The 144,179-nt window shown below is 47.3% G+C and overlaps 3 protein-coding genes across 3 annotated transcripts in view; 1 reads left to right on the top strand and 2 right to left on the bottom strand.

The window, feature by feature from the left end:
* The window catches only part of LOC309819930 (obscurin-like), a gene marked incomplete at its 5' end in the record, with an annotated part of 123,301 nt that extends 97,447 nt beyond the window's left edge, over positions 1-25,854 (bottom strand). The window contains 14 exons of the mRNA XM_082650365.1: positions 1-33; positions 218-371; positions 486-598; positions 1,025-1,291; positions 1,596-1,862; positions 2,808-3,080; positions 3,239-3,505; positions 3,664-3,948; positions 5,266-5,541; positions 10,303-10,578; positions 18,175-18,450; positions 22,276-22,551; positions 24,805-25,080; positions 25,845-25,854. The exon at positions 1-33 is cut by the window's left edge and continues 129 nt beyond it. Of these exons, the coding sequence (XP_082506491.1) occupies positions 1-33; positions 218-371; positions 486-598; positions 1,025-1,291; positions 1,596-1,862; positions 2,808-3,080; positions 3,239-3,505; positions 3,664-3,948; positions 5,266-5,541; positions 10,303-10,578; positions 18,175-18,450; positions 22,276-22,551; positions 24,805-25,080; positions 25,845-25,854 (3,049 nt within the window). The remainder of the gene's footprint in view (positions 34-217; positions 372-485; positions 599-1,024; positions 1,292-1,595; positions 1,863-2,807; positions 3,081-3,238; positions 3,506-3,663; positions 3,949-5,265; positions 5,542-10,302; positions 10,579-18,174; positions 18,451-22,275; positions 22,552-24,804; positions 25,081-25,844) is intronic.
* A 9,645-nt stretch (positions 25,855-35,499) lies between these two features.
* Positions 35,500-107,972, bottom strand: LOC309819929 (obscurin-like; the record flags this gene model as incomplete). The annotated part of the gene is made up of 19 exons (XM_082650364.1): positions 107,833-107,972; positions 103,566-104,578; positions 102,147-102,416; positions 101,638-101,898; positions 100,596-100,904; positions 99,860-100,126; positions 99,129-99,413; positions 79,525-79,800; positions 74,622-74,897; positions 70,488-70,763; positions 66,596-66,871; positions 62,500-62,775; positions 58,374-58,649; positions 54,259-54,534; positions 50,144-50,419; positions 46,251-46,526; positions 42,157-42,432; positions 39,629-39,904; positions 35,500-35,804 (listed from the first exon to the last, which is right to left on the bottom strand). Exons 2-19 carry the CDS (start codon positions 104,548-104,550, stop codon positions 35,500-35,502), a joined length of 5,718 nt encoding a protein of 1,905 aa, XP_082506490.1. The 5' UTR covers positions 104,551-104,578; positions 107,833-107,972.
* A 10,927-nt stretch (positions 107,973-118,899) lies between these two features.
* LOC309819928 (ATP synthase subunit beta, mitochondrial-like) lies at positions 118,900-121,656 on the top strand (the record flags this gene model as incomplete). Its single annotated transcript, XM_082650363.1, has 2 exons — positions 118,900-118,942; positions 120,604-121,656. The coding sequence occupies 2 exons, from the start codon at positions 118,900-118,902 to the stop codon at positions 121,596-121,598; spliced, it is 1,038 nt and encodes a 345-aa protein (XP_082506489.1). The 3' UTR covers positions 121,599-121,656.
* Between the last annotated feature and the right edge of the window lie 22,523 nt (positions 121,657-144,179).

Here is a 144,179-nt window from a genome sequence, read left to right as displayed (position 1 = left end):
CCTCCAGAGGCCTCACGATCTGGACATTTCGGCCTGGGGCAAGAAGCAGGCCCTGCTACATCCTGACACGCAGAGCTATCTGACTGCTACCCCACACCCCAGCTTGCTGAGGGAGTACAGGATGGGTGGGGCAAGAGCAGAGCCAGAGGGCCAAGCACTTGCTGGGTGACGCAGTGGGGGGCCAGGAGGTGCTTGCACCCACCCACCCAGCCCTCACCTTGCACCTTCAGGGAGGCCGAGCTCTGAGCATCGTGGGCATCACACACGTACACGCCCTGGTCCCCAAGCTCACATCGGTAAATGACGAGACTCCTGCAGGCCCCCTGGGCCCCCATGCCCACCGTCTTGCTCCCCCGCAGCTCCACACCGTCCTGTGGAGGAACGAGGCCAGGTTAAGTGCTGGAACTGCCCAGCAGAGTGGTCCCATTCCCGCCCACCCATGGTGAGAGGTAAGAGGGGGCAGAGGAGTCCAAGTTCCCAGGCACCTTCAACCAGCGCACATCCACATTGGGGCGTGAGAGCTCACAGTCCAGGACCACCTTGTCCTTTTCCGTGGCCACCACGTCCTGCAGAGGGCGGCTGAACTTCACAGGCAGCTCTGGAAAGACAGGACGGGAGTGGTGAGAAGCAGGGCCTCTGGGCGGGGACAGGGCCTGAGCTGGTTGGAATCATTCAGCTGGTTAACGGAATGAGCCCCAGGCTTCCCTGGTGGCGCAGTGGTTGACAGTCCGCCTGCCGATGGACGGGACACGGGTTCGTGTCCCGGTCCGGGAAGACCCCACACGCCGCGGAGTGGCTGGGCCCGTGAGCCACGGCCGCTGAGCCTGCGCGTCCGGAGCCTATGCTCCGCAACGGGAGAGGCCACAACAGTGAGAGGCCCGCGTACCGCAAAAAAAAAAAAGAAGGAATGAGCCCCCCGCTCCTCCAGGATTCCATATCCCTGCCCATAGCTGCCTCCCTGGGCCACCTTGGGGACAGGGGCAGGTGCTCTGGAGTGAGTTCCGCCCCACCTATGTCCACCTACCAGTGACCACCAGCCGTGCAGATGTGTGCACGCCCTCCGCCCTGAAGGAAACCAGGCCACTGTCCTGCCTCTGCAGCCCAGACAGCGTAAGGATATGGGTGGGGCCGTGCACCACCAGCTGGCACGTGGGTCCCGGCTGCAGCCGAAGGCCATCTCGAGTCCAGCTGCCCTCCACATCAGCATGAGACAGCTCTACTTCCATTGTGGCTGTGCCCTGCTCCTGCACCTCCACTGTCTGCAAGCCCCGCACAAGCCGGACCTGGCGCACTATGGGACGAACAAGGGGAAGGATGAGCCACTGTAGCAAGACCCTGGCCCTCGGTCCAGCCCCCATCACTTCCCCAGGGAGCCTCAAGGTGCTCTGGAAGGGGAGGCCTGCCCCTCCAGGTGGATGCCTGCCCCCTCCTTCACTCCCTTCCCCACCTCCCTGGCCCCTGCAAGTGAAGGTCCACCCCTTCCTCCATCTTTCCCTTTTCCCCCTTTTCCAGGGCCCTGCCCCCAGGGGGAGATTCCCTACCCTCCCCAACTCCTCGATGCCCAACCCCTAGGCCAAGCCCCCTTAGCTGCTCACTTTCCACAGTCAGCTTGGCCTGCGTCTTATCGTCCGCTGTCTCGCAGCCGTAGAAACCACGGTCAGCGAAACCCACACTGCGGAGAACCAAGCGGTGACTTGAGCCCTCGGCGTGTATCTCCACATTCTCGCCTGCCACCAGGGCCGCGGCGTTGCGTGTCCACTTGACCTCCGGCCATGGCCGCGTCAGCTCCACCTCCATGGTCACCGAGCTCCACTCTTCCACAGTCTGTGGCTCCAGCTTTTTTTTGAACAACACTGGGGCCTCTGGAGTCACAGGAGAGGGAGGTCATTACAGCCACTGCCACTCTCAGGAAAGCAGGGCAGAGGGACCCTGCCCCAACCCCCAGCCAGCAGAGCTGCCCTCCACCACATTCTGATTCCAAGCTAGGCAAGGCCTTGGCCATACTCAGGGCCCAGCTGCACACATGCACAGGCACAATTTTGTGGAAGGAAACCACACTTCAGGGGGGCTTCTCCTTTCCCAGTCCCCCTCCCACCTCCTGCTCCCCTGCTCTGAAAAACTCCTGCCATCCCCCACCAGGGCCTGGAACTCCTAAGTGTGGCCGGTGGCCAGGAGCATTGGGACACAGGGAGCCACTGAGACAGGCCGACTCTGAGCTCCCAGGCCGGCTGCACCACAGTCTCTGCTTTAACTAGGCCCTGGATGCGTCACATTAAGGAAGAGAAACGCTAGAGTGACTCTCCCAGTCTCGGGCTGTGCCACGATCTCCGCAGAAGCGCATCTGGCCACGTTACTCCCTTACTCAAGAACCTGAGATGGCTCGGCTCCCACTTACTCTCAGGTAACGTGCTGGCCCTCCCCCATGCAATCTGGCTTCAGTGAGCAAAGCGCCCCCCCATCGTCTGCATCTGCTTGCACTGGCTGCCCACTCCAGTCTCTCCCACCTTGCCATCCTTTGGGCTCAGCAAGGATCGTCTCCTCTAGGATGACTCCCTGGAGTGTCTGAGCCTCCACCCACTCCCCGACCAGGTGTGCCCTACAGGAGTTTACCATCTCCCCTTTAGAGCAGGTGCCTGGCCTCTCGGTCTGATCCTACTCTTCTCTCTGCAGCTGACAAACCCTGTGTCCTCTGAAGTCAGCCAGATGAGCTGGATACAGGCCAGCAGCAGGATGCCACCTTGAGACCAGCCCATTAGGAGACGCCTGCTGCGAGGAGCCGGTGCGTCCTTCCTGCCCCACACACGCACCTCGGACCCGGAGGGCAGCCACGGTCTTGATGCCCTCAGCCTCCGCAGTGATCTGGCCGGCATCCTCCAGGGCCAGGCCCAGGATAGTCAGGCTGTGGCTGGCACCCTTCTGCGATATGAGAAACTTCTCGCTGGACTGTAGTTTGACGTCATCCCGGAACCACGTCACCGCCACGTCGCTGGGAGTCACCACGCACTGGAAGGTGGCCTCGCAGCCCTCCTCCGCAACCACTGCGCTCAGCCCAGACGTGAACTTGACCACGCGGGGGACTGCTGACAAGAGCTCCACTTGAGAGGCGGTTAGGAGGGGCAGGGGCCCCCACCTAGCAGACGCCGCGGAAGGACACCTCTTCGGGAAGCAGCCCTGGAATGCTCCGCCAAGCCACCCACCCACCTGGGCGGCCCAGCCCCTGTGCCCGGCATCCGCATACCGCTCACGGTGAGCATGGCGCTGGTGTGGTCGTCGCGGCTCTCGCACACGTACTCCCCCGCATCTTCCGCCCGCAGGTCCGACACAGTGAGCGAGCGCTGAAGTCCCGCAGCCGCCATCTGGAAGCGTTTGCCGGCCCGGAGTTGCGTGTTCCCACGGCGCCACACCACCTGGGCCTGTGCCGGGCTCAGCTCGCAGACCAGCTTCACTGTGCCGCCCAGCTCCCCGCTCACGGGCTCCAGGGGACGGCAGAACTTGGCAGCCACCTCTGGGGGAGGGGAAGGGAGGGGACGTCAGCCTGGTGGGGCTCGGGCCATAGGACCAGCTCTGAGCTGCCCGGTTGTGCGCCCTGAGCCTCACCCAGTCTCCACTCCAGGACGTTGCAAACAAGGGGTTCCCAGACGGCCTCCCCGTGGCCCCACTCACCTTCCACTTGCACCGGGAAGTCCTGCTCCTCTGCGCCCAGGCGGCAGCAGTAGACGGCACTGTCCAGGATCTGCGCGCCACGCACGGTCAGGGTGTGGGTGTCCCCCAGGCTGGCCGTCTCGTGCCGCTTGCTGCTGCGAATCTCCACACCATCCTTGAGCCAAGTCACTGCGGCCACAGAGGGTGCGGCCAGCGTGGCTGTCAGGACGATGTCCTCGTGTTCCCTGACCACCAGAGGTTCCCTGCGTCTGGGTCTCTCCAGGGTCGGGGGCTCAAGTTCCGGCTCTGGGGGGCGGGGGCGGGGGGTGACCAACAAGCATTAGAGGGGAGACCCTCGCATCCCTGGCCTGGGTCCCGTCCCCCCTCCAGGCCACGTGGTGGGAGAAGACTTGAAATGAAAGTGCCCGGGCGGTCCAGCTCTCCACTGCTGCCTCTCTGCTGAGCAAGCCAGACAGTGAATGCAACAGGGCCACACTCTGTGCCAGGCACCATCCCGGCTCACAGGGGCAGTGCAGGGCAGCCAGGAGGGACCACCTGGGGCCACAAGCTCTGTCCCACCAAAAGCTGAGAGTCGAGGATCCCTGCCCCCACCCCCAAGGGAAGATGGGCCCCATGAGCAGCTAATGCAGGGAAAGTAAGGCACACAGTGACCCTGACACAGCCTGGGGGCTGGGCCAAAATTCCAGAAGAGCAGTGGGGAGCAGGGCCAGGAAGGGAGGCAGAGGAGGACGGTCTCGGTAGAAGAACCCCCATGCGGAGTGGAGAGACCAGGCAAAGACGGAGAGGGATGAAACAGCCTGAGAGCCTCCAGCAGCCCAGCATGGGGGCAAAGCCAAGGCAGAGAAGGGGGAAGGGGAAGGCCCTGGGTGGGGACCCAAGAGCATCCCTGTGAGGGCTGACCCAGGGGAGCACTTGGAAGGACCACACTGGCTGCTGGATTGGGGGCAAGGGCCACAGCTGGGGACGGGGACAGTGTCAGCCACCTCAGGACACTGAAACCCAGTGATGTCATCGGCAGCCAGGAGGGACGGGAGCAGGCAACAAACCAGCTTGGCTCAGACCCAGGATAGGATGGGCATCTGAGCAGAGGCCGACACAATGGGCTGACCTCAATGCATCTGGACGGTCAGGGCCCCAGGGCCAGAGACGGGGACTCCAGACCCAATGGGGGCAGGGGCATCCAAGGCCAGAAGCTCCTCAGAGCAGGACTGGGCTCCACAGCTGCCCACGAAGACTTAATATGGGAACAGTGCCCCTTGCCAACGACAGACAAAGAATGGCCATTTCAGCAGACTACAGGCCTTAGCAGCCTGCAGATGACTGAGAAAGCCTGTGGCAGGTTTCATGCTGGGAGAGGTGGGGATGTGATGGAGAGATGCAGGAACCTGGGGAAGCAGATGCCAAGAGTGTCCCGGACCAGGGGCTATGGCAAGCATCCCACAACTCAAGGACCTTCCCAGTGGACAGCGCCCCGGGGCTGACTGCATCAGAGGAGAACCCAGCACAGGCCCAACACACACATGTCCCCCACTCTGCTGGAGATGTGCTAATTTCCCCCAATTTGTCAGGTGCTCAGCCTCTACACCCAACCCTGGCACCCACCTGTGACATCCAGGTGGAAGGAGACCCTCTGGCCCCCGGCCTCACAGCTGTACTCCCCGGCGTCTGCCTTGCCCGCCTGCTGCACCACCAGCCGCCGCCCTCGGCCCGTGGCCTCCACACGCACTTTCGAGCTCGAACTCAGCTTCTTTCCATCCTTGTACCACGTCACCTCCGTCTGGGCCTGGGCCACCTCGCAGCTCAGCGTGGCACTGGCCCCCGCCACGGCCTGCACTTCACTGCGTGCCGGCTGCTCCTTGGCAAACACCACCATAGGCTCTGGGGACAGGGAGGGATGCAGAGAGGCAAAAACACCATCTCAGTCAAGAAGGCAGCACTAGGGAAAAAAGGCCTGGACAGATGGGAAGGGGGGCTGGAAACTTCTCCAGGCTCTGGGCTAGTTGTGCAACAAGTACCCACAATTTATCTATACATTCTACCACTGATCTGTGCATGTTGTTCCAGGTGGGGACTTTGTGAAAGATTTCTTCCATGCACATATTCCTCTAGGAAAGGAACTGTGGGATCAGGAGGCATGCACACCTCAACCTTCCTAGAGGATGCAGAGTCTTTCCCACACAACTGAGCAGAGCACGTTCCCACCCACAGCGCAGGAGAGTTCCTGAGGCTCCATGCTGTTGTCAGCTGTTGGCAGTCTGGTAGTTGTACTTCCTGAGCTCTCTTTTGCATGGTCCTGATGATTTAGAGTGGAGCACCATTTCTGATCTTTTTGGCTTTTGGTGTTTGCCCTTCTGTAGTGTCATTGCAAGGCTTTTGCCCAGTTAGCAGTAGCATTGTCTGTCTTTTCCTTATTCATTTTCAGGAACTCTTTATATATTTATGTTAGAACTTTGAGAATTATGGGTGTGTAAATAACTTCTCCATCTTTGTCACTTGTTTTGTCATCTTTTATGTGTCTTCTGTTGATATAGTTCTTAGTTTTAATACAGGCAAGTATGTCAATTTGTCCCTTGTGATTAATGCATTTATATCCTATTTAAGAAATCTTTTATTACCCTCAGGTCATTAAATAATCTATATTAGCTGCTAAGAGCTTGCTTTATCTTTCACATTGGAGTCTCTAACCCACCTGGAGTTGGTGTTTGTGTGTGCTGCGAGGGAGATGTCCATTTTTATTATAGAGGAATAGATATAAAAATAGAGATATATGTATACAGTTACATGGTATTAGCACAGTTTATGAAAAGACCATCCTTTCTCTATACCACACACTAGCACTACAGAGTTAAAAAACAGAAAAGGGATGGGGGAGTCTGGTTATGTGTGGGGCTGTTTCAGAGCTCACTATTCTGTTCCTTTGTTCTGTGTATTTATCCCTGCATTGAAACCCAGTTGTCTTCACTACTGTAGCTTTATAACAAGTTTGGTATCTTGCAGATGAAATGCTCTCACTTTATGAGTGCTTCGGTTCCACTTGACTCTTGGAATCAACTAGTCAATTTTGACACACCCACAAAAGGACTTTTCTTTGGGTTTTGATTAGGAGTGGACATCTTTGTGTCTTCCATGCATATCCCACCATTCATTTAGCACTGTCTCCCTAAAGTATTTAATAATATCCTCCTCAGAAGCCTTAAACATATTTTATTAGACATGGAATTAGAAGCATGATACTTTTGATGCTATTATAATTGTCTTAAAATATCCTTTTCTGACTCTTTGTTGCTAGTACATCAACATAGAAGCGTTTTCTGTGTATTTCGTATGTGGCAGTCTTCCTTAACTTCCTTACTAACTCTAAAAATTCTTCCTTTTCTACCTTCTGCGTTAATAATCTTATCATCGGTGAAGTCCACTTTTACTTAATCTAAATTTTATTGCTTTATATTCCTCCTTATAGGCTGTACAATGTTGGACACGAGTTCTGATAGTGGAGCCACTTGAAATGCTCCAGTTAAAAAGAAAAGCTTTCAAGGTTTCCCTATAAGTGTGATGTTTGCTGTGGTTTTCTTTAGCACCCTGTATCAAATTAAGAAACTATCCTTTTATTACTAGTTTATTAAGAAGTTTATTAACATGAATACATGCTACTACATTTCATAAAACTCTTATTCTGAATAGGATGTAAAAAATTTATCAAGCATTTTTATTCTGCATTCTTCTAGGTAAAAACATGCTTTTTCTCTTTTAGTTTCTTAACATTATAGATTGTATTGATTTTTCTTATGTTCTGATGTTGAACCACCTTGCATTCCTGGATTAAGATCTGAGTGTATTGTGCTTTTCATGCATGGCTCCACTCACTTTGCCAATACTTTGTATAGGATTTTGATATTGACATCCATAAAAGATTGGCCTGTAATTTCAATTCTTTATACTTTCTTTGTCAGATTTTGGTATCGATGCTATATGCTAGCTACATAAAATGAGTTAAAGAGCATATATATATATATATATATATATATATATATATACACACACACACACACACACATATCCATATATATCCATATATATGTATATCTCCATATATACATATATATATGTATATCCCCTTCAAAGCTTTTGCACAGCAAAGGAAACCATAAACAAGACCAAAAGACAACCCTCAGAATGGGAGAAAATATTTGCAAATGAAGCAACCGACAAAGGATTAATCTCCAAAATTTACAAGCAGCTCATGCAGCTCAATAACAAAAAAACAAAAACCCAATCCAAAAATGGGCAGAAAACCTAAATAGACATTTCTCCAAAGAAGATATACAGACTGCCAACAAACACATGAAAGAATGCTCAACATCATTAATCATTAGAGAAATGCAAATCAAAACTACAATGAGACATCATCTCACACCAGTCAGAATGGCCATCATCAAAAAATCTAGAAACAATAAATGCTGGAGAGGGTGTGGAGAAAAGGGAACACTCTTGCACTGCTGGTGGGAATGTGAATTGGTACAGCCACTATGGAGAACAGTATGGAGGTTCCTTAAAAAACTACAAATAGAACTACCATATGACCCAGCAATTCCACTACTGGGCATATACCCTGAGAAAACCATAATTCAAAAAGAGTCATGTACCTAAATGTTCATTGCAGCTCTATTTACAATAGCCAGGACATGGAAACAACCTAAGTGTCCATCATCAGATGAATGGATAAGGAAGATGTGGCACATATATACATGGAATATTACTCAGCCATAAAAAGAAATGAAATTGAGCTATTTGTAATGAGGTGGATGGACCTAGAGTCTGTCATACAGAGTGAAGTAAGTCAGAAAGAGAAAGACAAATACCATATGCTAACACATATATATGGAATTTAAGAAAAAAAAATGTCACGAAGAACCTAGGGGTAAGACAGGAATAAAGACACAGACCTACTAGAGAATGGACTTGAGAACACTGGAAGCAGGAAGGGTAAGCTGGGACGAAGTGAGAGAGTGGCATGGACATATATACACTACCAAATGTGAAATAGATAGCTAGTGGGAAGCAGCCGCATAGCACAGGGAGATCAGCTCGGTGCTTTGTGACCACCTAGAGGGGTGGGATAGGGAGGGTGGGAGGGAGGGAGATGCAAGAGGGAAGAGATATGGGAACATATGTGTATGTATAACTGATTCACTTTGTTATAAAGCAGAAACTAACACACCATTGTAAAGCAATTATACTCCAATAAAGATGTAAAAAAATACAAAAATATATGTATATCCCTTTTCCATTCTCTTAAAGAATCTCAATGAATATGGAATAATTTCTTTCCAGAATATTCTATATAAATTGCCAGTAGAGCCACTGAGCTTAATCTTGTTCTATGAGAAGATTCTTTTATTATGTTTCCATTTAGTTAAAAGGTTATTAGACTGTTCAAGTTGTTAATTTCTTCTTGCGTAAGTTTTGGTATAATTTTCTAAGAATTGGCCACTATTTCAAAACTTTTCAAATTTACTTGTGTGAAATAATATCGTGTTTTATTATAATAATGTCAAATGATTCATAGTGGGTTTCTTGGTATCTATATACACCTATGAATCATTATATACTAATACGATATCAAACTGTTATGTGGTGGCACTTAGGAGTCAATGCAGGACCACAGCCCATCTCTATTTGAGGTTAACCTCTCTTAACAAAAGGGAACTAAAGTTAGTTCGCAGACATCTCTGTGAACCAGCCCAGAAGGTACAGACACACACAAGAGTCATTAGGAAATGATATGAAATAAATACCACTTTACCAGTCAGTGGCTGCTACTACCATACCTCATCTTTAACAAAGCATGCTAGTGTAAGAAAAGCTCCTTACTACTCTCCATTTCTAAATTTATATATCAAACTCCAAGGGAAATACTGACACAGAATATACTAATTGAAAGACAAAAGGAAACCAAAATTTGCTTTCAGATGAATGTGCCATATCTCAGAGGTGCATATCAAAGACATATATCTACCAACCCTCTTCTCTTGGTTTACTTTGCACAGACATTGCAACAGAACAGGAACCTATATTTTGCAACATTTGGGTACATACATAACTTCTACAACCATGTGCAAGGAAGGAAGAGTGTCCCAAGACAACTAAAACTTTGCTGATCCAAAATTCAGACTTGAGGTAATGCCAAGTATGATTATGTGCCTGAAACTTCCCCTTATCAGGTTCAAAGAAATACAAACGTCTCTGATTAGGGCGAATCCTCGCATGGTGCTGGGTGAGGGAATCTGGATGCTGCTAGAACATCCAAAAGTACATTCACATATCCTGAGGTGAGAGACATCTGGTCTACTCGAGACCCCAAGGGCAAGATGGAGCCAGGGTCCTGGACACCAAAGATCACCTGGAACGTTACAACATGGAAACACCACTCATGGTGCACAAGAGGGGACACTCTTCCTTCCATACACACCCTTCCCATCCAGTGTCCCTGGGATCAAGCACAAGCATGAAAGTGGGAGGTGGGGAGATGGGAGATGTAAAGAGATTAAATGTGATGGAAAGACCACTGGGTCTGTCACGGCTGTAAGCCAGTCACATCTCCATAAAGGGCTAATTTAGCATCCCTCCCAAATAACTGACCTGTGACATCCAGGTGAAAGGAGACCCTCTGGCCCCTAGCTTCACAGCTGTACTCTCCAGCATCCACCTTCCCTGCCTGCTGCATCACCAGCTGCCGGGTGCAGCCCTTGGCTTCCACACGCACTTTCGAGCTCGAACTCAGCTTCTTTCCATCCTTGTACCACGTCACCTCCGTCTGGGCCTGGGCCACCTCGCAGCTCAGCGTGGCACTGGACCCCGCCACGGCCTGCACTTCACTGCGTGCTGGCTGCTCCTTGGCAAACACCACCTTGGGCTCTGGGGACAGGGAGGGATGCATAGGGTCAAAGATACCATCTAAGTCAAGATGCAGCACTGTGGAAAGAACGACTAAACAGGAAGGCAGGAAGACAGGAAACTTCTCCAGGCTTTGCACCAGCTGTGTGACCTAGAGAAGCTCCACCACCTTCTCAGCAACAAGTGACACACTTTATTTCTGCGTTCTCCTGATCTATGTAGGCTGTTCCGGTGAGAAGCTGGGAAAGACTTCTCCCCTGCACAAATCCTCTAGGAGAGGAGCCGTAGAGTCATGCATTCCTCAGCCTTCCTAGATGAGGCCAGAGTCTTTCCCACACAGTTGTGCAGGTCATGTTCTCATCTGCAGTGAATGAGAGTTCCTGAGACTCCACCCTCTTGCCTATTCTCAGTATTGTCGACTGTTGGCAACCTGGTGGGAGTGAATTTACACCATCTGGCTGTCTATTGCATGGTCCTGATGATTCACAAAGTGAAGAATCTTTATGAATTTTTTGGTCATTCTGTGGTTTACTCTTCTGTGGTGTCACTGTTCAAGTTTTCCACAAGTTTCCAAATTAGCATTGTCTGTTTTTTCCATATTCATTTAGGAGCTCTTTATATAAATAAATGCTATAGAGTGTTGATGCTTATGTGTGTTTACCTGTCCTCTCCATTTTCATGCTCTACCTTTTCATTCCTTTATGATGTTTCTGGTGAAATTAAGTTATTTAATTAAGTCTGTTACAGGCAGATATATCAATTTGATATCAATTTGTCCTTTGTGGTTTCTGCATTTATGTTCTGTTTAAAAATCCTTCATTATCCTGAGGTCATTAAATAACCTCTATTATCTGATAAAAGCTTGTTCTACCTTTCATACAGAGGTCTCTAACCTGCCTGGAGTTGGTTCTTTGTGTTCTAGGAGGTAGATTCCAGTGTTATTTTATTTTTCCATATAGTTAATGGTCTTAGTACCATTTATGAAAAGACCCTCCTTTCTCTCCACCTCAGCGTGAACTCACCATTCCAGTCCCTTGGGCTATTTATCTATCTCTGCACTGAGACCCACTTGTCCAAATTGCTGTAACTTAAAATAAAAGTCTTGATTTAGGTTAGAGCAAATGTCCTCATTCTGTTCTTTGACTGGCTTTTGCAATCAACTTGTCAATATTCTCACACCCAAAAGACCTATTATTTGGGGTTTAATGGGAATTGAACACTTCTAGGTCTTCCATAGATTCGTATCCATTTATTTGTATCTTTTTGCCTGCCTCTCTACAATGTCTAATCATTTCTCCCACAAAGTGTCTCAAGATCCTTTCTTAGACTTGGAACTGGTAAAATGACCCATCTAATGTTATTGTAACTCTGAAAATTTCATTTTCCAGTTTCTTGTTTCTGGTATATAGCTATAGAACTGTTTTCTGTATTTTTTTTTTTTGGTACATGGGCCTCTCACTGTTGTGGCCTCTCCCATTGCAGAGCACAGGCTCCGCACACGCAGGCTCAGTGGCCATGGCTCACGGGCCCAGCTGCTCCGCGGCATGTGGGATCTTCCCGGACCAGAGCATGAACCCATGTCCCCTGCATCGGCAGGTGGACTCTCAACCACTGCGCCACCAGGGAAGCCCTCTATATTATTTTTGTATGCGGTAATGTTTCGCAACTCTCTTACTAAGTGTAGTAATTAATGTTTCTAGATTTTCTAAACTGATAATCATATCATCTGTGAGTTCCAATTTCCCTCCTTACTGTGCTATAAATGTAGCATTACAGTGGTGAAAATTGGTTTCCTTGTCTTGTTCCCTACTTCAAAGGCAATGCTTTCAAGTTTCACTTTATGTGCGATGTTAGCTAGTTTTCTCTACACTACCAATTATTAAATGAAAGAAGAACATTTTATTTATACTTTGGTAAGAATTTTATGGCAGGAATTGATGCTAAATTTTATCAAATATTTCTCCTGGATATATGATGTTATATTTCATTGAGTATTTTTAATCTCCATTTATTGGGGAAATAGTATCATTTTTCTTTTATTTTCTTGACGTCAATCTTTCTATACATTTTCTACTGTTCCTTGTGTTAGATAAACCTTGCACTCCTGCAATAGGACTGTTCTCAGAGTGTATTTTCCTCTTGATAACCTGTTGAATTCAGTTTGCTACTATTTTGTTGAAGATATTAGCCTTGATATCATCAATAAATTAAACTGTGTTACTTCTTCATATTTACCTTATCAGATTTTGGTATCAATGATATGTTCTACACATAAAATGAATTAGAGAGTGTATTCCATTTATCAATACTACAGAAGAATCTGTATGAACATGGAATAATTGCATTCCAGAATACTCAGCACAATTTAACAGTGGAGTGAGTGGGTTTAGATTTCTGCTGTGAGATTATTTATTATGGTTCCATTTATTTAAAAGACTATCAGCTGGCAGAAAAAGCTTTCGACAAAATTCAACACCCATTTATAATAAAAACCCTCCAGAAAGTAGGCATAGAGGGAACTTACCTCAACATAATAAAGGCCATATATGACAAACACACAGCCAACATCATTCTCAATGGTGAAAAACTGAAAGCATTTCCTCTAAGATCAGGGACAAGACAAGGTTGTCCACTCTCACCACTCTTATTCAACATAGTATTGGAAGTTTTAGCCACAGCAATCAGAGAAGAAAAAGAAATAAAAGGAATCCAAATCGGAAAAGAAGAAGTAAAGCTGTCACTGTTTGCAGGTGATATTATACTATACATAGAGAATCCTAAAGATGCTACCAGAAAACTACTAGATCTAATCAATGACTTTGGTAAAGTAGCAGGATACAAAATTAATGCACAGAAATCTCTTGCATTCCTATACACTAATGATGAAAAATCTGAAAGAGAAATTAAGGAAACACTCCCATTTACCATTGCAACAAAAAGAATAAAATACCTAGCAATAAACCTACCTAAGGAGACAAAAGACCTGTATGCAGAAAACTATAAGACACTGATGAAAGAAATTAAAGATAATACAAACAGATGGAGAGATAGACCATGTTCCTGGACTGGAAGAATCAACATTGAGAAAATGACTATACTACCCAAAGCAATCTACAGATTCAATGCAATCCCTATCAAACTACCAATGGCATTTTTTACAGAAGTAGAACAAAAAATTTCACAATTTGTATAGAAACATAAAAGACCCCAAATACCCAAAGCAATCTTGAGAAAGAAAAACAGAGCTGGAGGAATCAGGCTCCCTGACTTCAGACTATACTACAAAGCTACAGTAATCAAGACAGTATGGTACTGACATGAAAACAGAAATATAGATCAATGGAACAGGATAGAAAGCACAGAGATAAACCCGTGCACATATGGTCACCTTATCTTTGATAAAAGAGGCAAGAATATACAGTGGAGGAAAGACAGCCTCTTCAATAAGCGGTGCTGGGAAAGCTGGACAGGTACATGTAAAAGTATGAAATTAGAACACTCCTTAACACCATACACAAAAATAAACTCCAAATGGATTAAAGACCTAAATGTAAGGCCAGACACTATAAAACTCTTAGAGGAAAACAAAGGCAGAACACTCTATAACATAAATCACAACAAGATCCTTTTCGACCCACCTCCTAGAGAAATGGAAATAAAAACAAAAGTAAACAAATGGGACCTAACGAAACTTAGAAGCTTTTGCAGAGCAAAGGAAACCATAAACAAGACGAAAACACAACCCTCAGCATGGGAGAACATATTTGCAAATGAAGCAACTGACAAAGGATTAATCTCCAAAATTTACAAGCAGCTCATGCAGCTCAATATCAAAAAAACAAACAACCCAATCCAAACATGGGCAGAAGACCTAAATAGACATTTCTCCAAACAAGATATACAGATTGCCAACAAACAAACGAAAGGATGTTCAACATCACTAATCATTAGAGAAATGCAAATCACAACTACAATGAGGTATCACCTCACACCAGTCAGAATGACCATCATCAAAAAATCTACAAACAATGAATGCTGGAGAGGGTGTGGAGAAAAGGGAACCCTCTTGCACTGTTGGTGGGAATGTAAATTGATACAGCCACTATGGAGAACAGTATGGAGGTCCCTTAAAAACTAAAAATAGAACTACCATATGACCCAGCAATCCCACTACCTGGTATATACCCTGAGCAAACCATAATTCAAAAACAGTCATGCAGGGCTTCCCTGGTGGCGCAGTGGTTGGGAGTCCGCCTGCCGATGCAGGGGACACGGGCTCGTGCCCCAGTCCGGGAAGATCCCACATGCCGCAGAGCGGCTGGGCCTGTGAGCCATGGCCGCGGAGCCTGCGCGTCCGAAGCCTGTGCTCTGCAACGGAAGAGGCCACAACAGTGAGAGGCCCGTGTACCCACCCCCCCAAAAAAAGAGTCATGTACTACAATGTTCATTGCAGCTCTATTTACAATAGCCAGGACATGGAAACAACCTAAGTGTCCATCAACATGAATAGATAAAGAAGATGTGGCACATATATACAATGGAATATTACTCAGCCACAAAAAGAAACGAAATTGAGTTTTTTGTAGTGAGGTGGATGGACCTGGAGTCTGTCATACAGAGTGAAGTAGTCAGAAAGAGAAAAACAAATACCATATGCTAACACATATATATGGAACCTAAAAAAAAAAAAAAAGGTTCTGAAGAACCTTGGGGCAGGACAGGAATAAAGACGCAGACATAGAGAATGGTCTTGAGGACATGGGGAGGGGGAAGGGTAAGCTGGGACGAAGTGAGAGAGTGGCATGATCATATATACATTACCAGATGTAAAATAGATAGCTAGTGGGAAGCAGCCGCATAGCACAAGGAGATCAGCTCGGTGCTTTGTGACCACCTAGAGGGGTGGGATAGGGAGGATGGCAGGGAGACGCAAGAGGGAGGAGATATGGGGATATATGTATATGTATAGCTGATTCACTTTGTTATAAAGCAGAAACTAACACACCATTGTAAAGCAATTATACTCCAATAGAGATGTTTAAAAAAATGATTATCGGCTGTACAACTTGTCTATTTTCCATTGTGTGAGTTTTGCCATAGTTTCTAGGAATTGATCAATTTGTAATCCTCTGTTCTTTGTGAATTTTGTATTCACATTGCAGCAAAATATGGATCTATATTTTGCTCCATCTGTGTTCAGAGAGCTTACTTATCAATATGAAAATTGCTGTCCCAGGACACCTGAAACTTTATAATACAAAATTCAGCCATGAAATAATTCCAAGTATTATTGTGTGACCAACATTTTCCCTTATTCTGCTTCAATGAATTGAAACATCTCTTACTAACAGGAACCTCAAGTGTTCTTGGTAAGGATCTAGATGATCTGCCACAAAAACCCCAGTGGACAGATACCTCGTCTACCTCAGTCCTATGCAATAGGTAGACCCAGAGTGACAGACACCAAAGACCACCAATGGAGTCTGAACAAGCTAGGAAAATGTGACTAAGGATTATTACATGGAAAACAACCCATGATATAAAAGAACTGCCTCTCTCCCTCCAGGATACACCCAACAATCCATGTTTCCATGAACTTAGATTTAGAAATGTTTTCTGCATATTGACTTCTTTAAACACGAATCCTACTCAAGAATCGTACACAGTCAAAAAATAATTTTGGGGGTTCTCTGAATTGATAATCACATCATCAGCATATTCCAACTTTAGATTCACGAAAACTCTTGCCAGTGATTTTATGATCCTTCATACTTGACTCAGTGGTTAGTCAGTGTACTGTCACTCACATCAGGGTCTCCAGATACCCATTAACTGGGATGTTGCTGTTGCTACTATTGTATATGTATTTTACAATATAAAAAAAGAACACTTTTATACAATTTGCTAAGAATATTATGGAAGGAACTGATGCTCCATTTTATCAAATTTTTGCCTCGATATAGGACATTTAAATTTAATCAAATATTTGATTCTGTGCTCATTGAGATGATCACATTTTTTGCATTTAATCTCTTAATGTCAAGCCTTACATCTATTAATGTTGCCAACATTCAACCCAAGGTGCAATCCTAGACTATGACTTTCATAACTGATCTCTACCCCCTGCATACATGATTGAATTCCTTTTACTAACACTTAATTTATGATTTGGGCTTTGATAACCACAATAGATACGTCTGGAATTTCACTCATTCTTCCTGCCTTTCTTGTGTGGTTCTGGTACCTATGTCATATTCTTTGCATAAAGAAAGTTATGGAGTGCATCTCCTTCTTCTGTCTCTAAGACCATCTCCGTAAGCATGGAATAATAGTTTTTCAGGATATTTTGGAGAGTGTACCAGAGAACTACGAGGTAGTTCTTGAGAATATTTTTCACTATTCTTCTTACTGATTGAAGAGTCATACAACTCTTTGAGATTTCTACATCTTCTTGTGTCAGTTTTCATACAGCTGGCCAGGATTTAGTCAAATTTCACAACTTTTCAAAGCTTTTATTTAAAAACACTCTCTAATATTCTCCAAATGCCACATTTTACAGAAATGCCTGGTCGGATCTGGGATATCTATAGACATCCATAAATCATCCTATGGTGTCACGGTCTCAAACAGTTACGGGTTGGCACCTAGGAGTCAATGTGGATTGGCAGCCCACCCCTACTCAGCATGAAGGCTCTCTGCACAGAAGATGAGTAACCTGACTTCTTAGACTGCCCATTCTTCCAGCCACGAGGCAGAGACACTCACTAACCTTTCGGAAAATGCAACGAAATAAAGACTACTTCACCCATCAGAGACAGCAGCTGGTACACTAACTCCTCATTAGCAAAGCAGACTGATGGGGCAGAAGCGAATTTTTCCTTTCCGTTCCTAAATTCATCAAAACAAGGCCATGGGGAATAGCGACCCACATCATCCAAACAGTTTGAAGACAAAGACAAAATCCTATTGCATTTAAGAAGATCACCCTACATAGCACAGGTCACTCTATACCATTCCTCCTTTCTTCCTCCCTTTACAAGATCGTGACAAAACTTGGGCCTATCTTCTGCTACCTACAGGCAACCGGAGCTTCCCTATCCAGGAAAAGGAAGGAAGGGCATCCCAGAAACATGAATCTGATCATCAAAAGTTCACTCCTAAGATAATTCCAAGCTGGATTGTGGACCAGTATCTCCACTAATCCGGGATCAAGGAAGTTGAAACCCCATCTGACAAACTAAGACGCGGCATGAGCTGCCGGATGAGGACATGTTGTAGGTGTTATGATAGATATATGATGAGAGGAAAGCCACATATCCCCAGGCTGACCTAAGACGCCATGCCTCAGGGAGAGCCAGGAACAAGAGGAAGGCTCTAGGCACGTGCTAAGACAGTGTGACTGGGCCTTCATGCATGGAAACAGGTGGACACAAAGGGCCCCTCTTACTTCCACGCCCACACTCTCCATCCATACTCCCCTGGGCAAAAATAGCTATAAATGTGGGACGTGGAAGACTGGGAGGCTACAGGCGAGTGAACACCTGTCTATGGAGGCCACAAGACCGTCCCCTCATCACCTCCAAATAGGCTAGCTTAGTATCCTCCTCCAGGACTGACCTGTGACATCCAGGTGGAAGGAGACCCTCTGGCCCCCGGCCTCGCAGCTGTACTCCCCGGCGTCTGCCTTGCCCGCCTGCTGCACCACCAGCCGCCGCCCTCGGCCCGTGGCCTCCACACGCACTTTCGAGCTCGAACTCAGCTTCTTTCCATCCTTGTACCACGTCACCTCCGTCTGGGCCTGGGCCACCTCGCAGCTCAGCGTGGCACTGGCCCCCGCCACGGCCTGCACTTCACTGCGTGCCGGCTGCTCCTTGGCAAACACCTCCTTGGGCTCTGGGAACAGGGAGGGATACACGGGTCAAGGACACCATCTCAGTCAGGAAGGCAGCCCTGGGCAAAAGAGAGCTGAGTGGGGAGCTGTGGGCCAGGCGGGTGCGAGGGTTGCGGAGGTGGGTGGGGGACAAGCTGGAGACTTCTCCAGGCTCTGCACCAGCCGTGTGCCCCGCAGAAGTCCCCCTGCCTTTCTCAGTGACAACTAACACAAGAGATGAATTTCCCCCGCGTCCGCATGAGTTGGTCCGTGGGTTGGAGGGGTCGGGGTAGGGTGCGCTTTAGAAGAGACTTCTCCCCTGCTCATGGCTTCTGCGGGGTCACACGCAAGTGTTCCCAAACCTTCCCAGATGGGGCCACAGTCTTCTCCATAGGTCTAAGCAAGGAACGTTGCACCTGCAGTCCATGGAAATCACTGAGGCTCGGTGCCCTGGCCTACACTTAGTACAGTCAACCTGTGGCAATCTCTGGGGAGTGCTGGCACCTCCCCGTGGCTTTCTTTTCCACTGTCTGAGGAATAAAGAAGCTGAGCACCTTTCCCTGTATGACTGGGGTCCCCATTACTCTTTTGTTCTTCCTGGTGCAGCTATTCAAATTTTTGCCCACTCACCAACAGTAGGCTCTCTCTTCTTTCCATCTCTATGCATTGAAATACTAGAGAAGGACAGATTGCTAGCCTTCAAGGTTATTCCCAGCTGTGGGACTCGCATTTTCACTGTGTGATCGAGTCCTCCGATGGATCAAAGTTTTTCCCTTCAATAGTGTCACCTATGTCCATTTCAGCCCTTTGAGTTTGGAGTATTTGTGTTCCATTTAAGAAATCTTCCCTTACCTTCCGTCTTTAAAGAAACCACGGTATCACCGGACTGTCTTTTGGTTTGTACCTTTTCACACTGAGGTTTCTAACCCACCACGAGTGTACTTCTGTGTGTGCTGTGAATTGACAGTACAGTTTAATTTTTCCCTGTGGGTAAGTGGTCCAACCACTATTTATGAAGACAACATCCCTCCTCGACTTATCGAACGCACAGTACAGCAACAGATAAAATTGTCACGGCGGGGAGGGGGCTGGGAGACAGACGGAGGGGGGATTTGTCCGTGGTAGTGCAGGAAACCACTGCTGCAAAGAGCTACTTCTGACCTCACTACTACGTTCCTCTGATGCGGTAAATATCGCCGCACTGGGATCCCCTTATCTTGAAAACTATATAGCCTCATGATCATTCTTGACAACGGCTCCCAGGAAGGGCTCCTACCGCGCTTCTGCAAGCAAACAGCACATTGGCTGTACCTTGTCTTTGGAATCTGCCTGCTATTCTACCATCCGACCACCCAAAACACAAATTTGCTTCGATTTTCATTGTTAATCAACATCTCTGAGTTTTCTCCTCAGATTACGTTGCATTGATGGAAACCTCTGACTCTCTCTCAAGAATGTGTACTAATTTCTCCACATAGTCTCCTAGCACCTTTTATCAGACCTGGAATTAGGAACATGATACAATTGTGCCATTTTAACTCTTTCACAAAAGTTTCACTTGCCCAGCGTTTCTCACCAGGACTTACCTGTGGAAATGTCTTCTGCATGTTCATTCTCTTACACCCTAATCTTACTCAACAATCGTACACAGCCTAATAATTGATCCATCGGATTGTCTGAGTTGATAATCACATCATCAGCAAATTCTACCTTGGGTTTTTCTAAACCCGTTGCCAGTGATTTTATGCTCCTCCTGAATCCGCTCAGTGACTACAGAGGCCCACGTGTGTTCTCCCTCACATCAAATATTTCCAGGGACACGTTAAGTGGGATGCTGGTCTTGTTGTTGCTGTTGTTGTTGTTGGAGGAATTTTATTATAATGTTAAAAAAAGAGCCCTTATTTTTTTTTTTTTTTGCGGTACACGGGCCTCTCACTGTTGTGGCCTATCCCATTGCGGATCACAGGCTCCGGACGCGCAGGCTCAGCGGCCATGGCTCACGGGCCCAGCCGCTCCACGGCATGTGGGATCTTCCCGGACAGGGGCACGAACCCGTGTCCCCTGCATCGACAGGCAGACTATCAAACACTGAGCTACCAGAGTGGCCCAAAAACACTTTTGTACAGTATTTTAAGAATTATATGGCAAGAACTGGTGCTCAGTTTCCTCACACTTTTTGCCTGGGTTTCGGACGATCAAATTTCATCAACCATTTGATTCTCTACTCGTTCAGAGGACCACATCCTTTTGCATTCAATCTCGTAATGCTAAGCTTTATATCTATTAACTTTGCCAACCTTCAACACAACGTGCAATCCTGGACTAGGACTCTCATCACTGACTCCACCCCGTGGACGCATGGCTGAATTCCTATTGCTAACAATTCATTTATGATTTTGGCTGTGATATTTGCAATACATACGTCTGGAATTGTATTCATCCTTCCTGCCTTTCTTCAGTGACTCTGGTATGCGTCGATGTTATGTTCTGAATTTAAAGAGACTCATGGAGTGCATCTCCTTTTTCTATCTCTAAGACCATCTCCACAAGCATGGAATAACAGTTTTCCAGGATAGTTTGTAGACTGTACCAGAGAAGTACCAGGTAGTTCTTGGGTAGATTTTTCATTATTGGTCCTACTGATTGACAAGTCATACAACTCTTTGAGTTTTCTACATCTTCTTGTGTCAGTTTTCAAACAGTTGTCCAGGATTTAGTCAAACTTCACAACTTTTCAAAGCTTTTATCTTAGAACACTCTCTAATACTCTCCGAATGCCACATTTTACAGAAATGCCTTCTCGGATCTGGGATATCTATACACACCCATAAATAATCGTATGGTCGCACGGTCTCAAACAGTTACGGGTTGGCACCTAGGAGTCAATGTGGAATGGCAGCCCACCCCTACTCAGCATGAAGGCTCTCTTCACAGGAGACGAGTAACCTGATTTCATAGACTGCCCTACGTTCCATCCACGAGGCAGCGACACTCACTGACCTTTAGGAAAATGCAACGAAATAAAGACTGCTTTGCCAGTCAGAGTCTGCTGCTAGTACACTAACTCCTCATTAGCAAAGCAGACCGATGGGGCAGTAGTGACGTTTTCCTTTCCGTTCCTAAATTCATCAATATAACACCATTGGGAATACTGACCCGCAGCATCCAAACTGTTTGAAGACAAAGGCAAAATCCTACTGCATTTAAGACGATCACCCTAAATAGCACAGGTGACTCTATTCCAATCCTCCTTTCTTCCTCCCTTTGCAAGATCGTGACAATAAAATTTGCCTATCTTCTGCTACCTACAGGCAACCAGAGCTTCCCTATTCAGGAAATTGAAGGAAGGGTGTTGCAGAAACCTCAAATCTGACCATCCAAAGTTCACTTCTAAAATAATTCCAAGCGGGACTGGGTGGCCAACATCTCTGCTAATCTGTGATCAATGAAATTGAAACCCCATCTGGCAACCCAAGATCCGGCATGAGCCATGTTGTTGGTGTCAGGAAAGAAGTACCATGGGAGGAAAGTCACATATCCCCAGGCCTACCTCAGACCCCACGCATCAGGAAGAGCCAAGGTCCTGATACCAGAAACAACAGGAAGGCTCTGGGCAGGTGCTAAGACACTGTGGGCCTTACCGCATGGAGACAGGTGGACACAAATGGCCCCTCTTCCTTCCACGCCCACACTCTCCATCCATCCTCCCCTGGGCAAAAATAGCTATAAATGTGGGACGTGGAAGACTGGGAGGCTACAGGCGAGTGAACACCCGTCTGGGGAGGCCGCAAGACCGTCCCCTCATCACCTCCAAATAGGCTAGCTTAGTATCCTCCTCCAGGACTGACCTGTGACATCCAGGTGGAAGGAGACCCTCTGGCCCCCGGCCTCGCAGCTGTACTCCCCGGCGTCTGCCTTGCCCGCCTGCTGCACCACCAGCCGCCGCCCTCGGCCCGTGGCCTCCACACGCACTTTCGAGCTCGAACTCAGCTTCTTTCCATCCTTGTACCACGTCACCTCCGTCTGGGCCTGGGCCACCTCGCAGCTCAGCGTGGCACTGGACCCCGCCACGGCCTGCACTTCACTGCGTGCCGGCTGCTCCTTGGCAAACACCTCCTTGGGCTCTGGGGACAGGGAGGGATACATGGGTCAAGGACACCATCTCAGTCAGGAAAGCAGCCCTGGGCAAAAGAGACCTGAGTGGGGAGCCGTGGGACAGGCGGGTGCGAGGGGTGCGGAGGTGGGGTGGGGGCCAAGCTGGAGACTTCTCCAGGCTCTGCACCAGCTGTGTGCCCCGCAGAAGTGCCCCTGCCTTTCTCAGTGACAAGTAACACAAGTGATGCATTCTCCCCCGGGTCCACGTGTGCTGGTCCGAGCGGTGGGAAGGTGGGGGGAGGGTGCGCTTTGGAAGAGACTTCTCCCCTGCTCATGGCTTCTGCGGGGTCACACGCAAGTGTTCCCAAACCTTCCCAGATGGGGCCACAGTCTTCTCCATACGCCTAAGCAAGGAACTTTGCACCTGCAGTCCCTGGAAATCACTGAGGCTCGGTGCCCTGGCCTACACTTAGTACGGTCAACTTGTGGCAATCTGGTGGGCGTGCTACCACCTCCCCATGGCTTTCCTTTCCATTATCTGAGGTATAAAGAAGCTGAGCACCTTTCCGCGTACACTGGGGTCCCCATTACTCTTTTGTTCTTCCTGGTGCAACTATTCAAATTTTTGCCCACTCACCAATAGTAGGCCCTCTCTTCTCTCCATTCACCTCTAGGCACTCTTTATACATTGAAACACTAAAGAAGGACAGATTGCTAGCTTTCAAGGTTATTCCCAACTGTGGGACTCCCATTTTCACTGTGTGATCGAGTCTTCCGATGAATCAAAATTTTTCCCTTCAATAGTGTCACCAATATCCATTTCACGCTTTCAGTTTGGAGCATTTGTGTTCCATTTAGGAAATCTTCCTTCACCTTCGGTCTTAAGGAAACCACGGTATCACCGGACTGTCTTTTGGTTTGTACCTTTTCACACTGAGGTTTCTAACCCACCACGAGTGTACTTCTGTGTGTGCTGTGAATTGACAGTACAGTTTAATTTTTCCCTGTGGGTAAGTGGTCCAACCACTATTTATGAAGACAACATCCCTCTTCAACTTCTCGAACACAGAGCACAGTAACAGATGAAATTGTGGCGGCGGGGAAGGGGGCTGGGATGGGGGCGGAGGGGGGATTTGTCCCTGGTGGTGCTGGAAAACACTGTTGCAAGGAGCTCTTGCTGACCTCACTACTAAATTCCTCTGATGTGGTAAATATCGCCACACTGGGATCCCCTTATCTTGAAAACTATATAGCCTCACGATCATTCTTGACTACGGCTCCCAGGAAGCGCTCTCACCGCGCTTCTGCAAGCAAATAGCACATTGGCTGTACCTTGCCTTTGGAATCTGCCTGCTATTCTACCATCCGACCACCCAAAACACAAATTTGCTTCGATTTTCATTGTTAATCAACATCTCTGATTTTTCTCCTCAGATTACTGCCTGTCCAAGGAAACCTCTGACTCTCTCTCAAGAATGTGTACTAATTTCCCCACATAGTCTCGTAGCAACTTTTATCAGACCTGGAATTAGAAAAATGATACAATTGTGCCCATTTAACTCTTTCACAAATGCCACGGGGAATACTGACCCGCAGCATCCAAACTGTTTGAAGACAAAGGCAAAATCCTATTGCATTTAAGATCACCCTAAACAGCACAGGGGACTCTATTCCAATCCTCCTTTCTTTCTCCCTTTGCAAGATCATGACAACAAACTTGGCCTATCTTCTGCTACCTACGGGCAACTGGAGCTTCCCTATCCAGGAAATTGAAGGACGGGCGTCGCATTAGCCTCAAATCTGACCATCAAAGTTCACTCCTAAGATAATTCCAAGGGGGACTTGGTGGCCAACATCTCCACTAATCTGCGATCAATGAAATTGCAACCCCATCTGGCAACCCAAGACCTGGTATGAGCCATGCGGTAGGTGTCAGGAAAGATGTACCATGGGAGGAAAGTCACATATCCCCAGGTCTACCTCAGACCCCAAGCATTAGGGAGAGCCAGGGTCCCGATACCAGGAACAACAGGAAGGCTCTGGGCAGGTGCTAAGACACCATGACTGGGCCTTACCGCATGGAGACAGGTGGACACAAATGGCCCCTCTTCCTTCCACGCCCACACTCTCCATCCATACTCCCCTGGGCAAAAATAGCTATAAATGTGGGACGTGGAAGACTGGGAGGCTACAGGCGAGTGAACACCTGTCTATGGAGGCCACAAGACCGTCCCCTCATCACCTCCAAATAGGCTAGCTTAGTATCCTCCTCCAGGACTGACCTGTGACATCCAGGTGGAAGGAGACCCTCTGGCCCCCGGCCTCACAGCTATACTCCCCGGCGTCTGCCTTGCCCGCCTGCTGCACCACCAGCCGCCGCCCTCGGCCCGTGGCCTCCACACGCACTTTCGAGCTCGAACTCAGCTTCTTTCCATCCTTGTACCACGTCACCTCCGTCTGGGCCTGGGCCACCTCGCAGCTCAGCGTGGCACTGGACCCCGCCACGGCCTGCACTTCACTGCGTGCCGGCTGCTCCTTGGCAAACACCTCCTTGGGCTCTGGGAACAGGGAGGGATACACGGGTCAAGGACACCATCTCAGTCAGGAAGGCAGCCCTGGGCAAAAGAGAGCTGAGTGGGGAGCTGTGGGCCAGGCGGGTGCGAGGGTTGCGGAGGCGGGTGGGGGCCAAGCTGGAGACTTCTCCAGGCTCTGCACCAGCCGTGTGCCCCGCAGAAGTCCCCCTGCCTTTCTCAGTGACAACTAACACAAGAGATGAATTTCCCCCGCGTCCGCATGAGTTGGTCCGTGGGTTGGAGGGGTCGGGGGAGGGTCGCTTTAGAAGAGACTTCTCCCCTGCTCATGGCTTCTGCGGGGTCACACGCAAGTGTTCCCAAACCTTCCCAGATGGGGCCACAGTCTTCTCCATAGGTCTAAGCAAGGAACGTTGCACCTGCAGTCCATGGAAATCACTGAGGCTCGGTGCCCTGGCCTACACTTAGTACAGTCAACCTGTGGCAATCTCTGGGGAGTGCTGGCACCTCCCCGTGGCTTTCTTTTCCACTGTCTGAGGAATAAAGAAGCTGAGCACCTTTCCCTGTATGACTGGGGTCCCCATTACTCTTTTGTTCTTCCTGGTGCAGCTATTCAAATTTTTGCCCACTCACCAACAGTAGGCTCTCTCTTCTTTCCATCTCTATGCATTGAAATACTAGAGAAGGACAGATTGCTAGCCTTCAAGGTTATTCCCAGCTGTGGGACTCGCATTTTTACTGTGTGATCAAGTCCTCCGATGAATCAAAGTTTTTCCCTTCAATAGTGTCACCTATGTCCATTTCAGCCCTTTGAGTTTGGAGCATTTGTGTTCCATTTAAGAAATCTTCCCTTACCTTCCGTCTTTAAAGAAACCACGGTATCACCGGACTGTCTTTTGGTTTGTACCTTTTCACACTGAGGTTTCTAACCCACCACGAGTGTACTTCTGTGTGTGCTGTGAATTGACAGTACAGTTTAATTTTTCCCTGTGGGTAAGTGGTCCAACCACTATTTATGAAGACAACATCCCTCCTCGACTTCTCGAACGCACAGTACAGCAACAGATAAAATTGTCACGGCGGGGAGGGGGCTGGGAGACAGACGGAGGGGGGATTTGTCCGTGGTAGTGCAGGAAACCACTGCTGCAAAGAGCTACTTCTGACCTCACTACTACGTTCCTCTGATGCGGTAAATATCGCCGCACTGGGATCCCCTTATCTTGAAAACTATATAGCCTCATGATCATTCTTGACAACGGCTCCCAGGAAGGGCTCCTACCGCGCTTCTGCAAGCAAACAGCACATTGGCTGTACCTTGTCTTTGGAATCTGCCTGCTATTCTACCATCCGACCACCCAAAACACAAATTTGCTTCGATTTTCATTGTTAATCAACATCTCTGAGTTTTCTCCTCAGATTACGTTGCATCGATGGAAACCTCTGACTCTCTCTCAAGAATGTGTACTAATTTCTCCACATAGTCTCCTAGCACCTTTTATCAGACCTGGAATTAGGAACATGATACAATTGTGCCATTTTAACTCTTTCACAAAAGTTTCACTTGCCCAGCGTTTCTCACCAGGACTTACCTGTGGAAATGTCTTCTGCATGTTCATTCTCTTACACCCTAATCTTACTCAACAATCGTACACAGCCTAATAATTGATCCATCGGATTGTCTGAGTTGATAATCACATCATCAGCAAATTCTACCTTGGGTTTTTCTAAACCCGTTGCCAGTGATTTTATGCTCCTCCTGAATCCGCTCAGTGACTACAGAGGCCCACGTGTGTTCTCCCTCACATCACAGATTGGCAGGGACACGTTAAGTGGGATGCTGGTCTTGTTGTTGCTGTTGTTGTTGTTGGAGGAATTTTATTATAACGTTAAAAAAAGAGCCCTTTTTTTTTGCGGTACACGGGCCTCTCACTGTTGTGGCCTATCCCGTTGTGGATCACAGGATCCGGATGCGCAGGCTCAGCAGCCATGGCTCACGGGCCCAGCCGCTCCGCGGCATGTGGGATCTTCCCGGACCGGGGCACGAACCCGTGTCCTCTGCATCGACAGGAGGACTCTCAAACACTGGGCTACCAGGGCGGCCCAAAAACACCTTTGTACAGTATTTTAAGAATTATATGACAGGAACTGGTGCTCAGTTTTCTCACATTTTTTGCCTGGATTTGGGATGATCAAATTTCATCAACCATTTGATTCTCTACTCGTTCAGAGGACCACATCCTTTTGCATTCAATCTCTTAATTCCATGCTTTATATATATTAACTTTGTCAACCTTCAACACAACGTGCAATACTGGACTAGGACTCTCATCACTGACTCCACCCTGTGGATGCATGGCTGAATTCCTTTTGCTAACAATTCATTTATGATTTTGGCTGTGATATTCGCAATACATACGTCTGGAATTTCATTCATCCTTCCTGCCTTTCTTCAGCGATTCTGGTATGCGTCGATGTTATGTTCTGAATTTAAAGAGACTCATGGAGTGCATCTCCTTTTTCTATCTCTAAGACCATCTCCACAAGCATGGAATAACAGTTTTCCAGGATAGTTTGTAGACTGTACCAGAGAAGTACCAGGTAGTTCTTGGGAAGATTTTTCATTATTGGTCCTACTGATTGACAAGTCATACAACTCTTTGAGTTTTCTACATCTTCTTGTGTCAGTTTTCAAACAGTTGTCCAGGATTTAGTCAAACTTCACAACTTTTCAAAGCTTTTATCTTAGAACACTCTCTAATACTCTCCGAATGCCACATTTTACAGAAATGCCTTCTCGGATCTGGGATATCTATACACACCCATAAATAATCGTATGGTCGCACGGTCTCAAACAGTTACGGGTTGGCACCTAGGAGTCAATGTGGAATGGCAGCCCACCCCTACTCAGCATGAAGGCTCTCTTCACAGAAGACGAGTAACCTGATTTCATAGACTGCCCTATGTTCCATCCACGAGGCAGCGACACTCACTAACCTTTAGGAAAATGCAACGAAATAAAGACTGCTTTGCCAGTCAGAGTCTGCTGCTAGTACACTAACTCCTCATTAGCAAAGCAGACCGATGGGGCAGTAGCAACGTTTTCCTTTCTGTTCCTAAATTCATCAATATAACGCCCCGGGGAAAACTGACCCGCAGCATCCAAACTGTTTGAAGAAAAGGCAAAATCCTACTGCATTTAAGAAGATCACCCTAAGCAGCACAGGGGACTCTATTCCAATCCTCCTTTCTTCCTCCCTTTGCAAGATCGTGACAACAAACTTGGCCTATCTTCTGCTACCTACAGGCAACCGGAGCTTCCCTATTCAGGAAATTGAAGGAAGGGCATCCTAGAAACCTCAAATCTGATCATCCAAAGTTCACTTCTAAAATAATTCCAAGCGGGACTTGGTGGCCAACATCTCCACTAATCTGCGATCAATGAAATTGAAACCCCATCTGGCAACTCGAGACCCGGCAAGAGCCATGTGGTAGGTGTCAGGAAAGAAGTACCATGGGAGGAAAGTCACATATCCCCAGGCCTACCTCAGACCCCAAGCATTAGGGAGAGCCAGGGTCCCGATACCAGGAACAACAGGAAGGCTCTGGGCAGGTGCTAAGACACTGTGACTGGGCCTTACCGCATGGAGACAGGTGGACACAAATGGCCCCTCTTCCTTCCACGCCCACACTCTCCGTCCATACTCCCCTGGGCAAAAATAGCTATAAATGTGGGACGTGGAAGACTGGGAGGCTACAGGCGAGTGAACACCTGTCTATGGAGGCCACAAGACCGTCCCCTCATCACCTCCAAATAGGCTAGCTTAGTATCCTCCTCCAGGACTGACCTGTGACATCCAGGTGGAAGGAGACCCTCTGGCCCCCGGCCTCACAGCTATACTCCCCGGCGTCTGCCTTGCCCGCCTGCTGCACCACCAGCCGCCGCCCTCGGCCCGTGGCCTCCACACGCACTTTCGAGCTCGAACTCAGCTTCTTTCCATCCTTGTACCACGTCACCTCCGTCTGGGCCTGGGCCACCTCGCAGCTCAGCGTGGCACTGGACCCCGCCACGGCCTGCACTTCACTGCGTGCCGGCTGCTCCTTGGCAAACACTTCCTTGGGCTCTGGGAACAGGGAGGGATACACGGGTCAAGGACACCATCTCAGTCAGGAAGGCAGCCCTGGGCAAAAGAGAGCTGAGTGGGGAGCTGTGGGCCAGGCGGGTGCGAGGGTTGCGGAGGCGGGTGGGGGCCATGCTGGAGACTTCTCCAGGCTCTGCACCAGCCGTGTGCCCCGCAGAAGTCCCCCTGCCTTTCTCAGTGACAACTAACACAAGAGATGAATTTCCCCCGCGTCCTCATGAGTTGGTCCGTGGGTTGGAGGGGTCGGGGGAGGGTCGCTTTAGAAGAGACTTCTCCCCTGCTCATGGCTTCTGCGGGGTCACACGCAAGTGTTCCCAAACCTTCCCAGATGGGGCCACAGTCTTCTCCATAGGTCTAAGCAAGGAACGTTGCACCTGCAGTCCATGGAAATCACTGAGGCTCGGTGCCCTGGCCTACACTTAGTACAGTCAACTTGTGGCAATCTCTGGGAAGTGCTGGCACCTCCCCGTGGCTTTCTTTTCCACTGTCTGAGGAATAAAGAAGCTGAGCACCTTTCCCTGTATGACTGGGGTCCCCATTACTCTTTTGTTCTTCCTGGTGCAGCTATTCAAATTTTTGCCCACTCACCAACAGTAGGCTCTCTCTTCTTTCCATCTCTATGCATTGAAATACTAGAGAAGGACAGATTGCTAGCCTTCAAGGTTATTCCCAGCTGTGGGACTCGCATTTTTACTGTGTGATCGAGTCCTCCGATGAATCAAAGTTTTTCCCTTCAATAGTGTCACCTATGTCCATTTCAGCCCTTTGAGTTTGGAGCATTTGTGTTCCATTTAAGAAATCTTCCCTTACCTCCCGTCTTTAAAGAAACCACGGTATCACCGGACTGTCTTTTGGTTTGTACCTTTTCACACTGAGGTTTCTAACCCACCATGAGTGTACTTTTGTGTGTGCTGTGAATTGACAGTACAGTTTAATTTTTCCCTGTGGGTAAGTGGTCCAACCACTATTTATGAAGACAACATCCCTCCTCGACTTCTCGAACGCACAGTACAGCAACAGATAAAATTGTCACGGCGGGGAGGGGGCTGGGAGACAGACGGAGGGGGGATTTGTCCGTGGTAGTGCAGGAAACCACTGCTGCAAAGAGCTACTTCTGACCTCACTACTACGTTCCTCTGATGCGGTAAATATCGCCGCACTGGGATCCCCTTATCTTGAAAACTATATAGCCTCATGATCATTCTTGACAACGGCTCCCAGGAAGGGCTCCTACCGCGCTTCTGCAAGCAAACAGCACATTGGCTGTACCTTGTCTTTGGAATCTGCCTGCTATTCTACCATCCGACCACCCAAAACACAAATTTGCTTCGATTTTCATTGTTAATCAACATCTCTGAGTTTTCTCCTCGGATTACTCTCCGTCGATGGAAACCTCTGACTCTCTCTCAAGAATGTATACTAATTTCTCCACATAGTCTCATAGCACCTTTTATCAGACCTGGAATTAGGAACATGATACAATTGTGCCAGTTTAACTCCTTCACAAAAGTTTCACTTGCCAAGCGTTTCTAGCCAGGACATAGCTGTGGAAATGTCTTCTGCATGTTCATTCTCTTACACCCTAATCTTACTCAACAATCGTAGACAGCCTAATAATTGATCCACCGGATTGTCTTAGTTGATAATCACATGATCAGCAAATTCTACCTTGAGTTTTTCTAAACCCTTTGCCAGTGATTTTATGCTCCTCCTGAATCCGCTCAGTGACTACAGAGGCCCACGTGTGTTCTCCCTCACATCAAAGATTTCCAGGGACACGTTAAGTGGGATGCTGGTCTTGTTGTTGCTGTTGTTGTAGTTGGAGGAATTTTATTATAACGTTAAAAAAAGAGCCCTTTTTTTTTTTTTTTTTTGCGGTACACGGGCCTCTCACTGTTGTGGCCTATCCCATTGCGGATCACAGGCTCCGGACGCGCAGGCTCAGCGGCCATGGCTCACGGGCCCAGCCGCTCCACGGCATGTGGGATCTTCCCGGACAGGGGCACGAACCCGTGTCCCCTGCATCGACAGGCAGACTATCAAACACTGAGCTACCAGAGTGGCCCAAAAACACTTTTGTACAGTATTTTAAGAATTATATGGCAAGAACTGGTGCTCAGTTTCCTCACACTTTTTGCCTGGGTTTCGGACGATCAAATTTCATCAACCATTTGATTCTCTACTCGTTCAGAGGACCACATCCTTTTGCATTCAATCTCGTAATGCTAAGCTTTATATCTATTAACTTTGCCAACCTTCAACACAACGTGCAATCCTGGACTAGGACTCTCATCACTGACTCCACCCCGTGGACGCATGGCTGAATTCCTATTGCTAACAATTCATTTATGATTTTGGCTGTGATATTTGCAATACATACGTCTGGAATTGTATTCATCCTTCCTGCCTTTCTTCAGTGACTCTGGTATGCGTCGATGTTATGTTCTGAATTTAAAGAGACTCATGGAGTGCATCTCCTTTTTCTATCTCTAAGACCATCTCCACAAGCATGGAATAACAGTTTTCCAGGATAGTTTGTAGACTGTACCAGAGAAGTACCAGGTAGTTCTTGGGTAGATTTTTCATTATTGGTCCTACTGATTGACAAGTCATACAACTCTTTGAGTTTTCTACATCTTCTTGTGTCAGTTTTCAAACAGTTGTCCAGGATTTAGTCAAACTTCACAACTTTTCAAAGCTTTTATCTTAGAACACTCTCTAATACTCTCCGAATGCCACATTTTACAGAAATGCCTTCTCGGATCTGGGATATCTATACACACCCATAAATAATCGTATGGTCGCACGGTCTCAAACAGTTACGGGTTGGCACCTAGGAGTCAATGTGGAATGGCAGCCCACCCCTACTCAGCATGAAGGCTCTCTTCACAGGAGACGAGTAACCTGATTTCATAGACTGCCCTATGTTCCATCCACGAGGCAGCGACACTCACTGACCTTTAGGAAAATGCAACGAAATAAAGACTGCTTTGCCAGTCAGAGTCTGCTGCTGGTACACTAACTCCTCATTAGCAAAGCAGACCGATGGGGCAGTAGTGACGTTTTCCTTTCCGTTCCTAAATTCATCAATATAACACCATTGGGAATACTGACCCGCAGCATCCAAACTGTTTGAAGACAAAGGCAAAATCCTACTGCATTTAAGACGATCACCCTAAATAGCACAGGTGACTCTATTCCAATCCTCCTTTCTTCCTCCCTTTGCAAGATCGTGACAATAAAATTTGCCTATCTTCTGCTACCTACAGGCAACCAGAGCTTCCCTATTCAGGAAATTGGAGGAAGGGTGTTGCAGAAACCTCAAATCTGACCATCCAAAGTTCACTTCTAAAATAATTCCAAGCGGGACTGGGTGGCCAACATCTCTGCTAATCTGTGATCAATGAAATTGAAACCCCATCTGGCAACCCAAGATCCGGCATGAGCCATGTTGTTGGTGTCAGGAAAGAAGTACCATGGGAGGAAAGTCACATATCCCCAGACCTACCTCAGACCCCACGCATCAGGAAGAGCCAAGGTCCTGATACCAGAAACAACAGGAAGGCTCTGGGCAGGTGCTAAGACACTGTGGGCCTTACCGCATGGAGACAGGTGGACACAAATGGCCCCTCTTCCTTCCACGCCCACACTCTCCATCCATCCTTCCCTGGGCAAAAATAGCTATAAATGTGGGACGTGGAAGACTGGGAGGCTACAGGCGAGTGAACACCCGTCTGGGGAGGCCGCAAGACCGTCCCCTCATCACCTCCAAATAGGCTAGCTTAGTATCCTCCTCCAGGACTGACCTGTGACATCCAGGTGGAAGGAGACCCTCTGGCCCCCGGCCTCGCAGCTGTACTCCCCGGCGTCTGCCTTGCCCGCCTGCTGCACCACCAGCCGCCGCCCTCGGCCCGTGGCCTCCACACGCACTTTCGAGCTCGAACTCAGCTTCTTTCCATCCTTGTACCACGTCACCTCCGTCTGGGCCTGGGCCACCTCGCAGCTCAGCATGGCACTGGACCCCGCCACGGCCTGCACTTCACTGCGTGCCGGCTGCTCCTTGGCAAACACCTCCTTGGGCTCTGGGGACAGGGAGGGATACATGGGTCAAGGACACCATCTCAGTCAGGAAAGCAGCCCTGGGCAAAAGAGACCTGAGTGGGGAGCCGTGGGACAGGCGGGTGCGAGGGGTGCGGAGGTGGGGCGGGGGCCAAGCTGGAGACTTCTCCAGGCTCTGCACCAGCTGTGTGCCCTGCAGAAGTGCCCCTGCCTTTCTCAGTGACAAGTAACACAAGTGATGCATTCTCCCCCGGGTCCACGTGTGCTGGTCCGAGCGGTGGGAAGGTGGGGGGAGGGTGCGCTTTGGAAGAGACTTCTCCCCTGCTCATGGCTTCTGCGGGGTCACACGCAAGTGTTCCCAAACCTTCCCAGATGGGGCCACAGTCTTCTCCATACGCCTAAGCAGGGAACTTTGCACCTGCAGTCCATGGAAATCACTGAGGCTCGGTGCCCTGGCCTACACTTAGTACAGTCAACTTGTGGCAATCTGGTGGGTGTGCTACCACCTCCCCATGGCTTTCTTTTCCATTGTCTGAGGTATAAAGAAGCTGAGCACCTTTCCGCGTACACTGGGGTCCCCATTACTCTTTGTTCTTCCTGGTGCAACTATTCAAATTTTTGCCCACTCACCAATAGTAGGCCCTCTCTTCTTTCCATTCATCTCTAGGCACCCTTTATGCATTGAAATACTAGAGAAGGACAGATTGCTAGCTTTCAAGGGTATTCCCAACTGTGGGACTCGCATTTTCACTGTGTGATCGAGTCCTCCGATGAATCAAAGTTTTTCCCCTCAATAGTGTTACCAATGTCCATATCAGCCCTTTGAGTTTGGAGCATTTGTGTTCCATTTAAGAAAACTTCCCTTACCTTCCGGCTTTAAAGAAACCATGGTATCACCGGACTGTTTTTTCGTTTGTTACTTTTAACACTGAGGTTTCTAACCCACCACGAGTGTACTTTTGTGTGTGCTGTGAATTGTCCGTACAGTTTAAGTTTTCCCTGTGGGTAAGTGGTCCAAGCACTATTTATGAAGACAACATCCCTCTTCAACTTCTCGAACACAGAGCACAGTAACAGATGAAATTGTGGCGGCGGGGAAGGGGGCTGGGATGGGGGCGGAGGGGGGATTTGTCCCTGGTGGTGCTGGAAAACACTGTTGCAAGGAGCTCTTGCTGACCTCACTACTAAATTCCTCTGATGTGGTAAATATCGCCACACTGGGATCCCCTTATCTTGAAAACTATATAGCCTCACGATCATTCTTGACTACGGCTCCCAGGAAGCGCTCTCACCGCGCTTCTGCAAGCAAATAGCACATTGGCTGTACCTTGCCTTTGGAATCTGCCTGCTATTCTACCATCCGACCACCCAAAACACAAATTTGCTTCGATTTTCATTGTTAATCAACATCTCTGATTTTTCTCCTCAGATTACTGCCTGTCCAAGGAAACCTCTGACTCTCTCTCAAGAATGTGTACTAATTTCCCCACATAGTCTCGTAGCAACTTTTATCAGACCTGGAATTAGAAAAATGATACAATTGTGCCCATTTAACTCTTTCACAAATGCCACGGGGAATACTGACCCGCAGCATCCAAACTGTTTGAAGACAAAGGCAAAATCCTATTGCATTTAAGATCACCCTAAACAGCACAGGGGACTCTATTCCAATCCTCCTTTCTTTCTCCCTTTGCAAGATCATGACAACAAACTTGGCCTATCTTCTGCTACCTACGGGCAACTGGAGCTTCCCTATACAGGAAATTGAAGGACGGGCGTCGCATTAGCCTCAAATCTGACCATCAAAGTTCACTCCTAAGATAATTCCAAGGGGGACTTGGTGGCCAACATCTCCACTAATCTGCGATCAATGAAATTGCAACCCCATCTGGCAACCCAAGACCTGGTATGAGCCATGCGGTAGGTGTCAGGAAAGACGTACCATGGGAGGAAAGTCACATATCCCCAGGCCTACCTCAGACCCCAAGCATTAGGGAGAGCCAGGGTCCCGATACCAGGAACAACAGGAAGGCTCTGGGCAGGTGCTAAGACACCATGACTGGGCCTTACCGCATGGAGACAGGTGGACACAAATGGCCCCTCTTCCTTCCACGCCCACACTCTCCATCCATCCTCCCCTGGGCAAAAATAGCTATAAATGTGGGACGTGGAAGACTGGGAGGCTACAGGCGAGTGAACACCTGTCTATGGAGGCCACAAGGCCGTCCCCTCATCACCTCCAAATAGGCTAGCTTAGTATCCTCCTCCAGGACTGACCTGTGACATCCAGGTGGAAGGAGACCCTCTGGCCCCCGGCCTCACAGCTATACTCCCCGGCGTCTGCCTTGCCCGCCTGCTGCACCACCAGCCGCCGCCCTCGGCCCGTGGCCTCCACACGCACTTTCGAGCTCGAACTCAGCTTCTTTCCATCCTTGTACCACGTCACCTCCGTCTGGGCCTGGGCCACCTCGCAGCTCAGCGTGGCACTGGACCCCGCCACGGCCTGCACTTCACTGCGTGCCGGCTGCTCCTTGGCAAACACCTCCTTGGGCTCTGGGAACAGGGAGGGATACACGGGTCAAGGACACCATCTCAGTCAGGAAGGCAGCCCTGGGCAAAAGAGAGCTGAGTGGGGAGCTGTGGGCCAGGCGGGTGCGAGGGTTGCGGAGGCGGGTGGGGGCCAAGCTGGAGACTTCTCCAGGCTCTGCACCAGCCGTGTGCCCTGCAGAAGTCCCCCTGCCTTTCTCAGTGACAACTAACACAAGAGATGAATTTCCCCCGCGTCCGCATGAGTTGGTCCGTGGGTTGGAGGGGTCGGGGGAGGGTCGCTTTAGAAGAGACTTCTCCCCTGCTCATGGCTTCTGCGGGGTCACACGCAAGTGTTCCCAAACCTTCCCAGATGGGGCCACAGTCTTCTCCATAGGTCTAAGCAAGGAACGTTGCACCTGCAGTCCATGGAAATCACTGAGGCTCGGTGCCCTGGCCTACACTTAGTACAGTCAACCTGTGGCAATCTCTGGGGAGTGCTGGCACCTCCCCGTGGCTTTCTTTTCCACTGTCTGAGGAATAAAGAAGCTGAGCACCTTTCCCTGTATGACTGGGGTCCCCATTACTCTTTTGTTCTTCCTGGTGCAGCTATTCAAATTTTTGCCCACTCACCAACAGTAGGCTCTCTCTTCTTTCCATCTCTATGCATTGAAATACTAGAGAAGGACAGATTGCTAGCCTTCAAGGTTATTCCCAGCTGTGGGACTCGCATTTTTACTGTGTGATCGAGTCCTCCGATGAATCAAAGTTTTTCCCTTCAATAGTGTCACCTATGTCCATTTCAGCCCTTTGAGTTTGGAGCATTTGTGTTCCATTTAAGAAATCTTCCCTTACCTTCCGTCTTTAAAGAAACCACGGTATCACCGGACTGTCTTTTGGTTTGTACCTTTTCACACTGAGGTTTCTAACCCACCATGAGTGTACTTTTGTGTGTGCTGTGAATTGACAGTACAGTTTAATTTTTCCCTATGGGTAAGTGGTCCAACCACTATTTATGAAGACAACATCCCTCCTCGACTTATCGAACGCACAGTACAGCAACAGATAAAATTGTCACGGCGGGGAGGGGGCTGGGAGACAGACGGAGGGGGGATTTGTCCGTGGTAGCGCAGGAAACCACTGCTGCAAAGAGCTACTTCTGACCTCACTACTACGTTCCTCTGATGCGGTAAATATCGCCGCACTGGGATCCCCTTATCTTGAAAACTATATAGCCTCATGATCATTCTTGACAACGGCTCCCAGGAAGGGCTCCTACCGCGCTTCTGCAAGCAAACAGCACATTGGCTGTACCTTGTCTTTGGAATCTGCCTGCTATTCTACCATCCGACCACCCAAAACACAAATTTGCTTCGATTTTCATTGTTAATCAACATCTCTGAGTTTTCTCCTCGGATTACTCTCCGTCGATGGAAACCTCTGACTCTCTCTCAAGAATGTATACTAATTTCCCCACATAGTCTCATAGCACCTTTTATCAGACCTGGAATTAGGAACATGATACAATTGTGCCAGTTTAACTCCTTCACAAAAGTTTCACTTGCCAAGCGTTTCTAGCCAGGACATAGCTGTGGAAATGTCTTCTGCATGTTCATTCTCTTACACCCTAATCTTACTCAACAATCGTAGACAGCCTAATAATTGATCCACCGGATTGTCTTAGTTGATAATCACATGATCAGCAAATTCTACCTTGAGTTTTTCTAAACCCTTTGCCAGTGATTTTATGCTCCTCCTGAATCCGCTCAGTGACTACAGAGGCCCACGTGTGTTCTCCCTCACATCAAAGATTTCCAGGGACACGTTAAGTGGGATGCTGGTCTTGTTGTTGCTGTTGTTGTAGTTGGAGGAATTTTATTATAACGTTAAAAAAAGAGCCCTTTTTTTTTTTTTTTTTTGCGGTACACGGGCCTCTCACTGTTGTGGCCTATCCCATTGCGGATCACAGGCTCCGGACGCGCAGGCTCAGCGGCCATGGCTCACGGGCCCAGCCGCTCCACGGCATGTGGGATCTTCCCGGACAGGGGCACGAACCCGTGTCCCCTGCATCGACAGGCAGACTATCAAACACTGAGCTACCAGAGTGGCCCAAAAACACTTTTGTACAGTATTTTAAGAATTATATGGCAAGAACTGGTGCTCAGTTTCCTCACACTTTTTGCCTGGGTTTCGGACGATCAAATTTCATCAACCATTTGATTCTCTACTCGTTCAGAGGACCACATCCTTTTGCATTCAATCTCGTAATGCTAAGCTTTATATCTATTAACTTTGCCAACCTTCAACACAACGTGCAATCCTGGACTAGGACTCTCATCACTGACTCCACCCCGTGGACGCATGGCTGAATTCCTATTGCTAACAATTCATTTATGATTTTGGCTGTGATATTTGCAATACATACGTCTGGAATTGTATTCATCCTTCCTGCCTTTCTTCAGTGACTCTGGTATGCGTCGATGTTATGTTCTGAATTTAAAGAGACTTATGGAGTGCATCTCCTTTTTCTATCTCTAAGACCATCTCCACAAGCATGGAATAACAGTTTTCCAGGATAGTTTGTAGACTGTACCAGAGAAGTACCAGGTAGTTCTTGGGTAGATTTTTCATTATTGGTCCTACTGATTGACAAGTCATACAACTCTTTGAGTTTTCTACATCTTCTTGTGTCAGTTTTCAAACAGTTGTCCAGGATTTAGTCAAACTTCACAACTTTTCAAAGCTTTTATCTTAGAACACTCTCTAATACTCTCCGAATGCCACATTTTACAGAAATGCCTTCTCGGATCTGGGATATCTATACACACCCATAAATAATCGTATGGTCGCACGGTCTCAAACAGTTACGGGTTGGCACCTAGGAGTCAATGTGGAATGGCAGCCCACCCCTACTCAGCATGAAGGCTCTCTTCACAGGAGACGAGTAACCTGATTTCATAGACTGCCCTATGTTCCATCCACGAGGCAGCGACACTCACTGACCTTTAGGAAAATGCAACGAAATAAAGACTGCTTTGCCAGTCAGAGTCTGCTGCTAGTACACTAACTCCTCATTAGCAAAGCAGACCGATGGGGCAGTAGTGACGTTTTCCTTTCCGTTCCTAAATTCATCAATATAACGCCATTGGGAATACTGACCCGCAGCATCCAAACAGTTTGAAGACAAAGGCAAAATCCTACTGCATTTAAGACGATCACCCTAAATAGCACAGGTGACTCTATTCCAATCCTCCTTTCTTCCTCCCTTTGCAAGATCGTGACAATAAAATTTGCCTATCTTCTGCTACCTACAGGCAACCAGAGCTTCCCTATTCAGGAAATTGAAGGAAGGGTGTTGCAGAAACCTCAAATCTGACCATCCAAAGTTCACTTCTAAAATAATTCCAAGTGGGACTGGGTGGCCAACATCTCTGCTAATCTGTGATCAATGAAATTGAAACCCCATCTGGCAACCCAAGATCCGGCATGAGCCATGTTGTTGGTGTCAGGAAAGAAGTACCATGGGAGGAAAGTCACATATCCCCAGGCCTACCTCAGACCCCACGCATCAGGAAGAGCCAAGGTCCTGATACCAGAAACAACAGGAAGGCTCTGGGCAGGTGCTAAGACACTGTGGGCCTTACCGCATGGAGACAGGTGGACACAAATGGCCCCTCTTCCTTCCACGCCCACACTCTCCATCCATCCTCCCCTGGGCAAAAATAGCTATAAATGTGGGACGTGGAAGACTGGGAGGCTACAGGCGAGTGAACACCCGTCTGGGGAGGCCGCAAGACCGTCCCCTCATCACCTCCAAATAGGCTAGCTTAGTATCCTCCTCCAGGACTGACCTGTGACATCCAGGTGGAAGGAGACCCTCTGGCCCCCGGCCTCGCAGCTGTACTCCCCGGCGTCTGCCTTGCCCGCCTGCTGCACCACCAGCCGCCGCCCTCGGCCCGTGGCCTCCACACGCACTTTCGAGCTCGAACTCAGCTTCTTTCCATCCTTGTACCACGTCACCTCCGTCTGGGCCTGGGCCACCTCGCAGCTCAGCGTGGCACTGGACCCCGCCACGGCCTGCACTTCACTGCGTGCCGGCTGCTCCTTGGCAGACACCTCCTTGGGCTCTGGGGACAGGGAGGGATACATGGGTCAAGGACACCATCTCAGTCAGGAAAGCAGCCCTGGGCAAAAGAGACCTGAGTGGGGAGCCGTGGGCCAGGCGGGTGCGAGGGGTGCGGAGGTGGGGCGGGGGCCAAGCTGGAGACTTCTCCTGGCTCTGCACCAGCCGTGTGCCCTGCAGAAGTGCCCCTGCCTTTCTCAGTGACAAGTAACACAAGTGATGCATTCTCCCCCGCGTCCACGTATCCTGGTCCGGGCGGTGGGAGGGTGGGGGGAGGATGAGCTTTGGAAGAGATTTCTCCCCTGCTCATGGCTTCTGCGGGGTCACACGCAAGTGTTCCTAAAGCTTCCCAGATGGGGCCACAGTCTTCTTCATACGTCTAAGCAAGGAACTTTGCACCTGCAGTCCCTGGAAATCACTGAGGCTCGGTGCCTTGGCCTACACTTAGTACGGTCAACTTGTGGCAATCTGGTGGGTGTGCTACCACCTCCCCATGGCTTTCCTTTCCATTATCTGAGGTATAAAGAAGCTGAGCACCTTTCCGCGTACACTGGGGTCCCCATTACTCTTTTGTTCTTCCTGGTGCAACTATTCAAATTTTTGCCCACTCACCAATAGTAGGCCCTCTCTTCTCTCCATTCACCTCTAGGCACTCTTTATACATTGAAACACTAAAGAAGGACAGATTGCTAGCTTTCAAGGTTATTCCCAACTGTGGGACTCCCATTTTCACTGTGTGATCGAGTCTTCCGATGAATCAAAATTTTTCCCTTCAATAGTGTCACCTATGTCCATTTCACGCTTTCAGTTTGGAGCATTTGTGTTCCATTTAGGAAATCTTCCTTTACCTTCGGTCTTAAGGAAACCACGGTATCACCGGACTGTCTTTTGGTTTGTACCTTTTCACACTGAGGTTTCTAACCCACCACGAGTGTACTTTTGTGTGTGCTGTGAATTGTCAGTACAGTTTAAGTTTTCCCTATGGGTAAGTGGTCCAACCACTATTTATGAAGACAACATCCCTCTTCAACTTCTCGAACGCACAGCACAGCAACAGATAACATTGTGACGGCGGGGAGGGGGCTGGGAGACAGACGGAGGGGGGATTTGTCCCTGGTGGTGCTGGAAAACACTGTTGCAAGGAGCTCTTGCTGACCTCACTACTAAATTCCTCTGATGTGGTAAATATCGCCACACTGGGATCCCCTTATCTTGAAAACTATATAGCCTCACGATCATTCTTGACTACGGCTCCCAGGAAGCGCTCTCACCGCGCTTCTGCAAGCAAATAGCACATTGGCTGTACCTTGCCTTTGGAATCTGCCTGCTATTCTACCATCGGACCACCCAAAACACAAATTTGCTTCGATTTTCATTGTTAATCAACATCTCTGATTTTTCTCCTCAGATTACTGCCTGTCCAAGGAAACCTCTGACTCTCTCTCAAGAATGTGTACTAATTTCCCCACATAGTCTCGTAGCAACTTTTATCAGACCTGGAATTAGAAAAATGATACAATTGTGCCCATTTAACTCTTTCACAAATGCCACGGGGAATACTGACCCGCAGCATCCAAACTGTTTGAAGACAAAGGCAAAATCCTATTGCATTTAAGATCACCCTAAACAGCACAGGGGACTCTATTCCAATCCTCCTTTCTTTCTCCCTTTGCAAGATCATGACAACAAACTTGGCCTATCTTCTGCTACCTACGGGCAACTGGAGCTTCCCTATACAGGAAATTGAAGGACGGGCGTCGCATTAGCCTCAAATCTGACCATCAAAGTTCACTCCTAAGATAATTCCAAGGGGGACTTGGTGGCCAACATCTCCACTAATCTGCGATCAATGAAATTGCAACCCCATCTGGCAACCCAAGACCTGGTATGAGCCATGCGGTAGGTGTCAGGAAAGACGTACGATGGGAGGAAAGTCACATATCCCCAGGCCTACCTCAGACCCCAAGCATTAGGGAGAGCCAGGGTCCCGATACCAGGAACAACAGGAAGGCTCTGGGCAGGTGCTAAGACACCATGACTGGGCCTTACCGCATGGAGACAGGTGGACACAAATGGCCCCTCTTCCTTCCACGCCCACACTCTCCATCCATCCTCCCCTGGGCAAAAATAGCTATAAATGTGGGACGTGGAAGACTGGGAGGCTACAGGCGAGTGAACACCTGTCTATGGAGGCCACAAGACCGTCCCCTCATCACCTCCAAATAGGCTAGCTTAGTATCCTCCTCCAGGACTGACCTGTGACATCCAGGTGGAAGGAGACCCTCTGGCCCCCGGCCTCACAGCTATACTCCCCGGCGTCTGCCTTGCCCGCCTGCTGCACCACCAGCCGCCGCCCTCGGCCCGTGGCCTCCACACGCACTTTCGAGCTCGAACTCAGCTTCTTTCCATCCTTGTACCACGTCACCTCCGTCTGGGCCTGGGCCACCTCGCAGCTCAGCGTGGCACTGGACCCCGCCACGGCCTGCACTTCACTGCGTGCCGGCTGCTCCTTGGCAAACACCTCCTTGGGCTCTGGGAACAGGGAGGGATACACGGGTCAAGGACACCATCTCAGTCAGGAAGGCAGCCCTGGGCAAAAGAGAGCTGAGTGGGGAGCTGTGGGCCAGGCGGGTGCGAGGGTTGCGGAGGCGGGTGGGGGCCATGCTGGAGACTTCTCCAGGCTCTGCACCAGCCGTGTGCCCCACAGAAGTCCCCCTGCCTTTCTCAGTGACAACTAACACAAGAGATGAATTTCCCCCGCGTCCGCATGAGTTGGTCCGTGGGTTGGAGGGGTCGGGGGAGGGTCGCTTTAGAAGAGACTTCTCCCCTGCTCATGGCTTCTGCGGGGTCACACGCAAGTGTTCCCAAACCTTCCCAGATGGGGCCACAGTCTTCTCCATAGGTCTAAGCAAGGAACGTTGCACCTGCAGTCCATGGAAATCACTGAGGCTCGGTGCCCTGGCCTACACTTAGTACAGTCAACCTGTGGCAATCTCTGGGGAGTGCTGGCACCTCCCCGTGGCTTTCTTTTCCACTGTCTGAGGAATAAAGAAGCTGAGCACCTTTCCCTGTATGACTGGGGTCCCCATTACTCTTTTGTTCTTCCTGGTGCAGCTATTCAAATTTTTGCCCACTCACCAACAGTAGGCTCTCTCTTCTTTCCATCTCTATGCATTGAAATACTAGAGAAGGACAGATTGCTAGCCTTCAAGGTTATTCCCAGCTGTGGGACTCGCATTTTTACTGTGTGATCGAGTCCTCCGATGAATCAAAGTTTTTCCCTTCAATAGTGTCACCTATGTCCATTTCAGCCCTTTGAGTTTGGAGTATTTGTGTTCCATTTAAGAAATCTTCCCTTACCTTCCGTCTTTAAAGAAACCACGGTATCACCGGACTGTCTTTTGGTTTGTACCTTTTCACACTGAGGTTTCTAACCCACCATGAGTGTACTTTTGTGTGTGCTGTGAATTGACAGTACAGTTTAATTTTTCCCTGTGGGTAAGTGGTCCAACCACTATTTATGAAGACAACATCCCTCCTCGACTTCTCGAACGCACAGTACAGCAACAGATAAAATTGTCACGGCGGGGAGGGGGCTGGGAGACAGACGGAGGGGGGATTTGTCCGTGGTAGTGCAGGAAACCACTGCTGCAAAGAGCTACTTCTGACCTCACTACTACGTTCCTCTGATGTGGTAAATATCGCCGCACTGGGATCCCCTTATCTTGAAAACTATATAGCCTCATGATCATTCTTGACAACGGCTCCCAGGAAGGGCTCCTACCGCGCTTCTGCAAGCAAACAGCACATTGGCTGTACCTTGTCTTTGGAATCTGCCTGCTATTCTACCATCCGACCACCCAAAACACAAATTTGCTTCGATTTTCATTGTTAATCAACATCTCTGAGTTTTCTCCTCAGATTACGTTGCATCGATGGAAACCTCTGACTCTCTCTCAAGAATGTGTACTAATTTCTCCACATAGTCTCCTAGCACCTTTTATCAGACCTGGAATTAGGAACATGATACAATTGTGCCATTTTAACTCTTTCACAAAAGTTTCACTTGCCCAGCGTTTCTCACCAGGACTTACCTGTGGAAATGTCTTCTGCATGTTCATTCTCTTACACCCTAATCTTACTCAACAATCGTACACAGCCTAATAATTGATCCATCGGATTGTCTGAGTTGATAATCACATCATCAGCAAATTCTACCTTGGGTTTTTCTAAACCCGTTGCCAGTGATTTTATGCTCCTCCTGAATCCGCTCAGTGACTACAGAGGCCCACGTGTGTTCTCCCTCACATCACAGATTGGCAGGGACACGTTAAGTGGGATGCTGGTCTTGTTGTTGCTGTTGTTGTTGTTGGAGGAATTTTATTATAACGTTAAAAAAAGAGCCCTTTTTTTTTGCGGTACACGGGCCTCTCACTGTTGTGGCCTATCCCGTTGCGGATCACAGGATCCGGATGCGCAGGCTCAGCAGCCATGGCTCACGGGCCCAGCCGCTCCGCGGCATGTGGGATCTTCCCGGACCGGGGCACGAACCCGTGTCCTCTGCATCGACAGGCGGACTCTCAAACACTGGGCTACCAGGGCGGCCCAAAAACACCTTTGTACAGTATTTTAAGAATTATATGACAGGAACTGGTGCTCAGTTTTCTCACATTTTTTGCCTGGATTTGGGATGATCAAATTTCATCAACCATTTGATTCTCTACCCGTTCAGAGGACCACATCCTTTTCCATTCAATCTCTTAATTCCATGCTTTATATATATTAACTTTGTCAACCTTCAACACAACGTGCAATCCTGGACTAGGACTCTCATCACTGACTCCACCCCGTGGACGCATGGCTGAATTCCTATTGCTAACAATTCATTTATGATTTTGGCTGTGATATTTGCAATACATACGTCTGGAATTGTATTCATCCTTCCTGCCTTTCTTCAGTGACTCTGGTATGCGTCGATGTTATGTTCTGAATTTAAAGAGACTCATGGAGTGCATCTCCTTTTTCTATCTCTAAGACCATCTCCACAAGCATGGAATAACAGTTTTCCAGGATAGTTTGTAGACTGTACCAGAGAAGTACCAGGTAGTTCTTGGGTAGATTTTTCATTATTGGTCCTACTGATTGACAAGTCATACAACTCTTTGAGTTTTCTACATCTTCTTGTGTCAGTTTTCAAACAGTTGTCCAGGATTTAGTCAAACTTCACAACTTTTCAAAGCTTTTATCTTAGAACACTCTCTAATACTCTCCGAATGCCACATTTTACAGAAATGCCTTCTCGGATCTGGGATATCTATACACACCCATAAATAATCGTATGGTCGCACGGTCTCAAACAGTTACGGGTTGGCACCTAGGAGTCAATGTGGAATGGCAGCCCACCCCTACTCAGCATGAAGGCTCTCTTCACAGGAGACAAGTAACCTGATTTCATAGACTGCCCTATGTTCCATCCACGAGGCAGCGACACTCACTGACCTTTAGGAAAATGCAACGAAATAAAGACTGCTTTGCCAGTCAGAGTCTGCTGCTAGTACACTAACTCCTCATTAGCAAAGCAGACCGATGGGGCAGTAGCGACGTTTTCCTTTCCGTTCCTAAATTCATCAATATAACACCATTGGGAATACTGACCCGCAGCATCCAAACTGTTTGAAGAAAAGGCAAAATCCTACTGCATTTATGAAGATCACCCTAAGCAGCACAGGGGACTCCATTCCAATCCTCCTTTCTTTCTCCCTTTGCAAGATCGTGACAACAAACTTGGCCTATCTTCTGCTACCTACAGGCAACCGGAGCTTCCCTATTCAGGAAATTGAAGGAAGGGCATCCTAGAAACCTCAAATCTGATCATCCAAAGTTCACTTCTAAAATAATTCCAAGCGGGACTTGGTGGCCAACATCTCCACTAATCTGCGATCAATGAAATTGAAACCCCATCTGGCAACTCGAGACCCGGCAAGAGCCATGTGGTAGGTGTCAGGAAAGAAGTACCATGGGAGGAAAGTCACATATCCCCAGGCCTACCTCAGACCCCAAGCATTAGGGAGAGCCAGGGTCCCGATACCAGGAACAACAGGAAGGCTCTGGGCAGGTGCTAAGACACCATGACTGGGCCTTACCGCATGGAGACAGGTGGACACAAATGGCCCCTCTTCCTTCCACGCCCACACTCTCCATCCATACTCCCCTGGGCAAAAATAGCTATAAATGTGGGACGTGGAAGACTGGGAGGCTACAGGCGAGTGAACACCTGTCTATGGAGGCCACAAGACCATCCCCTCATCACCTCCAAATAGGCTAGCTTAGTATCCTCCTCCAGGACTGACCTGTGACATCCAGGTGGAAGGAGACCCTCTGGCCCCCGGCCTCACAGCTATACTCCCCGGCGTCTGCCTTGCCCGCCTGCTGCACCACCAGCCGCCGCCCTCGGCCCGTGGCCTCCACACGCACTTTCGAGCTCGAACTCAGCTTCTTTCCATCCTTGTACCACGTCACCTCCGTCTGGGCCTGGGCCACCTCGCAGCTCAGCGTGGCACTGGACCCCGCCACGGCCTGCACTTCACTGCGTGCCGGCTGCTCCTTGGCAAACACCTCCTTGGGCTCTGGGAACAGGGAGGGATACATGGGTCAAGGACACCATCTCAGTCAGGAAGGTAGCCCTGGGCAAAAGAGAGCTGAGTGGGGAGCTGTGGGCCAGGCGGGTGCGAGGGTTGCGGAGGCGGGTGGGGGCCATGCTGGAGACTTCTCCAGGCTCTGCACCAGCCGTGTGCCCCGCAGAAGTCCCCCTGCCTTTCTCAGCGACAACTAACACAAGAGATGAATTTCCCCCGCGTCCTCATGAGTTGGTCCGTGGGTTGGAGGGGTCGGGGGAGGGTCGCTTTAGAAGAGACTTCTCCCCTGCTCATGGCTTCTGCGGGGTCACACGCAAGTGTTCCCAAACCTTCCCAGGTGGGGCCACAGTCTTCTCCATAGGTCTAAGCAAGGAACGTTGCACCTGCAGTCCATGGAAATCACTGAGGCTCGGTGCCCTGCCCTATACTTACTATGGTCACCTTGTGGCAATCTCTGGGGAGTGCTGGCACCTCCCCGTGGCTTTCTTTTCCACTGTCTGAAGAATAAAGAAGCTGAGCACCTTTCCCTGTATGACTGGGGTCCCCATTACTCTTTTGTTCTTCCTGGTGCAGCTATTCATATTTTTACCCACTCACCAACAGTAGGCTCTCTCTTCTTTCCATCTCTAGGCACTCTTTATGCATTGAAATACTAGAGAAGGACAGATTGCTAGCCTTCAAGGTTATTCCCAGCTGTGGGACTCACATTTTCACTGTGTGATCGAGTCCTCCGATGAATCAAAGTTTTTCCCTTCAATAGTGTCACCTATGTCCATTTCAGCCCTTTGAGTTTGGAGCATTTGTGTTCCATTTAAGAAATCTTCCCTTACCTTCCATCTTTAAAGAAACCACGGTATCACCGGACTGTCTTTTGGTTTGTACCTTTTCACACTGAGGTTTCTAACCCACCATGAGTGTACTTTTGTGTGTGCTGTGAATTGACAGTACAGTTTAATTTTTCCCTATGGGTAAGTGGTCCAACCACTATTTATGAAGACAACATCCCTCCTCGACTCCTCCAACGCACAGTACAGCAACAGATAAAATTGTCACGGCGGGGAGGGGGCTGGGAGACAGACGGAGGGGGGATTTGTCCGTGGTAGTGCAGGAAACCACTGCTGCAAAGAGCTACTTCTGACCTCACTACTACGTTCCTCTGATGCGGTAAATATCGCCGCACTGGGATCCCCTTATCTTGAAAACTATATGGCCTCACGATCATTCTTGACAATGGCTCCCAGGAAGGGCTCCTACCGCGCTTCTGCAAGCAAATAGCACATTGGCTGTACCTTGCCTTTGGAATCTGCCTGCTATTCTACCATCCGACCACCCAAAACACAAATTTGCTTCGATTTTCATTGTTAATCAACATCTCTGAGTTTTCTCCTCAGATTACGTTGCATCGATGGAAACCTCTGACTCTCTCTCAAGAATGTGTACTAATTTCTCCACATAGTCTCCTAGCACCTTTTATCAGATCTGGAATTAGGAACATGATACAATTGTGCCATTTTAACTCTTTCACAAAAGTTTCACTTGCCCAACGTTCCTCACCAGGACTTACCTGTGGAAATGTCTTCTGCATGTTCATTCTCTTACACCCTAATCTTACTCAACAATCGTACACAGCCTAATAATTGATCCATCGGATTGTCTGAGTTGATAATCACATCATCAGCAAATTCTATCTTGGGTTTTTCTAAACCCGTTGCCAGTGATTTTATGCTCCTCCTGAATCCACTCAGTGGCTACAGAGGCCCATGTGTGTTCTCCCTCACATCAAAGATTTCCAGGGACATGTTAAGTGGGATGCTAGTCTTGTTGTTGCTGTTGTTGTTGTTGGAGGAATTTTATTATAACGTTACAGAAAGAACACATTAGTACAATATGCTAAGAATTATATGGCAAGAACTGGTGCTCAGTTTCCTCACACTTTTTGCCTGGATTTCGGACGATCAAATTTCATCAACCATTTGATTCTCTACTCGTTCAGAGGACCACATCCTTTTGCATTCAATCTCGTAATGCTAAGCTTTATATCTATTAACTTTGCCAACCTTCAACACAACATGCAATCCTGGACTACAACTCTCATCACTGACTCCACCCCGGGGACGCATGGCTGAACTCCTTTTGCTAACATTTCATTTATGATTTTGGCTGTGATATTCGCAATACATACGTCTGGAATTTCATTCATCCTTCCTGCCTTTCTTCAGCGATTCTGGTATGCGTCGATGTTATGTTCTGAATTTAAAGAGACTCATGGAGTGCATCTCCTTTTTCTATCTCTAAGACCATCTCCACAAGCATGGAATAACAGTTTTCCAGGATAGTTTGTAGACTGTACCAGAGAGGTACCAGGTAGTTCTTGGGAAGATTTTTCATTATTGGTCCTACTGATTGACAAATCATACAACTCTTTGAGTTTTCTACATCTTCTTGTGTCAGTTTTCATACAGTTGTCCAGGATTTAGTCAAACTTCACAACTTTTCAAAGGTTTTATCTTAGAGCACTCTCTAATATTCTCCGAATGCCACATTTTACAGGAATGCCTGGTGGCATCTGGGATATCTATACACACCCATAAATCATCCTGTGGTGTCACGGTCTCAAACAGTTACGGGTTGGCACCTAGGAGTCAATGTGGAATGGCAGCCCACCCCTACTCAGCATGAAGGCTCTCTTCACAGAAGACGAGTAACCTGATTTCATAGACTGCCCTATGTTCCATCCACGAGGCAGCGACACTCACTGACCTTTAGGAAAATGCAACGAAATAAAGACTGCTTTGCCAGTCAGAGTCTGCTGCTAGTACACTAACTCCTCATTAGCAAAGCAGACCGATGGGGCAGTAGCGACATTTTCCTTTCCGTTCCTAAATTCATCAATATAACACCATTGGGAATACTGACCCGCAGCATCCAAACTGTTTGAAGATAAAGGCAAAATCCTACTGCATTTAAGACGATCACCCTAAATAGCACAGGTGACTCTATTCCAATCCTCCTTTCTTCCTCCCTTTGCAAGATCGTGACAATAAAATTTGCCTATCTTCTGCTACCTACAGGCAACCAGAGCTTCCCTATTCAGGAAATTGAAGGAAGGGCATTGCAGAAACCTCAAATCTGACCATCCAAAGTTCACTTCTAAAATAATTCCAAGCGGGACTGGGTGGCCAACATCTCCGCTAATCTGTGATCAATGAAATTGAAACCCCATCTGGCAACCCAAGATCCGGCATGAGCCATGTTGTTGGTGTCAGGAAAGAAGTACCATGGGAGGAAAGTCACATATCCCCAGGCCTACCTCAGACCCCATGCATCAGGAAGAGCCAAGGTCCTGATACCAGAAACAACAGGAAGGCTCTGGGCAGGTGCTAAGACACTGTGGGCCTTACCGCATGGAGACAGGTGGACACAAATGGCCCCTCTTCCTTCCACGCCCACACTCTCCATCCATCCTCCCCTGGGCAAAAATAGCTATAAATGTGGGACGTGGAAGACTGGGAGGCTACAGGCGAGTGAATACCCATCTGGGGAGGCCGCAAGACCGTCCCCTCATCACCTCCAAATAGGCTAGCTTAGTATCCTCCTCCAGGACTGACCTGTGACATCCAGGTGGAAGGAGACCCTCTGGCCCCCGGCCTCGCAGCTGTACTCCCCGGCGTCTGCCTTGCCCGCCTGCTGCACCACCAGCCGCCGCCCTCGGCCCGTGGCCTCAACACGCACTTTCGAGCTCGAACTCAGCTTCTTTCCATCCTTGTACCACGTCACCTCCGTCTGGGCCTGGGCCACCTCGCAGCTCAGCGTGGCACTGGACCCCGCCACGGCCTGCACTTCACTGCGTGCTGGATGCTCCTTGGCAAACACCACCTTGGGCTCTGGGGACAGGGAGGGATACACGGGTCAAAGACACCATCTCAGTCACGAATGCAGCCCCGGGCAAAAGAGACCTGAGTGGGGAGCCGTGTGCCATGCGGGTGTGAGGGGTGCGGAGGTGGGGCGGGGGCCAAGCTGGAGACTTCTCCTGGCTCTGCACCAGCCGTGTGCCCTGCAGAAGTGCCCCTGCCTTTCTCAGCGACAAGTAAAACAAGAGATGCATTCTCCCCTGGGTCCGCGTGAGCTGGTCCGGGGCGTGGGAGGGTGGGGGGAGGGTAAGATTTTTGAAGAGATTTCTCCCCTGCTCATAGCATCTGCGGGTCTCACGCAAGTGTTCCCAAACCTTCCCAGGTGGGGCCACAGTCTTCTCCATAGGTCTAAGCAAGGAACGTTGCACCTGCAGTCCATGGAAATCACTGAGGCTTGGTGCCCTGGCCTACACTTAGTACGGTCAACTTGTGGCAATCTCTGGGGAGTGCTGGCATCTCCCCGTGGCTTTCTTTTCCACTGTCTGAGGAATAAAGAAGCTGAGCACCTTTCTGCGTACACTGGGGTCCCCATTACTCTTTTGTTCTTCGTGGTGCAACTATTCAAATTTTTGCCCACTCACCAATAGTAGGCCCTCTCTTCTCTCCATTCATCTCTAGGCACTCTTTATGCATTGAAATACTAGAGAAGGATAGATTGCTAGCCTTTAAGGTTATTCCCAGCTGTGGGACTCGCATTTTCACTGTGTGATCGAGTCCTCCGATGAAACAAAGTTTTTCCCTTCAATAGTGTCACCTATGTCCATTGCACGCTTTCATTTTGGAGCATCTGTGTTCCATTTAAGAAATCTTCCTTTACCTTCGGTCTTAAGGAAACCACGGTATCACCGGACTGTCTTTTGGTTTGTACCTTTTCACACTGAGGTTTCTAACCCACCACGAGTGTACTTTTCTGTGTGCTGGGAATTGTCAGTACAGTTTAAGTTTTCCCTATGGGTAAGTGGTCCAACCACTATTTATGAAGACAACATCCCTCCTCGACTCCTCCAACGCACAGCACAGCAACAGATAAAATTGTGACGGCGGGGAGGGGGCTGGGAGACAGACGGAGGGGGGATTTGTCCGTGGTAGTGCAGGAAACCACTGCTGCAAAGAGCTATTTCTGACCTCACTACTACGTTCCTCTGATGCGGTAAATATCGCCACACTGGGATCCCCTTATCTTGAAAACTATATAGCCTCACGATCATTCTTGACAACGGCTCCCAGGAAGAGCTCCCACAGTGCTTCTTCAAGCAAATAGCATGTTGGCTGTACCTTGCCTTTGGAATCTGCCTGCTATTCTACCATCTGACCACCCAAAACACAAATTTGCTTCGATTTTCATTGTTAATCAACATCTTTGATTTTTCTCCTCGGATTACTCTCCGTCGATGGAAACCTCTGACTCTCTCTCAAGAATGTGTACTAATTTCCCCACATAGTCTCATAGCACCTTTTATCAGACCTGGAATTAGGAACATGATACAATTGTGCCAGTTTAACTGTTTCACAAAAGTTTCACTTGCCCAGCGTTTCTCACCAGGACTTACCTGTGGAAATGTCTTCTGCATGTTCATTCTCTTACACCCTAATCTTACTCAACAATCGTACACAGCCTAATAATTGATCCATCGGATTGTCTGAGTTGATAATCACATGATCAGCAAATTCTACCTTGAGTTTTTCTAAACCCTTTGCCAGTGATTTTATGCTCCTCCTGAATCCGCTCAGTGACTACAGAGGCCCACGTGTGTTCTCCCTCACATCAAAGATTTCCAGGGACACGTTAAGTGGGATGCTGGTCTTGTTGTTGCTGTTGTTGTAGTTGGAGGAATTTTATTATAACGTTAAAAAAAGAGCCCTTATTATTTTTTTTTTTTGCGGTACACGGGCCTCTCACTGTTGTGGCCTATCCCATTGCGGATCACAGGCTCCGGACGCGCAGGCTCAGCGGCCATGGCTCACGGGCCCAGCCGCTCCACGGCATGTGGGATCTTCCCGGACAGGGGCACGAACCCGTGTCCCCTGCATCGACAGGCAGACTATCAAACACTGAGCTACCAGAGTGGCCCAAAAACACTTTTGTACAGTATTTTAAGAATTATATGGCAAGAACTGGTGCTCAGTTTCCTCACACTTTTTGCCTGGGTTTCGGACGATCAAATTTCATCAACCATTTGATTCTCTACTCGTTCAGAGGACCACATCCTTTTGCATTCAAACTCTTAATTCCATGCTTTATGTATATTAACTTTGCCAACCTTCAACACAACGTGCAATCCTGGACTACAACTCTCATCACTGACTCCACCCCGTGGACGCATGGCTGAATTCCTATTGCTAACAATTCATTTATGATTTTGGCTGTGATATTTGCAATACATACGTCTGGAATTGTATTCATCCTTCCTGCCTTTCTTCAGTGACTCTGGTATGCGTCGATGTTATGTTCTGAATTTAAAGAGACTCATGGAGTGCATCTCCTTTTTCTATCTCTAAGACCATCTCCACAAGCATGGAATAACAGTTTTCCAGGATAGTTTGTAGACTGTACCAGAGAAGTACCAGGTAGTTCTTGGGTAGATTTTTCATTATTGGTCCTACTGATTGACAAGTCATACAACTCTTTGAGTTTTCTACATCTTCTTGTGTCAGTTTTCAAACAGTTGTCCAGGATTTAGTCAAACTTCACAACTTTTCAAAGCTTTTATCTTAGAACACTCTCTAATACTCTCTGAATGCCACATTTTACAGAAATGCCTTCTCGGATCTGGGATATCTATACACACCCATAAATAATCGTATGGTCGCACGGTCTCAAACAGTTACCCGTTGGCACCTAGGAGTCAATGTGGAATGGCAGCCCACCCCTACTCAGCATGAAGGCTCTCTTCACAGGAGACGAGTAACCTGATTTCATAGACTGCCCTATGTTCCATCCACGAGGCAGCGACACTCACTGACCTTTAGGAAAATGCAACGAAATAAAGACTGCTTTGCCAGTCAGAGTCTGCTGCTAGTACACTAACTCCTCATTAGCAAAGCAGACCGATGGGGCAGTAGTGACGTTTTCCTTTCCGTTCCTAAATTCATCAATATAACACCATTGGGAATACTGACCCGCAGCATCCAAACTGTTTGAAGACAAAGGCAAAATCCTACTGCATTTAAGACGATCACCCTAAATAGCACAGGTGACTCTATTCCAATCCTCCTTTCTTCCTCCCTTTGCAAGATCGTGACAATAAAATTTGCCTATCTTCTGCTACCTACAGGCAACCAGAGCTTCCCTATTCAGGAAATTGAAGGAAGGGTGTTGCAGAAACCTCAAATCTGACCATCCAAAGTTCACTTCTAAAATAATTCCAAGCGGGACTGGGTGGCCAACATCTCTGCTAATCTGTGATCAATGAAATTGAAACCCCATCTGGCAACCCAAGATCCGGCATGAGCCATGTTGTTGGTGTCAGGAAAGAAGTACCATGGGAGGAAAGTCACATATCCCCAGGCCTACCTCAGACCCCACGCATCAGGAAGAGCCAAGGTCCTGATACCAGAAACAACAGGAAGGCTCTGGGCAGGTGCTAAGACACTGTGGGCCTTACCGCATGGAGACAGGTGGACACAAATGGCCCCTCTTCCTTCCACGCCCACACTCTCCATCCATCCTCCCCTGGGCAAAAATAGCTATAAATGTGGGACGTGGAAGACTGGGAGGCTACAGGCGAGTGAATACCCATCTGGGGAGGCCGCAAGACCGTCCCCTCATCACCTCCAAATAGGCTAGCTTAGTATCCTCCTCCAGGACTGACCTGTGACATCCAGGTGGAAGGAGACCCTCTGGCCCCCGGCCTCGCAGCTGTACTCCCCGGCGTCTGCCTTGCCCGCCTGCTGCACCACCAGCCGCCGCCTTCGGCCCGTGGCCTCAACACGCACTTTCGAGCTCGAACTCAGCTTCTTTCCATCCTTGTACCACGTCACCTCCGTCTGGGCCTGGGCCACCTCGCAGCTCAGCGTGGCACTGGCCCCCGCCACGGCCTGCATTTCACTGCGTGCTGGCTGCTCCTTGGCAAACACCACCTTGGGCTCTGGGGACAGGGAGGGATACACGGGTCAAAGACACCATCTCAGTCAGGAAAGCAGTCCTGGGCAAAAGAGACCTGAGTGGGGAGCCGTGTGCCATGCGGGTGTGAGGGGTGCGGAGGTGGGGCGGGGGCCAAGCTGGAGACTTCTCCTGGCTCTGCACCAGCCGTGTGCCCTGCAGAAGTGCCCCTGCCTTTCTCAGCGACAAGTAAAACAAGAGATGCATTCTCCCCTGGGTCCGCGTGAGCTGGTCCGGGGCGTGGGAGGGTGGGGGGAGGGTAAGATTTTTGAAGAGATTTCTCCCCTGCTCATAGCATCTGCGGGTCTCACGCAAGTGTTCCCAAACCTTCCCAGGTGGGGCCACAGTCTTCTCCATAGGTCTAAGCAAGGAACGTTGCACCTGCAGTCCATGGAAATCACTGAGGCTTGGTGCCCTGGCCTACACTTAGTACGGTCAACTTGTGGCAATCTCTGGGGAGTGCTGGCATCTCCCCGTGGCTTTCTTTTCCACTGTCTGAGGAATAAAGAAGCTGAGCACCTTTCTGCGTACACTGGGGTCCCCATTACTCTTTTGTTCTTCGTGGTGCAACTATTCAAATTTTTGCCCACTCACCAATAGTAGGCCCTCTCTTCTCTCCATTCATCTCTAGGCACTCTTTATGCATTGAAATACTAGAGAAGGATAGATTGCTAGCCTTTAAGGTTATTCCCAGCTGTGGGACTCGCATTTTCACTGTGTGATCGAGTCCTCCGATGAAACAAAGTTTTTCCCTTCAATAGTGTCACCTATGTCCATTGCACGCTTTCATTTTGGAGCATCTGTGTTCCATTTAAGAAATCTTCCTTTACCTTCGGTCTTAAGGAAACCACGGTATCACCGGACTGTCTTTTGGTTTGTACCTTTTCACACTGAGGTTTCTAACCCACCACGAGTGTACTTTTCTGTGTGCTGGGAATTGTCAGTACAGTTTAAGTTTTCCCTATGGGTAAGTGGTCCAACCACTATTTATGAAGACAACATCCCTCCTCGACTCCTCCAACGCACAGCACAGCAACAGATAAAATTGTGACGGCGGGGAGGGGGCTGGGAGACAGACGGAGGGGGGATTTGTCCGTGGTAGTGCAGGAAACCACTGCTGCAAAGAGCTATTTCTGACCTCACTACTACGTTCCTCTGATGCGGTAAATATCGCCACACTGGGATCCCCTTATCTTGAAAACTATATAGCCTCACGATCATTCTTGACAACGGCTCCCAGGAAGAGCTCCCACAGTGCTTCTTCAAGCAAATAGCATGTTGGCTGTCCCTTGCCTTTGGAATCTGCCTGCTATTCTACCATCTGACCACCCAAAACACAAATTTGCTTCGATTTTCATTGTTAATCAACATCTTTGATTTTTCTCCTCGGATTACTCTCCGTCGATGGAAACCTCTGACTCTCTCTCAAGAATGTGTACTAATTTCCCCACATAGTCTCATAGCACCTTTTATCAGACCTGGAATTAGGAACATGATACAATTGTGCCAGTTTAACTGTTTCACAAAAGTTTCACTTGCCCAGCGTTTCTCACCAGGACTTACCTGTGGAAATGTCTTCTGCATGTTCATTCTCTTACACCCTAATCTTACTCAACAATCGTACACAGCCTAATAATTGATCCATCGGATTGTCTGAGTTGATAATCACATGATCAGCAAATTCTACCTTGAGTTTTTCTAAACCCTTTGCCAGTGATTTTATGCTCCTCCTGAATCCGCTCAGTGACTACAGAGGCCCACGTGTGTTCTCCCTCACATCAAAGATTTCCAGGGACACGTTAAGTGGGATGCTGGTCTTGTTGTTGCTGTTGTTGTAGTTGGAGGAATTTTATTATAACGTTAAAAAAAGAGCCCTTATTATTTTTTTTTTTTGCGGTACACGGGCCTCTCACTGTTGTGGCCTATCCCATTGCGGATCACAGGCTCCGGACGCGCAGGCTCAGCGGCCATGGCTCACGGGCCCAGCCGCTCCACGGCATGTGGGATCTTCCCGGACAGGGGCACGAACCCGTGTCCCCTGCATCGACAGGCAGACTATCAAACACTGAGCTACCAGAGTGGCCCAAAAACACTTTTGTACAGTATTTTAAGAATTATATGGCAAGAACTGGTGCTCAGTTTCCTCACACTTTTTGCCTGGGTTTCGGACGATCAAATTTCATCAACCATTTGATTCTCTACTCGTTCAGAGGACCACATCCTTTTGCATTCAAACTCTTAATTCCATGCTTTATGTATATTAACTTTGCCAACCTTCAACACAACGTGCAATCCTGGACTACAACTCTCATCACTGACTCCACCCCGTGGACGCATGGCTGAATTCCTATTGCTAACAATTCATTTATGATTTTGGCTGTGATATTTGCAATACATACGTCTGGAATTGTATTCATCCTTCCTGCCTTTCTTCAGTGACTCTGGTATGCGTCGATGTTATGTTCTGAATTTAAAGAGACTCATGGAGTGCATCTCCTTTTTCTATCTCTAAGACCATCTCCACAAGCATGGAATAACAGTTTTCCAGGATAGTTTGTAGACTGTACCAGAGAAGTACCAGGTAGTTCTTGGGTAGATTTTTCATTATTGGTCCTACTGATTGACAAGTCATACAACTCTTTGAGTTTTCTACATCTTCTTGTGTCAGTTTTCAAACAGTTGTCCAGGATTTAGTCAAACTTCACAACTTTTCAAAGCTTTTATCTTAGAACACTCTCTAATACTCTCTGAATGCCACATTTTACAGAAATGCCTTCTCGGATCTGGGATATCTATACACACCCATAAATAATCGTATGGTCGCACGGTCTCAAACAGTTACCCGTTGGCACCTAGGAGTCAATGTGGAATGGCAGCCCACCCCTACTCAGCATGAAGGCTCTCTTCACAGGAGACGAGTAACCTGATTTCATAGACTGCCCTATGTTCCATCCACGAGGCAGCGACACTCACTGACCTTTAGGAAAATGCAACGAAATAAAGACTGCTTTGCCAGTCAGAGTCTGCTGCTAGTACACTAACTCCTCATTAGCAAAGCAGACCGATGGGGCAGTAGTGACGTTTTCCTTTCCGTTCCTAAATTCATCAATATAACACCATTGGGAATACTGACCCGCAGCATCCAAACTGTTTGAAGACAAAGGCAAAATCCTACTGCATTTAAGACGATCACCCTAAATAGCACAGGTGACTCTATTCCAATCCTCCTTTCTTCCTCCCTTTGCAAGATCGTGACAATAAAATTTGCCTATCTTCTGCTACCTACAGGCAACCAGAGCTTCCCTATTCAGGAAATTGAAGGAAGGGTGTTGCAGAAACCTCAAATCTGACCATCCAAAGTTCACTTCTAAAATAATTCCAAGCGGGACTGGGTGGCCAACATCTCTGCTAATCTGTGATCAATGAAATTGAAACCCCATCTGGCAACCCAAGATCCGGCATGAGCCATGTTGTTGGTGTCAGGAAAGAAGTACCATGGGAGGAAAGTCACATATCCCCAGGCCTACCTCAGACCCCACGCATCAGGAAGAGCCAAGGTCCTGATACCAGAAACAACAGGAAGGCTCTGGGCAGGTGCTAAGACACTGTGGGCCTTACCGCATGGAGACAGGTGGACACAAATGGCCCCTCTTCCTTCCACGCCCACACTCTCCATCCATCCTCCCCTGGGCAAAAATAGCTATAAATGTGGGACGTGGAAGACTGGGAGGCTACAGGCGAGTGAATACCCATCTGGGGAGGCCGCAAGACCGTCCCCTCATCACCTCCAAATAGGCTAGCTTAGTATCCTCCTCCAGGACTGACCTGTGACATCCAGGTGGAAGGAGACCCTCTGGCCCCCGGCCTCGCAGCTGTACTCCCCGGCGTCTGCCTTGCCCGCCTGCTGCACCACCAGCCGCCGCCTTCGGCCCGTGGCCTCAACACGCACTTTCGAGCTCGAACTCAGCTTCTTTCCATCCTTGTACCACGTCACCTCCGTCTGGGCCTGGGCCACCTCGCAGCTCAGCGTGGCACTGGCCCCCGCCACGGCCTGCATTTCACTGCGTGCTGGCTGCTCCTTGGCAAACACCACCTTGGGCTCTGGGGACAGGGAGGGATACACGGGTCAAAGACACCATCTCAGTCAGGAAAGCAGTCCTGGGCAAAAGAGACCTGAGTGGGGAGCCGTGTGCCATGCGGGTGTGAGGGGTGCGGAGGTGGGGCGGGGGCCAAGCTGGAGACTTCTCCTGGCTCTGCACCAGCCGTGTGCCCTGCAGAAGTGCCCCTGCCTTTCTCAGCGACAAGTAAAACAAGAGATGCATTCTCCCCTGGGTCCGCGTGAGCTGGTCCGGGGCGTGGGAGGGTGGGGGGATGGTAAGATTTTTGAAGAGATTTCTCCCCTGCTCATAGCATCTGCGGGTCTCACGCAAGTGTTCCCAAACCTTCCCAGATGGGGCCACAGTCTTCTCAAAATGCCTAAGCAGGGAAATTTGCACCTGCAGTCCATGGAAATCACTGAGGCTTGGTGCCCTGGCCTACACTTAGTACGGTCAACTTGTGGCAATCTCTGGGGAGTGCTGGCACCTCCCCGTGGCTTTCTTTTCCACTGTCTGAGGAATAAAGAAGCTGAGCACCTTTCCGCGTACACTGGGGTCCCCATTACTCTTTTGTTCTTCGTGGTGCAACTATTCAAATTTTTGCCCACTCACCAATAGTAGGCCCTCTCTTCTCTCCATTCATCTCTAGGCACTCTTTATGCATTGAAATACTAGAGAAGGATAGATTGCTAGCCTTCAAGGTTATTCCCAGCTGTGGGACTCGCATTTTCACTGTGTGATCGAGTCCTCCGATGAAACAAAGTTTTTCCCTTCAATAGTGTCACCTATGTCCATTGCACGCTTTCATTTTGGAGCATCTGTGTTCCATTTAAGAAATCTTCCTTTACCTTCGGTCTTAAGGAAACCACGGTATCACCGGACTGTCTTTTGGTTTGTACCTTTTCACACTGAGGTTTCTAACCCACCACGAGTGTACTTTTCTGTGTGCTGGGAATTGTCAGTACAGTTTAAGTTTTCCCTATGGGTAAGTGGTCCAACCACTATTTACGAAGACAACATCCCTCCTCGACTCCTCCAACGCACAGCACAGCAACAGATAAAATTGTCACGGCGGGGAGGGGGCTGGGAGACAGACGGAGGGGGGATTTGTCCGTGGTAGTGCAGGAAAATACTGCTGCAAAGAGCTATTTCTGACCTCACTACTACGTTCCTCTGATGCGGTAAATATCTCCGCACTGGGATCCCCTTATCTTGAAAACTATATAGCCTCATGATCATTCTTGACAATGGCTCCCAGGAAGGGCTCCTACCGCGTTTCTGCAAGCAAATAGCACATTGGCTGTCCCTTGTCTTTGGAATCTGCCTGCTATTCTACCATCCGACCACCCAAAACACAAATTTGCTTCGATTTTCATTGTTAATCAACATCTCTGAGTTTTCTCCTCAGATTACGTTGCATCGATGGAAACCTCTGACTCTCTCTCAAGAATGTGTACTAATTTCCCCACATAGTCTGGTAGCACCTTTTATCAGATCTGGAATTAGGAACATGATACAATTGTGCCATTTTAACTCTTTCACAAAAGTTTCACTTGCCCAGCGTTTCTCACCAGGACTTACCTGTGGAAATGTCTTCTGCATGTTCATTCTCTTACACCCTAATCTTACTCAACAATCGTACACAGCCTAATAATTGATCCATCAGACTGAGTTGATAATCACATCATCAGCAAATTCTACCTTGAGTTTTTCTAAACCCTTTGCCAGTGATTTTATGCTCTTCCTAAATCCGCTCAGTGACTACAGAGGCCCACGTGTGTTCTCCCTCACATCAAAGATTGGCAGGGACACGTTAAGTGGGATGCTGGTCTTGTTGTTGCTGTTGTTGTTGTTGGAGGAATTTTATTATAACGTTAAAAAAAGAGCCCTTTTTTTTTTTTTTTTTGCGGTACACGGGCCTCTCACTGTTGTGGCCTCTCCCGTTGCGGATCATAGGCTCCGGACGCACAGGCTCAGCGGCCATGGCGCACAGGCTCAGCGGCCATGGCTCACGGGCCCAGCCACTCCAGTGGCATGTGGGATCTTCCCGGACCGGGGCACGAACCCGTGTCCCCTGCATCGACAGGCGGACTCTCAACCACTGGGCTACCAGGGCGGCCCCAAAACACTTTTGTACAGTATTTTAAGAATTATATGACAGGAACTGGTGCTCAGTTTTCTCACATTTTTTGCCTGGATTTGGGATGATCAAATTTCATCAACCATTTGATTCTCTACTCGTTCAGAGGACCACATCCTTTTGCATTCAAACTCTTAATTCCATGCTTTATGTATATTAACTTTGCCAACCTTCAACACAACGTGCAATCTTGGACTAGGACTCTCATCACTGACTCCACCCTGTGGAGGCATGGCTGAATTCCTTTTGCTAACAATTCATTTATGATTTTGGCTGTGATATTTGTAATACATATGTCTGGAATTTCATTCATCCTTCCTGCCTTTCTTCAGTGACTCTGGTATGTGTCCATGTTATGTTCTGAATTTAAAGAGACTCATGGAGTGCGTCTCCTTTTTCTATCTCTAAGACCATCTCCACAAGCATGGAATAACAGTTTTCCAGGATAGTTTGTAGACTGTACCAGAGAAGTACCAGGTAGTTCTTGGGAAGATTTTTCATTATTGGTCCTACTGACTGACAAGTCATACAACTCTTTGAGTTTTCTACATCTTCTTGTGTCAGTTTTCATACAGTTGTCCAGGATTTAGTCAAACTTGACAACTTTTCAAAGCTTTTATCTTAGAACACTCTCTAATACTCTCCGAATGCCACATTTTACAGAAATGCCTTCTCGGATCCGGGATATCTATACACACCCATAAATAATCATATGGTCACACGGTCTCAAACAGTTACGAGTTGACACCTAGCAGTCAATGTGGAATGGCAGCCCACCCCTACTCAGCATGAAGGCTCTCTTCACAGAAGACGAGTAACCTGATTTCATAGACTGCCCTATGTTCCAGCCACGAGGCAGCGACACTAACCTTTAGGAAAATGCAACGAAATAAAGACTGCTTTGCCAGTCAGAGTCTGCTAGTACACTAACTCCTCATTAGCAAAGCAGACCGATGGGGCAGTAGCGACGTTTTCCTTTCCGTTCCTAAATTCATCAATATAACACCATTGGGAATACTGACCCGCAGCATCCAAACTGTTTGAAGACAAAGGCAAAATCCTACTGCATTTAAGACGATCACCCTAAATAGCACAGGTGACTCTATTCCAATCCTCCTTTCTTCCTCCCTTTGCAAGATCGTGACAATAAAATTTGCCTATCTTCTGCTACCTACAGGCAACCAGAGCTTCCCTATTCAGGAAATTGAAGGAAGGGTGTTGCAGAAACCTCAAATCTGACCATCCAAAGTTCACTTCTAAAATAATTCCAAGCGGGACTGGGTGGCCAACATCTCTGCTAATCTGTGATCAATGAAATTGAAACCCCATCTGGCAACCCAAGATCCGGCATGAGCCATGTTGTTGGTGTCAGGAAAGAAGTACCATGGGAGGAAAGTCACATATCCCCAGGCCTACCTCAGACCCCACGCATCAGGAAGAGCCAAGGTCCTGATACCAGAAACAACAGGAAGGCTCTGGGCAGGTGCTAAGACACTGTGGGCCTTACCGCATGGAGACAGGTGGACACAAATGGCCCCTCTTCCTTCCACGCCCACACTCTCCATCCATCCTCCCCTGGGCAAAAATAGCTATAAATGTGGGACGTGGAAGACTGGGAGGCTACAGGCGAGTGAACACCCGTCTGGGGAGGCCGCAAGACCGTCCCCTCATCACCTCCAAATAGGCTAGCTTAGTATCCTCCTCCAGGACTGACCTGTGACATCCAGGTGGAAGGAGACCCTCTGGCCCCCGGCCTCGCAGCTGTACTCCCCGGCGTCTGCCTTGCCCGCCTGCTGCACCACCAGCCGCCGCCCTCGGCCCGTGGCCTCCACACGCACTTTCGAGCTCGAACTCAGCTTCTTTCCATCCTTGTACCACGTCACCTCCGTCTGGGCCTGGGCCACCTCGCAGCTCAGCGTGGCACTGGACCCCGCCACGGCCTGCACTTCACTGCGTGCCGGCTGCTCCTTGGCAAACACCTCCTTGGGCTCTGGGGACAGGGAGGAATACATGGGTCAAGGACACCATCTCAGTCAGGAAAGCAGCCCTGGGCAAAAGAGACCTGAGTGGGGAGCTGTGGGCCAGGCGGGTGCGAGGGTTGCGGAGGCGGGTGGGGGCCAAGCTGGAGACTTCTCCAGGCTCTGCACCAGCCGTGTGCCCCGCAGAAGTCCCCCTGCCTTTCTCAGTGACAATTAACACAAGAGATGAATTTCCCCCGTGTCCGCATGAGTTGGTCCGTGGGTTGGAGGGGTCGGGGGAGGGTCGCTTTAGAAGAGACTTCTCCCCTGCTCATGGCTTCTGCGGGGTCACACGCAAGTGTTCCCAAACCTTCCCAGATGGGGCCACAGTCTTCTCCATAGGTCTAAGCAAGGAACGTTGCACCTGCAGTCCATGGAAATCACTGAGGCTCGGTGCCCTGGCCTACACTTAGTACAGTCAACCTGTGGCAATCTCTGGGGAGTGCTGGCACCTCCCCGTGGCTTTCTTTTCCACTGTCTGAGGAATAAAGAAGCTGAGCACCTTTCCCTGTATGACTGGGGTCCCCATTACTCTTTTGTTCTTCCTGGTGCAACTATTCAAATTTTTGCCCACTCACCAACAGTAGGCTCTCTCTTCTTTCCATCTCTATGCATTGAAATACTAGAGAAGGACAGATTGCTAGCCTTCAAGGTTATTCCCAGCTGTGGGACTCGCATTTTTACTGTGTGATCGAGTCCTCCGATGAATCAAAGTTTTTCCCTTCAATAGTGTCACCTATGTCCATTTCAGCCCTTTGAGTTTGGAGCATTTGTGTTCCATTTAAGAAATCTTCCCTTACCTTCCGTCTTTAAAGAAACCACGGTATCACCGGACTGTCTTTTGGTTTGTACCTTTTCACACTGAGGTTTCTAACCCACCACGAGTGTACTTCTGTGTGTGCTGTGAATTGACAGTACAGTTTAATTTTTCCCTGTGGGTAAGTGGTCCAACCACTATTTATGAAGACAACATCCCTCCTCGACTTCTCGAACGCACAGTACAGCAACAGATAAAATTGTCACGGCAGGGAGGGGGCTGGGAGACAGACGGAGGGGGGATTTGTCCGTGGTAGTGCAGGAAACCACTGCTGCAAAGAGCTACTTCTGACCTCACTACTACGTTCCTCTGATGCGGTAAATATCGCCGCACTGGGATCCCCTTATCTTGAAAACTATATAGCCTCATGATCATTCTTGACAACGGCTCCCAGGAAGGGCTCCTACCGCGCTTCTGCAAGCAAATAGCACATTGGCTGTACCTTGTCTTTGGAATCTGCCTGCTATTCTACCATCCGACCACCCAAAACACAAATTTGCTTCGATTTTCATTGTTAATCAACCTCTCTGAGTTTTCTCCTCAGATTACGTTGCATCGATGGAAACCTCTGACTCTCTCTCAAGAATGTGTACTAATTTCTCCACATAGTCTCCTAGCACCTTTTATCAGACCTGGAATTAGGAACATGATACAATTGTGCCATTTTAACTCTTTCACAAAAGTTTCACTTGCCCAGCGTTTCTCACCAGGACTTACCTGTGGAAATGTCTTCTGCATGTTCATTCTCTTACACCCTAATCTTACTCAACAATCGTACACAGCCTAATAATTGATCCATCGGATTGTCTGAGTTGATAATCACATCATCAGCAAATTCTACCTTGGGTTTTTCTAAACCCGTTGCCAGTGATTTTATGCTCCTCCTGAATCCGCTCAGTGACTACAGAGGCCCACGTGTGTTCTCCCTCACATCAAAGATTGGCAGGGACACGTTAAGTGGGATGCTGGTCTTGTTGTTGCTGTTGTTGTTGTTGGAGGAATTTTATTATAACGTTAAAAAAAGAGCCCTTTTTTTTTTGCGGTACACGGGCCTCTCACTGTTGTGGCCTATCCCGTTGCGGATCACAGGATCCGGATGCGCAGGCTCAGCAGCCATGGCTCATGGGCCCAGCCGCTCCGCGGCATGTGGGATCTTCCCGGACCGGGGCACGAACCCGTGTCCTCTGCATCGACAGGCGGACTCTCAAACACTGGGCTACCAGGGCGGCCCAAAAACACTTTTGTACAGTATTTTAAGAATTATATGACAGGAACTGGTGCTCAGTTTTCTCACATTTTTTGCCTGGATTTGGGATGATCAAATTTCATCAACCATTTGATTCTCTACTCGTTCAGAGGACCACATCCTTTTGCATTCAATCTCTTAATTCCATGCTTTATATATATTAACTTTGTCAACCTTCAACACAACGTGCAATCCTGGACTAGGACTCTCATCACTGACTCCACCCTGTGGATGCATGGCTGAATTCCTTTTGCTAACAATTCATTTATGATTTTGGCTGTGATATTCGCAATACATACGTCTGGAATTTCATTCATCCTTCCTGCCTTTCTTCAGCGATTCTGGTATGCGTCGATGTTATGTTCTGAATTTAAAGAGACTCATGGAGTGCGTCCCCTTTTTCTATCTCTAAGACCATCTCCACAAGCATGGAATAACAGTTTTCCAGGATAGTTTGTAGACTGTACCAGAGAAGTACCAGGTAGTTCTTGGGTAGATTTTTCATTATTGGTCCTACTGATTGACAAGTCATACAACTCTTTGAGTTTTCTACATCTTCTTGTGTCAGTTTTCAAACAGTTGTCCAGGATTTAGTCAAACTTCACAACTTTTCAAAGCTTTTATCTTAGAACACTCTCTAATACTCTCCGAATGCCACATTTTACAGAAATGCCTTCTCGGATCTGGGATATCTATACACACCCATAAATAATCATATGGTCGCACGGTCTCAAACAGTTACGGGTTGGCACCTAGGAGTCAATGTGCAATGGCAGCCCACCCCTACTCAGCATGAAGGCTCTCTTCACAGAAGACGAGTAACCTGATTTCATAGACTGCCCTATGTTCCAGCCACGAGGCAGCGACACTCACTAACCTTTAGGAAAATGCAACGAAATAAAGACTGCTTTGCCAGTCAGAGTCTGCTGCTAGTACACTAACTCCTCATTAGCAAAGCAGACCGATGGGGCAGTAGCAACGTTTTCCTTTCTGTTCCTAAATTCATCAATATAACGCCCCGGGGAAAACTGACCCGCAGCATCCAAACTGTTTGAAGAAAAGGCAAAATCCTACTGCATTTAAGAAGATCACCCTAAGCAGCACAGGGGACTCTATTCCAATCCTCCTTTCTTTCTCCCTTTACAAGATCGTGACAACAAACTTTGCCTATCTTCTGCTACCTACACGCAACCGGAGCTTCCCTATCCAGGAAATTGAAGGAAGGGCATCCTAGAAACCTCAAATCTGATCATCCAAAGTTCACTTCTAAAATAATTCCAAGCGGGACTTGGTGGCCAACATCTCCACTAATCTGCGATCAATGAAATTGAAACCCCATCTGGCAACTCGAGACCCGGCAAGAGCCATGTGGTAGGTGTCAGGAAAGAAGTACCATGGGAGGAAAGTCACATATCCCCAGGCCTACCTCAGACCCTACGCATCAGGGACAGCCAGGGTCCCGATACCAGGTACAAAAGGAAGACTCTGGGCAGGTGCTAAAACACTGTGACTGAGCCTTATTGCATGGAAACAGGTGGACACAAATGGCCCCTCTTCCTTCCACGCCCACACTCTCCATCCATACTCCTCCGGGGCAAAAATGGCTATAAATGTGGGACGTGGAAGACTGGGAGGCGACAGGCGAGTGAACACCCGTCTGTGGAGGCCGCAAGACCGTCCCCTCATCACGTCCATATAGGCTAGCTCAGTATCCTCCTCCAGGACTGACCTGTGACATCCAGGTGGAAGGAGACCCTCTGGCCCCCGGCCTCGCAGCTATACTCCCCGGCGTCTACCTTGCCCGCCTGCTGCACCACCAGCCGCCGCCCTCGGCCCGTGGCCTCCACACGCACTTTCGAGCTCGAACTCAGCTTCTTTCCATCCTTGTACCACGTCACCTCCGTCTGGGCCTGGGCCACCTCGCAGCTCAGCATGGCACTGGACCCCGCCACGGCCTGCACTTCACTGAGTGCTGGCTGCTCCTTGGCAAACACCACCTTGGGCTCTGGGGACAGGGAGGGATACATGGGTCAAAAACATCATCTCAGTCAGGAAGGCAACCCGGGCAAAGGAGACCTGAGTGGGGAGCCGTGTGCCATGCAGGTGCGAGGGGTGCAGAGGTGGGGCGGGGGCCAAGCTGGAGACTTCTCCTGGCTCTGCACCAGCCGTGTGCCCCGCAGAATTCACCCTGCCTTTCTCAGCAACAAGTAACACAAATGATGAATTTCCCCCGCGTCCGCGTGAGCTGGTCCGGGGGTTGGGGGGGTCTGGGGACTGTGCGCTTTAGAAGAGACTTCTCCCTTGCTCATGGCTTCTGCGAGGTCACATGCAAGTGTTCCCAAATCTTCCCAGATGGGGCCCAGTCTTCTCCATACGCCTAAGCAGGGAACTTTGCACCTGCAGTCCATGGAAATCACTGAGGCTCGGTGCCCTGCCCTATACTTACTATGGTCACCTTGTGGCAATCTCTGGGGAGTGCTGGCACCTCCCCGTGGCTTTCTTTTCCACTGTCTGAGGAATAAAGAAGCTGAGCACCTTTCCCTGTATGACTGGGGTCCCCATTACTCTTTTGTTCTTCCTGGTGCAGCTATTCATATTTTTGCCCACTCACCAACAGTAGGCTCTCTCTTCTTTCCATCTCTAGGCACTCTTTATGCATTGAAATACTAGAGAAGGACAGATTGCTAGCCTTCAAGGTTATTCCCAGCTGTGGGACTCACATTTTCACTGTGTGATCGAGTCCTCCGATGAATCAAAGTTTTTCCCTTCAATAGTGTCACCTATGTCCTTTTCAGCTGTTTGAGTTTGGAGCATTTGTGTTCCATTTAAGAAATCTTCCTTTACCTTCGGTCTTAAGGAACCCACGGTATCACCGGACTGTCTTTTGGTTTGTACCTTTTCACACTGAGGTTTCTAACCCACCACGAGTGTACTTCTGTGTGTGCTGTGAATTGTCAGTACAGTTTAATTTTTCCCTGTGGGTAAGTGGTCCAACCACTATTTATGAAGACAACATCCCTCCTCGACTTCTCGAACGCACAGTACAGCAACAGATAACATTGTGACGGCGGGGAGGGGGCTGGGAGACAGACGGAGGGGGGATTTGTCCGTGGTAGTGCAGGAAACCACTGCTGCAAAGAGCTACTTCTGACCTCACTACTACGTTCCTCTGATGCGGTAAATATCGCCGCACTGGGATCCCCTTATCTTGAAAACTATATAGCCTCATGATCATTCTTGACAACGGCTCCCAGGAAGGGCTCCTACCGCGCTTCTGCAAGCAAATAGCACATTGGCAGTACCTTGCCTTTGGAATCTGCCTGCTATTCTACCATCCGACCACCCAAAACACAAATTTGCTTCGATTTTCATTGTTAATCAACATCTCTGAGTTTTCTCCTCAGATTACGTTGCATCGATGGAAACCTCTGACTCTCTCTCAAGAATGTGTACTAATTTCTCCACATAGTCTCCTAGCACCTTTTATCAGATCTGGAATTAGGAACATGATACAATTGTGCCATTTTAACTCTTTCACAAAAGTTTCACTTGCCCAGCGTTTCTCACCAGGACTTAGCTGTGGAAATGTCTTCTGCACGTTCATTCTCTTACACCCTAATCTTACTCAACAATCGTAGACAGCCTAATAATTGATCCATCGGATTGTCTGAGTTGATAATCACATCATCAGCAAATTCTATCTTGGGTTTTTCTAAACCCGTTGCCAGTGATTTTATGCTCCTCCTGAATCCACTCAGTGGCTACAGAGGCCCATGTGTGTTCTCCCTCACATCAAAGATTTCCAGGGACATGTTAAGTGGGATGCTAGTCTTGTTGTTGCTGTTGTTGTTGTTGGAGGAATTTTATTATAACGTTACAGAAAGAACACATTAGTACAATATGCTAAGAATTATATGGCAAGAACTGGTGCTCAGTTTCCTCACACTTTTTGCCTGGATTTCGGACGATCAAATTTCATCAACCATTTGATTCTCTACTCGTTCAGAGGACCACATCCTTTTGCATTCAATCTCGTAATGCTAAGCTTTATATCTATTAACTTTGCCAACCTTCAACACAACATGCAATCCTGGACTACAACTCTCATCACTGACTCCATCCCGTGAACGCATGGCTGAATTCCTTTTGCTAACATTTCATTTATGATTTTGGCTGTGATATTCGCAATACATACGTCTGGAATTTCATTCATCCTTCCTGCCTTTCTTCAGTGATTCTGGTATGTGTCGATGTTATGTTCTGAATTTAAACAGACTTATGGAGTGCATCTCCTTTTTCTATCTCTAAGACCATCTCCACAAGCATGGAATAACAGTTTTCCAGGATAGTTTGTAGACTGTACCAGAGAGGTACCAGGTAGTTCTTGGGAAGATTTTTCATTATTGGTCCTACTGATTGACAAATCATACAACTCTTTGAGTTTTCTACATCTTCTTGTGTCAGTTTTCATACAGTTGTCCAGGATTTAGTCAAACTTCACAACTTTTCAAAGGTTTTATCTTAGAGCACTCTCTAATATTCTCCGAATGCCACATTTTACAGGAATGCCTGGTGGCATCTGGGATATCTATACACACCCATAAATCATCCTGTGGTGTCACGGTCTCAAACAGTTACGGGTTGGCACCTAGGAGTCAATGTGCAATGGCAGCCCACCCCTACTCAGCATGAAGGCTCTCTTCACAGAAGACGAGTAACCTGATTTCATAGACTGCCCTATGTTCCAGCCACGAGGCAGAGACACTCACTAACCTTTAGGAAAATGCAACGAAATAAAGACTGCTTTGCCAGTCAGAGTCTGCTGCTAGTACACTAACTCCTCATTAGCAAAGCAGACCGATGGGGCAGTAGCGACGTTTTCCTTTCCGTTCCTAAATTCATCAATATAACACCATTGGGAATACTGACCCGCAGCATCCAAACTGTTTGAAGACAAAGGCAAAATCCTACTGCATTTAAGACGATCACCCTAAATAGCACAGGTGACTCTATTCCAATCCTCCTTTCTTCCTCCCTTTGCAAGATCGTGACAATAAAATTTGCCTATCTTCTGCTACCTACAGGCAACCAGAGCTTCCCTATTCAGGAAATTGAAGGAAGGGCGTTGCAGAAACCTCAAATCTGACCATCCAAAGTTCACTTCTAAAATAATTCCAAGCGGGACTGGGTGGCCAACATCTCTGCTAATCTGTGATCAATGAAATTGAAACCCCATCTGGCAACCCAAGATCCGGCATGAGCCATGTTGTTGGTGTCAGGAAAGAAGTACCATGGGAGGAAAGTCACATATCCCCAGGCCTACCTCAGACCCCACGCATCAGGAAGAGCCAAGGTCCTGATACCAGAAACAACAGGAAGGCTCTGGGCAGGTGCTAAGACACTGTGGGCCTTACCGCATGGAGACAGGTGGACACAAATGGCCCCTCTTCCTTCCACGCCCACACTCTCCATCCATCCTCCCCTGGGCAAAAATAGCTATAAATGTGGGACGTGGAAGACTGGGAGGCTACAGGCGAGTGAATACCCATCTGGGGAGGCCGCAAGACCGTCCCCTCATCACCTCCAAATAGGCTAGCTTAGTATCCTCCTCCAGGACTGACCTGTGACATCCAGGTGGAAGGAGACCCTCTGGCCCCCGGCCTCGCAGCTGTACTCCCCGGCGTCTGCCTTGCCCGCCTGCTGCACCACCAGCCGCCGCCCTCGGCCCGTGGCCTCAACACGCACTTTCGAGCTCGAACTCAGCTTCTTTCCATCCTTGTACCACGTCACCTCCGTCTGGGCCTGGGCCACCTCGCAGCTCAGCGTGGCACTGGCCCCCGCCACAGCCTGCACTTCACTGCGTGCTGGCTGCTCCTTGGCAAACACCACCTTGGGCTCTGGGGACAGGGAGGGATACACGGGTCAAAGACACCATCTCAGTCACGAATGCAGCCCTGGGCAAAAGAGGCCTGAGTGGGGAGCCGTGTGCCATGCGGGTGTGAGGGGTGCGGAGGTGGGGCAGGGGCCAAGCTGGAGACTTCTCCTGGCTCTGCACCAGCCGTGTGCCCTGCAGAAGTGCCCCTGCCTTTCTCAGCGACAAGTAAAACAAGAGATGCATTCTCCCCTGGGTCCGCGTGAGCTGGTCCGGGGCGTGGGAGGGTGGGGGGAGGGTAAGATTTTTGAAGAGATTTCTCCCCTGCTCATAGCATCTGCGGGTCTCACGCAAGTGTTCCCAAACCTTCCCAGATGGGGCCACAGTCTTCTCCAAATTCCTAAGCAGGGAACTTTGCACCTGCAGTCCATGGAAATCACTGAGGCTTGGTGCCCTGGCCTACACTTAGTACGGTCAACTTGTGGCAATCTCTGGGGAGTGCTGGCACCTCCCCGTGGCTTTCTTTTCCACTGTCTGAGGAATAAAGAAGCTGAGCACCTTTCTGCGTACACTGGGGTCCCCATTACTCTTTTGTTCTTCGTGGTGCAACTATTCAAATTTTTGCCCACTCACCAATAGTAGGCCCTCTCTTCTCTCCATTCATCTCTAGGCACTCTTTATGCATTGAAATACTAGAGAAGGATAGATTGCTAGCCTTCAAGGTTATTCCCAGCTGTGGGACTCGCATTTTCACTGTGTGATCGAGTCCTCCGATGAAACAAAGTTTTTCCCTTCAATAGTGTCACCTATGTCCATTGCACGCTTTCATTTTGGAGCATCTGTGTTCCATTTAAGAAATCTTCCTTTACCTTCGGTCTTAAGGAAACCACGGTATCACCGGACTGTCTTTTGGTTTGTACCTTTTAACACTGAGGTTTCTAACCCACCACGAGTGTACTTTTGTGTGTGCTGTGAATTGTCAGTACAGTTTAAGTTTTCCCTATGGGTAAGTGGTCCAACCACTATTTATGAAGACAACATCCCTCCTCGACTCCTCCAACGCACAGCACAGCAACAGATAAAATTGTCACGGCGGGGAGGGGGCTGGGAGACAGACGGAGGGGGGATTTGTCCGTGGTAGTGCAGGAAAATACTGCTGCAAAGAGCTATTTCTGACCTCACTACTACGTTCCTCTGATGTGGTAAATATTGCCGCACTGGGATCCCCTTATCTTGAAAACTATATAGCCTCACGATCATTCTTGACAATGGCTCCCAGGAAGGGCTCCTACCGCGCTTCTGCAAGCAAATAGCACATTGGCTGTCCCTTGTCTTTGGAATCTGCCTGCTATTCTACCATCCGACCACCCAAAACACAAATTTGCTTCGATTTTCATTGTTAATCAACATCTCTGATTTTTCTCCTCAGATTACGTTGCATCGATGGAAACCTCTGACTCTCTCTCAAGAATGTGTACTAATTTCCCCACATAGTCTGGTAGCACCTTTTATCAGATCTGGAATTAGGAACATGATACAATTGTGCCATTTTAACTCTTTCACAAAAGTTTCACTTGCCCAGCGTTTCTCACCAGGACTTACCTGTGGAAATGTCTTCTGCATGTTCATTCTCTTACACCCTAATCTTACTCAACAATCGTACACAGCCTAATAATTGATCCATCGGATTGACTGAGTTGATAATCACATCATCAGCAAATTCTACCTTGAGTTTTTCTAAACCCTTTGCCAGTGATTTTATGCTCTTCCTGAATCCGCTCAGTGACTACAGAGGCCCACGTGTGTTCTCCCTCACATCAAAGATTGGCAGGGACACGTTAAGTGGGATGCTGGTCTTGTTGTTGCTGTTGTTGTTGTTGGAGGAATTTTATTATAACGTTAAAAAAAGAGCCCTTTTTTTTTTTTTTTTTGCGGTACACGGGCCTCTCACTGTTGTGGCCTCTCCCGTTGCGGATCATAGGCTCCGGACGCACAGGCTCAGCGGCCATGGCGCACAGGCTCAGCGGCCATGGCTCACGGGCCCAGCCACTCCAGCGGCATGTGGGATCTTCCCGGACCGGGGCACGAACCCGTGTCCCCTGCATCGACAGGCGGACTCTCAACCACTGGGCTACCAGGGCGGCCCCAAAACACTTTTGTACAGTATTTTAAGAATTATATGACAGGAACTGGTGCTCAGTTTTCTCACATTTTTTGCCTGGATTTGGGATGATCAAATTTCATCAACCATTTGATTCTCTACTCGTTCAGAGGACCACATCCTTTTGCATTCAAACTCTTAATTCCATGCTTTATGTATATTAACTTTGCCAACCTTCAACACAACGTGCAATCCTGGACTAGGACTCTCATCACTGACTCCACCCTGTGGAGGCATGGCTGAATTCCTTTTGCTAACAATTCATTTATGATTTTGGCTGTGATATTTGTAATACATATGTCTGGAATTTCATTCATCCTTCCTGCCTTTCTTCAGTGATTCTGGTATGCGTCGATGTCATGTTCTGAATTTAAAGAGATTTATGGAGTGCATCTCCTTTTTCTATCTCTAAGACCATCTCCACAAGCATGGAATAACAGTTTTCCAGGATAGTTTGTAGACTGTACCAGAGAAGTACCAGGTAGTTCTTGGGAAGATTTTTCATTATTGGTCCTACTGATTGACAAGTCATACAACTCTTTGAGTTTTCTACATCTTCTTGTGTCAGTTTTCAAACAGTTGTCCAGGATTTAGTCAAACTTCACAACTTTTCAAAGCTTTTATCTTAGAACACTCTCTAATACTCTCCGAATGCCACATTTTACAGAAATGCCTTCTCGGATCTGGGATATCTATACACACCCATAAATAATCGTATGGTCGCACGGTCTCAAACAGTTACGGGTTGGCACCTAGGAGTCAATGTGGAATGGCAGCCCACCCCTACTCAGCATGAAGGCTCTCTTCACAGAAGACGAGTAACCTGATTTCATAGACTGCCCTATGTTCCAGCCACGAGGCAGCGACACTAACCTTTAGGAAAATGCAACGAAATAAAGACTGCTTTGCCAGTCAGAGTCTGCTAGTACACTAACTCCTCATTAGCAAAGCAGACCGATGGGTCAGTAGCGACGTTTTCCTTTCCGTTCCTAAATTCATCAATATAACACCATTGGGAATACTGACCCGCAGCATCCAAACTGTTTGAAGACAAAGGCAAAATCCTACTGCATTTAAGACGATCACCCTAAATAGCACAGGGGACTCTATTCCAATCCTCCTTTCTTCCTCCCTTTGCAAGATCATGACAACAAACTTGGCCTATCTTCTGCTACCTACAGGCAACCGGAGCTTCCCTATCCAGGAAATTGAAGGAAGGGCATCGCAGTATCCTCAAATCTGACCATCCACAGTTCACTCCTAAGATAATTCCAAGCAGGACTGGGTGGCCAACATCTCCACTAATCTGCGATCAATGAAATTGAAACCCCATCTGGCAAGCCAAGACCTGGCATGAGGCATGCGGTAGGTGTCAGGAAAGACGTACCATGGGAGGAAAGTCACATATCCCCAGGCCTACCTCAGACCCCAAGCATTAGGGAGAGCCAGGGTCCTGATACCAGGAACAACAGGAAGGCTCTGGGCACGTGCTATGACACCATGACTGGGCCTTACTGCATGGAGACAGGTGGACACAAATGGCCCCTCTTCCTTCCACGCCCACACTCTCCATCCATCCTCCCCTGGGCAAAAATAGCTATAAATGTGGGACGTGGAAGACTGGGAGGCTACAGGCGAGTGAACACCCGTCTGGGGAGGCCGCAAGACCGTCCCCTCATCACCTCCAAATAGGCTAGCTTAGTATCCTCCTCCAGGACTGACCTGTGACATCCAGGTGGAAGGAGACCCTCTGGCCCCCGGCCTCGCAGCTGTACTCCCCGGCGTCTGCCTTGCCCGCCTGCTGCACCACCAGCCGCCGCCCTCGGCCCATGGCCTCCACACGCACTTTCGAGCTCGAACTCAGCTTCTTTCCATCCTTGTACCACGTCACCTCCGTCTGGGCCTGGGCCACCTCGCAGCTCAGCGTGGCACTGGACCCCGCCACGGCCTGCACTTCACCGCGTGCCGGCTGCTCCTTGGCAAACACATCCTTGGGCTCTGGGGACAGGGAGGGATACATGGGTCAAGGACACCATCTCAGTCAGGAAAGCAGCCCTGGGCAAAAGAGACCTGAGTGGGGAGCCGTGGGACAGGCGGGCGCGAGGGGTGCGGAGGTGGGGCGGGGGCCAAGCTGGAGACTTCTCCAGGCTCTTCACCAGCTGCGTGCCCCTCAGAAGTGCCCCTGCCTTTCTTAGCGACAAGTAACACAAGGGACGCATTCTCCCCCGGGTCCACGTGAGCTGGTCCGGGGGGTGGGGGGGTTGGGGAAGGTGCGCTTTTTGAGGAGACTTCTCCCCTGCTCATGGCTTCTGCGGGGTCACACGCAAGTGTTCCCAAACCTTCCCAGATGGGGCCACAGTCTTCTCCATACGCCTAAGCAGGGAACTTTGCACCTGCAGTCCATGGAAATCAGTGAGGCTCGGTGCCCTGGCCTACACTTAGTACGGTCAACTTGTGGCAATCTCTGGGGAGTGCTGTCACCTCCCCGTGGCTTTCTTTTCCATTGTCGGAGGAATAAAGAAGCTGAGCGCCTTTCCCCGAACGACCGGGGTCCCCATTACTCTTTTGTTCTTCCTGGGGACCTAATTCATATTTTTGCCTACTCACCAATAGTAGACTCTCTCTTCTCTCCATCTCTAGGCACTCTTTATGCATTGAAATACTAGAGAAGGACAGATTGCTAGCTTTCAAGGTTATTCCCAACTGTGGGACTCCCATTTTCACTATGTGATCGGGTCCTCCAATGAATCAAAGTTATTCCCTTCAAGAGTGTCACCGATGTCCATTTCAGCGCTTTGAGTTTGGAGCATTTGTGTTCTATTTAGAAATGTTTCCTTACCTAAGTCTTTAAAGAAACCACGGTATCATCGGTGGGGTTTTTTGTTTTTACCTTTACACTGGGTTTCTACCCCACCACAAATCATTTTTCTGTGTTGTGGGAATTGCTAGTACAATTTAAGTGTTTCATATTGTTACTTGGTACAAGCATCTGATGGGGATACTATGATAAACTTCCTCTTTGCACATTTCTTCTAGGACAGAAACTGTGGGGTCATTATGGGTGCATTCCTCATCCCTCCCAGATGAGGCCAGAGTCTTTTCCCACAGGAAAGTGCAGGGCATGTTCTCATCTGCAGTGAATGAGGTTTGCTGAAGTGCTACCCTCACCTACTCTCATTGTCAGCAGTCTGGTGGGAGTGAAATGTACCTCCTGTGGCACTCTTTTGCATTTTTTGTGATGATTCAAAATAAAGACCCATTTCTGATGTTTTTGGTCATCAGTGTTTGCTCTTCTGTGGTGTCACTGCTCAACGTTTTTGCCCTATTTTCAATAGCACTGTCTGCCATTTGTATGTTCACTTTAAGGACATTTTTATACATACGAATGCTAGGCACTGACAAGTGTGTGTGTTCTAAATGTCTTCCACATCTGTGTGGTTTGCCTTTTCAGTACTTCATGCTATCTTCTGATGAATCTATCAACACATATTTAGTTTTAAGGTAGTCAAATATGTCAAATTTTTTTCATTATGGTTAGTGCACTTGTATTTTACGAAGTCATTCTTTGGGACTTCCTTGGTGGTATAGTGGTTAAGAATCCACCGGCTAATGCAGGGGACACAGGTTCGAGCCCTGGTCCGGGAAGACCCCACATGCCGCAGAGCAACTAAGCCCGTGCACCACAACTGCTGAGCCTGCGCTCTAGAGCCCGTGAGCCACAACTACAGAGCCTGCGAGTCACAACTACTGAAGCCTTCACACCTAGAGCCCATGCTAAACAACAAGAGAAGCCACCGCAGTGAGAAGCCCGCACACCACGGTGAAGAGTAGCCCCATCTCGCCGCAACTAGAGAAAGCCCGCATGGAGCAACGAAGACAAAAATAATAAATAAAATTTTTCTTAATTATTTATTTTAAAAAAGAAAGAAATCATTCTTTAGTCTGAGGTAATTAAAACCATCTGTTATCATCTAAGAGTTTTATGATTTTCCCTTCTATTCTGTGGTGTTTAACCCAACATGAGTTGACCATGGGGGATATGAATTACTGGCCTAATCGTTTTTCTATATGGTTAAATGGTTTAAGTGTCATTTATTAAAACCATGTTGTCTCTACTCCTTGCATGATTCCACATTTTTTTAAAAAGAAAGGAGCAGGGGAATGTGGGCATCCATTCACGTGCAGATTTGTGTCGGAGATCACTACTCTGGTCCCTTGGTCTGTGTATCTATCCTTGCAATGAGACACTATTGTATTCATTACTATAGCTTTATAACAATCTTGATATTGGTATAGTAAATAACTCACTTTTTGCTCTTCTTCAATAGTGTATTGACTGTACATGGTCTTAGCAATTTACTTCTGAATTTACAAAATCCCCACTAAACAAACATTTGTTTGGATTTTAATTGGTATTGAACATTTTTTATTCTTACCTGGATTTCTACCCAACTATTTAGAACTTCTTAACTGTCCCTCAAAACATTTTTAATAATTCCCCCACACACACAGAGCCTCTCACCACCCTTTGTTAGATTTTGAATTAGAAAATGATTCTTTTGATGCTATTGTAACTCTTTTAAAAATTTCATTTTCCAGATGTTTGTTGCTACTATGTAGCCGTAGAAGTGTTTTCTTCATATTGATTTTTTTACATGGTAATCATTCTCAACTATCTTATTAAGTCTCATAATTTATCCTTTGGATTAATCATATTATCCATGAATTCAACTTTTGTTTCTTCACACGTTTAGGTCTTTTACTTTCTTTTCCTCCTATCTCTGTTGTACAATGTTGGTTAAAAGTAGTAACAGTTGGCTTCCTTGTCTGGTTCGCTATCTCACAGACAAACTTTCAAACTTTCACTTTTTTGTGTGCAATTAGCTGGTTTGTCTGCAGCGTCATTTATCAGATTACAAACTGTTTTATTTATAATTCGTTAAGAATTTTATATCATGAATTGATGCCAACTTTATTAAACTTTTTTTCTGTATTTATAATGCCAAATCTTTCCAAATACTTTATTCTGCATGTCATGAACAGATTGCTTTGCTAATGTTTCTAGTGTTTAAACAGCCTTGCATTTCTGGACTATGACTTTTATCACAGTGTATTACCAATTTTCCTCTTAATATATTGTTAAATTTATTTTGATAATATTTTGTTTCAGATATTGGCCTTGATATCCATAATAGGTTGGTCTGTAATTTTAATTCTTAAAATTTTTTTGTCAGATATTTGTATCAATGTTATGCTATCTACATGAAACAAATCAGAGACTGTTTATCTCCATTTTCTATTCTCTAGAAGAATATCCATGAACATGGATTTTCTTTCCAAAGTATTTCATATAACTTACCAGTGGAACTACTGGGCTTAGATCTTTCTCTATGAGAAGATTTATCGTTATGGTTCCAATTATTTAAAAGATTATAGGACTGGGCTTCCCTGGTGGCGCAGTGGTTAAGAGTCCACCTGACAATGCAGGGGACATGGGTTCGTGCCCCGGTCTGGGAAGATCCCACATGCCGCGGAGCAGCTAGGCCCGTGAGCCATGGCCGCTGAGCCTGCGCATCCGGAGCCTGTGCTCCACAACGGGAGAGGCCACAACAGTGAGAGGCCCAGGTACCGCAAAAAAAAAAAAAGATTATAGGACTACTTGAGTTGTTGAATGTTTCTTGTGTCACTTTTTACATAGTTTTCTAAGAATCTGATCAATTTGTCAAAACTTTCACACTTATCGCCATGAAAAAATATTGTCATATTCTTCTAAAATACCATTCTTAAAAGATATATACATGTTGGTATAGGAGAAGCTACTATTCCTCTCCAAGTCTAAATCTATAAATCAGACTCCATAGGGAATTCTGACATAGAATGTTCTAACAGAAAACAAAAGGAAATCACTATTTGCTTTGAAAAGAGAATTCCAGACCTCACATGTGCATATCTCAGGCACATATCGACCAACCCTCTGGTCTCTGTTTACTTTGCACACATATTGCAAGAAAAATGGATCTAGATTTTGTTACATGTAGATGCACAGATAACTTCTATATCCACGTGCAAGGAAGAAAGAGTGTTCAGAACACCTAAAACTTTGATAATCCATAGTTCAGTCTTGAGATAAATCCAAGTATGACTGTGTGGCAGAAATTTCCCCTTGTCCTGGTTTCATGAAATTCAAACATCTCTCCCTAGTGTGAACCCACATGCGTTGCTAGGTGACGGCATCTAGGAGCTGTCAGGACATCCAGGAGGAGCAAATTCACATACCCACAGTTAAAAGACATCTGGTCTACCTCAGACCCCAAGTGCAAGACAGAACCAGAGTTCCAGACACCAAGGAATACCCAGAAGGTTCTGGGCAGATGCTGGGAACTGAAGACTGTGCATTACTGTGTGGAAACACCACTCAGGGTTTATAGGAACACCATTATCCCTTCTGTTCACAGCCTACCCATCCAGCCTCCCTTGGTCCAGTCATGGGTATGAAAATGGGAGGTGGGAGGACGGAAGGCTAAAAGAGATGAAGTCTAGTGGGAAGATCATCAGGTCTGTTAGGGGATGCAAGCCAGTCCCATCACCTCCACACAAGGCTAAGTTACTACCTCCAAGGACTGACCTGTGACATCCAGGTGGAAGGAGACCTTCTGGCCCCCAGCCTCACAGCTGTACTCCCCGGCATCTGCCTTGACCACCTGCTGCACCACCAGCCTCCGGGTGCAGCCCTTGGCCTCCACATGCACTTTTGAGCTTGAATTCAGCTTCTTCCTGTTCTTGTACCACATCACCTCCGTCTGGGCCTGGGCCACCTCGCAGCTCAGTGTGGTGCTGGCCCCCACCACGGCCTGCACCTCTTTATGTGCTGGCTGTCCCTTGATAAACACCGCAGAGGACTCTGGGCACAGAAAGGGAGACACAGTGTCAGAGACACAAAGCTGGTACCAGCCTGGGAGACCAAAACTTAAAAGAGTTCAGTAAATTTTCTCCTTGGAGCCAGTGATGCCATGTGCCCAGGAAGGTGTAGAGTTGTGTTTACAAACATATATCTCAAGTGTACATTCTGGTGATGTTCTGACACAAGGTCAATTCCTAAGCCTGGAGGAAAGTGGCCAAAGTTATTCTAGCATCTGTCACAGCTAGTTCATTGTCTTTCCCATGTGACAGTCACCTCTGGCAGGCAGGTTGGGTTGTGTGCACTTGTATCCCCTATATGTATAAATACATATAGGATCTCAGAGAGTCCATGCTGTATATGCAGTCATTCATTCATTCATTCATTCAATCACTGATGCAACTAATGTCAGTGGAGGGCCCATTATCTGCAGGCACTATGGTGGTGCTGGGAATGCTATACCATAGCTGGAAACATGAGTAACACAGTCTCTGTTCTTACAGATCTTACCTTCTACTGAGGAAAAACAAACAAACATACAAACATGACAATGATTTAATGCTATGGTCAATGCTGTGATGAAATAAGACAGAGTGATGCGCTAGAGAGAAGGGACTGACAGTGACTTAGATTTGGTGGTCAGAGAAAATCTTGGTAAGGAGTAATGTTTAGGTGAAGTGCTAAATGATAAAAGGGAGGCAGCTTTGATGAAAGCTGAGGGGAGTCATTCTAACGGAGATGAGAGCTAGGGCCAGGGCTCTCCTAGAAGGATAGATGTGAAGTGAGTGAGGAAGGTAAAAGGGAACCACACTGGGCATCTGATTTTCTCCTCTGGACACTGCTGCTCCTTAGTACAGCATGACACTAAAAGGCATAGGGCTGCTACTACGAAACAGGAAACCTGGTCAGGCTATGTACACCTTGTATAAGCAGAAAGATAAAGTTAGAGATTGAGGAGCCAAGCCTCCAGGAAGAAGAGATCTGGTAGAATTGAGCCCCACACTCAGCCACATTCCCCTCAAGATGTTTGATGAGCTCCACAACTGCATGGCCCAGGAGACTACGAAGCCAAGCAGAAAACCTCTGAAAACTAGAGCAGACTTTTTAGCACCTTGCATTACCAGAGACAGAGATTAGAGTTGAGTGTCTGCCTGAAAAGAAACCCCCCTCCATACCCCAAGTCTCTGTAGAAATCCTTGGAGGACTATGCCCAGGAATGGGGGCAAACCAGAGATAGATGACCCTGATCAAAACGGTAATGCAGCCTTGAGTCAGTGCAGTCCTTGAAGAGACTAAAGTTCTTAGTTGTTCTCTCCCTCCCTAGCAAAGGAAATACTGATCCTCTGTCTGAAGTAAGATAACATCATCCATATTCAAAAAGTTTTCTCAAACGATGTCTGACAGTCAACTGAAAATTCACTGGCATGCCAAGGACAAGAGTGAATAGAAATCCAAAGAAAAGCAATATCAGATGATCAGACCAGGATATAACCATGATAATATTTCTTTAATGTGAAAGAAAAGAAAATATATCAAATACAAAAATTTTACTACAGAGTCTAGAATCTATAAGAAATTAAACAAATGGAAATTATGAAACTGGAAAATACAATAACTGAAAGTAAACACACTATAAATGGGTTTGACAACAGATTAGATATAGAAGAATAGAAAATTAGTGGATTGGAAGACAGATCTAAAGAAAATATCCAGACTAAAGCAGAGAGAGAAAAAAAATTAAGAGGTGGAGAGAAAGAGAGATACATATGAGACATGTGAGAAACCACACTCTATGGTTGAGGCAAGACAAAACTCCACAGACTCAAAATGCTCTGCAACCCTAACCAGGATGAATACAAAGAAAATCACACCTAGGTTCATCAATGTAAACTGCTGAAAATCAAAATCAAAAACAATACCTTAAAAACAACAAGAAAAGAAAAAAATGACCCTTGAGGGAACATAATATATATGACAGTAGATAGTCCAAAAAAAATACATGGAATCTGGAAGACAGTGGAATAGTCTCTTAAAAAATTTTTTTTAAATATGGGCAGGGGATTGTTAAACTGTAATTTGATAACCAGAGAAAATAGCCCTCAGAATATTGGGCCTAAATCCTGGCTCTGTAATTCTCTGGCTATGTGAACTTTGGCAAGTTATGGAATTTCCTTGTGCCTTATCTTAAAATGGGAATAATCAGAATTCCTCTTCATGAGGTGGTTGTGAAGTTTAGACAAGTAAAAAGACAAGAAGCACTTCATAAAATCTGGCCCTTGGCATGTAATTAATACCCGCTAGCTGCTATGTGGTAAGTTTTGTGAGAAAACACACTTTTAGGTGGCATGACCACACACCCCTACTCCCTAATAATTAAGCTGAGGAACATAAGAAGGACCTCAAGGAACCCACCTGTGATGTTGAGGTGGAAGGAGATCTTTCAGCCCCTGGCCTCTCAGCTGTATTCACCCAGCATCTACCTTGCCCACCTGATGCGCCACCAGCCTCGGGGTGCAGCGCTTCCTTGGCCTCCACACACACTTTTGAGCTTGAACTCAGTTTCTTTCCCTCCTTGAACCATATCACCTCTGTCTGGGCCAGGGCTACCTCACAGCTTAGCATGGTGTTCACCCCCACCTCAGCCTGCACTTCCCTGCATGCTGGATGCTCCTTGGCAAATATCAGTGTGGCCTCTGGGGACAGGGAGGAAGACGAGACAATCAAATTTCTAGAATTGGATGAGGGCCCACCTTCCGGATCTCAAAACCATGATGCCTTGGCCACAAGCCAGTCCTATTCCTAGCTTTCTCAACACAGAGAACTTCACACTCAGAAGATGTACAAAGCAGGGAACAGGTTAGTTCTCAGAATCTGAAGGCTCCCAGTTCAATAATTTTCACACTGGTATATGTTACAGTTCAGGCTCTGGCATCTACTTAGCACCTGTGATCTCATAATTACCCTAACAAAGAGAGGCATAATTTGTGGCTGGCATATCATAGCATTGGTATTTTCAGGGAGAATTTCTTATACCATGTCACCAAGAACAGGCAATACCCCTGAGTCACAGGAACATTAATATGTTAATGCAGTCTACAACTTCTAGCAGGCCAGTCACCATTAGTGTAATCAAATCCTTGGCCTTGGGAATCAGATGCTGCTTTTTATTAACTTACTCTATTTGCTTGACATCACATTACTCTAGAACAGAGGTCCCCAACCCCCAGGTCACAAACCAGTACCAGTCCACAGCCTGTTAGGAGCTGGGCCTCACAGCAGGAGGTGAGCAGTGGGTGAGCAAGCAAAGCATCATCTGCTGCTCCCCATTGCTTCCCATTGCTCCCCATCACTCACATTACCACCTGAACCATCCCCCCATTGCTTGCATTACTGCCTGAACCATCACTTGCATTACCACCTGAACCATCCCCCCCCCATAGCTCACATTACCGCTTGAACCATCCCCCCTCCCTGGTCCGTGGAAAAATTATCTTCCACAGAACTGGTCCCTGGTGCAAAAAAAGGTAGGGAACCACGCTCTAGAACCCATTCTACTACTCTAGACTTGATTTTCTTCTTTATAAAGTATATTCATTGGTAATTCTTTCAGTGAGATTTTATGAATGATAATTTACTCTCTGAAAATGTCTGTATTTCACTTAACTTTTGAATGATAGTTTAGCTGGATACAGAATTCTAGATCAACAGTTATTTTCCCTCAGTGCTTTGGAGACTATAACATCTTTTCTGTGCTCTTCATTGCTGTTGAAAAATCTACAGGAAGAATAACTATCATCCCATTAATCTTTTTTCCCTTTGGAGGTTAAGATCTCCTCTTGGTTTTTGGACTTCTGGAATTCACTAGCTGTGACTTTTTTTTTTTTTTTTTTTTACAATTCCCATTATTTCCTATGAATCTTGAAGTTTAGGATTCATATCTTTTACCATTTCTTAAATTTCTCCACATTATTTCTTTCATTATTTCATCTTCCTCATTATCTCTAGTCTCTCCTAGAAGTCCTTTTAGACATACGTGTGGCCTTCTACTTCTCTTCTCTATGTCTGTCATTATCTCTTATTTTTTACCTCTTTGTGATTCATCCTGAGTAATTTTCTCAGATCTATCTTCCAATTCAATAATTCTATCTTCAGCTATGTCTAATTTGCTGTTTATCCCTCCACTGAATTGTTATTACAAAAGTTGTGTTTCTTATTCAAGAAATTTCATTTGGTTCTTTAAATCTGCCTGTTCTTTTTCCTAGTATTTCACTTTTTCTTACATTTTCTAGTCTTCCATACATATCTTTAATCATTTTAAGTAGACTTATTTGACATACTCTTTCAGATGGTTTTTCTATCATCTGAAGTTCCTGAGTGGAACTTCTGATCTTCTAATACTGCTCTTGTTTGTAAGTTCCAACTCTCATTTATATTGGATCATTCTTCTGGTGCTTAGATAATTCCTTTTATTTCTTATATGACTTAAAATACAAATGCATAAACAATAATTATAAAACTATAAAGTTAACGGACACACTATGTATGAAGACATAACTTGTGACATTAACAACATTCAGCTTGGGGCAAAACCTGTAAAGAAGCAGAGGTTTTCTATTGAAACTAAGATGATATAATTTCAAACTTGATTATTACAAAGTTAGACGTTAATGACAATCCCCAGGGTAATCACTAAGAAAAAATGAATGTGCATATACATAAAGAAATGAGAAAGTAACAAAAATGGCACACTAGAAAAAATAAATTAATCATAAATGACAATAATGGAGAAAATAATGGCAAAAAGATATGACATATAAGAAACAAAGAGTAAAATAGCAGAAGGAAACACTTCCTTATAAGAATTAACTTAATACAAAATGAATTTTTAAAATGCTGTCTACAGGAGATTCACTTTAGATCCAAAGATACAAATAGGTTGAAAGTGAAAAGATACTCCATACAAATAGCAATCAATAGAGACCTGAGGTGGCTATACTGTCAAACAAAAGGAAAAAAACATTACAAGACATTATATTTAATATATACAGATATAGATTAAGGATGTTATATATTGATTAAAAGGGTCAATTCATCAAGAAGATATCACAACTATAAACATAAGCACAACTAACAGGAGAGCTCCAAAATATATGAAACAAAAACTAAAAAATTAAAGGGAGAAATAGACAGTTCTCCAAGAACAGTCAGAGACTTCAGTACCCTACTTTCAATAATGGATAGAACAACCAGACAGATCAATAAGGAAATAGGACATGAATAACACTATACAAGAAACTAGACCTAACTGACTTACAGAGGACACTTCACCCAACAGCAACAGAAGACACATTTTTACTCAAGCACATATGGAACATCCTCTAACACAGACCACATGTTAGACCATAAAACAAGTCTCAATAAATCTAAAAAGACTGAAAGCATACAAAGAATCTTTTTGATTATGATGGAATGAAACTAGACAGCAATACTAGAAAGAAAACTGTAAAATTCAAAAGTATGTCAAGGCGGACCTTGAAGATGGCGGAAGAGTAAGACGCGGAGATCACCTTCCTCCCCACAGATACACCAGAAATACATCTACACGTGGAACAACTCCTACAGAACACCTACTGAAGGCTGGCAGAAGACCTCAGACCTCCCAAAAGGCAAGAAACTCCCCACGTACCTGGGTAGGGCAAAAGAAAAAACAGAGACAAAAGAATAGGGACGGCACCTGCACCTGCTGTGAAGGAGGAAAAGTTTCCACACAGTAGGAAGCCCCTTCGCGGGCGGAGACTGCGGGAGGCGGAGGGGGGAGCTTAGGCGCCGCGGAGGAGTGCATAGCAACGGGTGCGGAGGGCAAAGCGGGGAGATTCCCGCACAGAGGATCGGTGCCCACTGGCACTCACCAGCCCGAGAGGTTTGTCTGCTCACCCGCCGGGGCGGGCGGGGCTGCGAGCTGAGGCTCCGGTTTCGGTTTCGTTCAGAGCACAGGGAGAGGACTGGGGTTGGCGGCTTGAACATAGCCTGAAGTGGTTAGTGCACCACGGCTAGCCGGGAGGGAGTCCGGGGAAAAGTCTGCACCCACCGAAGAGGCAAGAGACTTTTTCTTCCCTCTTTGTTTCCTGGTGCGCGAGGAGAGGGGTTTAAGAACGCTGCTTAAAGGAGCTCCAGAGACAGGCGCGAGCCGCAGCTAAAAGCGCGGACCCCAGAGACGGGCGGGAGACGCTAAGGCTGCTGCTGCCGCCACCAAGGGGCCTGTGTGGGAGCACAGGTCACTCTCCACACCCCTCTTCCGCGGAGCCTGTGCAGCCCGCCGCTGCCACGTTCCCGGGATCCAGGGACAACTTCCCCGGGAGAACGCACGGCGGGCCTCAGGCTGGTGCAACGTCATGCCGGCCTCTGCCGCCGCAGGCCCGCCCCGCACGCAGTGCCCCTCCCTCCCCCACCCCCCCCCACCCCGGCCTGAGTGCGCCAGAGCCCCCGAATCAGCGGCTCCTTTAACCCCGTCCTGTCTGAGCAAAAAACAGACACCCTCCGGCGACCTACACGCAGAAGCAGGGCCAAATCCAAAGCTGAGCCCCTGTGAGCTGTGAGAACAAAGAAGAGAAAGGGAAATCTCTCCCAGCAGCCTCAGAAGCAGCGGATTAAAGCTCCACAATCAACTTGATATACCCTGCATCTGTGGAATACCTGAATAGACAACCAATCATCCCAAATTAAGGAAGTGGACTTTAGGAGCAAGATCTATGATTTTTTCCCCTTTTCCTCTTTTTGTGAATGTGTATGTGTATGCTTCTGTGTGAGATCTTGTCTGTATAGTCTTGCTTCCATTTGTCCTAGGGTTCTATCCGTCCATGGTTTTTTTAAAATTTTTCTTTTCTTAATAATTAATTTTACTAACTTTATTATACTTTACCTTCGTTCTTTCTTTCTTTCTTTCCTTCCTTCCTTCCCTCCTTTAGACAACGAATCATCCCAAATTGAGGAGGTGGTCTCCAAGACCAAGATTTATGATTTTTCCCCCTTTACCTCTTTTTGTGAGGGTGTATGTGTATGCTTCTGTGTAAGATTTTGTCTATACAGCTTTGCTTCCAACATTTGTCCTAAGGTTCTATCCGTCCCTTTTTTCTTTTCTAAATAAGTATTTTTTAATTCAATAACTTTATTATACTTTATTTTATTTTTACTGTATCTTCTTTCTTTCTGTCTTTTTTCCTTCTTTCCCTCCTTCCTTCCTTCCTCCCTCCCTCCCTCCCTCCTTTCTTTCCTTCTTGCCTTCTTTCCTTCTTTGCTTCTTTCTTTCTTTCTTTCTTCCTTCCTTCCTTCCTTCCTTTCCTTCTTTCTTTCCTCATACTTCTACTAATTCTCTCTACTATTTCTCCCTTTTATCCTGAGCCGTGTGGATGAAAGGCTCTTGGTGCTCCAGCCAGGAGTCAGGGCTCTGGCTCTGAGGTAGGAGAGCCAACTTCAGGACACTGGTCCACAAGAGACCTCCCAGCTCCACATAATATCAAACGGCGAAAATCTTCCAGAGACCTCCATCTTAACACCAGCACCCAGCTTCACTCAACGACCAGCAAGCCACAGTGCTGGACAACCTATGCCAAACAACTAGCGAAACAGGAACACAACCCCACCCATTAGCAGAGAGGCTGCCTAAAATCATAATAAGGCCACAGACACCCCAAAACACACCACCAGACGTGAACCTGCCCACTAGAGAGACAAGATCCAGCCTCATCCACCACAACACAAGCACTAATCCCCTCCACCAGGAAGCCTACACAACCCACTGAACCAACTTTAGCCACTGGAGACAGACATCAAAAACAGCGGGAAATACGAACTTGCAGCCTGCAAAAAGGAGACCCCAAACACAGTAAGATAAGCAAAATGAGAAGACAGAAAAACACACAGCAGATAAAGGAGCAAGATAAAAATGCACCAAACCTAACAAATGAAGAGGAAATAGGCAGTCTACCTGAAAAGGAATTCAGAATAATGATAGTAAGGATGATCCGAAATCTTGGAAATAGAATGGACAAAATGCAAGAAACAGTTAACAAGGACCTAGAAGAAATAAAGATGAAACAAGCAATGATGAAAAACACAATAAATGAAATTAAAAGTACTCTAGATGGGATCAATAGCAGAATAACTGAGGCAGAAGAATGGATAAGTGACCTGGAAGATAAAATAGTGGAAATAACTACTGCAGAGCAGAATAAAGAAAAAAGAATGAAAAGGACTGAGGACAGTCTCAGAGACCTCTGGGACATTAAATGCACCAACATTCGAATTATAGGGGTTCCAGAAGAAGAAGAGAAAAAGAAAGGGACTGAGAAAATATTTGAAGAGATTATAGTTGAAAACTTCCCTAATATGGGAAAGGAAATAGTTAATCAAGTCCAGGAAGCACAGAGAGTCCCATACAGGATAAATACAAGGAGAAATATGCCAAGACACATATTAATCAAACTGTCAAAAATTAAATACAAAGAAAGCATATTAAAGGCAGCAAGGGAAAAACAACAAATAACACATAAGGGAATCCCCATAAGGTTAACAGTTGATCTCTCAGCAGGAACCCTCCAAGCCAGAAGGGAGTGACAGGACACACTGAAAGTGATGAAGGAGAAAAACCTGCAGCCAAGACTACTCTACCCAGCAAGGATCTCATTCAGATTTGATGGAGAAATTAAAACCTTTACAGACAAGCAAAAGCTGAGAGAGTTCAGCACCACAAAACCAGCTTTACAACAAATGCTAAAGGAACTTCTCTAGACAAGAAACACAAGAGAAGGAAAAGACCTATAATAACGAACCCAAAACAATTTAGAAAATGGGAATAGGAACATACATATCGATAATTACCTTAAATGTAAATGGACTAAATGCTCCCACCAAAAGACACAGATTGGCTGAATGGATACAAAAACAAGACCCTTATATATGCTGTCTACAAGAGACCCACTTCAGACCTAGAGACACATACAGACAGAAAGTAAGAGGATGGAGAAAGATATTTCATGCAAATGGAAACCAAAAGAAAACTGCAGTAGCAATTCTCATATCAGACAAAATAGACTTTAAAATAAGGACTATTAAAAGAGACAAAGAAGGACACTACATAATGATCAAGGGATCGATCAAAGAAGAAGATATAACAATTGTAAATATTTATGCACCCAACATAGGAGCACCTCAATACATAAAGCAAATACTAACAGCCATAAAAGGGGAAATCAACAGTAACATATTCATAGTAGGGAACTTAAACACCCCACTTTCACCCATGAACAGATCATCCAAAATGAAAATAAATAAGGAAACACAAGCTTTAAATGATACATTAAAAAAGATGGACTTAATTGATATTTATAGGACACTCCATCCAAAAACAACAGAATACACATTTTTCTCAAGTGCTCATGGAACATTCTCCAGGATAGATCATATCTTGGGTCACAAATCAAGCCTTGGTAAATTTAAGAAAATTGAAATTGTATCAAGTATCTTTTCTGACCACAACACCATGAGACTAGATATCAATTACAGGAAAAGATCTGTAAAAAATACAAACACATGGAGGTTAAACAATACACTACTTAATAATGAAGTGATCACTGAAGAAATCAAAGAGGAAATAAAAAAATACCTAGAAACAAATGACAATGGAGACACAACGACCCAAAACCTATGGGATGCAGCAAGAGCAGTTCTAAGGGGGAAGCTTATAGCAATACAAGCCCACCTTAAGAAGCAGGAAACATCTCGAATAAACAACCTAACCTTGCACCTCAAGCAATTAGAGAAAGAAAAACAAAAAAAAAACCCCAAAGCTAGCAGAAGGAAAGAAATCATAAAAATCAGATCAGAAATAAATGAAAAAGAAATGAAGGAAACAATAGCAAAGATCAATAAAACTAAAAGCTGGTTCTTTGAGAAGATAAACAAAATAGATAAACCACTAGCCAGACTCATCAAGAAAAAAAGGGAGAAGACTCAAATCAATAGAATTAGAAATGAAAAAGGAGAGGTAACAACTGACACTGCAGAAATAAAAAAGATCATGAGAGAATACTACAAGCAATTCTATGCCAATAAAATGGACAATCTGGAAGAAATGGACAAATTCTTAGAAATGCACAACCTGCCAAGACTGAATCACGAAGAAATAGAAAATATGAACAGACCAATCACAAGCACTGAAATTGAAACTGTGATTAAAAATCTTCCAACAAACAAAAGCCCAGGACCAGATGGCTTCACAGGCGAATTCTATCAAACATTTAGAGAAGAGCTAACACCTATCCTTCTCAAACTCTTCCAAAATGTAACAGAGGGAGGAACACTCCCAAATTCCTTCTACGAGGCCACGATCACCTTGATACCAAAACCAGACAAGGATGTCACAAAGAAAGAAAACTACAGGCCAATATCACTGATGAACATAAATGCCAAAATCCTCAACAAAATACTAGCAAACAGAATCCAACAGCACATTAAAAGGATCATACACCATGATCAAGTGGGGTTTATTCCAGGAATGCAAGGATTCTTCAATATACGCAAATCTATCAATGTGATAGACCATATTAACAAATTGAAGGAGAAAAACCATATGATCATCTCAATAGATGCAGAGAAAGCTTTTGACAAAATTCAACACCCATTTATGATAAAAACCCTGCAGAAAGTAGGCATAGAGGGAACTTTCCTCAACATAATAAAGGCCATATATGACAAGCCCACAGCAAACATCATCCTCAATGGTGAAAAACTGAAAGCATTTCCACTAAGATCAGGAACAAGACAAGGTTGCCCACTCTCACCACTCTTAAACATAGTTTTGGAAGTTTTAGCCACAGCAATCAGAGAAGAAAAGGAAATAAAAGGAATCCAAATCGGAAAAGAAGAAGTAAAGCTGTCACTGTTTGCAGATGACATGATCCTATACATAGAGAATCCTAAAGATGCTACCAGAAAACTACTAGAGCTAATCAATGAATTTGGTAAAGTGGCAGGATACAAAATTAATGCACAGAAATCTCTGGCATTCCTATATACTAATGATGAAAAATCTGAAAGTGAAATCAAGAGAACACTCCCATTTACCATTGCAACAAAAAGAATAAAATATCTAGGAATAAACCTACCTAAGGAGGAAAAAGACTTGTTCTCAGAAAACTATAAGACACTGATGAAATAAATTAAAGATGATACAAATAGATGGAGAGATATACCATGCTCTTGGATTGGAAGAATCAACATTGTGAAAATGACTCTACTACCCAAAGCAATCTATAGATTCAATGCAATCCCTGTCAAACTACCACTGGCATTTTTCACAGAACTAGAACAAAAAAATTCACAATTTGTATGGAAACACAAAAGACCCTGAATAGCCAAAGCAATCTTGAGAATGAAAAAAGGAGCTGGAGGAATCAGGCTCCCTGACTTCAGACTATACTACAAAGCTACAGTAATCAAGACAGTATGGTACTGGCACAAAAACAGAAAGATAGATCAATGGAACAGAATAGAAAGCCCAGAGATAAACCCACGCACATATGGACACCTTATCTTTGATAAAGGTGGCAGGAATGTACAGTGGAGAAAGGACAGCCTCTTCAATAAGTGGTGCTTGGAAAACTGGACAGGTACACATAGAAGTATGAGATTAGATCACTCCCTAACACCATACAGAAAAATAAGCTCAAAATGGATTAAAGACCTAAATATAAGGCCAGAAACTATCAAACTCTTAGAGGAAAACATAGGCAGAACACTCTATGACATAAATCACAGCAAGATCCTTTCTGACCCACCTCCTAGAGTAATGGAAATAAAAACAAAAATAAACAAATGGGACCTAATGAAACTTCAAAGCTTTTGCACAGCAAAGGAAACCATAAACAAGACCAAAAGACAACCCTCAGAATGGGAGAAAATATTTGCAAATGAAGCAACCGACAAAGGATTAATCTCCAAAATTTACAAGCAGCTCATGCAGCTCAATAACAAAAAAACAAACAACCCAATCCAAAAATGGGTAGAAGACCTAAATAGACATTTCTCCAAAGAAGATATACAGACTGCCAACAAACACATGAAAGAATGCTCAACATCATTAATCATTAGAGAAATGCAAATTAAAACTACAATGAGATATCATCTCACACCAGTCAAAATGGCCATCATCAAAAAATCTAGAAACAATAACTGCTGGAGAGGGTGTGGAGAAAAGGGAACACTCTTGCACTGCTGGTGGGAATGTGAATTGGTTCAGCCACTATGGAGAACAGTATGGAGGTTCCTTAAAAAACTACAAATAGAACTACCATATGACCCAGCAATCCCACTACTGGGCATATGCCCTGAGAAAACCAAAATTCAAAAAGTGTCATGTACCAAAATGTTCATTGCAGCTCTATTTACAATAGCCCAGAGATGGAAACAACCTAAGCGCCCATCATCGGATGAATGGATAAAGAAGATGTGGCACATATATACAATGGAATATTACTCAGCCATAAAAAGAAACGAAATTGAGCTATTTGTAATGAGGTGGATAGACCTAGAGTCTGTCATACAGAGTGAAGTAAGTCAGAAAGAAAAAGACAAATACCGTATGCTAACACATATATATGGAATTTAAGAAAAAAAAATGTCATGAAGAACCTAGGGGTAAGGCAGGAATAAAGACGCAGACCTACTGGAGAACGGACTTGATGTTATGGGGAGGGGGAAGGGTGAGCTGTGACAGGGCGAGAGAGAGTCATGGACATATACACAATAACAAACGTAGTAAGGTAGATAGGTAGTGGGAAGCAGCCGCATGGCACAGGGATATTGGCTTGGTGCTTTGTGACAGCCTGGAGGGGTGGGATAGGGAGGGTGGGAGGGAGGGAGACGCAAGAGGGAAGACATATGGGAACATATGTTTATGTATAACTGATTCACTTTGTTATAAAGCAGAAACTAACACCATTGTAAAGCAATTATACCCCAATAAAGATGTTAAAAAAAAAAGTATGTCAAAATTAAACAACACACTCAAAGGATAATTACAAGGAAAATTAGAAAATATTTTGAGACAAATGAAAATGAAAATACAGCATACCAAAACTTATGAGGTGCAGTGAAAGCAGTGCTCAGTTTCCTGCCATCCATAGCTATAAGTTATAGGCCTATCTTAAAAAAAAAGATCACGAATCAATAACCTAACTTCATACCTTAAGAAACGAGAAAAAGATTAAGTTAAACCCAAACTTAGAACAATGAAAAAAATAAAGATTAGAGCATAGATAAATGAAATGGAGAACACAAAAGCAATAGAAAGAACCAAGGAAACCAAAAGGTGGTTCTTTGAAAAGATCAACAAACTTGACAAAATATTAGCTAGACTAACCAAGAAAAAAGATAGAAGACTCAAATTATTAAAATCAGGAAAAAAAAAACTGGGGACATCAATAAAGACCTTACCAAAAAAAAAAGGATTAAAAGAGAATACTATGAACAACTGCACACCAACTAGATAACCTAGATGAAATGGAGAAATTCCTAGAAACACATAAACTATCAAAACTAACACAAGAATAAATGGGAAAACATCTGAATAGACCTATAACAAGTAAAGAGATTTAATCAGTAATCAAAAACAAAATGAGAGGCATCCAGACTGGAAATGAAGTAAAACTACCTGCAGGTGACATGATTTGTATATAGCAAATCCTAAGGCATCCACAAAAGAACTAATAGAGTGAATAAATGAATTCGGAGAAGCTGCAGGATACTAGACCAATATACAAAAATCAATTCTATTTCCATACATTAGTAATGAACAATTTTAAAATGAAATTAACAAAATTCCATTTACAGTAGCATCAAAAAGAATAAAATACTTAGCAACAAACTTAACAAAATAAGCACAATTCCTGCACACTAAAAACTATAAAACATAATTGAAAGAAATTTAAAAGACCAAAATAAATAGAAAGTCATCTCATATTGTGGATTAGGAGACTAACACTGTTAAGATGGCAAAGAGGACTTCCCTGGTGGTCCAGTGGTTAAGACTCTGCGCTTCCACCACAGGGGGCACAGGTGTGATCCCTGGTCAGGGAACTAAGATCCCACATGCCACATGGTGCAGCCAAAAAAATAAAATTAAAAAAGAAATCTGGGGCTTCCCTGGTGGTGCAGTGGTTGAGAGTCCGCCTGCTGATGCAGGGGACGTGGGATCGTGCCCCGGTCTGGGAGGATCCCACATGCTTCGGAGTGGCTGGGCCCGTGAGCCATGGCCGCTGAGCCTGCGTGTCTGGAGCCTGTGCTCCGCAACGGGAGGGAGGGGCCACAACAGTGAGAGGCCCGCGTACTGAAAAAAAAAAAAGAAATCTGATACCAGTCATTTGGGTACATCCCTGGTGGTGCAGTGGTTAAGAATCTGCCTGCCAGTGCAGGGGACATGGGTTCAATCCCTGGTCCAAGAAGATCCCACTTCAGCACCACAACTACTGAAGCCTGCATGCCTACAGCCTGTGCTCCGCAACAAGAGAAGCCACTGCAATGAGAAGCCTGTGCACCCCAACGAAGGGTAGCCCCTGTTCGCCACAACTAGAGAAAGCCCACGTGCAGCAACAAAAACCCAATGCAGCCAAAAATAAATAAATAAAATTTTAAAATAAAATAAAAAGATGGCAATATACCCCAAATTGACCTACACATTTTGATGCAATCCCAATCAAAATACCAGCTGCCTTTTTTGCAAAACTTAAAAAGATGATCCTAAAATTCGTGTGGAAATGCAAGGGACCTCAAATAGCCAAATCAATGTTGAAAAAAAAGTTAAAGAATTCACATTCCCAATTTCAAAACATACCACAAAGCTACAATAATCAAGACTGTGGTAGACATATATATCAATGGAATAAAATTGAGAGTCCAGAAGTAAATATTTAATTAATGGTTAATTGACTTTCAACAAGGATGCCAAAAAAATTCAATGGGGAAAAATTCTTTTCAACAAATGGTGCTGGGACAACTGGATATCCAATGGAAAGGATGAAGTTGGACCCCTAACTCACACCATACACAAAAATTGTCACAAAATGGATCAAAGACCTAAATACAAGGGCTAAAATTGGAAAACTCTTAGAAGAAAACATAGGTGTCAATCTATTTGACCTTGGATTGGGCAACGATTTCTTAGATGTGACATCTAACACACAAGCAACCAAAGAAGATAAACTAGATTTCATCACAATTTTAAAACTTTTGTGCACCAAAGGGCACAATTAAGAAAGTGAATGGAAGAAACTATTTGCAAATCATATATCTGATAAGGCTATACTATCCAGAATATACGAAGAACTCTTTCAACTGAGTAATAAAAAGATAAATAATTAAAAAACAAGCAAAGGATCTGAATAGACATTTCTCCAAAGAAGATACACAAATGGCCAAATACATATGAGAATATGCTCAACATCATTAGTCATCAGGGAAATACAAATCAAAACCACAATAAGATACTACCTCACATCCACCAGGATGGCTATAATCTGGTGGTTCCAGGCATCCTGGGGTTTGTGACTGCATCACCCCAATCTCTGCCTCCATTGTCATTGGCCATGTCCCTGTGTATCTGTATCACGAATATCCCTCTTCTTTCTCTCAAAGGACACCTGTCATTGGAGTCAGGGCCCACCCTAATCCAGGGTCATCTCATCTTGTGATCCTTTCCTTGATGTTGTCTGCAGAGACCCCATTTCCAGTTAAGGCCACATTCTGAGTTTCCAGACAGACTTCAGGGGGACACAACACTGACGACTTGCCTAAGGTCACCTGTCTCTTAAGAGGCAGGAGTGAGGTCTGACCATGTTCACTCTGATCCCTCCACAGCCTGCCTCGAAGTCAGTGTCCAAAACAAGGGCACAGCCACCCTGATGTGGGCATGGGCCAGTGCCGCAGGACAGATCCCTCAGCAGAACCAGGCCAGCCACACCACCAGATGCCCACCTCTACCACCCTCAATGTTCCACTGCTGAAGCTGGAAGATTAGGACTCACTTTCCCAGGTGTCTGAGCAAGGCATGGCCATCGGACCCACACAGTACTAGGAGGCATAGGGAAAATCTGCTGTGGGCTCCTCAGAGAGCATCTGTTCTCTGAATAGAAGAAAGAGCAGGTGACACCCTGTGCTAGGTAGGACTGCCTCAAGATCCGTGCACCACCGTATGCATGCACCTTCTCCAAGCTATTCCACCAAACACTAATCCAGGCACTGCTATGAAGGGATTCTGCAGAAGGAATGTAGGTCCCAGATCAGTTGACTATGAGTTCATTAACAAGGAGATTATCCTGGTTGGGCCTGACCTAATCAGGTGAGACCTTAGAAGGGAGGGGGTTCTTCCTGGCCAAAGAGATTTGGAGCATAAGAGCGAATGGACATGAGGGGCCATGTGGCAAAGGACCTAAGAGCAGCCCCTGGCTGCCAGCCAGCCAGGAAATAGCCTTAGACCCAGAACCACAAGGAAATGAATTCTGCCAGCAACTTGGATGAGCTTGGAAAAGGACCCTGAGAGAACTCAGCCAGATGGCATATGGATTCCAGCCCTTGAGACCCTGAAAAGAGAATCCAGAATCCACATCTTGAATTCTGATCTATAGAACTGTGAACTAACAGATGGGCATTATTTTAAGCCACTGAGTTTGTGATAATTTACTGCACAGCAGTGAAAAGGAAAAAAACAAACACACCCACAATCCTTACATGTTCTTCCCACCTTGAACATGATGGCTGGAGCTAGGGAAGCCATCTTGTGACCATGAGGCAATAAGCTTTAGAAAGATCTTTATCTTATGCTCAAGAAAGCAAAGATCTAGACAGATAGAGCCTGTGTCCTTGTGGTAGATTGTTAGAAATTGTCCCCAATTAACCAGGGGACTTCTCATCAACAGTGAGGTCTACTTCTCCAACTCCTTGGAACTAGGCTGGCCTTATGTCTGGCTTTGTGCAATAAAACACACAGAATGTAATATTCTGGGACTGGTGAAAACAAATCTTAACAAACCCTGTAGCATCTCCTAATCCCTAAAGGGAACCCAGCCAGAAGATGAAGGAGCTCAGGCTACCCACATGGAGAAAGAGGCCTTGAGAACGAGATGTCACAAGGAGAGCATAGCCCCAGAGGAGAGAACAGCATGGTCCCAGACAGGAATGAGCCCAGACAACATCACTAGAAGAGAGAGGCCTGTCATCACAGCCAGCCCCCTGACTGGGACATCAGACACACAAATGAGGCCAGACTGGATCCTCCTGTCCCAGTCAACACCAGGTGGAGCAGAGATGAGCCACCCACGCTGAGCACTGCTTGAATTCCTGCCCACAGACTGTTCCATTGGGCCACTAAGTTCTGGGGTTATTTGTATAACTGATATGGGCCTGATGAGTCAGCTGAGCACCTTCCGCCCCTGGCCTCACAGCTGTACTCCCCAGCGTCCCTATTCCCCACCTGCTGCACCACCAGCTGCCGGGTGCAGCCCTTGGCCTCCATGCACACTTTTGAGCTCACACTCAGCTTCTTCCCATCCTTGTACCATGTCACCTCCGTCTGGGCCTGGGCCACCTCACAGCTCAGTGTGGCACTGGCCCCCACCTCGGCCTGTACCTCCCTGAGTGCTGGCTGCTCCTTGGCAAACATCGCCGAGGGCTCTGGCAACAGGGAGGGATACACAGCAGGGGCTCTGCCAAGGTGAGGTTTCCCGAGTCCTGGAGCCATGACAGAGCTTTGCTCTAGACCCCAGGCAGCCTCGGATCCCACCCCCATGAGGATCCTTTGTGATGAGGTGCTGCACATGGAACCCTCCATGGGCACAGTTGGTCCAGGTACCCCAACCCCTCCTGGGTGTGATGGGAAGCAGCCTCAGAGCTCCATGATGGGCAGCCCAGCCCCAGTGCCTGTGCTCAGATGGAAGGAGGCATGGGCGGCATGGCAGAGACCCTTCTGAGGGCCAAGATGGGGCAGAACTGGACTTGGAGAATCTGCCAAGAGACCTCAATGGCTTCTAGAAAGAGCCAGGGCCTCAGATTCACCAAGATCCAAATCTAACCTTCCAAGGACACTTCCAGCACTTTCTAGGTCTGCTCTGCCTCATTTCCTCATCTTTAAAAAGAGGACAAGGGCTTTAAATTTCCTTCTTATCTTTTATTTTCCAGACCTGCATTCTTCACCTATATATATTAGTTTCATGGGTCGTTTCTTCACCCAGATTCAGAAGTAACTGCCCCTACCCCCAAGTATTCTCAGAAGAAATGAAGGGAGAGACAGCTTGGCCTTGCAAGTGCCGCACAGCTGGATGCAGCCAGACCTGCTCCCCACACACCAAGCCTGGGAGGCAGTGCACTAACCACAGACACGCGACCGGAAGTCCACAGAGTCCTCGCCCACTTGGCACAAGTAGGTGCCCTCATCCTGCACGGTGACTGAGGTAGCCACCAGCCAGTGCCCATGTCCTCCTGTGAGAAGTACCGGCAGGAGTGACCAAGCTCCACCCCATCCTTGTACCAGTGTACACACATGTGGGCCTCTGAAGTTTGGTATTCAAAGTGGGCTGAGCCCCCGGCCATGGCGTCTACACAGCCACCAGCCGTGTCCTTGTGCAAAACAGGATGTGAGGCCTACAAGGGCCCATGGGCAGGTCAGGGGGCCGACAGAGCCCTAACCACACACGTGCCCAGGCACTAGCAGGGGAAGGGGCTCAGGCCTTCAGGATCATGGGAGACACTGGCCCTCGCCCCAACCTAGGCCCCTTCAGAGACAGGGCCAGCCTCAGCTGCTGACTTTCAACCACCCAAGTGCCACCCACTCATAGGAAGCTCCTCCCCTACTGAGCAGAGTCCCTGACCCCTACCCTCCCAACCGGGTTGGCAAGGTCCCTGGTTCCCCACCCTACCCTCAGGGGTCACCTGAGCCTGCCCAACCCCCTACCCTCCTCACAAGGTCAGCAGAGCTGCCCAGACTCCTGCCCTCCCCACATGGTCACCTGACTCCATCCCACCCCCCTACTGTCTCCATAGCATGGGCTGAGCACCCCACACACACCCCTGCCCTCCCCACAGGGTCACCTGAGCCTATCTGACTCCCCACCCTCCTCAGGGGGTTGGCAGAGCCCCTGATCCCCCACCGTCCCCACGGGGACAGAGAACAGCGGCTCCTGCTACCCAGGTCCCCCAGAGCCCATCCAGAGCTGGGGGACAGAATGTGCGGCCCTGGCCACGGCGGCGGCCCAGGGAGGACATGAACACACACACACTGGTGTCACCTTGCACCAATAGTTGGTAGGTGATGCGGTCCCCGTGGCTGACACACTCATACAGGCCTGCGTCTTCTCGCTTCACGTCCCGCACTAGCAGTGCCCGCTGCCCGGCTGACGCCTGCACCTCATACTTGGGGCCTAGAGACAGTGCGTGTCCGTCCTTGAGCCACGTCACAGCTGCAGCCTGGTCCGATAACTCGGCCAGGAGCTGGGCCTCCTCGTGCAGCCGGGCCAGCACCTCCCGTGCTGCCACTGCTGCTGCCGGACCCTTGGTCGTCAGCCCCAGGGCTGCTGGAAGTCACAGACAGGTGGAAAAAGGGGGTGTGGGTGAAGGGAGAAGTGGACAGGGGGGAGTGGAACGAGGCAGAGTGAACAGAGGGGGAAGAGCCAGATATGGTGGAGGGGAGTCAGAGAGGCAAGAAAGGCGGAGACAGGACAAGAAGTGGCGTAGAAGGAATCAACAAAGAGGGAGGAGGGGAGAAGGGGAAGGGAAGGGGGGCATACAGACAGAGAATTGAAGCTTGGCGCCATCAGGGACACTTTAGCCCCTCTTCCACTCACACCCGGGGACCTTGCACACCCCACCACCTGGCCCCACTTCATCCGGCAGCCCGCCTGCCCCAGGAGCAACGACAGATCTTCCGAGCCCTGAGACCCCAGGGACCCCATCCCGCCCCCACTCCTGGAGGAAACGGGGCTCAGAGGGGCCCCAGGGTCAGGGGATGGGGTCTCCCTACCTCGGACCTCCATGCGGATGCTGCTCTCGATACCATTGGCCACGAACTTGAGCTCGGCCCCGTGCAGGCTGACGGGCACCAAGCGAATGGTGAGGCTGTGCCGGGTGCCGTCACGGTGTATCACGTATGCGCTGCTGGCCTTCAGGGCCTGCCCGTCCAGGAACCACTCCCCCGCTGAGGCCGTCGTGAGGTCCACAGAGAAGGTCACCTCGCCGCCTTCCACTGCCTCTACCGCCTTCAGAGGTGTTTTCACAGCCAGCTGCGGGGCTGTGGGATGGGGGCTTCAGGAAGGAGCTGGGCCCCTGCCCTCCTCTCCTCCAATGCCTGGGCCCAAATAACCCCTGCGCTAGGAAGTCCACTGGACAAGCGCATGGAGACCGCGAGCAAAAGTCAGATGCAGGGTGGAGTGAGGACAAGTTACAGCCACCCGAGATCCCCTTCAGATCCCACAAACCCAGTGTGGCAGGGCAGCTGTGTAGCCCAGTGCCCGGGGGCTGGTGGATACAGATAGGTTCCTGGGGGGCTTGAGTCCTGTCTTTGGGTCCCCTGGCCTTCCCACAAAAAAGTCTTCAAGAGCATCAGGACCCTGGGCCCACCCCACTACCGTAAGGAGGACCCATGAGTCACTCTGGCCTCTCCAAGCCTGGGCCACACTCTGGGTCTGGGTGATTCAGGGGCAGATGGCCCCACAGGTTGCTACCAGGGTGCCGGGGAGAACAGAGCCTTCCACACTTACCCAGGTGTACAGTTCCTGGGAACTCGAGGTAGGGGCTGTGGCCAAAGCTGTTCACAGCTGACACCCTGAACTGGAATTCCCCCTCCTCAGCCACGCCAGCCACAGTCAGCTCAGGCACTGCCACCCACTCGTCTTCATGGCACCGGCTCCAGGGGTAGGTGCCCACTCGCTTCTTCTCCACCAGGTAGCCATCGATAGCAACAGGGCGGTCCCCATGGGGTGGTGGCGACCAGCCAAGGGTCACGGAGCTCTCTGTCCTGGCCTTCACCACAGGGGCCTCAGGAGCACGCAGGAGCGGCCTTCTGGGGGCTGAGCAGAGCACGGGCCCATGTCAACAGCTGGGAGCCCCCTCCCCAGGCCCTGGCTCCAGGGTCACAGGAGGATAAAGGGGTTGTCACAGAATTCCCAGCCCTCCCCAGGGGCACTGCCCTGGTGGTCTGAAATGGCCTCAGCCCAAGGGGACTGCCAGCCCAAGAGGACGCTGTGAGCCCATAACCCCAGTCTCAGGTGTGGCCATTTGCAGTGGAAAGAGTGCCCGGGCTTCAGGGGCCTCCCTGAGCTGTCCACGTGGCCTGGAAAGGAACTCTTTCCAGTCCTCAGCCTTGACTCCATGGGGATATTGGGCTGGATGATGGTTGAGGCAAGGCACAATGACCCTTCCAAGGGTGCTGAGACCCACGTGCAGGGTCCCTATCCCCAGCAAAGGGCTGATCCTGGGGGAGCCAATCTCAACACCAAAGGCCACAGAAAGAGGACACACCCACGATGTCACCCCCTACACGCCGTGCTTCTAGAACAACCTGCACTTTCTAATCTGGTTCACAGGGTGGGGGGCCACCAGGACTCCTACTTTGCAGATGCCTAGTGTGACCACAGTGGAGGAGGGTGTCAAACAAACCATGAGCCCCAGAGAACCAGAGCTACAACCTAGGCATTCCCTGCCCCGCACGGCGCTCCCCGCAACAGGCGACAACTCAGAGCAGGGCCCAGTGGACTGTGGGCAGTGTACCCTCTGTGTGACAGGTACTCCCTAGGCCCTTACCTGACACGCAGAACTGGGTGGATGTCCGGCAGCCCCCAGCCACAAAGGCCACCTCACCGGCATCGTCCAGGCTACACTGGGAGACGGTCAGCGTGTGGCACGTGCCTTCGGCAGTAATGGCCACTCGGCCCCCGGCCACCACCTCCTTCTGGTTCCACAGCCAGTGGATGGGGCCCTCTGGCTTGGCCAGCTCCACACAGAACACGGCCGTGTCTCCCACTCGCCCAGCTGTCTTCCTCGGGAGCTTTCGAAGGAGGTTGCCTGGGGTGGGCAGAGGAGCAGTGGGGAAGGGGAGGGGGAAGGGCTGCAACTGGTCAGAGAGACCCCTGTAGGCCTGTCCCACCCCTACCTCCTTCCCGCCCCTGTCCCCCGAGTGCCCACCCCGCCCCTCCCTGACGCACCCCTCGTGCCAGGGTCCTGCCCACCCCACCCGCCCACTACCTACGCCGCTTGCCCAGCTCCTGTGAGACCCGGACCCTGCCCAGTCCCTGGGCCCCCTGCCTGCCCACCTTGCACCGCCAGCTCGGCCACCGTGCGACTGCCCTCTGCCGTCTCGCAGATGTACACAGCATCGTCATCGGAGGTGACGTTGAGCACGGTCAGCCGGCGCTCAGCGCCTGCCTCCTCGATGAGGTACTTGGCACCGGCCCACAGCCGCGTCTCCTCCTTATACCACGCAGTCTCCATGGGCGGCTGCGGCACCTCACACTGGAACGTGGCCGACGCTTTCTCTGGCACCTCCAGGTCCTGCAGCCGCTTTCTGAAGGGCACCTTGGGCTCTGCGGAAAAAGAGCTCAGGTGAGTGGGGCGCGGAGAGGGAAGAGGGGCAGGCAGGAGGGGTGACGGAGGGGGCGGTCAGGGGGCGAGGAGGAGGGTGAGCGGAAGGAGGGGGGCAGGGTAAAGGGACGTGTAAGGCTGGGGTGGAGGCAGGGAGCCAGGACAGGGGTTGGAGGGGCTTTGGGGGCAGAGGGTGGTGGGTGGGAGGGCAGAGGAGCTGTAAGGAGGGGACAGAGGGAGGTAGGGGTATAGAAAAGGAGGGAGGACAGAGGAGAGGGAAGAGAACTTAAAGGAAAGAGCCCCCCGCCCAAAATATAAGGAGAAGTCTGGAAGAGAAAAGGAGAAATGAGGCAGGTGAAGCCACAGCAAGCAGCCCCACTGAGCAGGCCCCTAGGCTGGTCCTGGACAGGCAGGATGGGTTGGGTTCACACAGCAGTGAGGCCACTGTACTGGCCTGCGGAATCGCTCAACTCCAGGAGCGCACTTCCGTGTGAAAAACGAGGAAACTGAGGCACACACACAAAGGTTGAAGCGCCCTACTGGAGATCCTACAGCTGGTAAAAAGTGGAGGTGGGACTCCAACCACTTCAAGAGGCTGGTCTTAGGAAACAAGAGTAAACAGCCCTCCAGCGAATTCTGATGGTGTTGATAACAGCTGCCCCGGTGCCCTGGGGGAGCCCCCAGACCTGGACATGAGCCTGCACACTGACCCAGAACCACCTTCAAGCTGCACCCTGGTGCAGCCCCAGCCTGAGGCCTCCGACAGCGCAAGGTTTGTCCTTGCTCCTGCCCTCCTTCCAGCTCTGCCAGGGAGACCCCCTTAGCATCCTGTAGGAGGGGTGGAGAGCCAGGTCACCCTCAGCCTGGAGAGAGCAGGCTCAGCCACTGGGCACCCTGACCATCTCCCAGAGGGAGGGGGTGTTAGTGACAAAGCACTTTGTTGTATACTCGTGTTACTCTCACACAGACAATGGAACAGAACAGCGAGAGCTGCCAAGACCTCCAACCACGGATTCCTCTACCAGACAGGCACAGGGTGGGGAGATGGCAGCAGCAGCCAACGCTGGAAGGAAAAGACAGGAGGCCTGGGGAGGAGCCTCTGCCTGTGCTCACTGCGCACAGTGACCTCGTGCCCGGCGCCAGGAGCTCACCTCGCACGACGACTAGCACGGAGCTGTAGGTCTGGCCCACGAGGTTGGACGCCGTGCAAGTATAGAGGCCACAGTCTGACTGCTTGCAGAAGAGGATCTTGAGCACGAAGTTCTCCTGCGCGTCCTCATACACCACATGTCGCCGGCCCTCGGCCACCAGCTGCCCATCCTTCTTCCACACTATCTCAGGCTTGGGCTCACCCGTCACGAAGCAGCTGAGGCGCGCGTGCTTGCCCTCAGTCACCGTGCAGGTGCGCGTGCAGGCGCTGCGTGGCGAGGCCGGGGCGCCCTCGGTGCGCATGGCCTCGCGCCGCAGCTGCAGGTGCGCCAGGAGCATGGCTGTGGAGGCCCCAGGTGGGCAGTCTGCGTCTGTTTCCTTGTCCACTGAAAGTCCGGCGGCGGCACTAGCGGCGCCCAGCGGGTTCTCCGCGTGCACCGTGTAAGTGCCGCTGTCGCGCGGCCGCGCAGCCAGGATGCGCAGCGCGCTCGCCTCGCCGCTCGCCTCCACGCGCACTCGGGGAGCTTCCAGCGCGCCCAGGCGCCGCCCATCCTTGGCCCAGCTCACAGACATCGGCGGCGAACCGCGCACGCGGCAGCGGAAGGTGGCCTCGGCTCCCTCGCGCACGCGGATGGATGTGGGCCGCAGCAGAAAGTGGGGTGCCTGCTCGGCGCACGCTGCCTCGGCGTCCACCTGCAGGCCGACCGCCGCGAAGGCTTCGCCGATGGCGTTGCGCGCACGGCATACATACTGCCCGCTATCACCCAGCGCCAGGTCCAAGATGGTGAGGCGGTACAGGTCGCCGTCCTGGGCCAGGCGGAAGCGAGTGCCCGCCTCCACCTGCTGCAGGTCCTTCTCCCAGCTGACCTGCGGCGTGGGGTTGCCCACGATCTGGCAGCTCAGCGTGGCGTCTTTGCCCACCGACACCACGAAGGCCTTGGGCCGGGTTAGGAAGCGAGGTGCACCACTGAACGAGGAGTGATCCATGGTGGTGGCGGGGGGGAGGTGAGGGAACCTGCGAGTGGTGTGAGGGGGAAGGACAGAGTGGGGATGAGACTCTGCTGTGCTTAGAGCCCCTCGCCTTTTCCCCACGTGGCCACTTCACCTGTCCTGGAAAATCCAGCTTAATCCAGGGTAAAGCCCTCCACATGGCCCCTCTTCCCCATCCAGGTGCCGTCTCCCCTGACACACCCCACCCCTGCAGGTAGCATCACCAGATGGTATGGTGGTCCAGAAGTGTCGATTTGCCTCTTTCTGGACCCACCCCACCACCACCACCAAATGGGCTCTTTTTCATTGGCAGGAGCGTCTCCTCCCTCTCGTCCCAGCGCCAGGCCTGCTGCCCCAACTCAAGGTCCAGCTGAGCACCTGTCCCAAAACACCACACCAGCACCAAGCTTGCCCTCCTCCCTGTGCGGCATGTGCCACGCTGTACCTCATCACAAAGACCTTCCTTCCCTGTCCCACCTGGGCCACTCCACCTGCCAGTAGGTGTCCTGTCCCCTCCCCACACACTGTTGCTTCCTAGAGTCTGAAACTCCAACCTACCTAGTCTCCCCCAGTCACAGAGAGGCCACTCTCTGCACTCTGACAGGGCCTGGCTGTGGAAGCTCACAGTAAGTGCCCACTACTGGCCTGTCCCCTCTGTCTAAGGCACACCAGAGGTCACAGGTTCTTCACCCCAGCAGACTCTCGTACGAACCATCTGTTTGGCATGTCTGCTTTGTTCCCCATCCTCCCACCTCGGTGACTTCCCCCACCCAAGAGTTTGGGCTCCACTGCAGGCTGTATGCACAGCTGCCTAGCCCTCCTCACTGGGCATTCCACAACAGAGAGCCCTCTACACAGGGCCTGTCCCGCCTGAAGCTGTCCTGGGCCGGGTCACATCTCACCTCTCCTGGGATCCCCCTCCTCCTCTGGACCCCTGAGGGGGTGTGCTCATCAATGAGCAAAAAATGGAAATCCTGCAGCTTGTGGGGTGGGGGCTCCTCCAGCACACAGGGCTGCCCACCCCTCCTCACCCTGAGTGCCTGCTTCCTTCCCCCAGGAATTGGAATGGGGAGGGGCAGGGGCAGTCAGTCAATGGTGTGTCTGTGGAGGACAATCAGAGAATCCCCCAGAAAGAGGCAAGGAGTTCCAGGCTGAGAATGGGCAGGCCGGCTAGCCAGGCCCAACTGGGGTTCCTGCAGGTAACGTAGTCACTCTGCAGATCTTAGCTGAGGCTCCACTGGCTGTGGCTCTGCCGACTGGACACCGTGCAGGGATGGGGCTGGTGCCATCAATGCCAAAGGCCCCAGGCTGACTCTGGCCTCTGCCCACTCCAGGTTGGGCACCGCTGGCCTCCAGCACAGGTGGGTGAGGTGAAACTGGGCCTTGCCTACACAGGGGCTTCTGTAAAGAGAGCCAACACAAATGGACCCCACGGGGCCCTGGGCTGTCCCCAAGTGCCTTAACTCTCTTCACGCCAAGAGCCGGGCCATCAGCATGGGATGCCCACCATGGGACAAATGGGGCAACGTCCCCAGGCCCTCCAGCTCCCCATCCTGTGATTTAGGACCTAATCCCCTTAATCCCCTTCAAGGAGGTGAGCTGGGACCATGCTGCTGACTCACTGTGCAGTCAGCACCTCTGCCCCGCCCCCAGCTCCCCCACGGCCTGGCTGGGCACTTGGCCTGGGAAGGACCTGGGCAGGTGGCCACCCACCTCCATGGACACCCTCCTGGGCCTCAGCGTCCCTCTGTGGAAAGACTACTTTGACACCAGTTCCCCAGGGCCCTGAGTTCTGGGCTCTTCCCAGCACACCACTGCCTCCTGAATTACACAGTTGCTCTGTGGGTTCCCCAAGGCAGGACGTGGCATCCTCCCCCTGCCACACCCAGAGCAGCTGTGGGAGACAACTGTTCTGAGCTCATAAGTGAGTATATGCAGGGGACAGGGGGCCACTTCCACAGCTGGCAGCCTCTGGGGGCCAGGAGGACAGGGATGGGGAGGGAGGTCTCATCTCTGCACAGGCTCAGGGGGAGCCAGCTCTCAGCAGGTGCAGAAGGGTGGGCAGAGACCCCAAGAACCTCTAAAGCCACCGGGGATGCGCTCCCTGTCTAGGGCCTATATGCCCCACCCTCACTGCGGCAGACCCGTGGAGGTCTAAGGGGGCTCACCCAGACAAGACACCCCTTGACACCCCATACCAGGCAGGCATCCCCACTGGGCAGCAGGGACAAGGCACCCCAAGGTATGCCCCAGGACTCTGGAGCTGCCTTCATCCAAGCTGAGTGTGGGGCAGTGACCACCCAAGGCCCCTCTGGGCATAGGGTCACCTGCAGTGTCCCCCTCCTCCTCCTGCCATGTTGGGGGCTGGGGCTACTGGAGCTGCAGCCACAAGGGAAGGACAGGAGTTTCAGGAGGAGACACTGGGCCAGGACCTCAACCCCAGCTTCTCAAGGAAGCCTCTTCCTCTCACAGATGCCCACCTGGGAAGGCAGTTCCCTGTGGACCCCACTCGGGCTCCTTAGCCCCTTGGAGGCCCCAGCTTGGCACTGGCAGGATCTTCACTCTGAGGCCAAGACCCTCCCCCTTGCAAGCCTGCCAGGGAGCCTTGTGGCTGACCCATGCCACACCCACAGCCCCTCCACCCTTGCTTTTCCAGAACTCGGGGTCCTTGTGGGTCTTGGGCCATTTTCCAGATGAGTCCAGAGTGGGAAGTGGCTCACAGCCTCAGAGCAGAACCTTGGGCGGCCCCCTCCCAGAAGCCCTGTCCCCCCAGTTTGCCCCCAACCCTGTGGCCCCCACACCCTTCCAGAAAAGACTTCAAAGGGAAGCTCCCGCAGTCTGTGCCTTTCCCTGAGACCCCTGGGCCTTCCAGCTTCCTGAACTCCAGGGGAAATTCTTTCCTGGAGTCAGGTGTCACTGGCCCTCTGGCTGTCCCCTCCGCTGAGCCAACAGGCCCAAAATAGCCCCAGCTGTCAGCGGGCATCCATCTCAACAGAGCTGGGGGCAGGGCCAGCCAGACCCTCAGGGCACTGGGCAAAGGAGGAGGTGGGTGCTTCTGACGCCCCCCTCCTCCCCCAGCTGCTCCCTCCCCACATGAGGGTCTGGCTCAGCTCACCAATGGGGCAGGGGCTAGAATCCACGGCCCCAACCCCAGGAGCAGCACCGCCTGGCTGAAACCTTACCCCAGGTCCCTCCATCCCCCAGAGCCATGACCTTCAGCAGAGCCGTCCTCAGGGACACTGGATGGCCCCCCACCCCGCTTGCTCTCTGCCTCCTCACCTGTCTCTACCAGCGGGACTGGGCAGCACCCAGGCGAGGCGCTCAGATGCTGGGGCAGGGGCTGCTGGGTCTCACCTCCCTCCGAGGGCCCAGGACCGACAACGTTCCCACCCAGCAGCCCGCACTCCTGCCGGTTCTCAAACTGGACAGGGACAAAAGGACAGGCGGGTGCTATCAGCTGAAGGAGACTGGGCCCGCCCCCACCCCGCCCCCACCGCCACCAGCCCGCCCAGCCGAGCTCCAAAATAGCCTGGGTGTCACTGCCCCAGATTTGGTTTCACCCCTGGCCCCAGGGAGGCAAAGGGCAGAGGCTCGGGGCGGCTGGGGGAGGAGGAGGCCTGTGTGTTCCAGTAATGTTGCAGGTGGGGCAGGGGCCCCAACTCGTGAGGACCCCTGCTCAGACCAGCGTCCTGGAGTGCAGGGAGGGAAGGAGAATGGGGGATCCATTACCACCCCCAGGAGCACCCAGGACCATCCCCCAGAGGGGAACAGAACCACCCCCAGATGACCAGTCACCTGAGAGTCCTGCAGCCTCTTGGTAGAGGCAAGCAGCTAGGAGCCCAGCACAGATGCCCAAGGGTCGGCACCCCTCCACCCTAACCACACATGCGACTGGGGTAGGTTCTTTATCCCTGGTCACTCCAGGCAGCACCTGGCCTGGCTGGGTGTCCATGGCATCTTTACATGGGAGTGAGGGTCCCTGACACCCCATCCTGAGACCTTCACTTCCCAGGGACTAGGGACCCAGCCCCAAGGGGTGGGCAGGCAGGACGGGGGCAGGTGGTGTGGGTGGTACATGATGCTTCACGCCCCAGGATGGCTGCCCCCCATCCCCATGACTCCAGTGCGGCGACAGGGTGAATGGGGTGCTGGGCCCACCAAGGAGAGAAGGTGGGCTTCGCTTAGCAGGGGCCTAATGGGGAGCCAGAGAAGGCCATCTGGTAAGAGTCCTGGGGCCTCTCTTGGGAAGAAGCTGACCCACCAGTGTTAGGCGGTGGGGGAGCTGCTCTCTGCCTACCATCACCCCCTGCTCCTGAGCCAGCACCAGGGCATTATGTTCCTGCCCGGTACCCGCAGCCTGGGGGCTGAACCACGTCCTCAACCCATCTATGCCCTCTACACCCAGGCCTATATCCAGTGGGAAAACCCAGGCTCTGAGCACAGACCAGTACCTGAGCTACCCAAAGTCTCAGTCAGCTCAGGCCACCAAAACAAAGACCACAGACTGGGGGACTTAAACATAGACATTTATTTTAGAGTTCTAGGGGCTGCAAGTTCGACATGAAGGTATTGGCAGGTTCCACGTTGGCTAACAGACTTTCTTTCTGGTAAACAGATGGCACATTCTCTCTGTGTCCCAACTTGGTGGAGAGAGTGAGCTCTGATGTCTCTTCCTCTTCTCATAAGGGCAATAATCCCACCATGGGGGCCAACCCCATAACTTCATGTAACCCCATTCATCACCCCCCTCCATCCCCCTCCCTGCCTGTGGTCCTCCACAGCTCACCCTCCTCCTCTTCTGTCCTCCCTCCCTGTCCTGTGATCTACCTCCATGCCTCAGCTGCTCTTAGGACCAGCCCGACCCCACTCTGCTTGCAGACAGATCCCTGGTCACCAGCTACAGCCAATGGACCTACACATCACTGTGCACTTGAAAGATGTCAGCTCTCCTGGGTGTTCTCCATCTCTGCAGAGAAGGTGCCTAGTGCCCAACCGATGTATTTTTCAACAATCCACATACTTGCTGCACCCCATGGAAACTGCATCGTCCACCCTCATCATCCTTGGCAGGGAGAGTGGATAACATCACCCACCAGGTCACCTTGGACTATGAGTCACCCACCTGTCAATCTGGGGGGACCACAGGCTTCAAGGGTCCTGGGCCCTATCTATCTTCTCTACCTGGCCTGAGACTCTTGTGCTAACATTCCCATGAGTAGAGTAAATGCAAAACCAAGTGGGTCTCCCAGGGTGTCTCAAATGTTATCATGTACAAGTCCTGTGTGATCATGTCAAAAGTCTGTGGTTCCAGTGCAATTGTGAAGATGAAGTTGTATATTCTGGGGAGAAAGAGGGTTTCATTTCCCTTCTGAATGTTTTAAATGCTCGACCAGCTTGTGAATAACACAGATGAAGGAGATGCAAACTCCCATATGGAAAACAAACACACAATAACACTTTGCAGTGTTTCATATCAAGAGTTTATTGGATCTTCCCCAAAATGGTGTTTTTGAAAATTTTACTGCAGAGAGACCTGAGGTTCAGAGAAGTTAGAATGATTTGCTTATCTTTATACAAATGACAGTGCTTAACCAAGTTTCTCCTGAGAATAAATGACAAACAGCCTGCAAGACCAGGGAGATGTAACAACTCAATGTATCACCACAGCCTGCATAACATCCTGGAACAAAAAGGGGACATTAGGGCTTCCCTGGTGGCGCAGTGGTTGAGAACCCGCCTGCTGATGCAGGGGACATGGGTTCGTGCCCCAGTCTGGGAAGATCTCACATGCCGCGGAGTGGCTGGGCCCGTGAGCCATGGCCGCTGAGCCTGCGCGTCCAGAGCCTGTGCTCCGCAACGGGAGAGGCTGCATCAGTGAGAGGCCCGCGTACCGCAAAAAAAAGAAAAAAAAGGGGACATTGATGGGAAAGCTGGTGAAATCCAAATAAAATCTGGAGTTTGGTTTTGAAAAATTGTGTAAATGGTTAAAAATTCCTTGGTGGGGTAATGGGGGCAGGGTGAAAAAGCAAAAAGTTTGAAGAGAGATGACCAGGTGAAAATTCTGCACGTATGTAGGTAGATAAGGGTTTTTAAATCATACTATGGCTTTTAGTGGAGAAACGTTGGAAAGAATTTAATGCCCACCTATATTATAATGGATAAAGAAATGATTGTGTCATCGGGCAATGTGTGCTACACATCAGTTTAAAAAATGAACTGGAATTGTATCCACAGGGCTAACTCTAAAACACATAATGTCAGTAAATAAATTAAGTAATCAAATGAAAAAAAAAAAACAATCCAAAGTCAGGAGCTCGCATTTCCCCGAGCCTCTGTTGGTTTCTGGTGTGTCCACCACCTCCCCTTGGCCACAAGAGGCTAAACCTGCAGCTGGAAGCTGAGGGAGGGGGAGGAGGGGCAGGTGGAGGGTCAGAGAGGAGCTGAGGCCAGAGCTAAGCAGGGGAGAAGAATGTGCCAGAAACACGAGGGAGGGAGGCCCTGCCAGGCAGGACAGCCTAGGTGAGGATCGCAGGACCTGCAGAGACCTCCCGGGGCCTTCGTCTGTCCACAGGACCTTTGGGACCCTGAGCTCAGAAGTGCAGACCCCGGAAACAGCCCCAGGATGTCCTCCCCATGGCAGGACTAGAAAGGGGCCTGGGGTTGAGGGGCCAGGAGGAAGAGAGGAACCCAAGGGATATCCTGGGCTGACTGCTGACCACCAGCTATGCAGACCGGCAGCGGGAGAGGCTAGCGACCAGGCCTGGCTCTGCACAGGTGATGGCCTCGCTCATCAGGTGGAAGTGGGGGGGCCACCAAGAAGAGGGAGCTGGCTCTGAGCGTACTGGGCTGGACGGGCCTCTGGAAGAAGGCATCCGTGGGCCCCCGGGGACAAGGAGAGCTGGCACTGTGAGAGGCAAGGCCAGAGCTCCAGGGACACTCACATCCAGAGGAGAGAGACCAAAGGGGTGAGGGGCTTATCAGCACCCCATTTGTCTTCCCATCCACATGGTGGACTGTCTCCTTTTGGATCTGAGTGCACACCCCATGCCAAGGCTGGAATTGTCCTGGTCCCCACCTGGGGACCTCGTTCCAGGATGTGTGCCAGTCACCTCCAGGCCTGAGCTTAGCATCCCCGCCAGGACCACAGTGAGCCCCAAGATAGGGGACTGCTTTCTCCAGTCCAAGGACCCCAACTGCCCAGGGGCCAGGCCCACGGCAAGGCGGCTACAAAACCCAAGAGACAAGACAAGTGCTACTGAGAGGAGGTTATCGCAAAATTGCACCGTGTGCAGTGCAAGAAATGGTGAGGCCCAAACTTGGTTTCAAGAAAATGCTACACAAGACACCACAGTTATCTGGAAGATGAAGCACCTGATTTCCTCAGCAACGGCCACAAAAGGTTGTCTCAGTGATTGACAGCTTTCCAAGCTGTTAGGAGAACTGACAGCAGAGAAAACAATAAAATGGATCGTGCTTGACATCAGGGTCGGTGTAGGTAAGACTGGCTTTTAGTGGAGAAGCCTCGAGACATCACCAGGGAGTAAATACGTGCCCAGGGCAGGAACGGAGCCCACCATCACCCACGTTCCAATGTCAGAAACCACAAAAGGACTGAGAAAAACATCCAGAAAACTCTTGGTAAATTGATAACTGTGGTTATCATTAGAAGTGGGGGAGTTTTAACTTGACGTACTTGTATATTATTTAAAATTTGAACACCAAGCATGTATTCCTTTGCAAGAAAAAGAAGTGAAAGACAGGACTTCCCTGGCAGTCTAGTGGTTAAGACTCTGCACTTCCACAGCAGGGGGCAGGGCTTGATCCCTGGTCGGGGAACTAAGACCCCCACATGCTGCACAGTGTAGCCAAAAAAAAAAGAAGTGAAAGACAAAAATGAGTTCCAAGAAACTAAGTGGCTGTGGGAGTTCCCTGGGGTGCAGGTCTCCTCACCCGCCCCTTACTGACAGCCCCCCCACAAAGGTGACCCAAGAGTGGATCAGAGTAGACACTCCACCAAGACCACGCAAGAGATAAAGTCCAGCTGTCCCAGGGGGTGGGAAATGCAGATTCTAAATAAAGCGTTCTGTAAAGTGATGCTGCAATGTTTTCATGGAAACACCAGTTTTCTTTTCAACTAGCTTTAATACAGATATCCCACTTCAAAGTAAACTTTCTCCAGTAATATTTCAGGATCAAAATAAAATCTATTTGGAGCAAATAAAGTTGATTCTGCCCCGAGTAAAGTACTGACAATAGACACCAGACACAATAGATTGATAGTAAAGTCTTGATAGACATATAGTAAAGTATTGACAATAGATACCTCAAAAACTAAAATCATTTCCCTTATGTAAACAACCTAATTCAGTTTTTGAAAATAGAACCTTATTCACAATGTTATTAATGTGTGTTAAATTGCACCATAAAGATAAGAAGATCTCTGTCTTTTTCCGTATGTTGCCCTGGTCTGCTCCTCTCTGTAGTAATACACATCAGACTACTTCGTAACGTTCATACAACGACAATAAAATGTTATTACGGTGGAAAAGATCTCTGATTCCAATCCTCTCATTCTCCTAAACATAGTTCAAAACTGGGTTATCCTTTTTGTTTCCATTTCAAGACCAAAGTTTGGAGCCTCCTCATTTTTATTTTTGGATGCCACTTTTTAAAAAAAAAATCATCCATTACAAACTTAGGCTGATTAATGCCATAATTGAGAAATCTAAAGGAAATGTTACTTTCTCAAACAAAGTAAATTGTTTGGAAAATTACCAAATGAAATACAAGCTCACTTCTGTCACTGTAAGATTGAATTGTAGGTGTTTGTAACAATGAAGGCTCCATGCCCATCAGGCAAAACAGAGGCCACATCATTCAAATGCTTACATCTGGTCTACATCTGGGTACTTCTGGCCGAGGTTTAGAAGAAAAATGACATAATGCAGGGGTTATTCTGTGTTCAGAATTCTGCAAAGCTTTTATACGAAAGGAAAGACAGGGACAGATGGGGAACAGACACTCGAAGGCAGAGGCGCTGGGGACCCTAATGCCCCAGGACAGACCCTCCTTAAGGAAGTGCACCTTGATTTTGTATCTGTTTCTCAGGTGCAGGCTATAAGCTCTTCTGCCCCACCAAGGCAATGCACACACATCTCTCAACACCGGTTATATACTGTCTTAGCTGAAGGCATTGGCAAAGGCCTTTTAAAATCACGCATATTTTCTGAATGCAGTCTTATATGTTTATCTCTAGCATATCACAAGTGTGCAGGAAACGTGTTGGCTTAATTTTAAAATCCTACCTGAGCCAAACCCAAAGAAAGCAAAGTCACAGCCTCAGCCTCCCTCCTAAGATAGTCTGGTGGCCTCATGAGTGGAGAAAGGGGCCTTCACCTGCAGGGGGGCCTGACCTTCAGTCTCACCCCGAAGGCTGTCCCTCCCATGGGGAGTCAGCTGTGCCCACTCCCATTCAAACAGGTGTGTGTTTGGGACGAGCAATTTGGTGCCTTTCTTCATTGGCAACCCAGGCAGGAACAAATTTAGAGATCCTTTTATTCCAGAAGGAATCTGAGAGAGCTCTGAGTCCACAGTGCAGACCTAATGGACTCTCAGAGGGGGCTGTTTTTAGACTACATGTTGTTCCATCAATTAGGGGCAGCACAGCATGACACTGGGAGCTAAACCAGCTGCCACAGACTAAACGTTTGTGTCCCCCCAAAATTCATATGCTGAAATCTAACCCCCAGTGTGTTGATATTAGGAGGTGAGGCTTTTGGGAGGTGATTAGGTTATGAGGGTGGAGCCCTCAGGAATGCGATTAGTGTCCTTATGAAAGAGACCCCAGAGAGCTCCCTTGCCCCTTCCACCACAGGAGGACATAGTAAGAGGTTGGCCGCCTATAAACCAGGAAGCAAGCTCTCACGAGACACCAAAACTGCCAGGACTTAGATCTCAGACTTCCAGCCTCCAGAACTGTGAGAAATATATGTCTGCTGTTTATAAGCCACCCAGTCTATGGTATTTGGCCACAGCAACCCGAAATAAGACACCAACTACAGAAGCAGTTATTGGAAAGGCGACACCTGCATGCTCAAAATTGTAGTTTTCACATCCTCATGACAAAGAATTTCATAAAAAGATTTTTAATGGATTAAACAACTTTAATTTGGTAGACTCAGAAGCAACTGCTGAATCTTACTGAGAACCAAGTCTGCACACCACCAAGCCTCATCAGAGAGTTCATGGTCAGGTACTGGGCAGCTGGGTAGCTAAAACAGTTCAGGGTCTGTGGCATAATGAGAAATATATATCTGGTCTTTGTCCCTGGGTCCTGACACTGAGCTCCTATATCCCTCGGAATTTCCCAGGTGATAGGACTGTCTTTTGTTCTCATGAGGTGACTCTTGGCGGGCTCCTGGATGCTTCCTGGATGGAGGCTGGTCACCAGAAAAATCAAGCTGTGATTAGAAGCTTGAAATCTTCAACCCCACTCCACCCCCATTCTCCAGAGAAGAAAGAGAGTCTGGAAATGGAGTTAATAATTGATCACACCTCCTTTGATCTCCTTTATTATATAATAAACCAGTAAAAATACATAAGTGTTTCCTGAGTTCTGTGAACCATTCTAGCAAATGACTGAACCTGAGAAGGGGGTCATAGGAACCCTGATGTATAGCCAGTAGGTCAGAAGTGTGGGTGGCTCTGGACTTGCGATTGGCATCTGAAATGGGGGTGGCCTTGTGGGACTAAGCCCTTAACCTGTGGGGTCTGACGCTATCTCCAGATAGTTAGTGTCAGAATTGAGTCAAATTGTTGGACACCCAGCTCATACCCACTGAGAATGGGGGAATGCGTTGTAGTTGCTGGAAAACACCCCTGGATCCATCTACTTCTAAAATCTTAAGGGGCATTGTAATAGTAACAAGAAAACTTTACTGAGGATACACTTATTTAACACATGTGAAAAAATAATACCATAAAGTTACAAGGATTGATCATGTTACGTGCATACCCACAGCCATCCTTTATATCCATTTAAAAATTCAAGTTAGTATTTCAAGCTTTGATTCTGTTAACATCTGATAACATGCTATCATACAATGGAATACTGTAAATGTTGAGCACTTGAAATAAATAGCTATTTTGCTTGCAAAATATTAGTCACCTGCAGAAATTACCTAGTGCGAAAAGGCTCTACCTCTCCCTGGGACCTCATGCCTCTGGAAGAATTCTTCTTGTGCCCTTTAAAAGATTTCGTAACCAAGACTAAAGAACCATCACATAATTTTGCAAATAATGCTGGGAGGTGCATCGGCATCCACAGCTATGTTGAACGTCCATCCAACGTTGGAATGAGGCTGGTATTTCTCCAAAACAAGTCTACAAAGCCTTGTGGGGCTTCATAGAGAGAAGGCTCCTTTGTCATCTCCCATTTCTTACCCCATGATATTCACATCACTGCAAAACAGTCCAATCGTCAGGTGGCAGGGGTTTTAAGCCTCTTCCAACACCTTGAGGTTTGAGAACCACAGGCATCAGCCTTAGTTCAGAAACAAGGTTCAGAGGGTCCACTTCTGGGATAGCAGCATGACGAGCTCTGCAGACCCACTCCACAGCAAAACACGTATAACTGGTGAACACTAATAATAATAATAAAAAGAAATTATAATCTCAGAAAATTGTCCTCAGCGCACACAGCAAAAGGAGAGATGTTGATTCAAGAAAATCTACTAAAACTTGGTAAGAATGATGAGTCTGAGGGGATTGACCCAAACGACCCCCAGCTCTGTTTGACAGAACTCCACCTGGGGTGGGTATGGCCAAGAAGATGGGGGTCCCTCTCCCTTCAGCTCCTCATCAGGGGGTATGGCATCTTACCAAGGGGGCAGGCCACCAGCATTTCTCATTCCCTCCAGCTCCAAGGCTGAAGCAGCGAAATTCCTGGTGAGTGTGGCTGAGATTTTGGGGGCACCCTTTCCCTATGCAGTGCCTACTCACTGAATGGAGGCATGGTAGACTGAACATATGGGGGTCCTGATTATCCCGACCCCAAATCACTCATAGAGCAGAGGTTCCACACCAGGAGAAGCAAATCAAGAAGACCAGAGGCTGCCGCTGACAAGAGCATTAGCTCACAGATTCTTCCCAGGGGAAAGGCAGTTCACAGAGGGCTCCAAAGCTCTCCACAAAGGAACTGACCTCATTTGAAACAGAGTGCAGGAATGTTCAAGCCTCAGGGTGCTCTTGAAAACAGTAGCTCCTCTTAATTAAGAGAAAAAAGCTAAACCAAGCCAGTTCACCAGAGAGAACCATGGAAAGAGACAGCTAAGGGGCTTCCCTGGTGGCGCAGTGGTTGGGAGTCCGCCTGCCGATGCAGGGAGCACAGGTTCGTGCCCCGGTCTGGGAAGATCCCACGTGCCGCGGAGCGGCTGGGCCCGTGAGCCACCGCCGCTGAGCCTGCACGTCCGGAGCCTGTGCTCCACAGCAGGAGAGGCCACAGCAGTGAGAGGCCCGTGTACCGCAAAAAAAAAGAGACAGCTAAGAAGAACCTCCTGGGGTAAGAACAAACCTCAGAGACTGGCCTTAAAACTGAACACTAGCCAGAAGACTGTGCAGCAGTTTATGGGCATTGCTGAAAACAGCAGGCCAGTCAGCCAACAGTTAGTGGAGCCCAACAGCTGGGTGTGATATCAACTGAAACAGCTTAATGGAGGGATCAGGAAAGAGATAGTCAGAGAGCCCTCTGAAAATCCCTGCATCCCAGGGTGACTTTGCTTATGCTTAAATTGCACCCTCTGAGGAGTGACACCAAAGGCTTTGCACTGGCGGGGAAACAGACTCACTAAAAGAGTCTAGCTGTATCACTAAGCAAATAACTGGTCCAACAACTGCAAAAACAAGCCCAGAGAAAAAGTAGGGGAATCAGTATCCAGAGTTACCAAAATATATTACCTAAAATATCTGGCTTTCAACGAAAAAATTATGAGACATGCAAAGAACAGCAAAGTGACCAATATGCAGGAAAAAAAAAAAACAGACAACAGAAACTGTGAGAGGGACCAGATGTTGTACTTAACAAAGTTTCACAGCAGCTATCATAACTGTTCAAAGAACTTAAGGAAGCCATGCTGGAAGAAGTAAAGGAAGGTTTCATGATGATGTCTCATTAAATAGAGAACAGCAGTAAAAAAAATTATAAAATGAAACACACACTGGAGGGGTCCAATGGTAGATGTCAATGGCAAAAGAAAGAATCCATGAACTTGAACATAGAGACTGATTGAGATTATGCAATCCAAAGAACAGGGAGAATGAAGAATGAAGAAAATAGACAATCTTAGGGAAATGTGGGACACCATTAAGTGCACTAATATATGCACAAGAAAAACAACTCACCACGCACAAGAGAAGCCCAATATGATTTACAGCTTATTTCTCATCAGAAACCATGACTGCTACAAGGCAGTGGAGATAGGTAGCAAAGAGCGGACTTCCTGGGTACATCATTCTCTGCCACCAAAACAGCGTATCAAACAAAACAGGATCTTAAAAAATGCCAAATCAGAACATTAAAGTAAACACAACATGCTTGAAATTATGTTACTATTATTCAAATTAGTAACTATCCTTAAAATTGATTTCAAATCCTGGGCAACGCTTTAGGCCACCTACTGGGGGAATTGTAATGCTATTGGTTAAATTCTAGAAATTCTCTCATCAGTCCTGGAAGTTTTTTCACAGTGTTCAAGAGGAATTCAGTTGTGATGACTAACTTGGGTGAAAGTCCAAAAATGATCCTGTAATTTGAGAGTTTCAGGAAGCAACACTGATATAAGAATTTAAACAATTTAGGGACTTCCCTGGTGGCGCAGTGGTTAAATCCGCCTGCCAATGCAGGGGACAGGGGTTCAAGACCTGGTCCAGGAAGATCCCACATGCTGAGGAGCAACTAAGCCCACGCACCACAACTACTAAGCCTGTGCTCTAGAGCCCACGAGGCACAACTACGGAAGCCCACATGCCTAAAGCCCATGCTCCGCAACAAGAGAAGCCAGCGCAATGAGAAGCCCGCGCACTGCAACGAAGAATAGCCCCCGCTCGCTGCCCACGCGCAGCAACAGAGACCCAACGCAGACAATAAATAAATATAAATAAATAAATAAATTTATGTTTTAAAAAAAGAATTTAAACAATTTAAAGTAACACAAGGATTTTAATAATATATCCTGTATCCACTAAAATAAATGCCAGGGAATGTATATGAAAAACATTTTTTTGGCCCAAAAGTATTTGCCAAATCTTTGAAAAGGCTTGTGGAAGATCTTTTTGACGTGTCCAAGGAAAATGAACTTCTGGGTGCCCTTGTACTGGTGTCAGCAGTACAGTTGTGAGTCCTCCCTCCCCCTCTCATGGTTTAAAATTAGAGACCATGGGGCCTGGGAGCCACTATGGAACTGCCTCCTGCCCCCAACAGCTGCCTTCCCTCCCTGCAAATGCTAATATTAGGGCTGCACAAATTCCTAGAGTAGAAATTAAGGGCCACAATTAACTGGGTGACTTAACCTGGCAATCTTGCCCTTTTATCATGGTTAGAAACTGGACCTTTTCACAGCCATGGCTTTGCTACAAAGTCACTCAGTTTCTTCAGCTCAACCCCCGTATCTTTGGCCTTTCCAAAGAGCTTCAAGACTCCAACTTATTTTCTCCTGGGCATCAGTTCATACAACATCCTTGTCACCTCGGCCCAGGGCTGTGCTGGACATGCTCTGGACAAAGTTATTTCTAGGGCATACCACAAAGCTGTTCCAGGGCCTCCATGTGGTCACTGTTGGACCTTCAATGGCCAGAGCCAAGGTTAGCACATATAAAAGGGTCACAAGAACAGAGAAAGCTGTCCAAGCAAGAAACAGACCCTATTTTTCTAACCACTGACTCTTGGATGTGAGAGCTCAATTAGGAAGCTGTAGTAATCAAGACAAGACAGTGGCTCAAGAATAGAATAGGAGAGAAGAGAAGAATAGAGAGCCTGGAAACTGGCCTGCACACATTCAGACACTGAGATGTCCCTCCAGAGGACTGGGAAGAATTTTCTAGACAACCAGCTCTCTGAAAAAAATGAAAGCGAGATCACTACTTTGCACCTATCATGGGATGAATGGTATCCCCAGAAAAAGATATGTCGAAGTCCTTACCCCCAGAATCTGTGCTTGGGAGCTATTTAGAGGTAGAGTCTTTGCAGATGCAATCAAATCAAGAGGTCATTAGGATGGGCCCCAACCCAATAACTAGTATCCTTATAAGGGGAAATGTAGACACAGAGGCAAACATGCACTGAGGGAAGATGATGTATGTAAGAACGCAAAGGAAGAAGCCCTTGTGAAGACAAAGGCAGAGATTGTAGTGATACAGTCACAAGTCCAGACCTCCTGGGGCACCAGGAGCTGAAAGAGGCAGAAAGGATCCTTCCTAGAGCCTCTGGAGGGAGCTTGACCCACTGACACTTTGATTTTGTACTTCCATAGGAGAATAAATTTCTGGTGTTTTAAAGCCACCCAATTTGTGGTAATTTATTACAGCAGCCCTAGGAAACGAATATAGTGTCATACACAAAATTCAAGCGGATTAAACATGGAATTACCATGTGACCCTTTAATTCCATTCCTAGGTATGCACTCAAGAAAACTGAAGCATGTCCACACAAAAACTTTCACAGCAACTATTCACAATAGCCAAAAAGTGGAAAAAACTCAAATGTCCATCAACTGATTAACTGATGAATGGATAAACAAAATGTGCTCTATCCTTACAATTGAATATTATTCAGTCATAAAAAGGAATAAAATACTGAAACATGTACAATGTGGATTAATTTTGAAAACATGCTCAGTTAGAGAAGGCAGACACAAAAGGCCATAAACTATATGATTCCTTCAAATGAAATGTTCAGAACAGGCGAATCCAGAGACAGAAAGTGGATTAGTGGTTACCAGGGTCTAGGGGAGGAGAATGGGGAGTGACTGCTTAATGGGTATAGAGTTTCCTTTCGAGGTGATGAAAATGTTTTGCTCTTTGGTGGCTCTGGAGTTGGCAAAACAGTACTGATCATGCAGTTAATCAACAATGTTGCAAAAGCCCATGGTGGTTACTCTGTGTTTGCTGGTGTTGGTAAGAGGACCCATGAGGGCAATGACTTATACCATGAAATGACTGAGTCTGGTGTTATCAACTTAAAAGATGCTACCTGCAAGGTCGCGCTGGCGTACGGTCAAATGAATGAACCGCCTGGTGCTCGGGCCCGGGTAGCTCTGACTGGACTGACTGTAGCTGAATACTTCAGAGACCAAGAAGGTCAAGATGTATTGTTGTTTATTGATAACACCTTTTGCTTCACCCAGGCTGGCTCAGAGATGTCTGCTTTATTTGGCAGAATCCCTTCTGCAGTGGGTTACCAGCCTACCCTGGCCACTGATATGGGTACCATGCAGGAAAGAATCACCACCACCAAAAAGGGATCTATCCCCTCTGTACAGGCTATCTACGTGCCTGCTGATGACTTGACTGACCCTGCCCCTGACACTACCTTTGCCCATTTGGATGCTACCACAGTGCTGTCCCATGCTATTGCTGAACTGGGCAGATATCTAGCTGTGGATCCTCTGGACTCCACCTCTCACATCATGCATCCCAACATTGTTGGCAATGAGCATTATGATGTTGCCTGTGGGGTGCAAAAGATCCTACAGGACTACAAATCCCTCCAGGACATCATTGCCATCCTGGGTATGGATGAACTTTCTGAGGAAGACAAGTTAACTGTGTCCCGTGCATGGAAAATACAGCGTTTCTTGTCTCAGCCATTCCAGGTGGCTGAGGTCTTTACCAGTCATATGGGGAAGGTGGTACCCCTGAAGAAGGCCATCAAAGGATTCCAGCAGATTTTGGGAGGTGAATATGACCATCTCCCAGAACAGGCCTTCTATATGGTGGGACCCATTGAAGGAGCTGTGGCAAAAGCTTATAAGCTGGCTGAGGAGCACTCGTGAGGAGGTCCTTTTGGCAAACTAAGCACTCATCCTCTGTGCTGTCCCTCTCCTTGCCCCTAATCCAAAAATCACAGTTTCCTCTGTAAGCCCCATGAGAGCCTAGACTGAAGACATTGTGTTCTGTCTGAAGAGTATTTCAGATTTACAATAAAATGTACATCCCTCAAAAAAAAAAAGAACCAACACATGAGAATTCCTTGGCAGTCCAGTGGTTAAGACCTGGCGCTTTCACTGCTGGGGCCTGGGTTTTATCCCTGGTCAGGGTGTTAAGATCCCGCAAGCCGTGTGGCACAGCCAAAAAAAAAAAAAAAACACACAGTTTTTAGAAGAAAATTGAGAACATATATATGCAAAAATTTCTTGAACAAAACATAAGACAACAGACATCCTAAAAGGAAAATAATTATTTTGACTACATTCAAATTAATGATGGGGAATTCCCTGGCAGTCTAGTGGTTAGGACTCCACACTTGCAGTGCTGTGGCCTGGGCTCAATCCCTGATCAGGGAACTAAGATCCTGCAAGCCGTGCAGCGTGGCCAAAATAATAACAATAAAATAAAATTCATGACGGCTGCCCAAAAGAAGATACCAAAAACAAACTTCAGAAAGGATGCCTATCACATGTGTGAGTTGCAGGAATTCTTACACATGTGCGCTACAGTACAGATACAAGGATGTTCAAGGTGGTACATGGCAGCAAAATATTGTCAGCAAACCCACTTGCCGGGGGGAGAATCAAATAAATTGCAGGACATACCTGGCGAACGCAGGATGCAGTCATAGAAAGAATGCAAGAGGTCCTCGCCCACTGACATGGGAAGACACCAGTATCAGGGTTTTCTAGAGAGACAAAACCAACATGCACATATATATGCATCTGAGTTGGCAAACTGGAGACCCAGGGGAGCCAATATTCCAGTCCAAGTCCAAGGACAGAAGACTGATGTCCAGCTCAAATAGCCAAACAAGAAGAGTTGCCTCTTCCTCCACCTGTATGTTCTATTCAGGCCTTCAAATGATTGGATGAGGCCCACCCACACTGGGGAGGGCCGCTTGCTTTATACAGTCCACCAATTCAAGGTTAACCTCATCCAGAAACACCCTCACAGACACTCCCAGAATCATGTTGGGCCAAATGTTTGGGCTCCCTGTGGCCTACTCAAGTTGACACATGAAATTAGCCTTCACAACACATGTACCCAGTACAGAAATGTGAGTTGCAGAACATAGAGGACACAATTGCATTTAAGCTTGGAAAAGTACAACACAAAACACTGTGTGTGGGCACAAACATACAAATAAATCTATGTCTGTAAGTGCACAGAATTGTCTGAAAGTGAGCACAGATGGCTAATTATAGTGACTTTCGGGAGGGTGGAAGGGAGGACACAGGCTTTTCACTCTATGTGCTTCTGTGCCATTAGGTTGTATTCAACAGGCACACATCCCATTTGCAGTTAAAAAATAACAACAAGGTAAGTTTTAAAAGAGGAAAACAAAGCCAATGGGCTTTGCTCATGGAACTCCACAAGGGAGATCTTCCAGGAGATGCAGCCCTGGGCAGAGGGAGCCAAGCGTGACAAGGAGAGGGGGCCTGAACAGCAGAATCCTGGAGAACTCAGTCAGGAAGAGATGCTAGGAGGACCAAAGCCGGGAGAAGACCCAGAGCTGCCTAAATTGGTGTTTTGTGTCCCAACTCTGAGCAGTGTGGACAGCATGCAGCCTGGCTCATTAGAACAAAGAAAACCTGTAACAACAGGAGAAGCAGCAGCCCCCCAAGTGTGCTGTGCAGGAGGCCGAGCCTGAGCAGGGCTGGGGTGAGGGTTAGGGTTAGAGCTATGGCCAGGCCAAGGTGAGGGCCACAGTGAGGGTCATGGTAAGGGTCAAAGTAAGGGCCATAGTGAGGGCCACAATGAGGGCCAAGGTGAGGGCCACAGTGATGGCCAAGGCGAGGGCTATGATGAAGATCAAGGTGAAAGCCACCTGATGGTTATGGTGAGGGTCACCAGGAAGGCCAAGGTGAAGGCCACAAGGTTGGTCCATCTGGGCTGATGGCAGAAGTAGCCTCATTGCAGTAGTGAGTGCCAGGCCTGGGGTTCAGGCATTCCCCTTCACCCTGCACTTTTCAACCTGCCTTCAGAGTTGTTTCTTTCAATGAAGTCTTAATCAGAGCTCAAATATAAAAAGCTGATCAGAGTAGAAATATTATAGTGCAGTGGTTCTTAAAGTGTGGTCCCACCAACTTGTGGGTCCCTGAAGCCCTTTCAAGACACCTAGCAGTACGGACAGTTTCCATGTTGCCTCTTTCACTCTTACTCTCTCACCAGTGTGGCATTGTCCCAAGGTTGCAGGACTCCAGAGCAGAGAATTCAGCTGTCCTGTATGAAGCTGGGTATTAAAGAGATTTGCACACTAATAAATGCCACTCTTGCCTCTACATTTTGTTCTTTGTTGGTTTTAGAAAATACAGGGGTTTTTCCATTAAAAATACGTTATTTATATTAACATATAATGGACTTATTATTATTTTAAATGAATTAATAAACATTTAAAATTTTCTCAGTTTTGATATCAATAGATTTATCACACAGGAACTAAAGCTCTTTGAGGTCTGCAGGAAAGTTTTTAGGAGTTAAAATAATTCTGAGGCTGAAAAGCTCCCATGGAATCCCTGATTGGTACAGGACATAAGTCTAAAGCAACAGCACTAAACAAGAAAGAACACAATGGTTTTGAGCAACAGAGTTCAAGACTCACAGTTCATAAACTAATGGCTGTGGGTGTGAGTGGTAGAAACAGACCCAGAATTAACGTACGTATGTGTGTGTATACATGCACACGTGCATATATGTATTCTGGCCAAACAGAAAAGATTTGGGGATGAATAACAACAAGAAAAATCTAAATAATGCTTTTCATTAGAAACACACCTAAAACATAAGGATATTAAAAAGTTCAAAGAAAAAGAACAGAAAAATACAGAAAAGGCAAATATAACCGAAAAGAAAACTGATGCAGCTATATTACCAGCAAACAAAATTGGCTTTGTGGGAAAATAGTAACCAAAGTTCAGAGGTCATTTGAAAAGGTTCAATTCAGCAGGCAGCCATAAACTTCAAAGGAAAGGCATAACATAGTTGATGGCCTCTGACCAGAATGTTAAAATTCAGCAAAAACAAAACAAAGACAAGCTCCATTCATTTAGATATAACCTCTAAATAACTTAAGGGTTAAAAAAATTGCAATGGAAATTTTTAAATATTTAGAACTAAAACGTATCAAAAACATGGCCTGTCAAACCAATGGGATACTGTTGAGAAAGAAACAGCCTTAACAGCTTAGAGTAGAAGAAAAGAAAGGCCAAAATCTAAAAGTTAATCATCTAATTTCAGAAGCTAGGAAAAGAATCATCAAACCAAACACAGAGAACATATAAGGAATGAAAGAATAATGATAAGAACAGAAATTAATGAATAAAGAGTAAAGAGAAACCAGAGAGGATAAATAAAACTACATGTTGCTTCCTTGACAAACCTTTGTCAAGACTGACCAAGAAAAGGAGATGGCAAAAATAGCCCACATTAGGAATGAAGTGATGGCAGAATTACAAACACTGCACAGATTGAAAAGATAAGAAGATTCAAACTATGTTACAAAGCTATAGTAATTGAAACAGCAATGGTACTGGCATTTAAAAAAAAGACATATAGACCAGTGGAACAGAATCAAGAGCCCAGAAGTAAACTCTCACATCTGCAGTCAACTAATCTTTGACAAGAGCACCAAAAACACAAAATAGAGAAAGGACAGTTTCTTCAACAAATGTGGTTGGGAAAACTGGACATCCACATGCAAAAGAATGAAAATGAACCACTACCTTATATCATATACAATAATTACCTCAAAATGGATTAAAGGCATAAATGTAAGACCTGAAACCATAAAACTCCTAGAAGAAAGCATAGGAAAATTTCTCCTTGGTCTTAGAAATGATTTTTTGAGTGACACCTAAAGCACAAACAACAAAAGCAAAAACAAACAAGTGGGACTATATCAAACTAGAAACTGCTGTATAGCAAATGAAACAATCAATAAATTGAAAAGATAACCTACAGAATGGGAGAAAATATTTATAAACCATATATCTGATAAGGGGTTAATATCCAAAATATATAATGAATTCACAACTCAAGAGCAAAAAACCACAAACAATCTGATTAAAAACTGGCAAAGGACTTGAAGACATGTTTCCAAAGAAGACATACAGATGGCCAACAGACACATGAAAAGATGCTCAGCATCACTAATCATCACAAAAATACGAATCAAAACCACGAGATATCACCTCACATCTGTTAGGATGGCTACCATCCAACTACAAGAGACAACAAATGTTGGTGAGGATGTGCACTGTTGATCAGAATGTAAATTGGTGCAGCACTGTAGAAAACAGTAGGGTGGACCCTCAAAAATTAAAAATAGAACTACCATATGATCCAGCACTTGACTATTGGGTATTTATCCAAAGGAAACAAAATCGATATCTCAAAGAGATATCTGCACCTCCATGTTCATTGCACCATTATTCACAATAGCCAGGACATGGAAATGACCCAAGAGTCTACCAACTGATGAATGGATAAATAAATTTGGTATGCATATACAATGAAATACTATTTAGCCAAAAAGAAAGAAGGAAATCCCGCCATTTGTGACAAAATGAAAGGAGCTGGAGGGCATCATGATACGTGAAATAAGTCAGAAAGAGAAAGACAAATACTGTATGGTATCACTTATATGTGGAATCTTAAAAAAATTTTTTTTTAAGTTGAGCTCATAATAACAGAGAATAGAATGACGGTTTGTAGGCGTTGTGGAGATGGAGGAAAAGGCGAGATATTGGTTAAAGTGTACAAATGTTCAGTTATAAGATTTTTTTTAATGTACAGCATGATTTTTTTTAAATAGGATATTTTCCAAAACTCATTGGATTGTATACTTTAAATGGATGCAGTTTATTACATATCAACTATACCTTATTATAGATTATTTTTTAAAGCAGTATAATATTATGAACAATGTTATTACAACAATTTGAAAACTTAGATGTTATAGACAAATTCCTAGAAAACACAATCATCATTTCAATTCATATCCCCCCCAAAATCAATAAACTTTAACAACCAGTCATGATTTTTTTAAAAAACTTAGCAAACTAGGACTTCCAGTTATAAGAACTATCTTAGGGCTTCCCTGGTGGCGCAGTGGTTGAGAGTCCGCCTGCCGATGCAGGGGACACGGGCTCGTGCCCCGGTCCGGGAAGATCCCACATGCCGTGGAGCAGCTGGGCCCATGAGCCACGGCCGCTGGACCTGCGTGTCCGGAGCCTGTGCTCTGCAGCGGGAGAGGCCACAACAGTGAGAGGCCCACGGACCGCAAAAAACAAAAGGAACTATCTTAACCTGAAAAGGGATATCTACCAAAAAACCTCAGCAACAATCAGACCAAGTGGTAAAATTACAATGGCATCTCTCTTAAGATCAAAAATGGGGTGTGGTACCACATCTCTACCCAACTCAATCCATCACAGAAAGACATGGGAAAAGGTAGAGGTGTAGGGATTGCAAGAAAGAAACAAAATTCTCGTTCACCTCAGGTTATATGATTGTCTACAGAAAAAGCCCCAAATCACTTACAGAAAAGACTCATTTGCAAATTTATTTCTATACATCTGTGAACAAAAATTTATATAAATGCAGTTTCACAAGGATACCATTTGCAACAGTATCAAAATTATTTTTAACAACACATGAATAAATTTAACAAAAGATATATAAGAACTTTAGGAAAATTATACAACTGTTGTGAAAGACATCAAAGTAGGCCTAAACAAATGGAGAGACACATGATGTTCATAGATTTGAAGATTCAATAACACTAAGATGGCAGTTTCCCCAACTTGACCTACAAATTTAATGCGGTGTTGAGCAAAATGCTATTGTGTGTGTGTGTGCACAAGTGTGTGCGAACAGATTGTAAACAATCTGACTCTAAAATTCACATAAATAATCAAAGCACCAAGAATAGCCAAGATGCTAGTAAAGTTGCAGGATGCAAAATCAACATACAGAAATTTGTTGCATTTCTATATACTAATAACAAACTATCTGAAAGAGAAATTAAGAACACAATTCCATGTACAATTGAACCAAAAAGAAAAAAATACCTGGAAATAAATTTAACCAACAAAGTGAAAGATCTGTACACTGAAAACAATAACACACTGATGAAAAAAATTTGAAGAAGACACAAATAAATGGAAAGATAGTCCATGCTCATGGGTTGAAAAAATAATATTATTAAAATATCCATACCCAAAGCAAACTATAGATTCAATGTAATCCCTATTTTTTAAAAAATCCAATGGAGTTTTTCACAGAAACAGAACAAACAGTCCTAAAATTCGTATGGAACCCAAAAGACACCAAATAGCCAAAGCAATCTTTGAGAAAGAAGATCAAAGCTGGAGGCATCACACTCCCTGATTTCAAGCTATAGTAAAAGCTATAGTAATCAAAACAGTAGGATAAAGGCATAAAAACAGGCACATAGATCAATGGAACTGTGTAGAGAGCCCAGGAATGATTAATTTATGACAAAGGAGCTGAGAATATACATGGGGAAAGGACAGTCTCTTTAGTAAATGGTGATGGGAAAACTGGACTGCCACATGCAAAAGAATAAAACTGGACCACTGTCTTACACCATACACAGAAATTAACTCAAAATGGATTAAAGACATAAATATAAGACCTGAAACTCTTAGAATAAGACATAGACAGTGAGCTCCTTGACACTGGATTTAGCAATGATTTTTTGGATTTGACACCAAAAGCAAAGGCAACAAAAGCAAGAATAGACAAGTGGGACGACATTGAACTAAAAAGCTTCTGCACAGCAAAGGAAACCATCAACAAAATGAAAAGGCAATCTACTGATTGGGAGAAAATATTTGCAAATCATATGTCTGATAAGGGGTTAATGTCCAAAATATATAAAGAACTCACACAACTCAATAGCAAAAACAAACAATCCAATTTAAAAGTGGGCAGAGGATCTAAACAGACATTTTTCCAAAGAAGACAGACAGATGACCAAAAAAAAACACATGAAAAGATGCTCAACATCACTAATCATTAGGGAAATACAAATCAAAACTACAGTGAGATATCACCTCTCACCTGTTAGAATGGCAATTATCAAAAAGACGAGAAATAACAAGTATTGGCAAAGATGTGGTGAAAAGAGAATCCTTTTGCGCTGTTGGTGAGAATGTAAATTTGTGCAATTGCTGTGGAAAACAGCATAGAGATTCCTCAAAAAAATTAAAAATAGAACTACCATATGATCCAGCAATTCCGCTTCTGGGTATTTATCTAAAGAAAATGAAAACTCTAACTCAAATATATATATGCACCCTCATGTTCACTGCAGCATTATTCACAATAGCCAAGGTATGGAAACAACCTAAGTGTCCATCAACTGATGAATGGATAAAGAAAATGTGGTATTTATATACAATGGAATATTATTCAGCCGTAAAAAAGAAAGAAATTTTACTGTTTGCAACAACATGGATAGACCCTGAGAGCATTATGCTAAGTGAGATAAGTCAGGCAGAGAAAGACAAATACTGCATGATCTCACTTGGGAGTTGCCAGAGTTGGGGGGGGGGCGGTGAAATAGGTGAAGGGAGTCAAAGGGTACAAACATCCAGTTATAAAATAAATAAGTCATGGGGCTATAATGTACACCATGTGATTATAGTTAATAATACTGTATTGCATATTTAAAAGTTGCTAAGGAGGGACTTTCCTGGTGGCACAGTGGTTAAGAATCTGCCTGCCAATGCAGGGGACATGGGTTTGAGCCCTGGTCCGGGAAGATTCCACATGCCACAGAACAACTAAGCCCGTGAGCCACAACTACTGAGCCCACATGCCTGGAGCCCATGCTCCACAACAAGAGAAGCCACAGCAATGAGAAGCCCAAGCACTGCAACAAAGAGTAGCCCCCGCTCACTGCAACTAGAGAAAGCCCGCATGCAGCAAAGAAGACCCAATGCAGCCAAACATTAATTCATTAATTAATTAATTTAAAATTTTTAATAAATAGAATTATCTGCTTAAAAAAAGTTGTTAAGGAGGTAGATCTTGAAAGTTCTCATGAAAAGAAAAAATCTGTTAACTATATATGGTGATGGATGTTAACTAGATTGTTGTAGTAATAATCTCACAATATATAAAAATATTGAATCAGTATATTGTACACCCAAAACTAATATAATGTTGTATGTCAATTATACATTAATTTTAAAAAATAGCCAAGATTCTATCTCAAGGTCTTGGCTTGCTATAGAGACATATAAGTTCTAAGAATTAACCTCAAGATGCAGTAATTAAGACAACATGGTACTAGCACAGGGATGGACAGATAGAACACTAGAACATGTGGAGCAGAATGAAAAACCCAGAGACAGACCCACATAGGTAGACCTGTGGGGGTGACCAAGAACACTGTGGGTCAGTGGGAAAAGATGGATTGTTTGGTGAGCAGGGTTGGAACCACTGGTTACATAAACAGGAAAATATTAAAGTTAACCTCCACCTCACACCACACATCAACATCAGTGCCAGGTAGATTAAAACCTAAGTGTGAAAAGTACAACAGCAGAAGTTTTAGAATCTGGTATAGGACAGCAACTTCCTGACCTCAGAGTGGTGGGAATTTTTAAAGCAATGTACCTAAAGCATGCACCCTAAAAAAATATTGAGAAACATTAACTGTGTTAAAATTTAAAGCTTCTATCCTAAAAAGACATTTAAAAAGTGAGAATGTTCTGTATATGTCTATTAGGTACATCTGCCTGGATGACCTATCCATTGTTGAAAGTGTTGTTATTATTATTATTATACAATTATTGTAATGTTGTCCATTTCTCCCTTCAGATCTGTCAGAATTTGCTTAATATATTTAGGTGCTCTGATGTTGGGTGTGTATATATTTATGATTGTATATATTCTTGATGAATTGACCACATTATCATTATAAAATGACCATCTTTGTCTCATTACCATTTTAGTTTAAAGTCTATTTTATCTGATATAAGTATAGCTACCTGCTCTCATTTGGTTTCCACGGAGTATCTTTTCTGACCCCTTCACTTTCAGTCTGTGTGTGTGTGTGTGTCCTTACATCTAAAGTGAGTGTCTTATAGGCAGCATATATTTAGGTCTCTTCTATATTCATTCAGCCACTCTATGCCTTTTGATTAGAGAATTTAATCTATTTACATTTAAAGTTTGTATTGATAGGTAAGGACTTACTGATGTCATCTTAATTGTTTTCTGGCTGTTTGAAGTTTCCTTGTTCCTTTCTTCCTATCTTACAATCTTCTTTTGTGAATTGATTTTCTATAGTAGTATGCTTAGATTCCTTTTTATTTATCTTTTGTGAATCAACTGTAGGTTTTGCTTTGTGTTTACAACGAAGCTTATATAAAACATCTTTTAGATATAAAGGTCTATTTTAAGCTGATAACAACATAACTTCATCCACATACAAAAGCTCTACCCTTTACTCCCCACACCACATTTTTTTTCTTGGTGTCACAATTTACTTTTTTTAATATTGTGTATCCATTAACAAATTGTTATAGCTATATCTATTTTTTAACATTTCTGTCCTTTAACCTTTATTCTAGAGTTAAGTTGTTAACACAACACATTACAGAATTACTGTATCCTAAATATGACTATATACTTACTTTCACCAATGTGTTTTACATTTTCATGTGTTCATTTTACAAATTAGAGGGAAAAAAGAAAAAAAGGTTAGAGACGAGTCCCAAACTGAGAGAAAATATCTGCAAGGCATACAACAACTGATGATGAACTAGTATTTGAAATTCACACATAACTCTTATAAAATCTAGGAGAAGATAAAGGCCACCAGAGACAATGAACAAAGGATTGAGACACTGTACAGAAAGGAAACGATGGTGGTTGACTAGCAGAGGATGATGCACAATACCATTTCCAATTGGAGTATTAAATCAAACTGAAGAAACACTGATTCTGATCCATCAGCCCCCAACCCAGAACTCCCTGTGGTAGGATGAACCTACCCTATGGACCCAAAATTTCCTGCATGCACTCCAGCACAGCACTTGTGATGGGCTGCAGGAACAAAAACATATATTGTCGGGACCTTCCTGGTGGTCCAGTGGTAAACAATCTGCCTTCCAATGCAGGGGACGTGGGTTCGATCCCTGGTCAGGGAACTAAGAGCCCACATGCCGTGGGGCAACTAAGCCCATGCGCCACAACTACTGAGCTTGCACACCTCAACTAGAGAGCCCACATGCCACAACTACAGAGCCCACACACTCTGGAGCCCACACACCACAACTAGAGAGAGAAAAGAAACCTGCAAGCCACAACTAGAGAGAAGCCTGCGCAATGCAACAAAGAGCCCATGCGCCCCAACAAAAGATACCGAGATCCTGCATACTGCAACTACAGCCCAATGCAGCCAAAATAAAAAATAAAAAACAAACATATATTGTCTTTCTCTAAGTACAGTTTCTAAACTCTCCCCCTAAACTCCCCACAGTGGTTAAGATCATAGACACAGTGCCTGGCTATGTGTCCCCCATTCTAGGCTGATCATTTCCACCTCTCCTATGGAGGTGATGAAGGTCACATGGAATGCTGTCTAGGATTGTGTTGAAACCTGAATTCCCATATTTACACACCTGTGTTCATAGTAGCATTATTCACAATAGCCAAAAGTTGGAAGCAATCTACATGTCCATCCATGGATGAATGGATAAACAAATTGTGGTCCATCCATACAATGGAATGTTATTGAGCCTTAAAAAGGAAGGAAATTCTGACACGTGCTACAACATGGATGAACCATGAAGACATTATGCTAGGTCAAATAAGCCAGTTACAAAAGGACAAACACTGAATGATTCCACTTACATGAGTGACTTAGAGAAGTCAAATTCATAGAGACAGAAAGTAGAAGGGTAGGCACTACAGGTTGCGGGGAATAGAGAGTTATTGTTTAACATGGACAGGTTTCAGTTTGGGAAGATGAAAAAGTTCTGCAGATGGATGGTGGTGAAGTTTACACAACAATGTAAATGTGCTTGACACTGGAATCTACACTTAAAAATGGTTTAAATGTTAATTGTTACGTTATATATATTTTACCACAATTTTTAAGTAAAAGTTATTTAAAAAAAAACTGAATTGCCATTTTTCATTGATTCCTAGAACAACTTCTTCCTGCTTTTCCAGCCTCCCTCTCCCACTGTCGTCCCCCTACCACCACTTCCCCATCCCCACCCTTGCCCACTCAGCCAGGTCAGCGGAGGATGTCTCCTGAAGGGATCCTACCTACTTGAGAGCTGACTCACAACTGGGTTCACTCTCCGACTGTTCCAGGGACTGGAAAACACCACTGAACCCTGCCCCTGCCCCTCCTCTCCTGTCCGCATCCCCCCCAACACCACCCCCCCAATCCCCTCCTATCCTAAGTGCCCTCTCCTGCCTCCAAAATCCCACCTCTGCCACCCCATGGCCCACCCCTTGCTCCCCAGGCAAGCTCCCATTCCCAAGTACCCGCCTGCACTGCCCCCACTCTCACCCCCATGGAGTAATGCAGTTCACTCTCTCCTGGTCCCTTACCCCACACCCAGGTTGCATCAGGGCAAAATAAACACCAGAAGCAGCTGATGAAGAAACATGACTTCTGATTTGGAGGGGGATAGGGAACAGTGGAGTCCAAGCTGCTTGGACCCCTTGGTGATGTCCACCAGTTACTTTTTGGTAACCTCCAGTCTGTTGGTGCCTATGGGGCCTCCCCCTCCCAGGCAGTGCATTCCTAGCAGAGCCCCTACCCTCCTCCCAGGTAGTCTGTTCTATGACAACTGGTGCACACCTGCTTGGGTTGCTCCCCAAGGGCCCCAAGGGCAGGGGGGACCCTCAGAGGGGCAGCTGACAGCCTAAGCACCAAGAACAGACCAAAGCTCCACCCACTGCCTGAGCAAGCACCCTCAGGGCCCATGAGGGTGGGCACAGTGGAGCTGTGTGTTCCACACCAACTTGGCAAGCAGGGCCATGGGGGCAAGACCTGGCCAAGGGCATGTGATCAGGATGCAGGGACATCCCAGGAACTGTGGACCACACCTGACCACAGCTCCTGCCAGGCTGGCCCATGTGGTGTCATCTTCTTATTGAAAGTCAGTAAAACTGTGACCAGAGGGCATTGCTGGCAGAGATTCCCTGATGAGACCTTTAAAGCACTTTATTAGCACTTTAAGGACAGGAGCTTCTGAGAACAGAAGATCCACTGTGCAGTGGGTGGACAGGCCCACCATGGCCACACAGGACTTTTGGGGTCAAGACTATCACCCTGCTTCACAGAACAGGTTAGTTCTCCCCAAAATGCTCTGTAAGTCTAATGCAATTCCTATCGGAACCCCAGCAAAATAGAGATCAGCCAAAATCTTAAATTAACTGAAGCTAACTTTAGAAACTATAAAGGTTTGCAGAACAGCTGCAGATCTGCAGATTTGTTCCCTGAAGCCAAATGCAGCCTGATGCTGATCTGTTGGCTGTCTGAATTCTCTGGTATCTTAGCCCTGCTTTGCTTTTGTGCCCCTTCCTACAACACACACACACACACACACACACACACTCACTTTCCAGAATGCTGTGACCTGCAGTCTGCTTAGCTCAACTATGCTTGTGCGTTTTTTCTCTCCCTCCCTCCCTCCCTCCCTCCCTCCCTCTCTCTCTCTCTCTCTCTCTCTCTCTTTCTCAGAACTCGGCATTTGCATCTGACTTGATTCTCCCCATAATGATTATATTTCAATGATGGCACTAGATCTGAATTTGCATCACTTGATCTCTGCCATTGGACAGAGCCTGGATGAATTACAAGGTTTGATGCTTGCTGTATTTGTACCCTTACCTACATTTTAAAAATGTACAAGTATTGGGAATTCCCTGGTGGTCCAGTGGTTAGGGCTCCATGCTTCCACTGCAGGGGGCACGGTTTCGATCCTTCGTCAGGGAACTAAGATCCCGCAAGCCACGTGGTGTGGCCAAAAATATAAAAAATAAATTTAAAAAAATAGGGACTTTCCTGGTGGTGCAGTGGTTAAGAATCTGCCTGCCAGTGCAGGGGACATGGGTTCAATCCCTGGTCCAGGAAGCTCTCACATGCCCCAGAGCAACTAAGCCTGGGCACCACACTACTGAGCCTGCACTCTAGAGCCTGTGTGCTGGAACTGCTGAGCCCATGCGCTATAACTACTGTAGCCTGCGTGCTCTAGAGCCCACAAGTCACAACTACTGAGCCCGTGTGCTGCAACTACTGAGGCCCACATGCCTAGAGCCCATGCTCTGCAACAAGAGAAGCCACCGCAATGAGAAGCCTGTGCACTGCAACAAAGAGTAGACCCCACTCACCACAACTAGAGAAAGCCCAAGCGCAGCAAGGAAGACCCAATGGAGCCAAAAAAAAAAAGCAAAACCAGCTGGGCTTACTTTCAGGAGACCCAGAGGGCTGTGGGAAATAGAGACTCCACTCTTAAAGGACGAACATAAAATCTCATATGTGGACTTACCTGGTGGCACAGTGGTTTAGAATCCGCCTGTCAACGCAGGGGACGTGGGTTCGAGCCCTGGTCTGGGAAGATCCCACATGCCGCGGAGCAACTAAGCCTGTGTGCCACAACTACTGAGCCTGCGCTCTAGAGCCCACAAGCCACAACTACTGAGCCCGCATGCTACAACTACTGAGGCCCACACACCTCCGCAACAAGAGAAGCCACTGCAATGAGAAGCCCACGCACGGCAATGAAGAGTAGCCCCCACTCTCTGCAACTAGAGAAAGCCTGCATGCAGCAATGAAGACCCAACACAGCCCAAAAAAAAAAAAAAAAAACAAACAAAATAAACAAACAAAACAAACAAAATAAACAGGGAATTCCCTGGAGGCCCAGGGGTTAGGACTCCACACTTTCACTGCCAAGGGCACAGGTTCGATCCCTGGTCTGGGAACTAAGATCCTGCAAGCCGTGTGGTGCAGCAAAAAAACAAAAACAAACAACAAAAAAAATCTCAAATGCTCCAGGACCCAAGGCAGAAGCAGTAATTTGAAAGGAGCCTGGGTCACCTCACCTGCTGATCTTGGAAAGTCTCCTGGAGAGGCAGAAGGCAACTGGAGCTCACCTGGGGACACAGATAATGGAGGCACCCATTTTGGTGTTTGTCCTTCTACCACAAGGACACTGGTGCTGGCAAGTGCCATCTTGGAGTCCTCACTCTAACTCATTAGCACCAGGAACCAGCCCCATCCACCAGGGGGTCAGCAACAATACTGGGATGCCTCAGGCTAAGCAACTAGCTGGGCTGGAATATAGCACCATCCACTAGCAGGCAGGTGGTCTTACGACCCCCTGAACCCACAGCTACCCTGGGACACAACGCTGCCCACCATAGGGTCCACTACCCAATCCCACACACCACTGTAAAGGCAATAGCCCCGGGACTCCCAGGGCCCCCCAGTCAGAGACCACAGGACCCAGCTCCACTGACGAGTGGGCAGATGCCAGCCCCAGGACCCCTTGGGCCCGAGTCCTGCCCACTAACTCCAGGACCCCTAAGGCCCTGCAGCCAGAAACCCTGGGACCTAGCTCCACCCACCAGTGAGCTGGCACTAGTCCCAGAACACCTGGGCTCCAGCTTCACCCACCAGAGGGATGGCACTAGCCCAAGGACCAGCCTCACACACCAGTGCGCAGACACCAGCCCCACAGCCTGCCATGGCAGGGCCCAGCCTACCCACCAACAGGCTGTAACTAGCCCCAGGAGCCCGTGGGCTCTGCTCTCACCCACCGGCAGGCCAATACCAGCTCTAGTACACACTGGATCCATCAGCAAGCTGCCCAAGGATTCGGTTCCACCCACAAGCAGGCCAACTTAAGCTTCAGGACACCCTGGACCCCATAGCCAGCTGTGTCAGGAACCAGCCCAGCCCACTAGCAGGACAACACGAGCTCCAGAACCACCAGGTCCCCGCAGCCAGAGACCCCAGGACCCAGCTCTGCCCTCCAGTGGGTTGGCACTAGCATCAGGATCCAGCTTTCCCCACCAGTGGGCAGGTGCCAACCCCAGGAACCCCCAAGCCCCAGCTGCACCCACCAGCAGTCAAAGACCAGCTCTAAGATAGCCTGGACTCCTAGGCCAGCCACCCAGGATCCAACCGCATGCACCAACAGGTCAGCACCAGCTTTAGGACATTCCAGAGCCTGCAGCCAGCCAAGTCAAGAAACAGCCCCACACACGGGCAGGCCAACACTAGATCCAAGAAACCTGACCCCAAAACCACCCACCCCAGAACCCGGCTGTACCCACCAGTGAGCCAGCACTAGTCTCAGAACCCTTGGGGTTCCTCATCCAGCTGCCTGGAGGCCAGGCTCTGCCAACCAGCAGCCAGCAGCCTCCTCACAGGCAGAGCCTGGCAACCAACCAGACTGGGGGCCAGCCACGCCTACCAGACCACCCACACACAAGGGCCTGCCACAACAGAAGGACCCATGAAGGGGCACCCCTAGAGAATATAGCTCTGGTGACCAGAGGGGAGTGCACTGCTGGGTTGCATAGGATGTCTCCTACAAAGGGCCATTTATCCAAGGTCAGGAAACATAACCAACCTACCAGATACATCAAAATAAAAACAGCAAATTAGGCAAAATGAGGCAACAAAGGAACACGTTCCAGATGAAGGACCAAGACAAAATCCCAGAATAAGAACTAAGTGAAGTGGAGATAGGCAATCTACCCAAAAAAGAGTTCAAGGTAATGATCACAAAAATGATCAAAGAACTCGGGAGAAGAATGGATAAAAAGAGTGAGAAGTTAGAAGTTTTTAACAAAGAGTTACAAAATATAAAGGAGCAAAGAGAGATGAAGAAAACAGTAACTGAAATGAAAAATATACTAGAAGGAATCAACAGTAGATTAAATGATACAGAGGAACAGATAAGAGAGCTGGAAGATGAGTGGTGGAAATCACTAAAGCTGAAGAGAAGAAAGAATAAAAAGAAATGAGGACAGTTTGAGAGACCTCTGAGACAACATCAAGCATACTAAACATTTGCCTTATTGGGGTCACAGAAGAAGAGAGAGAAAAGAGCAGAGAACATATTTGAAGACAATAGCTGAAAACTTCCCTAATCTGGAAAAGGAAACAGACATCCAGGTCCAGGAAGCACAAACAGTCCCAAACAGTATCAACTCAAAGAGAAGTACACCAAGACACACTATAATTAAAATGGCAAAAGTTAAAGATAAAGAGAGACTATTAAAAGCAGCATGGGGAAAGCAACAAGTTATGTATAAGGAAACTCCCTTAAGGCTATTAGTTGACTTTTCAGCAGAAACTCTGCAGGCCAGAAGGGAGTAGCCCAATATATTTAAAGTGATGAAAGGGGAAAACCTACAACCAAGAATACTCTACCAGGCAAGGTTTTCATTCACATTTGATACAGAGATCAGAAGTTTTACAGATGAGCAAAAGCTAAAAGAGTTCAGCACCAACAAACCAGCTTTACAAAAAATGTTAAAGGGACTTCTCTAAACAAAAAAGAAAAGGCCACAACTAGAAACATGAGAAGTGTGAAAGGAAAAACTCATTGGTAAAAGCAACTATAAAGTAACAAAATCAATCACGTATATTGGAATTCCCTGGTGGTCCAGTGGTTAGGACTCTGTGCTCTCACTGCCAAGGGCCCAGGTTCAATCCCTGGTCAGGGAACTAAGATCCTACAAGCCGTGCAGCATGGAAAAAAATGTATAAAACTAGTATGAAGGTTAAAAGACAAAAGTAGTAAAATCATCTATACCCACAATACCCACAGTTATGGGACACACAAAACAGAGAGGTGTAAAATATGATGTCAAAAACAGTAATTGTGGGAGAGGGCAGTAAAAATGCAGCGTCTTTAGATTGCTGTATATAAACCTCATGGTAACCACAAACCAAAAATCGATAATAGATACACACACAAAAGAGAAAGGAATCCAAATATAACACTAAAGATAGTTATCAAATCACAAGGGAAGAGAACAAAAGAAGGAAGGAACAAAAAGAACTACAAAAACAACCTTCCCAAAAAATTAACAAAATGGTAATAAGTACATACCTAATTACTTTAAATGTAAATGGACTAAATCTTCAATCAAAAGTCACAGGGTGGCTGATTGGATAGAAAAATAAGACTCATATATATGCTGCTTATAAGAGACTCACTTCACAGCTAAAGACACACACAGAATGAAAGTGAGGGAATGGAAAAAGGTATTCCATGCAAATCAAAATCAAAAGAAAGCCAGGATAGTAATACTTATATCAGACAAAATAGGCTTTAAAACAAAGACTGTAACAGGAGACAAAGAAGGACATTACAGAATGATCAAGGGATCAATCAAAGAAAATATAATAATTATAAATATATATGCACCCAACATAGGAGCAACTAGACATAAAGCAAATATTAACAAACATGAAGGGAGCAACTGACAGTAACACAAAAATATTAAGGGACTATAACACCCAACTTACATAAATGGACAGATTATCCAGACAGAAAATCAATAAGAAAACACTAGCTTTAAGTGACACTTTAGACCAGATGAACTCAATAGATATATCTAGAACATTCCATGCAAAGGCAGCAGAATATACCTTCTCTTCAAGTGCAAAAGGAACATTCTCCAGGATAGATCACAAGCTAGGCCACAAAAAAAGTCTCAGTAAACTTAAGATCACTGAAATCATATAAAGCATCTTTTCTGACCACAGTGCTATGAGACTAAAAATCAGCTATTAGAAAAACTGCAAAACAAACAAACAAAAGAATGTGGAGGTTAAACAATATGCTACTGAACAACCAATGGATCACTGAATAAATCAAAGATGAAATTTAAAAAATACCTGGAGACAAATGAAAACGAAAACACAGGGAGGGACCTTCAAGATGGCAGAAGAGTAAGATGTGGAGATCACCTCCCTGTCCACAAATATATCAAAAATACATCTACATGTGGGACAACTCCTACAGAACACCTACTGAACACTGTCAGAAAACCTCAGACTTCCCAAAAGGCATGAAAATCCCCAGGTACCTGGGGAGGGCAAAAGAAAAATGAAAAAACAGAGACAAAAGAATAGGGATGGGACCTGCACCTCTGGGAGGGAGCTATGAAGGAGGAAATGTTTCCACACACTAGGACACCCCTTCACTGGCGGAGATGGGGGATGGGCGCAGGGGAAGCTTCAGAGCCACGGAGGAGAGTGAAGCAACAGGGGTGCAGAAGGCAAGGCAGAGAGAGAGTCCCACACAGAGGATCGGTGCCGACCAGCACTCACCAGCCTGAGAGGCTTGTCTGCTCACCTGCTGGGGTGGGTGGGGGCTGGGAGCTGAGGCTCGGGCTTCAGAGGTCAGATCCCAGGGAGAGGACTGGGGTTGGCTGCGTGAACACAGCCTGAAGGAGGCTAGTGCACCACAGCTAGCCAGAAAGGAGTCCAGGATAAAGGCTGGACCTGCCTAAGAGGCAAGAGACCATTGTTTCAGAGTGTGCAAGGAGAAGGGATTCCTTCCCCGTCTGCCCACAGAAGGCAGAGCACCGCCTAAATGAGCTCCAGAGATGGGTGTGAGCTGTGGAACGCAGAGACATGTGTGAGTCGTAGACCCCAGAGACAGGCATGAAACACTAATGCTGCTTGGACCCCAGAGACAGGCATGAAACGTTAATGCTGCTACTGCAGCCACCAATAATCCTGTGTGCAAGCACAGGTCACTATCCACACACACACACACACACACACACACACACACACACACACACCAGGAGCCTGTGAAGCCCGCCAATGCCAAGGTCAACTTCCCCGGGAGAACACATAGCACGCCTCAGGCTGCTGCAATGCCACACCGGCCTCTGCCACCACAGGCTCACCCCACATTCCAATTATAACTACTATACTCCTCCCTCCTCCAGGCCTGAATGTGCAAGAGCACCCTAATCAGCCGCTGCTTTAACCGCCTCCTGTCTGGGTGGAGAACAGATGCCTGAGGGAGAACTACACGCAGAGGTGGGGCCAAAACCAAAGTTGAACCCCACGAGCTGGGCGAACAAAGAAGAGAAAGGGAAATTTCTCCATGCAGCCTGGGGAGCAGCAGATTAAATCCCCAGAATCAACTTGCTGTACCATGCCTCTGTGGAATACCTGAATAAACAATGAATCATCCCAAAATTGAGGCAGTGGATTTTGGGAGCAACTGTAGACTTGGGGTTTGCTGTCTGCGACTGATTTGTTTCTGATTTTTATGTTTATCTTAGTTCAGTTTTTAGCACTTGTTATCATTAGTGGATTTGTTTATTGGTTTGGTTGCTCTCTTTTTTAAATTATTTTTTTATTTTAATAATTTTATTTATTTATTTTTTCTTTCTTTTTTTTCCCTTTTCTTCTGAGCCGTGTGGCTGATAGGGTCTTGGTAGCTCCAGCTTGGGAGTCAGGCCAGAGCCTCTGAGGTGGGAGAGCTGAGTTCAGGACATTGGACCATCAGAGACCTCCTGGCCCCACGTAATATCAATCAGCGAGAGCTCTCCCAGAGATCTCCATCTCAACAATAAGTCCCAGCTCCCCACAACGGCCAGCAAACTCCAGGGCTGAACGTCCCATGTCAAACAACTGGCAAGAGAGGGACACAACTCCACCCATTAGCAGAGAAGCTGCCTAAAATCATACTAAGTTCACAGACACCCCAAAACACACCACTGGATGCGGCCCTGCCCTGCAGAAAGACAAGATCCAGCCCCACCTACCAGAACACAGGCACCAGTCCCCTCCACCAGGAAGCCTACACAAGCCACTGAAACAATCTTACCCACTGGGAGCAGACACCAAAAACAACGGGAACTATGAACCTGCAGCCTGCGAAACAGAGACCCCTAACACAGCAAGTTAAGCAAAATGAGAAGACAGAGAAACACACAGCAGATGAAGGAGCAAGATAAAACCCCACCACACCAAACAAATGAAGAGAAAATAGGCAGTCTACCTGAAAAAGAATTCAGAATAATGATAGTAACGATGATTCAAAATCTTGGAAATACAATGGAGAAAATACAAGAAACGCCTAACAAGGACCTACAAGAACTAAAAAGCAAACAAACAATGATGAACAACAAAAAAATGAAATTAAAAATTCTCTAGAAGGAATCAATAGCAGAATAACTGAAGTAGAATAACGGATAAGTGACCTGAAGATAAAATACTGGAAATAACTACTGCAGAGCAGCATAAAGAAAAAAGAATTAAAAGAATTGAGGACAGTCTCAGAGACCTCTGAGACAATATTAAACGTACCAACATTCGAATTGTAGGGGTCCCAGAAAAAGAAGAGAAAAAGAAAAGGTTAGAGAAAATATTTGAAGAGATTATAGTTGAAAACTTCCCTAATAAGGGAAAGGAAATAGTCAATCAGGTCCAGGAAGTGCAGAGAGTCCCATACAGGATAAACTGAAGGAGAAACACGCAAAGACACATATTAATCAAAAATTAAATACAAAGAAAAAATATTAAAAGCAACAAGGGAAAAGAAACAAATAACATACAAGGGAATCCCCATAAGCTTAACAGCTGATCTTTCAGCAGAAACTCTGCAAGCCAGAAGGGAGTGGCAGGACATATTTAAAGTGATAAAAGGGAAAAACCTACAACCAAGATTACTCTACCCAGCGAGGATCTCATTCAGATTTGATAGAGAAGTTAAAACCTTTACAGACAAGCAAAAGTTAAAAGAATTCAGCACCACCAATCCAGCTTTACAACAATTGCTAAAGGAACTTCTCTAGGCAGGAAACACAAGAGAAGAAAAAGACCTACAAAAACAAACCCAAAACAATTAAGAAAATGGTAACAGGAACATACATAAAATCAATAATTACCTTAAATGTAAATGGATTCAATGCTCTAATCAAAAGACACAGACTGGCTGAATGGATACAAAAACAAGACCTGTATATATGCTGTCTACAAGAGACCCACTTCAGACCTAAAGACACATACAGACTGAAAGTGAGGGGATGGGAAAAGATATTCGATGCAAATGGAAATCAAAAGAAAGCTGCAGTAGCAATTCTCATATCAGACAAAATAGACTCTAAAATAAAGAGTACTGCAAGAGACAAAGAAGGACACTACATAATGATCAAGGGATCAATCCGAGAAGAAGATATAACAATTGTAAATATTTATGCACTCAACATAGGAGCACCTCAATACATAAAGCAAAGGCTAACAGCCATAAAAGGGGAAATCGACAGTAACACAATCATAGCATGGGACTTTAACACCCCACTTTCACCAATGGAAAGATCATCCAAACTGAAAATAAATAAGGAACCACAAGCTTTACATGACACATTAAACAAGATGGACTTAATTGATATTTATAGGACATTCCATCCCAAAACAACAGAATACACTTTCTTCTCAAGTGCTCATGGAACATTCTCCAGGATAGATCATATCTTGGGTCACAAATCAAGCCTTGGTAAGTTTAAGAAAATGGACCTCGTATCAAGTATCTTTTCCAACCACAACACTATGAGACTAGATATCAATTACAGGGGAAAAAAACTGTAAAAAATGCAAACACATGGAGGCTAAACAATAAGCTACTAAATAACCAAGAGATCACTGAAGAAATCAAAGAGGAAATCAAAAAATACATAGAAACAAATGACAAAAACACAACGGGGCTTCCCTGGGGGCACAGCGGTTAAGAATCCGCCTGCCAAAGCAGGGGACACGGGTTCGAGCCCTGGTTTGGGAAGATCCCGCATGCTGCAGAGCAGCTAGGCCTGGGCGCTACAACTACTGAGCCTGCGCTCTAGGGCCCACAAGCCACAGCTACTGAGCCCATGCACCACAACTACTGAAGCCTGCATGCCTGGAGCACCTGCTCCACAACAAGAGAAGCCACCGCAATGAGAAGCCCATCGACACAACTAAAGAAAGTCCACATGCAGCAATGAAGACCCAACGCAGCCAAAAAATAAATAAATAAAATTAACAAAATAAAACATGACGACCCAAAACCTATGGGATGCAGCAAAAGCAGTTCTAAGAGGGAAGTTTATAGCAATACAATCCTACCTCAAGAAACAAGAAACATCTCAAATAAACAACCTAACCTTACACCTAAAGCAATTACAGAAAGGAGAGCAAAAAAACCCCAATATTAGCAGGAGGAAAGAAATCACAAAGATCAGATCAGAAATAAATGAAAAAGAAATGAAGGAAACGATAGCAAAGATCAATAAAACTAAAAGCTCGTTCCTTGAGAAGATAAACAAAATTGATAAACCGTTAGCCAGACTCATCAAGAAAAAAAGGGAGAAGACTCAAACCAATAGAATTAGAAATG

The sequence above is a fragment of the Grampus griseus genome (assembly GCF_964374135.1).
Source record: "Grampus griseus genome assembly, chromosome: 3".
Lineage (NCBI taxonomy): Eukaryota > Metazoa > Chordata > Mammalia > Artiodactyla > Delphinidae > Grampus > Grampus griseus.
This window is presented reverse-complemented; position numbering and strand designations above follow the sequence as displayed.